Genomic DNA, 104338 nt, shown 5'->3' on the forward strand with positions numbered 1-104338 from the left:
GAGATGGACTCAGAAGATCCAGCTCTGGTCTCGTTCTGAGCCCTGCGTGTGGTGGGAGTTTCTTATACAGTGAAATCGCTGAAGGATTATGGGGTGATGGTGACACAGGGAGAGGATCTGCCCCCTCCAGCCTTAGTTACTCCCCATGAGCAGCAGAGACCCAAACACGAGGAGCTCAAGCATAGGAGCGTTTCAGGGGTCACAATGAAGGTGGTGCTGCTGCATTGCCTCAGCCTCCTGCACCCTGGCCCTCCTGTGCTGTGAGTGTTGGGGAGATGGTACAATTCTCCTTTCTGTGGTCTGCACCTTCAAATGGGAGGCATTTCCCTGCCTTCCTCCCAGATTGGCTGGGCTGGGAGCACAGCATGGACCCCACACTGTGCCTGTCTCTCATGGGGACTCCATACTGATCCCTTTGGTGTTTTCCATACTGTGAAATAAACCGAGACTAACAGGGCTTTTGGGAAAGGTTCTTCTCTATCTGTGGGGGAGCGAATCAAGGCAAGTATTAAAATGCATCACCGTACAGGAGTAAATAGGAAATTCAAACAACAGGAAATGGTTACAGCACCTAGTCACAGGGACAGAAGCAAAATTTTTATTACTCCCCCCACCCCCAACAGACACACATGCATTCTCCATGTGGGGCAAAGCCCATACACTTTCTGGTTTAAGTCATAGTCTAGACTCAGTGCAAGTCATGAAAGCCCAGTTGCAGGACCCTATGGATATTTTGTGCTTTCTGGCAGTGGGATTTAGGAGGTTTCAGGCCTTCTCCCCAAACTTCTAACCCCAGATCTGTAGTATCACAGGGTGCAGTCTGGCACAGGCCCCCATGGTATGGAAAGTGGCCATCCTTCCTTCTGTTTCCCCTCTGTCAGTTCCATAACTGCTCACACCCCAGAGGGGGCAGTTAAGGTCCCCTTCCTTGGGGCAGTGACACCACTGAACTGTATCCCCTTCTTCACCTTCACAGCAGAGCTCTCCCACCTGCTTCATGTGGCCTTTCCCAGCTACACAGGGGCAGAACCTCACAAGCCCATATGGCCCTTTCTCAGGGTTCCACAGCTACCCCTCATGTCCAGACTTCTGATCCTGTCCTTTTGTCTCCCAGCCACAAGCTCACCTGCCCACTCCTCGGGCCTCTCCCCAGCTTCCCTTAGGCAGGGAGCTCTGCTGGCTCCACTCCAGACACTAGGCTCTGAGCAGAGACCTGCCCCAGGACTTTCCCAACCCTTTCCCCCCACTTACTGGGCAACAATCATTGCCTGGCTGTTTCTGCCTTGCTCATGGGATCAGCCACATAACAATGGTCAACCCTATTCACAGCATGGCCCTGTGCTTCTGCTGGGGGAGCTGCAGGACCCACCCAAGACACCTGCTCTGAAGGGGATGGTCTTGGAGTGGCTGTCACAGCACTGCTAGCTCTGGCAAACTGCTCCTGGTGATGGGATTTTGGTGGGGTGGGGCCCAGTCTCCAAATAACATGAGAAGCTCCAACCACCTAGTGAATTTTAGCCTTTGATTTGCAGTCTGTCCCACTTGTCCACCTCCTGGGGCAGAAAAAGCAATGAGAGCTGTTGAAAGGAGAGCTCACCCCCTCTCCCAGTAACATTGCCAGCACCTTCTTCGATTATCAGTCTGTTCTTGAATTCTCTGACCTGTGTTCTGATTATTCAGGGTAAGTGGCTGCACTGTGCTGTACTGGACCTTGCATGGTGAGTTGCTGATAAGGGTAGTATTTAAGGCAGAGCTGGTGTAGTTGCCACATGGTTCTTTGCCGCTCTCTGGATGGAGAGAGAACTTCCTGTGCTGATTCAGAGTTCTTGCCACCCAATAAGATGGCGTCTGTCTGGGGAAACAGCCTGCTGTTCATTGCCAAGGAGTTCATGCTACGGCAGTTTGGCCTTCATGAGGTAGGGGTTGCAAAGTGCCAGAGATGCCTGCATTTGAGCTGTTTCCTACAAGGCCACCTTTCTGTTTGGCACCACAAATTGCTGTGATGGGCTGATTTAAAATCCATTCTAAATGCTTCGGTTAGGCCTGTTCTAACACGAACCTACACACAGCTCCTTCGGGCTGGATTTTATCATTGATTGCTCCCTCCTGCGGCTGCTTTTCCGCTGGACGTCGGCTATGTTGTTTTCCTGGTTAACTTGCAGCTGTCTTCTGGGAAGCTGGTGTCCTATGGCCAATGTGCTGCTCTTCGCTGTACAGACGAGATGGGTTTCAGCTGCACTGACTATTAAGGAGATTATCTATTCAGACGGATGGAAATGGCCAGGACGCTGTGATTCTCTCTAGCTCCCAGACTGACTAAGACAGCCTGTGCTGCCCAGAGTTACCACACAGGGCAGTCCTAGCACTGGCCTGGACAGAGAGTCCACACTATGGTATTTCAGATGGTCATTCAGAACCTAATCAGTAAGTGTTAAGAACAAGCTCTAACAGGGTGAACAGGAAGCCCTCTGAGATTCTGCTGCCACTGATGGTCACATCTGAAGAAGGAAGCTCCCTGACACACTCCTACCATTAATGTACCACTGCCATTCCCACTCCGTTCAGGAAGCCCTGAGCAGTCTGGATTCCACAAAGGGAGCAGGGGCTGTTCCCTTCTCCCTTGGATACAGCTGACCCCAGTGGTAACATCCCAGCTCTGTGGTTTTAGTGGCCTGGCTACGATTGGACACACACAGCTCTGTGGGGTTCAATTTTAGAGGTTTCTTCTTTCCCTACATTTGTTTTCTTAATTAATTTATCAGATGAGCAGCATTCAAGGCTCACTTTTATTTGCCTAAAAAGACAGAATCATTTTTCACACTGTTCTGCCCTACGCCAAGGAGGGTGGTTACATGATGATCCGAGACTGAAGCGAAGATGACATCAGAAGCGGACTCGTCACTCATATATGGTCACAGCCAGAGTTTTAGAATTGTATTGGATGTTTTAGCTGCACAAAGTTTTAGATAAACCCTCTGATAATGTCTAAAAAGGTGAATATTGTTTCTATTGGTTCCTTCTGACAGCTGATGCCAGCCTCTGAATCTATATATTTCCCTTCCACTGCTTTGTTGTCACTTGTCAGACACAGAGGAGCCCTGGTAGAGTATTTTGGTGCAGCCAGTGCAGTGTCAGGAGGGGACAGGTAGTCCGGCTGGCAATGAAGGGACATCTCTCCACTCAGCTGCTTTGGTTTCTCCTCTTTCTTCAGGACACCATGGGTAAGTGTCTGATTTATTTTACTTTATGAATTGGGCAGATGAGAGCTAGAAATAGAGTTTTGAATCCACTAGAAATGGGGTTTTATTCCAGACATCAATGAAACAAAAGGAAAGCAGGCAATTGGGTTTAAGTAAATGTGTGTGTGTAATTATCTCCCCGTTGGTTATTCTGAGAGAGGAAGTTTATATATTTGCAATAATCATAGCTTTGACCCAGTCCCAGACTGTGTGTACTTTATAAAATACCCCAGTCTTGTAGCACTGTGAGCCCAGAGTTGGTTTTAGTGGACTAATGGCTTCAGTGCTTAGAAACTCCTGATAAACAAACTAACCACAAGAAAAGCAAAGTGGGCTTCTGTATTGTGACCTCCAGCCTCATCCCCTGTCCACCTCTGTGCCTGTGTATGGGATCTGTGAATAATTCCTGATATACAGTCCATACAATTTAAAATAACACTGCTGTCCTGTGTGCATCAAACATGCCAGGCCAACTTCAGCAGGGTTTGAATGATCCACTTGTAAGACATTGAACTGTCCATTAGCAGCCTGTTCTGTGAGTTGCTACAGTCTGAGACGCTGCTGTTCTGTAGCTGCAGTATGAACGGGTGAAGCTGAAGATGAAAGTTAGATTTTAGAAACCTCAAATATTTTGCTAGAGATAAACCGTGGTATCACAGCTGGTATGTACAGATCACAGATAGCTCTGCAACGTCTGTTCCTGGGAGTGTAGGTGCTGAGGATTCCAGAGCAAGATCATTTTCTGGAGCAACTAATGTGGGGTTTGTACCTGAACGGCCAAAGAAATTCAAAGAGAATTAGCTGGAGTTTGATTTCGTGATAAAACTGACTTTTATGACAGGGAAACAGCAGAGAATTACACTGGGATTCCTGGATAAGCAGACTGACATGGCATGAGTGAATGCTCCATAAGAAATCATGGGGCCCTATTCTCCCCACAGGGTTGGAGTGACTCCCATTAGCCAAGATGGGTGTCCTTTGTACCCTGCATCAGATAGATTGGACCTAATATACATTAATGTTATTGGGGATATTTACCCTTATTGCGTGGAATATCCCCAGAAAAGCCTGTATGTAAAGAATTCTGTGCAGCTGAAGGCACTGAAAACATTAAATGCTGAGTATCAGAGGGGTAGCCGTGTTAGTCTGGATCTGTAAAAAGCAACAAAGAGTTCTGTGGCTTATGCTCCAGTACGTCTGTTAGCCTATAAGGTGCCACAGGACTCTTTGTCACTTATTAAATGCTGATGGGCTTTAAAATTCAAGCACATAAGAGCTAAAGTGACTCAGTAATGAGCCAGTTTCCTTTGCTTTGTTATATCTGGTGAGGCGGAGCAGAGGCAGGGGACTTTGTGTGTTTGTGTGAAGGGGTGGGGAGACAGGCAGAGGGAGAGAGAGACAGAAGTTATGGGCTGTGTTGGGGGTGGGGAATAAGGAAAAGTGATAAGCAAGCCTTGGATTGGTTGCTTGAGAAAATTTGTATTTTACTAGATCCTGCGAGGAGGGAAGGGGGCAAGTGGCTACTTCCTTATCTCGGGGTAGATTAATGTGATGTTTCCAAAGATACACAGCATGAAAGTTTAGAACCAACAGTGCAGGTACTTTGACTGCTTAGGGAAAAGAAATAAGCGCATTGCCAGAATTGTAAGTATGTGGGTTTTGGGTAATTCCTGGATCACAAGGTTTGTGGGAGAGCAGTGAATACACTATGACATGACATAGGGATTGCTGACTATAGGCTGCTTACGGGGTTGCGAGCTCAAAGAATCATAGAAGATTAGGGTTGAAAGAGACCTCAGGAGGTCATCTAGTCCAACCCCCTGCTCAAAGCAGGACCAATCCCCACCTAAATCACCCCAGCCAGGGCTTTGTCAAGCCGGACCTTAAAAACCTCTAAGGATGGAGATTCCACCACCTCCCTAGGTAACCCATTCCAGTGCTTCACCACCCTCCTAGTGAAACAGTGTTTCCTAATATCCAGGAACGGCTCTGGCTTTTTGGCCGCACCAAGCAAAAAAAAAGATGGGGCGGCCAGAACAGCAAAGCAAAAAAAAAAAACCTGCGGCACAGCCGGAGCGCGGGTGCAGGAACCGGCTGGGGGGGGAGGGGAGAAGGTGAGGGAGCGGGCGGGGGAGAGAGAGAAGGGGGCGGCCAGGGCTACAGCAGGGGCGCTGCCACGCGGGAGGAAAGAAAGGGGACTGCCCTGGTTCTCCGGGCCGCTGCCCCCTACAGGGCGGACGGAGTGGAACAAGAACAACAACAACAAAAAAAGTGGCCGTGCCGCCCTAGGATTGGGCGGAATGCCGCCTCCAACAATCTGCCGCCCCAAGCACCAGCTCTGGTCAGCGGGGAGGGAAGAAAGAGGACTGCCCCGGTTCTCCACGCCGCTGCCCCCTACAGGGCGGCCGGAGCGGAACAAGAACAACAACAAAAAAAAATCGGCCGTGCTGCCCTAGGATTGGGCGGAATGCCGCCTCCAACAATCTGCCACCCCAAGCACCAGCTTGCTCAGCTGGTGCCTGGAGCCGGCCCTGCTAATATCCAACCTAAACCTCCCGCACTGCAACTTGAGACCATTGCTCCTTGTTCTGTCATCTGCCACCACTGAGAACAGCCGAGCTCCATCCTCTTTGGAGCCCTCTTCAGGTTGCTATCATATCCTGCCTTACTCTTCTCTTCTGCAGACTAAACAAGCCCAGTTCCCTCAGCCTCTCCTCCTAAGTCATGTGCTGCAGCCCCCTGATCATTTTCGTTGCCCTCCGCTGGACTCTCTCAAATTTGTCCACATCCTTTCTGTAGTGGGGGGCCCAAAACTGGACATAATACTCATTTTGCCCACTCTGCAGCATCCAACCATTGACTAAAGAGGTTGTGATCTACCAGACATTGTGGTGATTCACATTGGCAGATATGATCTGGGCCTTATTCCTGGGTACACCTCATATGTTGTTTGGACTGCATCAGAGATTTGTGTCCTGGAGCTGGGATAGCTTTCTCTGATTTGGCTGAGCATCTGAATCATTGCTACAGCAACAATATGAAATCTATTAATGAATGTTGGAAGAAGATTAATCAGGAAATTGGAGTGTTCATGGCTGACCAGAAAATGTGCACTGACCTCGCAGATAAAGAACAACTGGCATTCTGCAAAAGGGGAATGCCCCAAAAAATTAAAGCAATTTGTGCTTACTGTTTAGCATCCTGTGGGTGAGTGAGTGTGTTATAAAAGTAGGTGAAGAGCTTGCACATTTCAGCAACTGTGGGGTTGGCAGGGTAAAGCTATGTGTGTTAACAGGGTATATTGGAGCATTGCTGAAAGAGGGCAGAGCTAAGGGTGAATGGGAAACCTTAACTCTGCATTTCCTGGTTGAGTTTTGCTCCGCTCGAAGTTCTGCAAGGGAACGACGTACCACCAAACAACCTTAACTCTATTAATGTAGCTTTTGATTGGTGCCTCACTTATAATTTTCTTTATTCTTTCAAATGCCTGTTCTTGTTGCTCTGCACATTGCCACAATACATCATTGTGTGTTAACTAGGGTGACCATATGTCCCATTTTGGCCGGGACACCTTTGGCCGGGCCCTTTTTAAGCCCTAGCCCGGATACCTTGACTTTTTTGGCAAAACTGCGTATCATCAGTTGGCAAAAGCAAACAGGAAAAATGCCCAATTTTGCCAAAACAGTGGGGTGCCCAGAACATTCGGGGAGCGAGAATCGGTGATGTTTGGGGGGGATGTTGCCACAAATACACCCCCACGGGCAGCTCAAGGCCCATGCCCCACCCCCACCAGGAAGCTGCACAGGAGTCTGGCCAACGTATCTCTGCTATTTCCTGCCCCTCCAATCAGAGAGGAATGGGGTGTCACATACTCACTCTGCAGCCCAATCAGAGGGCAGCGCTATTGGGGCCCTAATTCAAACTCTTGTCTGCTTTCCATGGAGATGGCGGGGCCAGCTGGGCTATGGAGACACGACTGGTGGGCCCCACACCCTACTGGACAACTGGTCTCGTAAGTGCCATCTGGGTCCCGCAGCATCCACTTATACAGGGCACCAAATGCAGCATGCCCCACCACCGCAGCCCGCACGCCAGCATCATGCCCCCGACCCCAGGCTCGTATCCTCTCCACTCCCTGTCCTTTGGGGCCAGTCCCCAGAGCCCTCTCCAGTCCCCCTCTCCCACCCCAACCAGCCTTTTTACCTCCCCAGTACACATCCCAGCTGCCACCCATTTCCCCAGGGCTGCTATCTGGAGTCTCCTTGGTCCCTCCCGCTACCCTGAGCCTCCTTCCTGCCCCTCTGCTATCCCAGTCCCCAAAGGGGCAGCACAACACTAGATGGATCATAGTCAAATAGCTTTATCTCATGGCTCCGAGCTCAAAAGTACTCACATACACTCGCACAATCACACTCTGCTTTGCTGCCCAGATCCCAGATCATACCCACTCTTCTTTCCCCTATCCCTGCTATTAGGTTCAATTGGGGGCATGGAGGAATATTGGGGGGGGGGGGGGGATGAGTGGCAATGCCAGGTGGCTCGAGCCAGCCCCTGTATCCTGTTTTCAGTTTAGGGAAATATGGTCACTTTAGTGTTAACTGTGTCAGGGGTTCACAGGCTTCTGATAGAGGTGCTCAGAATCTGGAAAGGTAGTTGGCCATCCTTCTAAATCACTGCACTTCCTTCACATCCTTTAATCCGGCATTTCCTTAATGGCTGTCAATTTCTCAGGGTATGGCTGTAGTCCCTCAGGAGTCAACACATTTTCCATTGTAGGGAGCCTCAGTTCTTCTCAGCTTCAACTTGTCTACATTTAGCTGAATATTCTACTCCCAGGACTTGTTTAGGAATTGTCACAGCTTGGTATCATGGTCCTGGGTTGCTTCTTTCTTGACATCTCCTCTTACAATAAGAATGTCATCAGCTGCAATCTTGATGCCTGGAAGTTCCTGTTGTGCCTGGTTCAGTTTACATTGGAACACCTCTGGGGCTGGGCTGATGTCCATAGGCATTTGTACCCAGTAGTATATGACAAAAGACATGGCAAAGGTTGTCAGGTGCCTGAATGTCTTATCTAGCTCAATATGTCAGAATCTATTCTTCACATCACAAACAAGGAGCACTTTTGCCCTGGATAAATCGGGCAGTATGTCTTCCATTGTTATGTGGTTTTGAATCAATGCAGATCCTCAGTTTACCTAAAGGTTTTTTCATCACTGCTGGGCTGCTGTTCCACTGTCTGCAAGTAATAATACCTCTTCTTTTCAGACTTGTCAGTTTCTTCTTACTTGGTTATGCCAAGGTTGACAGAGCTCTGCATTTCAGTAGTCTCACTGGCTACACATGGGGGCAAATTTCCAACTTGAGCTTGCCCCCTAGGTGCCCATTTTCTTGAAATATGTCCTTATATTCTATTAGACTGCACAGGGCCCAAGGTGACTGTCCTTCTCCTCTCTCAAGTTGAGGATAATGTAGTGTTGTACAGTGATCAAATCCATGGCTCACACTGCCCTGCTGCCCAGCAGTAGGTGGTACTCAGGTGTATCAAGTACTATAAATTCCAAACTATAATGTGTCTTGTTTCATGGATTTCTTACTGACAGCCTGCATTTGCCTACTGGCCTCAGAATAATTTTATTGTACATCACTAGCACTTGGTCACATTTCCCAGTCTAATTTGAATGCTTATCAGTGTTGCTGGCACTACGGTGTAGCTGGCTTTGCAGTCCAGTTGGAATTGAACTGGCCATTGGACTAATAGCATAGTTGCAAATATGGCAGTAGAATAGCTGGCAGCCTTCTTCTGTAGTGTGTGTACACTGAGAGTCTGAATATGCTAAAGTTATATTGCAGATATCATCTCCATTGGAGGTCTCTGCATCTTCAGTCATTGCATGTACTTCTCCTTTTTTCTTCCTGGTGTATCTGGGGCACTGGGACAAAAAGTAGTTCTGTTCCCCAGTCCCCTTGAATCATTGCCCATAGGTTGAGCATTTTTCTTTCTGCCTTTTGTGTTGCTTTCCATAGTGTATGCATTGGACGATGATGTCTGCATTCTCAATCAGTCTCTCTTCTGCTTCCTGGATTCCATTAGTTTGAGCTTATGTACTTGTTCTGCACTAGTGGCTGTCATTGTTCTGATCCTTTCCCTGGACAGTTCAGCTGTCCTTGCTATTTGGAGGCATTTCTTCAGGGTTAGATCTATTTCTCTCAACAATCTCTCCTGTAAACTGGAATCACATATCCCACAAATGATTCTGTCTCTGATTAAGGAATCTTTAAAGTCTCCAAAGTTACATGTGGATGCCAGAGTTCTTAGAACTGTAAAACGTTTCTCTTCCCTCTTCTGCTTCTTGGTTTCATGTTAAAAAAAACCCAACCCAGTATGTCTGTACAATCTCATTCTGTCTGGGGTTGCCAAGGGGATGCTATGAAGCACCACAGAGAAGCCTTTAAATACATTTAAATATATATTTTTTGTCCCAAGTCTGATACAGGCATTCCCACAGAGAGGTGAAAGGTCAGAAGAAACACCAACTTTATTAATCTGACTCAGTACTAGAGAATGAATCCCCTCAACAAAAGGGACACTGAGATGGGTTTAGAGCTCCTGGACCCCCTTAATAATCATTGTGCTCTGGGTAGGGTTGCCAACTTTATAATCACACAAAACGGAACAGATAGCCTGGCCCCTTCCTTGAGGCCACGCCTCCCTCTCACTACATTCCCCTTCCCTTGGTGGCTTGCTCTCCCCCACCCTCACTCACTTTCACTGGGCTGGGGCAGGGGGTTGGGGTGCTGGAGGGGGTGAGGGCTCTGGCTGCGGTGTGGGCTCTGGGTGGGGCTGGGGATGAGGGGTTTGGGATGTAAGAGGGGGCTCCAGGCTGGGGGGTGGGACCAAAAGATTTGAAATGTGGGAGGAGCTGCGGGTTGAGGCTGGGGGTTGGGGTGTGGGAGGAATGAGGGTTCTGGTGTGGGGCTGGGGATGAGGGATTTTGGGTGCAGGAGGTGGCTCCAGGTTTGCAGGGGCTCAGGGCTGGGGCAGGGAGTTGGGGCTCAGGGTTGGAGCACAGGCTTACCTTGGACGGCTCCCAGTCAGCTGTGCAGTGGGCTAAGGCAGATTTCCTGCCTGTCCTGGCTCCATGCTGCGCCCTGGAAGCAACCAGCAGGTCTGGTTCCTAGGCTGGGGGGGGGGCATCAGGAGGCTCCGCAGCACGCACTGCTTTCACCTCAGGCACTGCGGGAGTGTGGAGCTGGTGATCTGCTGGCCGCTTCCGGGGTGCAATGTGGTGCCCCAGGACAGGTAGGGACTAGCCTGTCTTAGCCCTGGAGCACCACCGACCGGGCTTTTAATGGCCCGGTCGGCGTTGCTCTCCAGAGCCGCCAGGATCCCTTTTTAGACTATGTGTTCCAGTCGAAAACTGAACACCTGGTCATCCTAGCTGTGGGGAGGGGGAGTCAGGAACCTAGCTGTCTCTAGGCTTGGTTGCCTAGCAACCCAATGAGTTCATCTGGGCCCAATAAAACCTCGCTACGTGACTGTGCTCCCTGATTGATCAGAAGAGCCGACAGATCACCATTTAAACCCTATAGCAACAGCAGCTCAGTGGCTGCTTAATGCATTCCATGCCTGCAGTCAGACCCCTGTCCAGCCCTTATTCCAGCCCTTGCCCACTCCACTCAGCCCTAGCCCTTGCCTGCCTCTGAATTCCTGATTCCTGGCTCTGACCATTGGCTTGCTCCTGACCACAACTCCTGCTCTGACCACTAGGATGCACCACCTACAGCTTAGTGTGTGGCAGGGGGTTGTTTTAGTCATGAGATATGCATATGTGTGGACAGCTGTAATTGAAGCTAGAGGGAGCCCTCTACTCTGAGGGCTCTGATGTCTTCTGACCCCTGGGATGGAGTTGCAGCCTCATTACTGGAGAATGAATGTGCTTTATAAAAACTAAATAAAAAATACTCAGCACAGATAAATCTGCATTTACACTTTGTAACCAGCAGGTAAATGCAGATGTTGGAAGAGCTCCTGAGACCATGGGACTGGAGTTTGTTAGTAATTTATATTTCATGGCAATGGAAAATTGAGGAGAGGAATTTAAGAAGAGGCAAATCCATGCTACTGTCAGACTGTGATCAGCTAATACAGAAATTAGATACAAAAATTCTCCAACCCGAGGGTGGGATCTAACCCCTGTAGTGGAGAGCAATGGATATGCAAATCACACTTCACTGGTGAGGAGAGTCTAAGGATCAAAGTGACCTTGCAAATGCTTGACTTGTCAGGAGGGTGGGGGAACTTCCCAGGGGGTACTGAGGGACAAGGGACTGATTCCTTTCCTCTAGAGGGCACCTAGTCAAACACTGCTTTGTGGAAATGCTGATGTGATCTCACAGTAATGTGATGATGAACTCTAGCACGTGGATAAGGACAGCATGCAGGGCTTAAAAATGCAATGGGAAGAGACTGGTAGCAGAGGTTTGGAGACACAGCGGCAGGGGTGCTGTGCCAGATTGTCTCTGACAAGGGGGTCAGAACATGGATTTTGCTTTCAAGAGATGTGAACTCACCTGCTCTTTTCTCTGTAACTATTCAAGGGAAGCCCAGCTCACTGGGCTTTACCAAAGTTTCACATGGGGTTTCTTATCAAAATGGTTTCTTTTATTTTATTCTGATTTTCCGTGTCTCTAATCAATCTTGTTTTAAGAAAACTTCTGTTGTTGGGGTAATTTCCTACTCTCTGCCCCCAAGAGACGGGTGTCACTCAGCCCTTAGGGAGAGGTGCTGAGAGGATAGGATTTTCTGAAGTCTAATACCCTGACTCAGTCTCAGGCCAGAGGCAGGGACAAAAGTGTCCTCTCCCATGAGGCAGTCTGGCAGAGGTCAGAGGTCAAGTCCACACAAGGGGAAAAGCCAAAGGACAATGATGTGGGGGTACAGGTGACACCCCCACTCTGTAATCCTTATGGGACACATTTACTGATCTGAGACTGGTGGGTCAGAGGTTTGGGGGAGATGGGAGCAGAGTTGGTAAGGAAAATGAGCTATGTGGGCACTGAGGGGTGAGCAGCAGTTTGGGGGAGGAGAGGACTAAGAATACATGGCTGGTTCTCCTTTACAGGTGGTTGCACATGAAGGGAGGAGCTGGTGCCCAATAGTGGGTGGGGCATGTTTTCTGGGGAGTGCATGGGGAGAAGGATTGATGGATGGACGGTGTGGGCCTGGTGAGGGAGGGGAGGAGACTGTCAGGACACTGCTGCTGTAAATATCCCAACAGTGATGGTACTCAACATCCAGTAGGCCAGAGAGGTGAGAAAGGAGGAGACCCCTCGTACTTTTGCCCTAGTGATAGGCCTGACTGGTGGAGCAGGGAGTAAACCCCAGGGCCCCTGTGAGATACTGTCCTGGTCAGAGGAATTATTAACAACAGTGTGGGGGGGAGGGGGGCTTTGTACTCTCTGTAACTCTGTTCTGTGTCTGTTTGAAGGTGCTGATGAGCTGAGGCTGGTGAATGGAAACAGCTCCTGTTCTGGGAGAGTGGAGGTTAAACACCAGAATCGGTGGGGGACAGCATGTGGTGGTAACTGGAACATGAAAGGTGCTGTGGTGGTTTGTAAGCAACTTGGATGTGGCTCTGCTCTTAAAGCCCTTAATCGAGCTCCTTTTGGAAAAGGATCTGGACCAACTTGGCTGTATCGAGTTAATTGTCATGGTAATGAGTCAGCTCTCTGGGACTGCAGTCATCAAGGATGGGGTGCATTCAAATGTAAACATGAAAATGATATTGGAGTGATCTGTTCAGGTAAGATGAGGGAGAAGGCAATGAACCCAAAGTGTGTGACATTCCTGGGCACTCAGAGCTGGACTGTGCCCTGCACTTGGTCCGTGTAGAGCCAACCAGTCTCTCCCTGAGCTCCCCGGGGCAGATTGGGGATGAGCAGGCTGCACCATCCTCTGGGCTGCCGACAGGGGACAGCTGGGACAGTTGTCATGGGCTAGGGGTGGGGTGGGTGGCCCCATTAGCAGGTTTATGCTGGTAGGTGCCTGGGTACAACAGCCCAGTGTCTCCTTGGGGCAGCAGCAGCAGCTGTGACCTGCCTGTGGCTGCTGGAGCTGGGATAGGAGCCAGAGGGGCGAGTGCTGTGGAACTTTCCCCAGAGTTCCCTGGGGCAGCAGGAGAGGAGCCCTGAGCCTGACAGTTCTTCAGATTAGGTCAGTTTGTACCTATTTTGGCCCCAGCTATGACCTATGGCAGCACAAAGGGGCCACAAAGTCACTAAAAGCCCTATCTCCACCCATTCTGAGCAAATACACATGGCATAAATGCCCTCCTCCAGAGGCCCTGAGCTAGAGTAACCCCCAGCAGATGGAGGTGCATTGGCTCCCATCTCAATCTCTGTGCCAGGTTCAGCACTGGTGCAAGGATATAGAAGGGTCAAGGGTCTCTCTCTCTAGGGATGTTTCTGGGTTTCCTGTGTAAAGTGAGTCCTGCAGCTGCACTGTCTCTTGTGATCTTGGTGCAACTGACTGAGCTGCACCATCCTTATTTCCCAGTATTTTTATACCAGAAATGCACAAGTGCAGACAGCAGCTTATTTGCATAATGTGAGGAGTTAAACATGGGAGTCTTGTAGCCACAAACTCATTCTAGTAGGCCTGTTCTTGTCTCTGTGGCAGCAGCTCTGGGCTTGTAAATCCTGAATTTGAGGGCCTGTCACTGCGGTTTGGGGACTTGGAGAATATCCAGAGGGTACAGAGGAACCTGACTGGCTATCTGGGAATTAGGCACAAGCATTTACAAGGCAAATATTGAATAAATGTGGAGTGGAAGCCTACCTGTCTGAGAAACCCTCATTCCCATAAGTCCCACTCTGGTGTACCCCATTTTGAGGGGTGTAACTCATTGTGGTCTCAAAGTGACCGATGAGCCACTTACATTGACTGTCCACTCACATCTATTATTGAAAATAATTTTCATCAGAAATGAAGAATCATTTCCCAGAAGTTACAGAGTCATTTATACTAAAGGAAAGGGTCACAAAGCATTTTAAGTTTCCTGCACTAATTAGTTTTGTGTCCTTCATTTCGGGTCTTTGTCACACATTGCATCCCAAGTCTGGGCCTTGGCAATTTGTGAGCTCTGCTCCCAGGCCACAGCCACTGTATAGTTGCCCAGAGTCTGTGCTAGGGCAATATTCACATGTATTGGCCTGCAAAATGACCCATTCCCCTTCCTGATAAGCAGTATGTTGAAAGGCCCCACTTTACCAACCAATAATCAGCTGAGCTTCTTTGCCACTTTCCTTGTCTCCCACCTGTCCTGCCTGCATGGCCCCTCTGTGGCCTTCATATCCTGCACCTGCTGAAAACCTGTATGGCCAATGATCCATATTGCACCAAGCCAAATACACCTCTACCCCAATATAACGCAACCCGATATAACACGAATTCGGATATAACGCGGTAAAGCAGCGCTCCGGGGAGGTGGGGCTGCGCACTCCGGCGGATCAAAGCAAGTTCGATATAACACGGTTTCACCGATAATGCAGTAAGATTTTTTGGCTCCCGAGGACAGCGTTATATCGGGGTAGATGTGTACATCACAATTCCCATAGTCTACATGCCAGGCAGAGAGTTATGTACACCGAGGCAGTAGAGGGGGAGAACCATGAAAATGGATGTGTCTCACCAAGGGAGAAGAGCAGAGATACCAGCATGGAGCATGACATTGATAGGTATTATTATCAAGTAGGATCCCTATACACCAGCTTTGCACTTCTGTTTAGAGCCATTTATGTCTGCACTGGTTTACACCAACATTACCCAGTCTTATCTGGAGAAGAAGAACAGAATAGATTTGCTACCCGTTCCCAAAGGATAAGACACATTACCCCTCAGGTCAATGAATATTTCAGATCTTACCCAAATACATGCTTACAACCAATTCTTATTAACTAATCTAAGATTTGTTAAAAAATAAAGAAAGAGTTTCTGTGGTTGGCAGATCATTATACATACAGATTAGGGCTGTCAAGCAATAAAAAAAAATAATCGTGATTAATCGCACTGTTAAACAATAATAGAATACCATTTATTTAAATAGTTTTGGATATTTTCTACATTTTCAAATATATTGATTTCAATTACAACACAGAATACAAAGTGCACGGTGCTCACTTTATTTTGATTACAAATATTTGCACTGTAAAAAACAAAAGAAATAGTATTTTTCAATTCACCTAATACAAGTACTGTAGTGTAATCTGTTTATCATGAAAGTTGAATTTACAAGTGTAGAATTATGAACAAAAAATAACTGCATTCAAAAATAAAACAATGTAAAGCGTTAGAGCCTACAATTCCACTCAGTCCTACTTCTTGTTCAGCCAGTTGCTCAGAAAAACAAGTTTGGTTACATTTTCAGGAAATAATGCTGCCCACTTCTTGTTTACAATGTCACCTAAAAGTGAAAGCAGGCATTCTCATAGCACTGTTGTAGCTGATGTTGCAAGATATTTATGTGCCAGATACACTAAAGATTCATATATCCCTTCATGCTTCAACCACCGTTCCAGAGGACATGCGTCCATGCTGATAATGGGTTCTGCTCGATAACCATCCAAAGCAGTGTGGACCGACTCATGTTCATTTTCATCATCAGAGTCAGATGCCACCAGCAGAAGGATTGATTTTAATTTTTGGTGGTTTGGGTTCCGCAGTTTCCACATTGGATTGTTGCTCTTTTAAGACTTCTGAAAGCATGCTCCATACCTCGTCCCTCTCAGATTTTGGAAGGCACTTCAGATTCTTAAACCTTGGGTCGAGTGCTGTAGCTATCTTTAGAAATCTCACATTGTTACCTTCTTTGTGTTTTGTCAAATCTGCAGTGAAAGTGCTCTTAAGATGAACAACATGTTCTGGGTCATCATCCGAGACTGCTATAACATAAAATATATGGCAGAATGTGGGTAAAACAGAGTAGGAGACATACAATTCTCCCCCAAGGAGTTCAGTTACAAATTTAATTAATTCATTATTTTTTTAACAAGCATCATCAGCATGGAAGCATGTCCTCTGGGATGGTGGCTGTAGCATGAAGGGGCACACAAATGTTTAGCATAACTAGCACATACCTTGCAATACTGGCTACAAAAGTGTCATGCAAATGCCTGTTCTCACTTTCAGGTGACCTTGTAAATAAGAAGAGGGCAGTATTAGCTCCCATAAATGTAAAAAAAACTTGTTTGTCTTAGCAATTGGCTGAACAAGAAGTAGGACTGAGTCGACTTGTAGGTTCTGAAGTTTTACATTCTTTTGTTTTTGAGTGCAGTTATGTAACAAAAAAAAAATCTACATTTGTAAGTTGCACTTACATGATAAAGAGATTGCACTACAGTACTTGTATGAGATGAATTGAAAAATACAATTTCTTTTGTTTGCCATTTTTGCAGTGCAAATATTTGTAATACAAATAATAATATAAAGTGAGCACTGTCAACTTTGTATACCGTGTTGTAATTGAAATCAATATAGTTAAAAATGTAGAAAAACATCCAAAATATTTAATACATTTCAATTGGTATTCTATTGTTTAACAGTGCAATTAAAACTGTGATTAATCGCAATTAATTTTTAATTGCAATTTATGATTTTTAGTTAATCGCGTTAGTTAACTGTGACTAATCAACAGTCCTAATATAGATATGAATAAATTCCTTAGGTCAATTTAAGTGGAGAACTGGCAAGGCTTCTGATTTGTAAAAGCCTTCTGGAATCAATTTAAAAGCTATAGACCATTAGACAATCCACGTATAGAATTTGGTCAAATTCTTCCATGAGAATTTGCAGGGTAATCCAGGCACACCTGGAGACCTCAGTCTTACTTCTTGAACTTCCCCTGGTGAAGTTTAAGTAGATCTGAAATAAACAGGATCAGGACTGAGACCCTTTATAGTTCCCAAGCAGGCTGAGAAGCCTTTTGTCACCACAGGTATTTCTTGGATGAAGAATAGGTAATGTACATTGTTGCTTTGAAGCTAAATTTCCTAGGCACACACGGGTAACTAGCTGCATTAATTAGCATAAGGTTATTAACAATTCAAGCACTTCATAGGTAGTTTGCTACAAACTTCAACGAGAAATAAAGACAATGATATTATTACACCACAAGCTTCATCTAATTGCTAATATTCCTTTTTGATCTCTGAATTAATAGAATATAGTAACAGATAGGAACAGAAGTTTATCACCTACAAGCTAATGCAATCACATTGTTAACTTCTAACAGATATAGGTAACCACAGACAAATACAATTAGTATCTACTTCTACTTCTCTAACATTTGCACGTTTATATTTCGAAGATTCTGGTCTTTGAGAAATTGGCCCTATATTTCTGGGCTGGAGTTTATTCAGCTTGCATATCATTATTATTACTGGTTTAGATTATGTTCTGTTTGCGCATAACAAGTGTGATCAAGTCATTATCACTTTCACCTGAGCAAACCACTAATTTTTATTTCTGTGATCAGTACCACTTTATTTTGAATACTCATTGGGCCAGAGAAAGAGAGAGCAAAAATGACTATAACCTGGTGGTTGGGGCAGTCAGCTGGCAGAGGGAGAACCAAATTCATTTTCCTGCTTACATTGAACTATTTCATTATTTATACACAATGGAACAGCTTCAATAGGAGAGACTGAGAAAGACCCACATCAGAATGCCTCATAGCCCAGTGGCTGGGGCACTGTTTTGCATATGGAAGTCTCAAGTTCAAACTCCTTCTCCATATCATGCACAGTGGGCAACTGAATCTGGGTCTCCCACATGCCAGGTGAGTACCTAAACTACTGTGCTAAAGTTTATAAGAGAGGCTCCTCCTCCAGCCATTTTGTAAATCTAGCTCTTCAAAAATGCCCAGAAACAAAATGTTTTGGGTAAAATAAAATGTTTCATTTGACTGAAAATGAACTTTTCTGATTCACCAAAATGTTTTGGATTTTTCAGATTTGGTTAGAATCAAAGTGATTTTTTTATCATTATTTTTCAGGCCTGCCAGAGAACTGAAAACTAAATTATTCACCAGCTCTGCTCATTAATGAGCAACTCCAATTCTTCTTGTTTATTACCCAGATTCCTAAAATTGGTGTATAGGCCATTAAATAATTGTGTCTTTCCACATCCTTTGATGCTTTGATTTATTTTATTCTCAACATCATGTTTTGTGCTAAAGGAGTGCTTATTTGTTCCCCCTTTTTCCCCTCACCTTTTGTTGTTAGTTTAATGCCCTCCTGACCAGGGCCGCCGAGAGCAGGTTCGGGCCCCGGTGAACAAAAATGTCGGGCCCCCCAGCAAGGGCGGACCGGCTAAACTGGGCCAACGATGGGGGGGAGCCGGGCCCCGGTCCCCCTTCCGAACCGCCAGGCCCCGGTAATTTGTACTGGCTTCCCCCCCCAGCTTCTCCCCCAACTCTTGTTGGCCCTGCTCCTGACTAGTCTAGCCAGCTTGTTCCCTAGAGCAGAGGTTCTCAAACTGTGGTCTGTGGATCACTAGTGGTCCGCGAGCTCCATTCAAGTGGTCCGCAGATAGTTCCCTCTAAGGTGAGCACCTGGGCAGCCACACACAAGAGAATGAAGGGCCACCCACCTAATTAGTGGAGCCATTCAGGCGTGGCTCCACTAATTAGGTGTCTGGGCCCTGGAGAAGATGCACATGTAAGGTGAGGTGGTGGCCTTGGGAGCAATAGGGGGTAGGTGGGACGGGGCAGTGGGGTGAGAAGAGAGGGTGGGGAGAATTTGGGATGTGCAGGGCTGCAGCAGCCAGAGAAAGAGGTGACTTTCCCCAGCTCCAGGGCTGCAGCTGTCTGGGAGAGACGGCCTCCTTCCCAGCCTTAGCTCTGTGGCTGCTCTGGTGGGGGAGAGACCCCCCTTCTTTCCAGCCCCAGCTCAGGGGCTGCTGCCGTGGGGGACAGAGGGCACATCCACCACATTAGGAAAGTAAGACTACTGATATTGAAATATGAGTTGTGTGCTTTTATTGGCAGAACAAAAAAAGTTAATTATTAAGTTGTTTTATTTTTATATAGCACTTTTATCCAAAGTGCTTTACAATAGTTAGCTAATGGTACAAACAACATTTGGAAAGATCATTAAGTGGTCCGCCAAGACCCTCAGCAATTTTCAAGTGGTCCATGAAAAAAAAAGTTTGAGAACCACTGCCCTAGAGGATTGGTTCCCCTTCCACAGAGCTGAAGGCCATCCAAATTGTACCATAGAATGTTCCACAAAACCAAAACTCTCTACCATACACCACTTACCTAGCCAGTGGTTCACTTGCAGAATCTTCTGCCTTCTGTTGTCCTTTGCTTGCAGAACAGGAAGGAGCTCTGAGAAGATAACTCAGATATTCTTCTCTTTCAGCACCTAAGTTCCCTGAAGCCATCTATAATCTGTGAGGTATCTCGGGAAGCAGTGTCATTAGTGTCAATATGCACATCACCAGTGGATCCTTGCCCATTGACTTCAGAAGACTATCCAATCTTGGAGTGATGTCTCATGTCTTGGTTCTGGAAAGACAGCACACCTCCTGTTTTCCAGCTGTCCCTTGCAGAATGTTCTTTCCATTCTTAGGTGTGGTCTACACCAGTGGTTCTCAATCAGGGGTCTGGGGCCCCCTGGGAGGGCGTGGGCAGGTTTCAAGGAGTCTGCCAAGCAGAGCCAGCATTAAACTCACTGGGGTTCAGGGCAGAAAACTGAAGCTCCATTGCATGGGGCTGAAGCCCGAGGCCCTGAGCCCCCACCACCTGGGGCTGAAACCAAAGCCTGAGCAACTTAGCTTTGGGGGGCTCCCTATGGCATGGTGCCCCAGACAATTGCCCTGCTTGCTACCCCCTAACATCGGCCCTGGCTATTATATGCAGAAAACCAGTTGTTGTGGCACAGGTGGGCCGTGGAGTTTTTGTAACATGTTGGAGGGGTGTGGGGGGAGGGGCAAGGAGGCTCAGAAAAAATAAGGTTGAGAACCCCTGGTCTACACTACAAACTTCTCCCGTCAACATAGCTTCCACCTCTCAGAGAGATGGAGTACCTATGTAAGCTCTCCATTCAGCATAGATAGCATCTAAATGCTGCAGTTCTGTATATGTAGACAAGCTCTTAATATATCATCTCCCAACAAGGATCATCTTGTCTTCTTTGGATGGCTGAAAATCTCTGTGAGCACCTTTGATTGTCTTATGGGTTTGCCTGAGCAGCCATCCAGAGGTGTGTCCCATACACCTCTCTGTTTCATTCAACCAGGTGGATCTTGAGAGATATTTTCTCCGATTTCAAAAATAGTAACAATTGGCTACTTCTAACTTTGAGTTATTCCTCCAGGTCTTCTTCTCCATGGTGGTCACAGCCTGCACACCTTGTCTGATTCCAGCCATGAAGAAAGCCACAGGTCCTTTTGCTTCTCATGGTTATGAATTGCCAAGCCTCCTCTCTGATTTCCTCTCTTTCTCGTTACTTTGGGACCAGTTCCTTCCTTCCTTCCTTGAATATGGAGTTGTGCTGCTTCCCGAATTTGGCTGTCCAAGAGCTCCTAGGCCTCTCAGGTGCTCCATAGTGTCTACACCTCTCCTTTTAAACCAACAATATTTTGTTTCAGGTCAGCCACTTTATTCTTCATACACAGGAAAACCCTTCTGGTTTCAGGCAGGAAAATAAAAATGGCACATCCAATCACAGTCACTGTTTTATCACCGGCCATCATGATATTGAGCAAAGAACTGTACCTAAAAAGAAACCTCACACAGTCCCTCCTATAGACCCCCTCCAAAACTCTCCTGTTTGCGGCTTCTGTTCACCTGCTCTGGAGTTCATCTGACAACTGATCTATATAGAAAGCCTCTCTGCTCAGCTCCATCCCTTTGCTAACAGAGAGAGATTACACATTCAGAGACTTCAGATACCAGGCTTATCAAAGATCTAAGGATCCCAGCCACATGGCCCTCATCGAGACAAATAAACAGACCTGTCTCACCTGGCCAGGCAGCCACACAATCCTCACTGAAAACAAATGGATGGGCCAAACACCCCTCACAAAGTCCCTCTAAATGCATGATCTGCAGCTATGCATTCTGAGACTCCCTGGATGAGGTCAGGGGTCGCCACCTGGCTGGGGAAAGGCAAAGGGATTTTTGGAGTTAGCACCACCAGCAACAGGAAGGGAGCTGTATCTGTCCTCTCTTCCAGTAATAAACACATGTTCTGTGAACTGTTGCTCTGTCTGTGAAGAAGATTGGGGCTAGGCCAACACACAGTATATGCCTGGCTATCTGTTTTTGGGGTTCCCAGCAAAGCAGAATCCCTCTCTTCCCCCAATCTTTGGGCAGAAAAAAAAATTGGGCAGGTGATTGTCTCCCTGACCATTGCAAGTTGCAACGACTTGGTTTTACATTACATAGGGGTACTGGGCAGGCCTTATTCACTGGGGAGCTGAGGATCTGTTAGCAAGGTTCCTTGCAGGGCTGATGAGCCAGACCCTCACATCCTCTCCTCATCATCCTCTCCCAACTCCACTTTCTTCTCTCCCACCCTTCCTCCTTCCTCCCACCCTTTCACAACCCTGGGGGCCATGTTGGTAATATTTGTTTTGTGGGTTTTGTTGTTCTTATGTCTATAAACATATACACACATTGAGCAAGCTCTGCAGCTGTGGGATTGTTGCTCGTGTTCAATGCTAGCAGTTACTCTGTGGGGGCTGTGGGACTATTTCATACCAGCACATTCACAAACTGATACTCAATCCACATCAGTTAGTGCGAAGGGAGGACAAGGGACCTGAATTTGGTTTCCTTGGTACATTCCATACTCCTTGGTACATTCCATACACAAGCATTTTACAGAGGGATCAGTTCCAGCAGACTTGGCACTTTTTACCTCAGGCAATGTCATTCTTTCCTCTCCCCAGTATAAACTCTGTTAGCTCCATCTCTTACATAAACACCATTAGAACATAAGAACGGCCATACTGGGTCAGACCAGTGTAGCCCAATATCCTGTCTCTGACAGTGGACAGAGCCAGATGCTTCAGAGGGAATGAACAGCACAGGGCAATTTTCAGTGATCCATCACCTGTTGTCCAGTCCCAGCTTCTGACAGTTGAAGGTTTAAGGAAACCTGGAGCATGGGATTGCATCCCTGACCATTTTGGCTAATAGCCTTTGATGGACCTGTTCTCCTTGAACGCATCTAATTCTTTTGTTAAACTCAGTTATACTCTTGGCCTTCTCAACAACTTTCATGGGTTGACTGTGGATTGAATGAAGAAATACTTACTTTTGTTGACTTGCATCTGAAGAAGTGAGGTTCTTACCCACGAAAGCTTATGCTCCCAATACTTCTGTTAGTCTCAAAGGTGCCACAGGACCCTCTGTTGCTTTTTACAGATTCAGACTAACATGGCTACCCCTCTGATACTTACTTTTGTTTGTTTTAAATCTGCTGCCTATTAATTTCATTGGTTGACCTCTAGTTTTTGTGTTATATGAAGGGGTAAATAACACTTTCCTATTCACTTTCTCCATACTATTCATGGTATGATAAACCTCTATCATATCCCCCCTTAGTCATCTCTTTTCTAAGAGGAACAGCGCCAGTGTTTTAAATCTCTCCTTATATGGAAGTTGTTCCATACCCCAATCATTCTTGTTGCACTTCTGTGGGCAATTCTAATATATCTTTTTTGAGATGAGGCACACATAACTGCACTCAAGGTGTGGTTTTACAATGGACTTATATATTGGCATTATGATATTTTTGTCATATTATCTATCCCTTTCTTAATAAATCCTAACAGTCTGTTGGCTTTTTTGACTGCCACTGTACATTAAACAGATGTTTTCGGAGAACTACCCATGATGACTCCCAGATCTCTTTCTTGATCGGTAACAGCTAATTTAGACCCCATCATTTTGTATGTATAGTTGGGATTATGTTTTCCAGTATACATTTATCAACATTGAATATCATCTGCCATTTTGTTTCCCAGTCACCCAGTTTTGTGAGATCCCTTCGTAACTTTTCGCTTTGGACTTAACTATCTTGAGTACTTTTATGTTGTCTGCAAACTTTGGCATCACACTGTTTATCCCTTTTTTCAGATCATTTATGAATATGTTAAACAGCACTGGTCATAGTACAGATCCTTGGGGGACCCAGCTATTTACCTCTTTCCAGTCTGAAAACTGACCATTGATTCCTACCCTTTGTTGCCTGTCTTTTAACCAGTTACTGATCCATGAGAGGACCTTCCCTCTTATCCCATAAATGCTTACTTTGTTGAAGAGCCTTTGATGAGGGACTTTGTCGAAGTCTTTCTGAAAGTCCAGTTACACTATATCCACTGGATCACCCTTGTCCACAAGTTTGTTTACCCCCTCAGAGAATTCTAATAGATTAGTGAAGTATGATTTCCCTTTACAAAAGCCATATTGATTCTTCCCCAACAGATCATGTTCATAGATGTGTCTGATAATTCTGTTCCTTACTATTGTTTCAACCAATTTGCTGGTACTGAAGTTAGGCTTACCGGCCTGTAATTGCCAGGATCTCCTCTGGAGCCTTTTAAAGAAATTGGCATCACAATAGCTATCCTCTAGTCCTCTCGTACAGAAACTGGTTTAAATGATAAGCTACATACCAGAGTTAGTAATTCTGCAATTTCATATTTGAGTTCCTGCAGAACTCTTGGGTAAATACCATTTGGTCCTGGTGACTTATTACTGTTTAATTGATTGATTTGTTCAAAAACCTCTGTGATGGGTTCCCCCACAGGTACCACCTGGAACTGGAGTACCACTGAGCTCTCTGATCCAACAGCCTGCGCTCCATCTCACACTGTGCTGCTGTGACAAGCTGCAGACATGCTCCCAATCTTACACTTCCACCAGCAAACACACAGGTAGGGACACACTCAGCTGCAGTTACATGCAGGCTCTCTGACCAGCCACTGCACAAACCAACAATAGAAAAGCTAAAGCCAAGGTAACTCTCAGCTCCCCAAGCACATACCCCCTCTGGAGCAGAAACCCAAAAGTATACCATGGGAACTGTACAGCACAAGCTCATAGAGGTCACACCCTCCCCCCAACCCACAATGTGGAGAGGAATATGCAACAGCCCCTCTAAGCTAAGACTCCCACACATTTCACTCCAAACTCACTGGTTTAGATTAAAACATAAAATAAATTTATTAACTACAAAAGATAGATTTTAAGTGATTATAAGTGATAGCAGACAGATCAAAGCAGATTACTTAGCAAATAAATAAAAACATAAACTAAGCTTAATGACTGGAGGATAGCTAATGTGAAGCCAATTTTTAAAAAGGGCTCCAGAGGTGATCCCAGCAATTATAGGCCGGTAAGCCTGACTTCAGTACCGGGCAAACTGGTTGAAACTATAGTAAAGAACAAAATTTGTCAGACACATAGATAAACATCCCCCATTATTATTGAGTTATCTATTTTTATAGGCTCTCAAATCTCCTGGAGCATTTCACAATCACCAATGCCATCCTGGTCAGGCGGCTGGTAGTATATTCCTGCAGCTATATTCTTATTATTCAAGCATGGAATTTCTATCCTTAGAGATTCTGTCGCATAGTTTGATTCATTAAAGGTTTTTACTGTACGACTCTATGCTGTCTTTTGCATATAGTGCCACTCCCCCATCATCATGATCTACTCTGTCATTCGTGTATGCTTTGTATCCCGGGATTACTGTGTCCCATTGATTATCATTGTTCCACCAAGTTTCTGTGATGCCTGTTACATTAATATCCTCATTTAACACCCGGCTCTCAAGTTTACCCATCTTAGTATTTAGACTTCTTAGCATTCATATACGAACACTTATAAAATTTGTCACTTGTTTTCTGTCTGTCATTATGTGATGCAATTGAATGGGACTCTTTTTCATTTCACTGTTTCTCTTCAGTTCTTACCTGTACTTTATCACCTTCTATCTATGGTGATAGGTTTTCCCAGATTACTGAGGGGGAGGGAGAGGGAGAGGGGGGGACTTGATCATGTTGTGTTTTGTATTGTTTAGAGGAACCCGTAAATGTTGCTGCTGACTCCACTTGGCAGAAGGGTTACATATGAATAACATTTTAAATTCAACCCTAATATACAAAATGGGCAATTCTGGTGAAAGTTTAATTTCTCTGACTAAAGAAAAACTCTTGTGCAACCTTAACTATCATGCTACTGCCATTCAAAATTTCATATGTCTCCATATTTCTCTAACTCACTTTCCCCCAAAACACTGTGTCTGCATTTCCTCTTGGATACATTTATTGTCCTCCCATTGTTGAGTTTTGGGGCTTTTGTTGTTGTAGTTGTTAACATAACGGTGTGTAGACGGAGTGTGACTGCCCCTCCCTGTCAGTCTTCGGGGGCAGTCATGCCTCCTCACTGTCATACAGGGGTGAAAGTAACATTAAACATGTACCAGTACAGGTGCCTGGCTCTGGGCCCCTGGAAGGGGCAGGGCCTTGGACAGAAAGGTGCAGACTTGGGCGGAAGGGGCGGGGCTGGAGGTTAGCCTCCCCCAGCCTGCCCATCCATGCTGCCTGGCCCATGCCATCACTCCAGTGGTGATTTAAGGGCCCAGGGCTCCGGCCGCTGCTGCAGTAGTGGTGGTGGTGGCCGGGAGCCCCAGGCCCTTTTAAATTGGGAGCCCGAGGGCAGCTGCCCCTTTTGTCCTGTCCCCCCCCCAACAGTGGCCTGGGGATGCAAAAGGGGCAGCAACATTAAAGCACTGCTGCGGCAAAGGACCCTGCTACAGGCTGGTACCGGCAGCCACTTTTTACTGGTACACCATACCAGCCCACTTTCACCCCTGCTGTCACATCCCTAAAATAGCGGTCAATGAATAAAACAGGGGGGAGATTAAAGGTCTCGGGAGTTCAGGTGCTCCGGCGGTGTGGAGCACCTCAAAGTCTATTGTTCAGGCCCTCATATAAGGCAAAGCAGCAAACAATCTCAGGCTCTCAGGTAGGGCAGAGCACCCAGCAGTCTGAGGCTATGACTACACTACAGAGTCTTGTCAACAAAAGTTATGCTGCTTTAATTAAACCGCTTTAATTAAACTGCTGTTGTATGTCTATGTAAGCAGAGTCTGGATATGCTCTCCCCTGACATCTAACGGTGAGCTGTGGAAAAAGACTTCTGAAGCTGATCTCATTTGCATGGACACACCCACCCTGCCTAGGTGCTCAGCATGATGGGATTGCTTGCCCAAATGATCACTTGTGGCTGGCGTTGGATCCCCAGTCTCCTTTTTATTGGGGAAGGAGTAATAAAGGGTTGCTATCCTTGTTGTGTGTACCAAGGGCAGCAGAACTGTACTTGGCATACCTCAATGGAAAGACTCATCCTCAACTTCACAGCACTCGCTAGGCAGGGGACATGGGTTCCAAAGCCAAATAAGTTAAGACAGGGTGGGAATAGATATGTGTGCTAGGTGGTGTGAGCCCTGTTTAGAGGTCCTAGACACCATTTGACCCTTTCTCTCTTCATGATATAATAAAAGAGTTCATTTAGAATAAATTGAGAGTCTTGTTACAGGTTCTAGAGCTGAAATCACTGATAGCTACATCTAAGTATTAGATCTCCTGTAGGACAATGTCTCTATTACAAAAGACTGCCCAGTGTGCACCAGCGGTGAGGCTCCCACACTAAGAGCAGAAATCATTGAGAGCTGTGTTAAGTGTGGGGGGAGGGGGCCCTGAACATATCTTGGTGAATGGGCAGCTGCTGGATAGGCATGGCAGGCAGCTAGCACGGCGGCTGACAGAGAGGCATAACTGGCAGGGAGGCTGATGGGGAGGCATGGCAAGCGGCCAGCAGAGATGCTGGTGGAGTGGTCCAGAGCAGAGCCCTGCAGAAGCTTGGCAATCGGCTGTTGGGGCAATGAGCGAGTGCCTGAGCAGTGCAGCGTGTAAGGTGCTTCCTTACTCACCCCTGCCTTCCACCCAGGGTGGAAGGTGAACTCTGTGGATGAACCTCTGAACTCTGGGGCTGCACTGGCCAAGGACAGCAACTGTGAGTAGCATACAGAGAAGGGACAGGCACATTAAAGTGACTTTTGGTTTGCTGGACTTATGACCCTGAGGGGAAAAGGACACTGCCCAACTTACTTGCGGGTGGGACTTTTGCTCATAGTTTGTGTTTATGAACTCTAGTTGTGGTGTTTTCCCAAATTAATGCTGAGTTAATTACCTCCTTTTATGAAAAGTTTTGCTACACTCAGACTCTGTGCTTGCGAGAGGGAAAGTATTGCCTCTTAGAGGTGCCCAGGGGGTGGTGTGTAATTGTCCCAGGTCACTGGGTGGGGGCTCGAGCCAGTTCTGTGTTGTATTGTCGAAAAGGAACCCCTAGATACTGAACCCGGCCCTTGTTGCTGCTAACTCCACCTGGCAGAAGGGTTACAGCTACACTATGCTCCTTGTGTTGGCAGAGTGAATCCATACTAGCAGCTCTTGCATAGACACATAGCAGTGAACTGTGGGTAACTATCCCATTGTGCAACTGGTTGCAGGGTGCTTTGGGAAGGGTTTGGAATGCCTCATGGGGCAGGTACAACATCACATGATGCAGGTTTCTCAATCCCATTGTTCCATGGGCATCCTAACTAGATTGCCAATCACTTTTCAACTGAAGTGTTTCAGGGGAAGGGGAGAGAGTATGTGACAGGGAATGTGTGTGAGAGGAGACAGAGACAGAGAGTGGGAGATATTGTGTGTGTGGATTGTATATGTGATAGAGACAGAGTGTGTGTTGGGGAACTGTGTGTGTTGGGGGAGAGTGTATCAGCATACTGTCTCTTTAAGTTCAGGCAGCAGCTTGAGCAACCAGTCCTGAGGTAGGGGGAAAGGGACACCCTGCCACACATCAGCCCCCAGCTCTGCAAAGCACAGCAGTCTCTCCCTCTTTCTCCCCCCAGCAGCAGCCCACTGTGTCTGTCTACTCTGCATGCCACTCTGTTCCTAGTGCCCGGGAGAGCAGGATTCCACATTAATGGTTCCTTCTGAGTTTTCCCACAGTCTCTTCAACTGCCAGGAGAGGCATCCTCAGCAGCTCTGTGAGCTTTCCACGCTGAGGAATGTCAAAGCTTCCCAGAGCTTTGAAAGGGGAGGGGTGCATGCTTGCATAGCTAGATGCAGGGCAGCAGACTTCAAAACTGTGAGCAGAGCGGTCACGGCAGGCATTGTGGGATACCGGGATAGGCCAGTTATGGTGACATAATGAAGGGCAGCATCTACACTGATGCTTTGTCACTTTATCTTTGCTGCAAAAAGCCTAAAGAGCTTTGGCGTTTGGTGGGGGAAGAACAGTAAAGGGTCTAAGAGCCCAGGCCCTCAAGTAGGGTGGGGCACAAAACAGTCAAAGGGGCTCTGGCCTTTGGTCAGGGCAGGGCAGTAAAGAGTCTAGAAGCCCAGGCCCTCAGGCAGGGCGCAGCACCCAACAGTCTTACTTAGGGGCTCTGTCCTTTGGTTGGGGCAGAACGGAAAAGGGTCTAGGAGCCCAGGCCCTCAGGCAGGGTGCGACACCAAATAGTCAAAGGGGCTCTGACATCCTGGCTCTGACAGATGGCAGATAAATGCAGGCCTCCTGGCCTAAGGTGGGGAGGCTGCCACCCCAGGGGTTGGGTTGGTAGCAGAGGGGTAGGGAGACCTGGATCCACCCTACTCCTTCGGGTCCCAGTCTAGGCCCCTAACAGTGATGGATCAATCCGCCACTGGGTCAGCAGGGATCCAGCCACAACACACTGACCTGGCTTTAGGCAGCAACGCAGCGAGACTACAGTCAGTTGTCCCGGGGCTTTTTCCTCCCCTCCCTTTGGGCTGTACCTGGATCCTGTCCTCCGTCTCACCGGGAGATATGGCCAATGGAAGTCCCAGCAGCTCCTCAGACTCTGGAGTGGCAGGCAGCTCTGGAAGCTCAGGCAAGTCCTCAGGGCAGCAGAGGTCATCCTTGACATCCTGCTCTGACAGCGCAGTGGGGGAGACACGTCTGTCTCCTTCGGCAGCTCCAACACAAGTGATCTGCAGGGCCCACCTCCTTGCTACACAGTGTCATTAATTCTAACATAACTTTTCACAACTCTTCCCCTTTTAGCAGTAGCCCAAAAATGAGTATCTTCTTCTGTACCTGGAACTTGAGACCTAGCTTCAGAATTAGTGACAGAATGAATTTCCTTTCAACTTTGTGTTCTCTTCTTTTGCCTTGGAATTAGGGGTTCACTTCTGAGATGTCAGCTAGGACCTGAGGGCACATGTCTCAGAAGCCTGGCATTTTGAATCAAGATATAATCATCCTCTTTGTTTCTAAACATAAATTAGTTTTTGGACAAGTTTCTAATGATAACACATTGCTCATTTTTTACAGGCTGAGTCCAGCATGCTCAGCCTTGTAATGCTAGCAACATAGACAAGATCCCCAAACTGGAAATCCTGGCTCTTGATAGCTCAGTGTTCTTGATCAACTTTTTGCTTAATTTTCTCTTTATACACATTGCTGTTAGAAGTTAGGCAGGGAAACAGTGCAGATTTCACATGAGAACTCATTTAGCAGGGGTTTCCCCTGAAGCTCTCCATGTATAGTTGAGCAGTATGCCATTAGTATTTTTGGCTATTCTTTCTCCCAGTCCTTTCCTTCACTATTAGCAGTATTGAAAGCTTTTTTCAAGTAACAATGAAAATTCTCTATCTATTTGAATCAAATGGAAAGGTCCTTCTGTGTTTGTTTCCACAATCTTGAAAGAATTTTTCAATGAAATTATTCACAGACTGTTGTCCATTCTCTGTAATGACTTCAAAGGGCTCTCCCAAACTCTCTCCTTGAGTTCTTCTCATGGTTTTTGGTGTGAAATCTGTGATTAAAAGTCCCTTGTAGTGTGATGTCTAGCAGTCAGTTGTGAAAAAAATGAAATATTAATGTATGAGTCCCAACCAGATCTAGACCTAGTTTTATCCACAGATCACGTGGTATGTCTAAAGATTGTAGCAGGCAGTCGTCACACAGAAGTTGATTTATTACAATTTCTGATCAAGTATTCAACATCTGAGTGCCAGAAAAGCCATACAGCACAAAATGTGTTTAACAAAAACAAACAGTAACTGGGGTCATCTTGGAGATTGGAATCACAATCCAATCTCCTTTTAATACAATACCTTCCAGGGTATACAGTTCATTTGTGGCTCTCTGAAATGGAATTCTTGTCCATTGTTGTGTTTGGCCATTTTCCCAATTGTCAAATTTTATAACATTCCCTTAAGAGGTCATCTTGCTAAGAACCAATCCTTAATTCCACCGGAGCTAATACTTCCAAATGTGATTTACACACTGTGTTCTGTTATTAAGTCAGAGGTAGTTATGGAAGCTGAAGTTATAACAAAGAGTATGAATGTCTCCGACTGTCCCTCTTAATCATGGCCCCAGTTCGGAAAAAACAACAGAATAAAACCGGAGTCCTATTTCTTTATTCCAAGCTGGAGTATTCCGGCAACCAGCCTGCTTTGAACACTTTAATTTTTTCAAAGAAAATGCGTTGGTCCCCTAGAGCACCCAGGTCATATTGCTTTTCCTGTGACATGTGCAATAGTAAAATGTGATGGTTGAAGTCTCCATCCTAGTTTCTGGATTTTAAGTGGTAACACAGTAGATTTACTATAATTGGACATGTGACTTAGGGGTTTAAGATCAGTCATTCACTTCCTCAAACATATATATGAAATAAAAGGATCTATTACCTATGCATGGCCAAGAGCTTCCCTTTCAATTTAAGAATAATATCTTTCCGTGTTTTATAATTTCACTCCTATTTGACACTTTTTTCTGTTCAGTCTTCAGTTTTGAAATATTCACCTAAGAAAACCAGAGGCTCCCCTGAAGAAATGCAATTCTGGTACAATTGCTGGTCTTGGTGCTTTAGGAACAACTTCCACCATCTTAGTAACAGCTGATTGTATTAAACCTGATTGAAAGTGTCACAAATATTGGTATTTCATTTCAGTCTAAAACAACTTTTAATTTCATTGGACATTCAAGCGTCTTTCTTGAAATTGATCAAAAATTTCCTTCAGTCTTTCTTGCAGTTAGTCCTCATTATCAGCAAAGATAATCAAGACATCCATATATCAAACAGCTCCAGGTAAACTACACTTGAGGTAAACTATTTAGTACTTGTTGATAGATGTTTGGCTGCATGTGTGTGTGTATTCTTTCAGCGTGCAGAGATAGCAGACTTCAATTGAACTGCCCAATAAATCCACCAACTCCGTTTTTAGCAAAGGCACCCAGCCAGGTTTATTGTCAATGAGGCATTGTCCTACTATCTCTCAGACTTTACAGGACCACTAACACATGTATGCCCATTACAATGGACCAGCTCAGTGAATGACGGGACTCTCCATTCCCCACTAGGCAAGACCATGATACCCCCCCAGAGATACCTCTTTATACCCCAATACAAACAAGTTATGTACTGCCCCTCTGACGTACTTAGATGCCACCCTCTGATGTATCTAACCACTACCCATTATCTTGTAGCTGTTGGTTCAATCAAAACTTCTCTATCTATCATGCTGTCATCCTGACCTTATTTTTAGGATGGGTCAGTGTGTTCCTCTTGTCTTTGGGGAATGTGTTGGTATTGTGGTGTTCTGGTACCACCCTTCTGGAATGTGTTGGCATGAGTGTTCTGTGCCCACCCCCTCTTAGGAATGTGTGTTTTTGCAATATCAGCCCTGTTCTTCCCAGATTCTGTGAGCAGGGCCTGCCTCTGGCTCACAGTTTAACTTTGCTTTATATCAGCAAAGCTTTGACCACTAATTTAGCCCAGGCCTCATGCCTGATATCAGGCTTCTGATACAAGGGCTTATGTTTCAGGCCTTCTTCCTACTACAGTACTGAATCCTTTTTATAGGCCTCAGGAGCACTGTAAGGTCCAAAATGAATTTTAAAGACTGTAACAGACACAGTGAATTAAAATGGCAGATTCTTGGATTCAGGTCATTACACAACGTGCCAGACACCTTCCCAGCATCAAGTTTAACAAAAAATTTTCAGTGGTTCATGGCATGGAGAATATTTATCTTTTGTAAGTACAGAGTGACACTCTCTAACCACAGGTTTATTGAGTTTTCTTCAATTCGGTCTTCTCAAAGTCTGATCTCTTCATTGTCATTTCTGACACCCATTCTGTCCCCTTCCTATGGGGAGCTGCGGGGTCGGTGCTTGCAGGCAGGGGCAGTGCGCAGAGCTGCCTGGCCGAACCCTGAGCCTAGGAGCTGGACATGCTAGGCGCTTCTGGGAACCGCTCAAGGTATGCGCTGCCCCACCAGAGCCCGCACCCCTCACCCCCTGCTGCCCTCCAAGCCCCTCATCACCGGCCCCACCCCAGAGCTCGCACCCCCAGACAGAGCCCTCAGCTCATCCCACACCCCAACCCTGTGCCCCAGCCCAGTGAAAGTGAGTGAGGGTGGGGGAGAGCAAGAGATGGAGGGGGGATAGAGTTAGTGGTGGGGGGGCTTGGAGAAGGGGTGGGGCAGGACTGTGGCCTCGGGGAAAAGGCAGGGCAGGGGCGTGGAGAAAGGGTGTTCAGGTCTGTGCAATTAGAATGTTGGCAACCCTATATGTCTCTGTGTGGGCTGCAGCCAGTCAGCCAGTCAGATATACCTTGGCTCTCACCAGCATTGGGTATATTGCAGGGTGACTTCAGCATACCTCCAGTCTGGGATCTTCCCCCAGAAATGTATGTCTGGTACTGCCCAGCCCACTCCTGAACAATACAAACTGATATAAAGTCCATTTTATTAATAGAAATGATACGCACAAATCTTGTTCTCCCAAATGGAGTTTCCCAAACAAACTTCCATTCACATAATAAAACAAGTTAATTAACTACAAAGAAATAGATTTTAAGTGAATACAAGTTATGAGGCATAACAGTCAGAAATGGTTACAAGACAAATAAAGATAAAACACAACTAGTGTGTTGCTGGCTCAGAGTGTCCGAGGACAGCAACAGCGGGTTCGTTGCCCGGTGTGCTTCGCGCCAATAAACACACCAGGGGTGGAGAAACAAACAAAGTTTATTTGGGATCCCAAAGCGGTGCTAGGAGACAGGCACGTCTCAAATCAAGCACACTAACAGAAACAGTTTTTCTTCTTTTATACATTTTGCAGTTAAGCCTTACCCCTTCCTTACCCTCCCTTCCTCCCCCTCTACCCCTCCCTTCCCTGGTAACAGTTACTAAGCAAATAACAATTACATTTAAGCAGTTAAGTTATTCTTGGCATCTATAAGCCTAGCTTGTTAGTAACTTCTTTAAACCGTTATCTTGTCCTTTTTTCCTTCAGCCAGAAACATGCAGGCCTCATTATTACTGCTTGATACCGGTGTGAGCAGGAGGTTGCACACAGATAACTGGTTGCTTACATATTCCAATTGCACCTGGCTTTTGAGGTTGATTAGAGTTTAAACATGGAAGAAGTTTGGTTCATATAGGCCTAGTGCAGGAAGGCTTCATTGACACTTAGTGGCCTTCCACCCTCCCGAGTTACCTAGGGTGATGCCTAGTGACGTCAACAAGTGCCTAACTTAACAAACTATGTTAAATTCAAAGCCAAGTTTTTATCATCACAGGCTCTAACAGTCTTACTGGCCAAACTTCTGAGGCCAGGACCCGTTCTTCTGTTTAATGGCTGCTTCCTTTGTTCCTTCTGGTGCAGTGAATCAATGGGCAGAGAGAGTAAGACAGGAGGACTAGGGGGCATGGAGTGCTTGTCCCTCATTTTTATAGTATCAGTCCCCTTCTTGGAAAACATTTCCAGCTGAGATTCAGGAAACAGGAAGTCTCCAGGAAAGGATGTTTCCTGCTATTTTTCCTCACCTATTTGAGGTTTCTTTGTCCACCCTTCCTGCTTTATGACTCTGTTTACTGCTTAAATGCAAATTAGGCAGAGCACACATTTCTTTGTTTGAAACGGATGTTTGCCAACCTCAGTTTGGAACATGTGTTAAGATCACCATACAGTGGAATCTTATAACTTCACATACAATGTTGATGCACACATTTTAGCAGGAAATATTGACCAGCAAATTATGAACTTTCAGGTGATACCTTACAAGACATATTTTGTACAGAGATTATAACAACAGTGTGTAGGGTGTGGACACAGGAGTACCTTCTGTCACACCCGCCTACATCTGAGCTCATAAAATAAGCTCCTCTGCCACTGAGTCAATGCTATAAGAGAGCTCACACTTTCCCACATCAATCTTGGGGCTCTTTTATTTAGGAGTTTCTTTATTTTCTTCCTTTCTGCAAGCTTTAGCATGGTGTCCCAATATTTTTTTTTTTTTACTGTATGTTCACATTTTCCCACATTTATCTTGTGAATGCATAGACTGGCCACAATACTAACAAGTACCATTATCATTTACTGTGCATTTTATGCATATGCTGAAGATTTATTTTATTTATTAAAACAACTGTTAGCTGTGAGTCTGCACCGTGTAAATGCTCTGATCTGCAGACACAGCAGAAAGAATTCTAGATTCTGCCTGCGCTGACTCAGAGAGTCCTGCCATTGCCGCTACCATTTTCTATATTTAAACTCAACTGTTGCTAGAATTTTTCCTGTAATGTTTTGCGAGCACACTTCCCAGTGAGTTGATCTCTAATTACATATGATTCAAATATGTCAAAAATGACAAGACTTAGCTAATTCCCTCAATACATTTACATAGGGGTAGATGGATTTGACAGCCATTTGCATTCTCTGTCTGAATTTGCACAGTTCATATACTACGTTTTATATGGAATAGCATAACCATCTAAAGGCACCTTTGACTCTTCATATATACTTTTTCCTCCATGTAAATCTCTCTCTCTCTCTCTCTCTCAAAGCAGAAGTTTGGCCCTTCAATATCTCTCTCCTCCTTCCGAGTGCTAGGTCCAAATTCAACAGTCACTCCCAGGCTTTACTTGATTGGAATTCAGCCTGGTTCTGACTTCTCCTCCTGCCTTAGCAGGCTACTCCCAATCCTCCTAGACAGGTAACTCCCTGATCTCAGGGTCTTCCCTGCAGGATTCTTTCCTCAGTCTCTGCCACAGCTTCTTGAGCTTCCCCCACTATCTCCAGCTTCCTGCTGCACTTTACTGGGGAATCAGCCGTCTTCCATCAGGCCCCATCAAGGCTGTTAAGGCAGCATGGGTGGCTCCCTCACTAATCAGGATTGGCTGGCCCCAGGCCTCCAGCCCTTAAATGGCAAGCCACCCTGTTTCAAGGAATCTCTTAATCCAGTTCATGCTGTTATTTTGTTAATATAATGGTTAAATGAAAGGCCTGAAGCCTTAGACTTGTTGCTTGTTTGAGAATACATCTGTGCAGTCAAGAGAAAAGTGAAGGTATTTGGGTAAATTGGGGCTTCCCATCTCTCCACCACTCTTGCCTTCCAACTGATCTGTGTGCAGAGAATAAGACATAGATGGATTCCTTCTTCACCTGGGAGATTGCTAATGGACTACATTAAGCAGATCATAAGGTGAATGAGGGTTGGGGCCTGCAGTGCCAAACTCCTGCTTGAGTCGGGGTGGGGGGATAGAGGGAGCTGAGACACTTTCACAGCTTTGGAGAAAAGGGCTGGGAACTCCCTACCTAAGCGGTGAGAGAGACTGAACTGGGGTTGAGGCCCAGAAGGCTAGTATGTAAGGACCCCAGGAGGCAAATGTTTTAATTACCTTTGAACTGAGTGAGTTATTAAGCAAAAAGAACAGGAGTACTTGTGGCACCTTAGAGACTAACAAATTTATTAGAGCATAAGCTTTCGTGGAGTACAGCCCACTTCTTCGGATGAGTTATTAAGGGACTCTGAAGAGGGGAACAGAGGCACGGTGCAGCAGACTGACCTCTGGCCACTAGGGGGCACTCAAGAGGCAGCCAATCCTTGTTACAGTCCCTAAATTATTTATGTTTTTGTGTCTGCCCAAGCCACTCCCTCTCCTCTTACCATCTCTTGCATTTCCTATTAGCCACATTCAGAGTGCCATAGCCGTCTGCTGCCTGGATCACCTCTGCTGGATAAGGGGATTCCCATCCTCACTGCGGGCAGCCAGGCTTCCATACTATTGGGAACAGCCTTGTGTCTGCATGCAGAGGTGATAGGAAAATGGCAGGCATCTTGGCTGAGATCAGCTGGTGGCTTCTGCCTACTGAGGAAAATAGGAAGTAGTGGCCATTTTTTCATAAAAGCAAAAACCATGAGAGGGCCCCGGATTTTCCTGGGAACATGGCAGCTTTAAAAAAAAAGCACATAGGTTTGCGCGACTCATGATAATGTTGTGTGATTGGGTTACTTTGAGACTGTCCAGTCGTTGCTCTCAATGCAGATCCTCTGCTGCTGGGCACTGACTCTGCTGGTAATAGCAATGGGGGTTGAGCTCAGTGATCTTTGTAATTCTGTTCTACCTCTTGTTGTAGGTGCTGATGAGCTGAGGCTGGTGAATGGAAGCAGCCCCTGTGCTGGGAGAGTGGAGGTTAAACACCAGGATCAGTGGGGGACGGTGTGTGATGATGGCTGGGACATGGCAGCTGCTGGGGTTGTCTGTAAGCAGTTAGGATGTGGAGTTGCTCTCAGTGCCCATCGTAATGCTCATTTTGGAGAAGGATCTGGACAGATATGGCTGGATGACACTGTCTGTCGTGGTACCGAGTCTGCTGTCTGGGCATGCGAACACAACAGTTGGGGTAAACATGACTGCAATCATAGAGAGGATGCTGGAGTGACCTGTTCAGGTAAGGAATTGGCCAATTCAGTCCTAAAGTCAATTGCTCTGAGAGAAAAAGGCTTGAACCCAGAGGCGTCATGGGCCTGTGACCCTAATGAGAAATGAATTAAAACTAGAGTAAGTTCTGTAATTATTATCCATCTTACTGGATAGTATAAAAACCTTGGGTGATTCCTATCAAAGGAGAATTCCTATCTCTGAGGGGTTTTCATTATCCCAAGCTTCATAGTTTCAATGCCATGTCTTTCATTTTCCTTTTAATGGTGGCAGAGAGGTGTTTAACCCAGTTGCAGGAGGCTGAACCATGGACCTGGGGGTCCTCACAGGGAGAAGACCCTGATCTGTCTGGCAACTTCTCTGCGCTGCAGGGCTGAACATCTTTGTGATGCAGTTCACTTAGCCAGGTCCAGTGCTGCCTGCTGTACAGGGCACTGTGTCTGATTCCTAGAAACAGAGAGCAGAGACAGGATGAAAGACAACCACATGATCGTGGGGAGAAGGGGAAAGTGAAGAGGCAGCTAATGGCCCTATTCCTACCCAAACACATTTGCAGCTGCAGGATCAGCTTTCCCCCATTTCCCATTCAGCTCCATTGATGGGAACTGGAGGAAGATTATAAGAAAGTAGGACTTCCCTCTATCCCCTTAATAGTGTCCCCCTGCTCTCCCTTCCCTTTTATTCTCCCTCCCATTGGAATCCCCATCCATACCTTCTTCAACAGCTGTCCACCTGGTACTATACTTTCCCTCCCTGCTCTCCTTCCTTAAGCATGTCAAAACCTGGAATTCCTGTTGCAAGGGAAATTATAAAATTAATAATAATAATTATAATAAATAATACATAATTCTGATTTTGAACAACAATTTAGAATTTCAAAATTTCTGTGTAATGGGAATGCTGAAATTTAATTTCAACCTTACGGAAACATTTTTGTTTTGACTTTATCTGCTCAACTATTATGTATTATATATAAAATAAAAAGTTTAAGTAAATGTTTTGATAAGGCTGAAATGAAATATTTTGACTTTATCAAATCTTTTTGATAACTTTTCATCTAAAATTTTGACAAAATGAGTCTATTTCTGAAGAAAGTTTTGATTTTGTCAAAACCAGCTTTTTCAGATGGAAGTCTGTTCCATCATAAACATTTTGAGCAGCTCTTTCCCCTAGGTGTCCTCATTTGTGCCTCCCTATTCTGTTCTCCCTCTTCTCTTCTTCCTGTGTATGGGATATATATCTCTGTCTCTTCAAGTCCCTTCCTCTCCCTGCCCTGAAGGTCTCGTTTTCTCTCCCCCAACCCCACGCGTGGTCTTCATCTCTCTTCAGAGCAATAGAGATGAGGACTCCTTGGTAGAAATTATATCAGACTACTCCCTGCCCCAAGGAGTGAGATTGACGGACACATCAGGAAGGAAGGAAGTATGAAAGAGGAGGGTACCAAGGGAGAGGGAGAGTGGAAGACAGATGAAAGAGTAGAAAGTGGAGGAAAAGTAGAAATTCAGGGAAAGAAGAATGGAGTCAAATCATTTTCCTTTATCTGAATCAGCTGTTAGTCCTGCATTTCCATTTGATTGGCTGAAGTTTAAGCCACTTGGCTCATATTGGGTGTACACAGGTAAAACAGTCCATTTGCAGACTCCATAGAGGGCCTGGACCCTGGAGAGCTCAGCATTCCTCTGTCAGTGTGAGCAAGTAACTGAACACTTTCTCAGAGTTGGTTCCCTGAGATGTAACTAGCAAGGAAGAACTCAGCTGCCACTCACACAGGCACAGAGGAAGCACTGAGCAATTGCCCTTTGCTGCCCTGCTGTTCCCCTCAGGGGTTCCCTCCTTGCTAGGGCTGGATTAACCTAATACAGGAGCCTAGGCTCACCTTCCTCTGAAGCAGTATCACTCTGTGTGCAGTGGTGGTAGAAAGAGTCAAGTATGCATGAGCTTTCTGAAGAGATAGTGGTCCCCTGCCATTGCCACCAGGGCATCAGGCTGGCCAGAACCTCCCTCATTCCCCACTCCCTCTCTTCAAGTAGGCTGGGGTCTGGTCCAGGATGCACGTGGTCTCAGGTCCCCACCAATCCAGGACAGGACCCTGTGTGTGTGGAGGACAGACACCACACACAGTCACCTGACACAGCCCTTTGCTCTGGGATATGGGGGGTGCCATACACAGGGCCCTCTGCTCCAGTAAGTGGAGGAGCAATGGCAGGCTGGAGGCCCCCTCCATTCTAACCCCTGCTACTCCCCAAAGATCTTTAGGGCAGCAGCATCAGAGGCAATGGGCTTGACCCGGTTGAAGAGCAAGAGTGATAGCGCTAACCCACAACTGCTTCAGAGGGATAGCATAAGTGATTTCTGTGGAGAAGGGAAATCCCTTGGTCCCTTATGGTCCAACCACAGAGGATTCTTGAAAAGAAAGAGTTATTTTAACATAGTTTGCTTGAATAAATTTCTGTCAATGGAGCAAGGATTCCTTCAGAGCCCTGGCTCATTCCAAATGCATCTATACATTGAATTAGATGGAGTTTTAAAAATATCATTAGTACACTTCCATGTTGTTGCATATGCAGATACAGTGAAGATAAAATATTGGAGATCATTATTAGAAACATCTTTATCATTATTAAAATATTAGTGCACATGAGCAAAATACATTTCCTTGACCTTATAATTCAGCCAAATCAGAGTGGATCATCATCCTATATAACAACTATCTTCTCTCCAAATTTCAAATTTTTGTCCTATTCCACTGAGATGCTAGAACTGTTCAACAAGCTCAAAAGTGTACTTATTTCACTGCAGTCTTTCTCAAAAGTGGTTTAAATACCTTGCTCCATCTTTTTAAAAGATTCACATTTGACAGAGGACAGACCTGGAAAATTTCAGACCAAAAGGTGGTAGTTTAACAATGCTATAAGCAACAGAAGAAGTGCTTTAGGATGCAAAATGCTTAGGCAACATTGGGTATAACTAGAGGGACAAGTTATACACACTGCTAAGAATGCCAATGGCTGCTATCCCAGGAGTAAATTCTACCCACTTATACAGCTGTACCTTCACAGAAAAGCAGGAACTGCCATGACAGATAAAAGGTCTCCTGCCTGTTTGAAAGTATCTTAGTGCTGGTACAAGAAAGTAAACTTAATTTTAGTCGTGTGAGGGAGATTATGGGATGTCAATGTAACTAACACTGATGAATTTACTGACCGTCTAGGACGCCTTGAGCCCCAGCTGATTGGAGGGAACACTGCCTGCTCAGGACGTGTTGAAATAAGACATGGAGACACATGGACCACAGTCTGTGATTCACACTTGGACCTCCAGGCCGCTAGTGTTATCTGTAATGAATTAGATTGTGGAACAGTTGTATCCACCCCAGGAGGAGCGCACTTCAGTGAAGGATATGGGTCAATCTGGTTTGAGAAGATCCATTGCTTGGGAAATGAAACACGCCTTGCGTACTGTCCCAGAGCACTGCATCCTAATGAGACATGTTTACACTCGAGTGATGCCAGCATTGTATGCTCCGGTAAGGGTTCAAAGTGATCACTTTAAAATATCTATAATGTGTCCTACAGCTGGGGTGCTCAGCAGCTCTCTAAACAGATCACCATATTTTCCCCCTGAGAACCCACAAGCCTTTGCATTACTGGTTACAGTGATACTTCAACAGACTCCTGACTGCTAGGAGGGGTGACTCCACTCTCTCTTCCTCTCCCAGTGCTCTCGTTGCCAGGAGAGGATCAAGAAGAGCATTATTGTCTCTATCCCTTGTCCTTCTGTTGAAATGGAACAGTTCTGCTCTCCTCTTCCCTACTGAGTGTGGTGTTCCAGCAGTGCTCTCACTCACACTGTCTCTTCCTGTCCCCTCACCTCTGCCACAAGGCGCATGTTATTCAGGGCTTCTTGGATGCTAAGCATGCCCTACTCTGCCATGTTTATAAAGAAAGTGATATCGTGTAAAGGTCAAAACAGAAAACCAAGAATTGGGAGACCTGATTTATTTCCCGCTCCGACACTGACTCTGTCACTCAATCTTTGTTGCAGTTTACTCATATGTAAAATGGGAATAATAACACTTCTCCCTCTCCATCCTATTGTGAGGTTTAATCCATTAATTTTTATAAAGAGCTTTGAAATCCTTGGACGTAAGGTGCCAGAGAAGCACAAAGTATTATTAATTTAAAAACTTGCACGATAGGGTTGCTAGTTGCAGTCACCTTTATTTGCTACTGCCCTGTAACTGTCTGTACTACCCATTGATACTGATGTAAATGTTATGAATAATTGTGTACAAAAAGTCTACCAAAAATTAAGATTTTGCATCCAAAATTGCAGGAAATGCTAACAGTAAGGTTGCTCGTGCAATCTTAACTCTGCCCCCTTATGCTTTATCATATAATATTTAATTACATGATCACATGCTATTATTTCCCATGCTATCTTGCCTCATCTAGTGTGTGTGTTGTCCCTTTGTCTCACACTTTTGTGCTTCATAAACTCACCTGGCTCCTATAACATTCCCATATTATTATTGTTATTTAACAGTTATGTTTAGGGCCCTACCAAATTCACGGCCATGAAAAACACGTCACGGACCATGAAATCTGGTCTCCCACTGTAAAATCTGGTCTTTTGTGTGCTTTTACTCTATATTATACAAATTTCATGGAGGAGACCAGCGTTTCTCAAATTGGGGTCTTGACCCAAGAGGGAGTTGCAGGGGGGTTGCAATGTTATTTTAGGAAGGTCATGGTATTGCCTCCCTTACTTCTGCAGTGCCTTCACAGCCAGTCGGCCAGAGAGCAGTGGCTGTTTGCCAGGCACTCAGCTCTGAAGTCAGCGCCCCACCAGCAGTAGCACAGAAGTAAGGGTGGCAATACTGTACTATGCCACCCTTACTTCTGCACTGCTGCCTTCAGAGCTGGGCAGCTGGAGAGTGATGGCTGCTGACTGAGGGCCAGCTCTTCAGGAAGCAGTGCAGAAATAAGGGTGGCAATATCACACCATGCCATCCTTACTTCTGCACTGCTACTGGCAGCGGCTCTGCCCTCAGAGCTGGACTCCCAGCCAGCAGCCGCTGCTCTCCAGCTGCCCAACTCTGAAGGCAGTGCCGCTGTCAGCAGCAGTGCAGAAGTAAGGGTAGCAGTACCACAACCCCCCCGACTCCTTTTTGGGTCAGGATTCCTACAATTACAACACTGTAAAATTTCAGCTTTAAATAGCTGAAATCATGAAATTTATGATTTTTAAAATCCTATGATTGTGAAATTGACCAAAATGGACCGTGAATTTGGTAGGGTCCTAGTTATGTTGCAGTAATGTCTAGAAGCTGCAACCAGGTCGAGGCCCCATTGTGCTAGACACTACACAGACATAGAGAAAATAACAATCTCTGACACAAAGAGCTCACAGTCCAAGACGTAACAGGGGGATGAGACAAGCAAACTGGTCAAGATACGAATGGGAGGATATGGTAATAAAAATAGTGTGCGCACAATTTTGTACCATTATTCATAGACTGTGAAGCCAGAAGGGCCACCCAGACCATGGTCTGACCACTTTTTGGCCAGGCCAAACCTGAGTGGTGCCATGACCCTGTGTGGCAGGTTGCAATGCTGTTCACTCACATTAGGAGGGTGTGAGTATAGGGGCTCATGGGCCATAGGGGCTGCTGGTAGGTGAGGGGCACCAGAGAGGGGAAGAGAAGGGTCAGGTGGGGGAGGGGGCTAATCTGTGTTTCCTGCACACACACTTTAATGGCACTCTGTAGCCCATGTTACAGGACAGTAATGACAACTCACCAGTTGCCTTACCATTGTCAGGTTGCATGTTGCTCTATGAATTATGGAAAAGGTGAGTTTTGAGGAGGGACTTGAAGGAGGATTAGATGATGGTGTTATGGATTTTGACTGGGAGTCTTTCCTACTCAAGGGAGGATCATGCAAAGATGTTTAAGGGAGAAGCAAGAGATGAAGGCTGCCTTCATTGGCAGAGCAACAGTGGGAGTTGTTAGCTTGATATGTAGAGTTAAGCAGATAATTGATTTTTTTCAGTTCAATGACCAAAAATAAACACCTGAAAACTAAACAAAATCAAATTAAAAAACATTGTTTTGGGCCAAATGAAACATTTTGTTCATCCCAAAATAATTTTATTTCAGTTTTTGGTTTAATTTCATTTTTCAATTTTTTCACCCTTTTGTGGGTTTTTAAAACAAATATATCTAAATTTCTAAGCAAAATGTCATTTTGAAATGAGAAGTCAAAAATTTTTTTGAAACTATTAAGCAAATGCAAATCAGCAATTTCCTGTGCAGACAGGACTATAAGGCTTTGAGCAGTGAGTCAAAGATAGCAAAAAGGTTCCTGGGTTTGCAGGTGGGGAATCAATCAAGGTGGAAAAGGAGAGTTGCTTGGCTAAGAAAATGGCGGATTTGAAGGAGCAGAGCATGAATGTGTAGTGGAGGAAGTCAGCCTGGCTATAGGATTTCCACCAGAGATGCTCTGCTGCAGGAGAATAGGAGTGCTGGGGCTGAGGCAGGGTGGGGGGTTGGCAGGCCGGACCTTGCAGTGGGACAGTGGGCCTAAAGAGTCAAAGGTGCAGGAAGCAACCACCATGTCGCTGGGGGAAAGAAAAGAGAGGAGAGGCTAAGCAGGTCATTGAGATTGATGGACTGGAAATCAAGGAAGGATCAGACAATGTGTCAAGAAGGAGGAGACGGGTGGATAATGCTGGAAGTGACCAGGTGATGGCCAGAGTGGGGGAACAGCAACAGCAATATGCAAATGAGAACTATGCTTGTTGAAGACCAGGTTGAGTGAACGTCCCTTTAGGGGAGGGGGAGAGCTGATCCAGGGCTGTAGGTCAATGCAGAGGGGAGGGCAAGGAGACAGGCAGCTAACAGGTTAGAAATTGAGCTTGTTTCAAATTTTTTAACAAATCCTTTTTTCATTGGAAAATACTAATTTGTCAAAACTCAAACTGCGGGAAAGGTTGGTTTTGGCAAATTTTCTTTTTTAAAACAATTTTGAAGAAAGTTTCAAAATTGTTGCAGTGTCCCATTTTGATATTTTTGAAATGGAAAATTCAAGTTTTGGGGTCAAAATGACTTTTTGTTTTGAAAGTAAGTGACTTTATAGTACCTTTTTACATTTCAATGTGTAAATCATAACTAAACATTTAGACATTGTGAAAACTGATCTAAAAATGTTTCAATTGACCCGATCCAAAAAAAAATATGGATATTCAGTTTGTGAAAAAATTTGAAATTTCAGCATTTCATTCCAGTTCCGTATGGGAAAATTTATCAAAATCTCAAACATTCGTGAATAACAGGAAAATTGTTTCCCTTCAAGCTCTAGTCAGATGGGCCATTAACATTGGCGATAAAGTCTCCGGGGATGAATGTGGAAGATTGTGATAAGAGGAAGAGAGAGATCCAGGAGCTGAAATCACAGAGAAAGGCTGATGAAGAGGAGCTGGGTAGGCAGTAGCTGACAGTAACATAGAGAGGGAGAGGAGAGAAGAATAGGTTGGAGTGCTGCTCAAAGGAGAAGAAAATGTGAGAGCAGAGAAGTCCAACACACTCAGCTTGTTTCTTTGCGGATGATTCAGGGCTGGGATTGTGAGAGGAGGAGAGGCCTCTAAAACCGCAGCTGCAGAGGCTATGTCAGATTGAGGGATGCAGGTCTCTGTGAGAGACAGGAACTGGAGTGAGTGAGTGATGAAAAGGTTGTGGATGTTTGTGATCTTTTTAGGGATACAGTGGGCATTCTAGAGACAGCAAGAGGAGGAGGGAAGGAAGGGGGCTGGACATGAGGTTAGGAATGGTGGCATGAGAGGGGATGATGGGGATGGGTGTGGAAGGTGGAGACGATGGGAATGAAGTGGGTCCAGGATTGGAGAAGTTGTAACCTGAAACCAAGAGGAGGAAGCAGAGGAGGATGTGGGATCTGGATGGGAAGGGGATAGAGATCAGGATGGAAGAGAAGCTGTTAGAGTTGGTGGGATCTGTGGAGGGGTGAAGGTAATAGAATGGGGAAATGGGGACGGGGGGGAGTTTAGGATTGAGGGAGGAAGAGGGCAGATCTGTGAGGCACAAGAAGGTGTGATAAGAGCCATGGGCAAGTGATAGATGAACATGGTTAGTAAACAATTGAGAAGTGAAATAATAAATGGAATCCAATTAAATCAGTAGCAGTGAATCAATAAGCAATGAGATAAGATGTGAGGTGAGTTAGTTAGAATTGAGTTAATTATTCCTAGAGATGGCCAGGAATTTTCCATTAGAATTTTTCTTTAACTAAAAATGCTGTTTCCTCAAAATCAAAACTTTCCCTGGGAAACTTTAAATTTTGCTATTTTTTTCCGTGTTGTGTTGGGAAAATAGAAATGAAATGTTTCATTTGGGGTGGGTTCAACCCCGGTGGGAATATTTCAGATTGTAGAATTGACCCAAAATGTTACATTTCTAGTCAGTTCAACAGTAATCTTCATTTCCCTGTTGTGGCACATTGCCTCATGGGAGTTGTAGTTCAGGCTCCAGTTCTCTCCTATGGACTGGGCTCCCTGGCTAGACTAAATCTCCCCTTATACAGTATAAATCTTCCCTCTAACTGGTGACACAGTTGCTGCATGGTAGCCACATGACTGCAGGTGCATGATGAGAGATTTAGTCTGGTCAGGGAACCTAGCCTATAAAGCAAAACATAGGCATCAGAGGAAAATGAAGTTTAAAGTTGACCTGACTCAAACCAAAACATTTGGGGTCAGTTCGACAAACTGAAAGGAAACATTTCAATTTGGGAAAGTGGAAATTGGTTATTTAGATTGAAGGTGCCAAAATGAAATGTTTCACTTTTTTCAGAACTTTTTGTCCCATGAAAATTTTCAATATTTCCATATTTTGTCCTGATGCGGGATGAAAACAAATGTGTAGCTATCAGAGCTTCCTGGGAGACAGAGATTTCAATTTTCACTCAGCTCTAGTTATTTCTCTGGACAATCGCGTGATCGGTGAAGATGCAGTGAACAGTCAGGTGAGAGGGACAGTAGCAGCCACTCCACAGTCGGAGCCCTGAGAAGCTCGTGTGGCTGTTAAGCAAAAGCAGGAGCTGGATTATCTTGGCAGTCACAGAAGGTGTTGAAGGATTTAGCTGCAGGAGTCAGGGGAAGATGGCAGCAGCTCTGCAGGGCTTTGGAACAGCAAGAGAAGGGGTGAAGTGAGGAAGGTGAGTTCAGTTACTGGGCCAGGGTAGGTAGACCAGGCTGTGAGCTCAGTCAGGTGACACAGGAAAAGGGGCAGTGAATGGGAGAGAAGGAAAGTTAGATGGTGCAGATCTGGAGAAAAAAGAAAAGTGAAGTGATACCAGCCAGAGAGTTAGATTGGGCAGTGAAGGTTCATTTTCAAACCCTTTGCAGCCAGGATGTGTTGCCTTCCCCTGGGAGGGAGGAGGAAGTTGGTGGTCAGGCTCAAGCTCAGGCTTTTCGGAAGAATCATAGCTGGAGGGGTGCACACAGGGGCCCAGTGGCTAACTGGACTTCTTGATCCACATTTTTTTTTTTTATAAAAAAAAATAGCCTCTCCCCCAAAACACACTGTGTTAAAAGAAAGTAACTTAGGTTACAAGTTGAGCACTTGAAAGCTAGGAAATGCCAGAGTTAATGTGACCTGGGCAATCCCTATATGTGTGTAGATTATGATACAGATTTTATTTATGTGATCACTTACTATTTTTCCACAGGAAAACACTGTTTCCTCTGATCTCCCTTCTCCTTGTTCTCAGGGTACGGCGGGTACAGACTGGCAAACGGCAGCACAAGGTGTTCGGGGAGAGTGGAGCTTCTCCATGGAGGCACCTGGGGAACCCTCTGTGACTCCCAGTGGGATTTACAGGCTGCCCGCACCCTCTGCCAGCAGTTTGACTGTGGATTCGCCCTGTCGATTCCAGCAGGGCAGCTCTTTGGCACAGGAGATGGGCCTGTCTGGAATGGCACATTTGGCTGTGAGAGGAATGATTCCCGCCTGAGGGACTGTCCTGTTACTGCGCTGGGCACAACTGACTGTCCCCCTGGGAGCGAAGCCAACGTGGTGTGTTCAGGTGAGCAACTGCAGTGGGAAAGGAAAGAACTGGGCATTGGGGAACATCCTCAGCCAGACCTTCACAGTGTGTCAATCGGCCAAGTGCCACTGGGCTCAGTGAGGCTATGCTGATTTACACCAGGTAGGGACCTGGCCCATAAATTGGTGCCCTGTCCCTGCACCAGCCAAGTCTGCTGGAACTGATCCCTCTGTGAAATGCTTGTGGTGCCTTGAGTATGGAATGTACCAAGGAAACCAAATTCTGGTCCCTTGTCCTCCCTTCGTACTAAGTAAGATGGATCAAGTATCAGTTTGTGAATGTGCTGGTGTGGAATAGCCCCACAGCCCCCACAGAGTAACTGCTAGCATTGAATATGAGCAACAATCCCTTCTTGTTCCCCACTCCCCTCCCTGTCGTTGCCCTTAACTCTGATCACTGCATCACCTCGACACTCACTTTCCCTCGTGCTCAGGGTGCCCGGGCGGCAGGTTAGTGAACGGCACCGAGTGCTCCGGGAGAGTGGAGATCCGACATGGAGACACATGGGGAAGCCTCTGTGCCTCCCACTGGGATTTGCAAGATGCCAACGTCCTCTGCCATCAGCTGAACTGTGGCTACGCCGAGTCGATCCGGGGAGGAGCCCATTTCGGGGAAGGGAACGGAACTGTATGGAGTGACGCTTTTCATTGTGAAGGGACTGAATCCTGCCTTTGGAATTGTTCTCGCATGGCCCTGGGCAACCCAGCCTGCTCCCGCCGAGACACGGCCAGGGTTATTTGCTCAGGTAAGTTTAACATAGACTGTATATGTTAGTTACCGTGCAGTGTACTGCCCAGATTAGGATCATCATGAGTAGTCCCGTTGACTACTGTACTCAAGGTAAGTAGGGGTATCGGAATGTTTCTCTCTTTGTTTAAGTTCCTCAGATCAGAGACTCCTCTGGGTGCAGTGAGGGGTGGCAAGGTGGATCCCAGCACTACGCTAGTGTGAACCGGAGAGAACGGCTCTGAGCGATAGACTTGGGGTTTGTGATTCACAGATTCCCTCAGTCCCAGCAGGGCTGACTCAGCCCTTCATCAGGTGTCAGAGGGGTAGCCGTGTTAGTCTGAATCTGTAAAAAGCAACAGAGGGTCCTGTGGCACCTTTAAGACTAACAGAAGTATTGGGAGCATAAGCTCTCATGGATAAGAACCTCACTTCTTCAGGTTGATGTTGGTGTTGTAGAAGCACCCTATACGCAGAGATCTCATCCAAGCTGTGGGGCCATTAAAATCCCATTTCACTCTAGAAAAGTAGGTGTTTGCCCTGTTGTTCCTGGCCAAAATGTCCCCCTCCCCGTCCATCCTGGGTTGTGGGCTGGTGGACTGCAGCCCTCACCTGCAGAGCTTGCTCAGTGGCTGTGTAGGTTGATAGATCATTAATTCCCCACAACACTTCATAGAAATAGTCACTTCTTTTCCAAAGATCCAAAGGTTTTCAGATGGCTCCAGAGCCAGCTGGGAACTTTCACAAAGATTCTGCTCTTAGTGAGAGCAGCTGGTGCTTTGATGAAGATCCTCCTCTACAATGCAACACAAATACTCCGGGGTCCTTTTTCCTGCAGGCTTCTCCAAAGATTTTTCCTCATCCAATGTCAAAAACTTCCTCATAGAATATCATGGTTGGAAGGGGCTTCAGGAGGTCATCTAATCCAACCCCTTGCTCAAAGCAGGACCAATCCCCTGATAGATTTTTGCCCCAGATCCCTAAATGGATCTCTCAAGGATTGAACTCACAACTCTGGGTTTAGCAGACCAATACTCAAACCACTGAGCTATCCCTCCCTTCCTCCCCCAAAATATATGGAGATATACCTATTGTGACGGGCTGTATCACAGAACCCTCCTTGGGAGCTGCCACCTGATGTACCAAGACTACCCCTGCTCCTGTTTTCCCTGCCAGCTCAGGACTCCAGCACCCTGTCTTGCTGAGCCAGACACTCCCGTCTGCTCCAACACAGATCTAGGGTCTGAATAACTTGCCCCAAAGCTGCAAATTTACCTGAAAACAGCTCACAGAAGTGTGCTTGTCTTTAGCACTCAGATGCCCAACTCCCAGTGGAGTCTAAACCCAAATAAATCCATTTTACCCTGTATAAAGTTTATGCAGAGTAAACTCATAAATTGTTCGCCCTCTATAACACTGATAGAGAGATATGCACAGTTTGCTTCCCCAGATATTAATACATACTCTGAGTTAATTAATAAGTAAAACATGATTTTATTAAATACAGAAAGTAGGATTTAAGTGGTTCCAAGTAGTAACAAACAGAACAAAGTAAGTCACCAAGCAAAATAAAATAAAATGTGCAAATCTATGTCTAATCAAACTGAATACAGATAATCTCACCCTCAGAGATGCTTCAGTAAATTTTTTTTCTCAGGCTGGACACCTTCCAGGCCTGGGCACAATTCTTCCCCCTGGTACAACTCTTGTTCCAACTCAGGTGATAGCTAGGGGATTCTTCATGATGGCTCCTCTCTCTCCTCTCACTTTGTTCTGTTCCACCCCTTTATATATCTTTTGCATAAGGCGGGAACCCTTTATCCCTCTGGGTTTCCACCTCCCCACCCCTCCTCACTGGAAAAGCACCAGGTTAAAGATGGATTCCATTTCAGGTGACATGATCACATGTCACTGCAAGACTTCATTACCCACTTGCCAGCACACACATATACAGGAAGACTCACAGGTAAAAAACAGCCATCTGCAGACAATGGTCCTGGTTGATGGGAATCATCAAGATTCCAAACCACCATTAATGGCCCACACTTTGCATAATTACAATAGGCCCTCAGAGTTATATTTCATATTTCTAGTTTTAGATACAAGAATGATAAATGTATACAAATAGGATGATCAAATTCAGTAGATTATAAGCTTTGTAATGATACCTTACAAGAGACCTTTTGCATGAAGCATATTCCAGTTACATTATATTCACTTATTATCATGTTTTTATAAAACCATGTAGACTGCACAATGTCACACCTATATTTCATAGAACTGGAAGGGTCATTGAGTCCAGCCCCCTGCCTTCACTAGCAGGACTAAGTACCAATTTATGCCCCAGATCCCTATGTGGCCCCCTTAAGAATTGAATTCACAACCCTGGGTTTAGTAGGCCAATGCTCAAACCACTGAGCTATCCCTCCCCACATTGGAAAGCAACACTGGCTGATAGATGGCAAGTTATCTGAGGGCTACCCATAGTGGCATAGGCCAAGATTTTTTAAGGTATTTAGGCATCTCTGCACTGATTTAGGAGCCTAACTCTCATTTTCTAAAAGGATTTAGGCACTGACCAGCCTTAATCAATGGGATCCATAGGCTTCACATCCCTGAGCATTGTAGCTGTGCCAACCTCACCCCCAGTGTAGACAACAATAGAAGAATTCTTCCATTGACCTAGCTAGCACCACTCAGAGAGGTGGGTTACCTACAGCAATAGTAAAGCCTCTTCTGTCACTCCAAGAAGCATCTACAGTATGGTGATACAGTGTCATAGGTGGAATGCTGTAGCTGTGTCACTGTAGCACCTGTAGGACAGACATGACCTTAGTAAAACAACATCGTAAATAGTATTTGGAATACTATGAATAACTTTAAAAAAATCTGTTAGACAATAAATCTACTGGTTTTCCTTATACAGCCTTCCCCTCTTTTGTTTGTTACAAACATTTAAATATAAGGTTTCAACTTAACATGTTCTGTACTTCAGCACACACATCAAAACACATTCCCCACTGATCTTCTCTCAGAGATGATTTCTCAGGCTTTGCAGTGCGGTCATAACGTGTAGTGTGTGTCACCTGGATTCTTCTGAGTTTGACAAATGGCAGCACCTCAGTCGTTTCAAACACTTCAGAACTTGGTCAGCAACCAACCAGTCTGGGGATCTCGGCTGCTAGCAGTGTTCCAGCTCTTGGGTTAAGAGCTCACTGGCTCTCAGTTGCTGGTGAAACAGAAATCTGAAGCCTATATTTAATGTGGTACAGGGATTGGAAGCAGCCCTCACAGCAGACAGATCTCTCAGTCCTTCATCTATCAGCCGCAGAGGCCACAGGGCTGCATTTGATATAAAAAAATTAGGTTGACCAAGCCACATCACTCAGGGGTGTGAAAAATCCAGTCCTCTGAGTGACATAGGTAAACCAACCTAACCCTTGGTATAGAGAGCACTAGGTTGAAAAAAGAATTCTTCCATAAACCTAGCTACTGCCTCTTGGGAAAGTGGATTAACTACAGTGATGGGAGAACCCCTGTCGGTGGCCTAGGTAGTGTCTACACTGAAGGACTACAGAGGTGTAGTTGCAGCACTGCAGCTGTGCCGCTGTAGCCTTTCAAGTGCGGACAAGCCCTTTAATTCCACTATTTATAACCCTTCTCCCATTGCACTCTATTGGCTCAGCTCTCAAAGGGTGACTAGGGTGTGACCTGCCAGGTTGGTTGCCCACAATGTAACAGAGGCCCAGAGTGTCTGGCTACAATCCATGTCCCCTCCCCACTGCTTTTCTCCCTTCCTGTTGGAGAAACAAAGTCAAATGCTGCAGTGCGAAGCATGTGGGTCACATTGACCCAGAGAATCTGTGATGTAAGTGAGGGGAGAGTACACTGGGTCCAATTCTCACTAACCCCAGCTACTCAGCGTAAAGGAGCCTTAATGGGAGAATCAGACCATATGTAACTTAGTCTGCAGAAGAGAAGAGTGAGGGGGGATTTGATAGCAGCCTTCAACTACCTGAAGGGAGGTTCCAAAGAGGATGGAGCTCAGCTGTTTTCAGTGGTGGCAGATGACAGAATAAGGAGCAATGGTCTCAAGTTGCAGGGGGTCTAGGTTGGATATTAGGAAACACTATTTCACTAGGAGGATGGTGAAGCACTGGAATGGGTTACCTAGGGAGGTGGTGGAATCTCCATTCGTAGAGGTTTTTACAGCCCGTTTTGACAAAGCCCTGGCTGGGATGATTTAGTTGGTGTTGGTCCTGCTTTGAGCAGGGGGTTAGACTAGATGACCTTCTGAGGTCTCTTCCAGCCCTCATCTTCTATGATTCTATGTAACTTTAATAGAAAAGAGTAGTTGACTCCCTGTCTTATGTGCAACGTTAAGCCCATCCTGAGCTATGAATCACTACTGATCTGTCTATGTATATTTATTTAGGAAGTTTTAACTGGTTTACAAATCATGTTTTGGGAGCACATTGGCTCCTTTTAAATGCAAGGTGCCGTATGCACTGTATAAAAAAATCTCCAATGGTAGTAAACACATTAAAGGGTTTTGGCTTCTCCCACAAGGAACTCCAACAACTTTATGTGCTCACAGTGGATAAACTTTTAAAATGAAATATATATATATATAATATACACATATATGTTTGAGGAAAAAATGGGACCTTCTTTCCCATTGACCAGTGGTCACTCACCCCTCCAAGCATCATCTCCAGCCAAGCCAATAGTTAGAGAACATGGGAAAGGAAACTCAAGTGTTCAGAGTTGTAGATCTGGCCTGGAAAAACCCTGCCGGGTGCAGAAAAGCTTTTTTTGTATTAGCTCCTTATGAATTTGGAGCTGAGGTAGTGATCACAGGTCACCAATGTACATTGAACAGTGAAAACAGGGCAGGGTTTTCTTTAAAGGAGCCATGTGTCCTGGCAGTGCTGGATCTGGGAATTGCAGCAGGGAAGTAGGCCAATACCCAGACTCCTGTTGTAAATCACAGCGATCTCACAGTGCTGCCACTGTCAGTGCATTGTGTGAGCACTGAGGCCTTTTGTACTGGGACCTGATCTGCCAGGTGTTCCTAAGCACCTTCCACTCACAGTAACTTCAGAGAGAAGTGAGAGTGCTCTGCATCGTACAGGAGGGGCCCAGCTCCTCACAGGATCTGGCCTTAGAGCTGGGGAAGCCTTTCCCACCATCACCCCCTGCATTTCTGAGTAGAGAGATAAATGGAGCCCTTGAGAGAGGTTGTTCCCTGTAGCACTGCACAGCGTTGAGGGTTACCTTCCACTTGCCACAGAAAACTGTGTTTCACATCACACCTGTGCATTATTTCTAATGCAGTGCCGGTGGGGAGTTTTATTCAGTGCATTTCCTGTCTCTCCGAGCCCAGGTCGTTCTGAGTCACTCAGGCTGTTGAATGGAGAGAGTCAGTGTGATGGCAGAGTTGAGATTTCCCTCCATGACGTGTGGGGCAGAGTGTTGGATGACCAGTGGGACATGAACGATGCCAGCGTGGTGTGCAGGCAGCTCCAGTGTGGAGTCGCTGAGAAAGCTTATAACCCCCCTAAGTCTGAGCGAGGAACGGGCCCTGTGGGGCTGAGAAGTGTCCAGTGTGCAGGAAATGAGACTCGTCTGACTCTCTGTGACAACTCCACGTCTGAGACAGCCCAGGCAGGAATTGCTGAGGATGTCGGTGTCGTTTGCTCAGGTGACTTAGTGTGAAAATCTTATAAATATCCTGTCCTTGTTCAGTGGGAACATAACCCACCCCAGGGCCACCTTGTGCTGTGATCTCAGCAGTCCTTGAAACAATGTGGATCTGAAGTTCAAACTTTTGCCGATTTACAGTAAAAAATATCATATTATATACAGAAAAAGCATAGCCACATTATAGGGTTAATAAAATGCAGCAACCTCCCCCCGTCTTGTCTCTCTCTATCATATATTTTTATGTATTGGAGCTGATAAAAAAAATGATGAAAAATCTTCACAATAAGATTTCTGATTTTCATAGAATGTCTGTTTCCATTGAAAATGTTCAGATTTTTGTTGAAGAATCCAAATTTAGTTGCAGAAGAGAAAAAAATATTCATGGTCATCTAAATATTGTGTGGGAAAAAAGAATGAATTTCCTGAGCAGTTCTAGTGTATATAGTGGCTTATTTATGTTAAAATCTTAACAAACGTGCTGTCTCGAATCAGAAAACAATAGGAAGAAAAGGAAGTCAGATGCAGCCTGTTTTGACCAAGACTGCCATGGATAGTGGCTCTTGGCTAGATCCCCAAAGGAACTTAGGCATTGCAAGGCCTGACTCCCAGGTGTCTTGCCATCCAATGAGATCCTCAACCCTGAGTCATGTGCCCAGCTCCCCATACAATGCATGGGGAGAGTTAGACACCTCAGAAGCCTGCAAGCTGAACAGGGAACCAACTAAACTTGCCAACAGTGAAATGCCAAGGAAGGGAGTAGGGCGTAGATACACAAAGTTATTTAGATGCCTAACTGTCATTGATCTAAGCGTTAGGCCTCTGACACACTGGTCAGAGGTAGGCACCTAGCTCTGCTCAGGACTCCCAGCCGTGAACTCACTCCTTTAACCCAGTAGTTAAAGCACTCAACTAGGATGTGGGAAATCCATGTTCAAATCCCTGCTATGTCTGATTTGGAGCAGGGATGTGAAGACAGGTGAGTGCTACAATTACTATAGGGTATGCTGGGGTGGGTCTCTCCTGCTGGAAATGTTCCACTTTGTACAAATAATTAGTCACTGAATCAGAGAAAAAGCAAGAGACTGACTCTAACCTACTGGCCAGGGCACTTGTGTGGAATGGGAGAGAGTTAATTCCCTGCTTCAATAAATATGTAATGATTTATATATTATCTATTTATAAAGAGGCAGTTAGGTATCTATGTACCTTTGTGGATCTAACCCTCTGTCACTTAGGAAATACATCAAAGTTGCTGTTCTAATGTGACACTGTTAAATCCTAATCTTATAACTGTGCAATTTTCCTTTATTTAAAAGGGGGGACAGGAATCTGTGATGGGATTTTTTCATTGTTCTTGGTTGTAGATGACTATTGTACAAGATAATTCTATCATTCTTTTTGATGATATATTATTTATTTTAAGACCCCACAGTAAAAGTAAAAATGGAACCATAACACTGGTATTCCCGGTATCCTTCAAGTAACATGTCCCTATATCATGCACTCTGTGTTACTGCACTGAAATTATTTTCCATGCCCATTCCAACTGCAGGGTAACTAAGGCACATTAAGGGTCCATTCCTGCTCCCATTGTGTCAATGGGAGCTTCACAGTTGATTTCAGCAGGGTAGAATTGGGCCCTAAGTGTCTGGGACTTTATTGTAGACACATGGATCAAATTGCCTTTCTTTCCCTATATTTCTGAAATAAATTGCTACCATGTCTGCGTTTCTCTAATCCTCTGGTGTCTACCCAGTTCTATAACAATTTAAAAGACTATTTCTTTTTTGTTAAATTTATTGTCTAATAATTCCTTGAACACCTTGATGCTTATCCTTTAAGAGCAGTTTGAAAATATTCAGACTTTCCAGTAAGGAGTGATTCTGCATAACCTTAGTCTCACTAGTACCTCTTACCCATGTGATGAGCCCCATAAGATGGGCCCTACCAAATTCACGGCTATGAAAAACATGTTAAGGCCTGTGAAATCTGGTCTCCTCCTGTAAAATCTGGTCTTTTGGGTGCGTTTACCCAATACTATAGAGCTTTCATGGGGGAGACCAGCATTTTTCAAATTGGGGGTCCTGAACCATAAAGGAGTTGTGGGGGGAGGGGTCACAAGGTTATTTTAGGGTGGTGGTGGTATCGCCACCCTTATTTCTGTGCTGCCTTCAGAGCTGGGCAGCCACAGAGCGGCAGCTGTTGGCCGTGTGCCCAGCTCTGAAGGCAGTGCCCACCCAGCAGCAGTGCAGAAGTAAGGGTGACAATACCATACCATGCCACCCTTACTTCTGTGCTGCTGCCTTCAAAGCTGGGTGGGTGGAGAATGGTGGCTGCTAACTGAGGGCTCCGCTCTGCAGGCAGCAGTGCAGATGTAAGGGTGACAATACCACACCATGCCATCCTTACTTCTGTGCTGCTGCTGGTGGTGGCTCTGCCTTCAAAGTTGGGGTCCCGGTCAGCAGCAGTGCAAAAGGGTAGCAGTACAGCAACCAGGCCCCCTTCCCCCAGTCCCCTACAATAACCTTGCAACCTCCCCAACTCCTTTTTGGGTCAGGACCTCTGTAATTACAACGCTGTGAAATTTCAGATTTAAATAGCTGAAATAATGAAATTTATGATTTTTAAAATCCTATGACCATGGAATTGACCAAAATGGACACTGAATTTGGTAAGTCCCTACCCATAAGGGTTACTCAGATGAATAAGGAGTTCAGAATTAGGCCCTTACACTCACTTGGTGTTTATCAAAGCTGATCTCTAAAAATCTTCCTCATTTCCTTACATTACAGCCTTCTTTTCTTTTCTGTGTTTCTTGCAAAGACAGATTTTTAAAAGTATTTCAGTATCTCAACCATTGCAGTATCATCATTACTTTGCCTGGAAGCTGTTCAGTTATTATTATACTGCATATTAACAACTGGGATTCATCCTTGCAGGAAGCAGGCGGATCAGACTGGTGAATGGGGCAGGTCGCTGTGCCGGGAGAGTGGAGATTTATTACAATGGCAGCTGGGGGACAGTCTGTGATGATTCCTGGGATCTGTCAGACTCCAATGTCGTTTGCAAACAACTGGGATGTGGACACGCCATCAATGCAACTGTCTCTGCTCATTATGGGCAAGGATCCGGGCAGATCTGGCTGGATGATGTGAACTGCTCTGGGAACGAATCCAATCTCTGGGCATGTCCTTCCAGGGGCTGGGGCCAGCACAATTGCAGACACAAAGAGGACGCAGGAGTTCTCTGCTCAGGTCTGGTCTAGGAATGCTCTTGTGAGCCTGGTTACCAGGCTATTTAATGGAGGGGGCAGAGATTTGAGGAGAGAGCTGAGAATGATTGAGACTTTCCCTTGCTGTCTCTCCTACCTACTTACAGGGATCATGATTAAAAAGTTACCATTTCCCATCGGTTCCCACCCAGGGGTATTGGAGATATTGAAGCATTTCTCTAGTGTTGGGAGGGCAGTCACTGCTGTACTGCAGGTATCTGTGTGTATAACTGCTGGGAACTGGCGACTTTTCAGAGGTAACCATTGTATTTCTAATGGGCCTGTGACGTCCAGAAGAGTCTCTGCTTCTTGGAGTGATTGTCTCTGGCACTTACGTCTGCAAAATAATGCACAGGATTCATAGATTCATAGATTCTAGGACTGGAAGAGACCTGGAGAGGTCATCGAGTCCAGTCCCCTGCCCGCATGGCAGGACCAAATACTGTCTAGACCATCCCTGATAGACATTTATCTAACCTACTCTTAAATATCTCCAGAGATGGAGATTCCACAACCTCCCTAGGCAATTTATTCCAGTGTTTAACCACCCTGACAGTTAGGAACTTTTTCCTAATGTCCAACCTAGACCTCCCTTGCTGCAGTTTAAACCCATTGCTTCCGGTTCTATCCTTAGAGGCTAAGGTGAACAAGTTTTCTCCCTCCTCCTTATGACACCCTTTTAAATACCTGAAAACTGCTATCATGTCCCCTCTCAGTCTCCTCTTTTCCAAACTACACAAACCCAATTCTTTCAGCCTTCCTTCATAGGTCATGTTCTCTAGACCTTTAATCATTCTTGTTGCGCTTCTCTGGACCCTTTCCAATTTCTCCACATCTTTTTTAAAATGCGGCGCCCAGAACTGGACACAATACTCCAGCTGAGGCCTAACCAGAGCAGAGTAGAGTGGAAGTATGACTTCTCGTGTCTTGCTCACAACACACCTGTTAATACATCCCAGGATCATGTTTGCTTTTTTTGCAACAGCATCACACTGTTGACTCATATTTAGCTTGTGGTCCACTATAACCCCTAGATCCCTTTCTGCCGTACTCCTTCCTAGACAGTCTTTTCCCATTCTGTATGTGTGAAACTGATTTTTCCTTCCTAAGTGGAGCACTTTGCATTTGTCTTTGTTAAACTTCATCCTGTTTAACTCAGACCATTTCTCCAATTTGTCCAGATCATTTTGAATTATGACCCTGTCCTCTAAAGCAGTTGCAATCCCTCCCAGTTTGGTATCATCCGCAAACTTAATAAGCGTACTTTCTATGCCAATATCTAAGTCGTTGATGAAGATATTGAACAGAGCCGGTCCCAAAACAGACCCCTGCGGTACCCCACTCGTTACGCCTTTCCAGCAGGATTGGGAACCATTAATAACAACTCTCTGAGTACGGTTATCCAGCCAGTTATGCACCCACCTTATAGTAGCCCCATCTAAATTGTATTTGCGCAGTTTATCAATAAGAATATCATGCGAGACTGTATCAAATGCCTTACTAAAGTCTAGGTATACCACATCCACAACTTCTCCCTTATCCACAAGACTCGTTATCCTATCGAAGAAAGCTATCAGATTGGTTTGACATGATTTGTTCTTCACAAATCCATGCTGGCTGTTCCCTATCACCTTACCACCTTCCAAGTGTTTGCAGATGATTTCCTTAATTACTTGCTCCATTATCTTCCCTGGCACAGAAGTTAAACTAACTGGTCTGTAGTTTCCTGGGTTGTTTTTATTTCCCTTTTTATAGATGGGCACTATATTTGCCCTTTTCCAGTCTTCTGGAATCTCACCCGTCTCCCATGATTTTCCAAAGATAATAGCTAGAGGCTCAGATACCTCCTCTATTAGCTCCTTGAGTATTCTAGGATGCATTTCATCAGGCCCGGGTGACTTGCAGGCATCTAACTTTTCTAAGTGATTTTTAACTTGTTCTTTTTTTATTTTATCCGCTAAACCTACCCCCTTCCCATTAGTATTCACTCTGTTAGGCATTCCTTCAGACTTCTCGATGAAGACCAAAACAAAGAAGTCATTAAGCATCTCTGCCATTTCCAAGTTTCCTGTTACTGTTTCTCCCTCTTCACTAAGCAGTGGGCCTACCCTGTCTTTGGTCTTCCTCTTGCTTCTAATGTATTGATAAAAAGTCTTCTTGTTTCCCTTTATTCCTGTAGCTAGTTTGAGCTCATTTTGTGCCTTTGCCTTTATAATCTTGCCCCTGCATTCCTGTGTTGTTTGCCTATATTCATCCTTTGTAATCTGTCCTAGTTTCCATTTTTTATATGACTCCTTTTTATTTTTTAGATCATGCAAGATCTCGTGGTTAAGCCAAGGTGGTCTTTTGCCACATTTTCTATCTTTCCTAACCAGCGGAATAGCTTGCTTTTGGGCCCTTAATAGTGTCCCTTTGAAAAACTGCCAACTCTCCTCAGTTGTTTTTCCCCTCAGTCTTGATTCCCATGGGACCTTACCTATCAGCTCTCTGAGCTTACCAAAATCTGCCTTCCTGAAATCCATTGTCTCTATTTTTCTGTTCTCCCTTCTACCCTTCCTTAGAATTGCAAACTCTATGATTTCATGATCACTTTCACCCAGGCTGCCTTCTACTTTCAAATTCTCAACGAGCTCCTCCCTATTTGTTAAAATCAAGTCTAGAACAGCTTCCCCCCTAGTAGGTTTTTAGCTTTATTTTAGCTATGATTGTTAGCAATCATTGGGATTTCACTCTTTACACCCCAGTTCTTTTCAGAATCAAAGATTTAAATTCCCTTTTTCTGCATTTCCTTCTAGAATTCACAGATCTGAGGCTGGTGAGCGACAGTGACTGTGCAGGGCGGCTGGAGGTTTTCTACAATGGGACGTGGGGCAGTGTTTGCTACAATCGGATGTCTGGAGTCACCCCAGCAATTGTCTGCAAACAGCTGACCTGTGGGGATGGAGGGCAGCTTGCAAAGGACTTTGCATATGGAGAAGGTTCTGGTCCGACGTGGCTGGACCATGTTTCATGCCGTGAGCAGCACAGCTCCCTCTGGCAGTGCCCATCAGGCCAGTGGAAACAGCAGTCCTGTGATAACCGTGCAGAAGAGACCCATATTTTTTGCAGTGGTAATTCTGAAACTGTGTGCTCATGCACACACACACCCTCTACGTGTTTAACTCATTGAAAGGCTGTGATAGAAATTTTGCATGTATTTAATTTTCAGAATAGACAGTTTTACATTCTCAGCAGTGACCCCGACATATTTTCATTGTCCACCCTAGGAATGAGAATGAGGCCCATGGAAAACAAACAGGGGAATTAGTTATTTATGCAAGCTGTGTGGTACACAGTGCAATCACCTAGTGAGAGCTCACAAATGCCTCCCATTAGCTAGCGTCATTTGGGAATCTCTGTGGTTATCCTTTTGGGCTAAACAATCAGAGATGGGCCCAATGTCAGTGACCAGGACATAGGCGGTTGTGGTCAGGGTCGGCTCCAGGCACCAGCTAGGCAAGCAGGTGCTTGGGGCGGCCACTCCGGAGAGGGGTCCAGCTATTCGGCGGCAATTCGGCGGACGGTCCCTCACTCCCGCTCCGAGCGAAGGACCTTCCGCCGAATTGCCGCTGCAGATCACAATCGTGGCTTTTTTTTTTTTTTTTTTTTTTTTTTTTTTTTTGGCTGCTTGGGGCGGCCAAAACCCTGGAGTTGGCCCTGGTTATGGTGAGTGGTTGGAGCAGGAGTCAGGTACAGTGGGTAGAGCAGGAGCTTGTAGTCAGAACTCAGATCCAGGGGTCAGAGCCAAAGTCAGAAATCAGGAATCAGAGGCGAGAGCCAGGATCGGCAAGGCAAGGCTGGGGTAAGTCTGGGGTCAAAGCAAGAGCAAGGTTGGGAACCAGGCAGGAGCACGAGGTATTGCAGCTGTGGGAAATGCTTTGAGCAGTCGCTGAATGGTTGCTAGACTCAAGAGCTGCACTGCAGACTCTCCCACCAATCAGGCAGCCTACTACAGGCCAGCTGCCTGGAGACTGCTCTGCTGCAGGTGCTGATTCCCGAAACCCTGCCTGTGAAATCTGGGTCAAGATCAGAATTCTCCAAAAGTGTCTGTCTGTGTGATGGGGGTGCTCTATTCACTGCAGTATGGCACCTCCTCCTGGTTGTTCTGCTTCTCCCCATGGTTGCAAACCATCCCTCCATCTCTGTCTCTCTATCTGCAACTGCTTTCTAGATCCAGGAGCTGCTACGGTTTCTTCGTGACTCAGCCCTCCAGCTAGGTCACTATTGTGGTTTGCACTTCTGGGCGGGGGGTGTCTCTTCTCCCAAACAGGCTCAGCCAGTCTTCCTATGGTGCCACTTCCCAAGTGGCTGGTTGGGGAAGCCGGGTCCCCGCTCTACTCTGGGTTCTGGCTCAGGGACTGCATCTAGTCAGCAGTCAAGGTTTGTTCCATCCGGTACTTTGCTGCATTTCCCTAAGCACTTGCCTAACCTTCTTACTATCTCTTTGTTCTCTGTGTTTACCAGTGTTCCCGCTACCTCCTGCTAGGGATTTAGATTTAAGCTTATGAAATTGCTGTAATTTAGAGTTTTAATATACCGATAACCCTACTCTCTCCTACATCCCACATGCTTCTCAGCCTGTTCATGTCATAATTTTCAATCCATAGGAATAAAAGAAAAACCATCTCAGACCCTGTTTGGTGAATGCCCAAACTCTACAATCTGCACAGGTATCTCTGCTTCTCACTGTCTCCCTCTTGGTCCCTAAGGACTTTCCCAGCTGTCTCAGTAACATGTGAGGTTTCTGCATTTCCAGACAGGGAGAAGTTACGTGTCGTGGAAGGAAAGGACAGATGCTCGGGGAGAGTGGAGGTTTGGTACCGTGGCTCCTGGGGAACAGTTTGTGATGACTCCTGGGACATGGCGGATGCTAACGTTGTGTGTAAACAACTGGGCTGTGGATCTGCTGTATCTGCCCTGGGCGAGGCTGCATTCGGTGAGGGGACTGGTCCCATCTGGGTGGAGACGTTGAATTGCAGAGGGACAGAGTCATCTCTCTGGGACTGTCCTGCCAAGCCCTGGGGTGAGAGTAACTGTGGTCATAAGGAAGATGCTTCTGTAAATTGCTCAGGTGAGTGACAGGAGATGGTTCTGCTACATGCTGTAATTTTCACAGAGGGGATGGATCCAACTGCATCCCCCCCCCCCCCTTGGTCCCAGACCAGGCCTTCCCATCTCCTGTGTGCAGGAGCATCATGGATGCTGTGGGGTGGAATCTTTGTGGGGCCAGATTGGCTCAGGCATCAGCCCACATAGCCCCTGCATCCATCACAGACCCCAGTGTGCTGGTTTGTTACTAGTGTTCTCAGCACAGGGGACTTAAGTTGGGCCCACAATCTCTAACATACAGGCCCTATGCTGCTGTGCAGGAGTTTCTGGGAATCAGAACAGGTCACAGCTGGAGACCCCCAGGGACTCTCAGAGGGCCCCTTCTCCTGGTAACAAACACCTCACCCCACCCCACCCCCCCACTCCAGACTCCAACTCTCCTCCCTTTCCCTTTGCAGGTGTGACAGAGACATCAGATTCACTGACTAGAACAGGTAAAACATCTATCTCCTTCCATCCAGGGTTAAATTTACCTGGTGCTGGGTCACAGAGGAGGAGCTGCAGCCTGAGGGAAGGAGCTCCTTTCCATGGTCTATGAAATCTGAGGGTGAATGACACCCGGGTGCTGAGCAGGACTCCAGCTGACAGGGCAGAGCCCATGATTTAAACAGCACCCTGTGAGCTCCACCCATGGCACACAGACTGTGTCCCAGCCCATTACCTTGCTGTCTTGGGCTGTGCAATGAGTGACTGGGGAGCTCCCTGGGACCCCCTCGACTCTCACAGGATAATCTCTCTCTGTTATATGTTCATTTCCATCCAGCTCCCCCACGCCGCCCTCTGACTGACAGTGGGAGAGTCACGATGCCCGTGGTCATCTGCATTATCCTGGGGGCCCTGCTCTGCCTGGTCTTAATCATCCTAGGGGCACAGGTGCAAAGTGCCAGGGCACAGCGCAGAGGTGGGTCCTTCTTGGTGCCACTGAGTGAAATGCCTCTGAAATAGCAGGAGGAGCTGTAGCTGAGGAGAGGGGCATTGGCAGTATAATGGAAGACTAAACTGTATTATGCTGTTCGGCTACAAGGTGGTGCTGTATGTTGCAATTTATTTAAACTAACCTCAGCCATGCCATGAAGAGCATTAAAGGGATCTTATAGAGAACACATCTGGCATGAATCTATATAGGAAGGAAGCTCTATAGCCGGTCCATGAGTAGTACAGAAGTCTGACCAGCTAATAGCAGCCCTGCCACCTACTTGTAAAAGGTGTAGATGACATGGTGTCCAAAGTTCAGCAGTGCCAGAGGAGAACAAGAACAGAAGGAAAACAGCAACAGAAGTTACGTGCAGAAGGAACAGCAACAGAAGTTGCAGACAAAAAAACAAAACAAAAAAAAACAGAGGTTGCAGGATCTCATCAATATCCCCCTTTCCATTGCCCCAGAGAACTTCAGCTTAGATAAACCTTCACAATGGACAGACTAGAATCAACATTTTGCAAGATTTCAAATTGCTACAAAATTATGTAAGGAAACTGAAGATATACAAGTATGCTCTTTAATTTATTCTATGAGGAAGCAGGCAGAGCATAACTTTAAATCCTATGATTTTAATCAAGACTGCCATGAAGACAACCACGAAAGGGTTCTGGATGAGTTTAATGCATACTTTATACCTCAGAGAAATGTGGTTTATGAAAGTGAATGTTTTCACCAGAGAATTCAAGGACTAGGGGAAAATGTTGAATGGTTTATTAGAGCTCTGCATGCATTGGCTGAAAACTGTGATTTTGGAACAGAAAAATATGAAAATATCAGAGACAGACTAGTAGTGGTTTTTGGGTTAACAAATAAAAATCTTTCACAGCAGCTACAATTAAAAACAGACTTCACCCTACACAGTGCTATTCAAAAAGAAAAGCAGTCTGAGCTGATTAGACAGCAAAACCCAAAGCAACTTGCCAAACTTGAAAAACAAGAAACCAGCTTGAAAGAAAGAAGCTGTTAATAAATGCAAGTAATTCCCATAAAACTGCTTAGGTAAGGAGACAGAACTCCCAGGCTAAGAAGGTTGAATTCCAAGCAATTACAAAAGCCTTACAGCCTAAATGCATAAGATGAGGACAAATTCATATCCCAAGAGATGAGGAATGTCCACCCAAAGGCTCAGGATTTAATAAATGCACAAAACATGGACATTTTGCTGTTGTTTGCTGCATCAAAGTAGTCAGGGAGTTGATTCATATTACAGACAATCAAGAGCCATTGTTTCTGAGATCTATAATATGTAGGGCCCTACCAATTTCTCGGCTGTGAAAAATGTGTGTCAGACCGTGAAATAAACCCTTCTCCGTGAAATCCTATCTCCCGCTTGCTGCTGAGAGCACCCCAGTCAGGGGGCTCCTAGCTGCAAGTCTGGGCTGGGCTGGGAGGGAGAGGACCTTCCCCTGCATGTCCGCTCTCTCTCTCGGGGGGGATCAGACCCACATCCGAGTGCCTCCCCCTGCTGCAGGAAGCTCCCTGACCAGAAATGGAGGTTTCTGCAGCTGGAGAAGACTTGTGGGGGTGGGTCCAATATCCCTGTTCCTGGAAGTGCTCCTGCCAATGAGCTCCTAGCTGTGAGTTCCTGCTGGATTGGGGAGAGACAGGACTTTTCCTTCCCTTGCATGGCAGCTCTGGGAGGGGAGGGGAAGAGCGAGGGAGATCAGACCCACTTCCAGGTACCCTTTGGGTTTGATCCCCCATGGTTACAATGCCATAAAATTTCAGATGTAAACAGCTGAAAATGAGAAATTGACCCATTTGAAAACCCTATGGCCATGAAATTTATCAAAATAGACCTTGAATATAGTAGAGCCCTAATCATGTGTGAAGATATGGAGCCTGTCTGGAGAGTGAAACTGAATATTCAGAGAAAGGCTATTGACTTTAAAATTGACTCAAGAGAAAATGTCACAGTCATCTCAGAAGGGACTGAAAATAACCTTCGGCCCGTCCCAGAGCTGAAGTCACCTGACACAGCTCTGACTAGCCTTGGAGGCATTCTGATTGCATGGGCCAGTTTACCACAGAAACAACTTACCAAGACAAAAGCTTTGCATTCAGAGTACATGTGATCAAAGCATCAAAGATCAACAACCTTCTCTGCCCCACCATTATGGGCCTAGTGAGAAAGGTGGAAGAGCTTCACAAAGGATTTGTTGATACTGGATTTTTGAAAGGCTATCCAGTAAAAATAAACTCAAGAGACAATGCTGAACTATACAGTGTACAAATACCAGACAGAACTTGGAAGAAGCTAGCTGCAGGTTTATGCGAATTCAGAGGATATCATTCTCTGATTGTAGTGGACTATTTTTCCACGTATATAGAAATAATATACTTGAAAGACAAAACATTCCACAGTGTTATTGAAAAACTACAATCCACCTTTGTTTATTTCGGTATTCCAGAACAACTAGTGATAAACAATGGACCACAATTCACTGCAGGAGAATGTCATTCTAAACAAAATATGAGTATGATCATATTACTAACAGTCCACATTACCCATAAGCAAATAGAGAGGCTGAGAGACCTGTACAGACAGCCAAAAACTCCTGCAATAGGAAGAGCCATTCCTTGCTCTTCTGAGTTACAGATCAGCATAAATAGCAGCTACTGGATGTGGTCCAGCACAACTCCTGATGGGAAGAAAACTCAGAACTACTGTTCCAACCCTAGAAAGGAATCTATCTCCAAAGTGGCCAGATGTGAAGAGAGTAGCCAATTGGATTAAAAAAGGCAAAAAAAGAGTGTAGGAACACTTTTACAACAGTTGTCACTCAGTAAGAGAACTGCTGTGTCTAGAAACTGGTGACAATTTTGTGCCATAAGAACATAAGAATGGCCATAATGGATCAACCAAAGGTCCATCTAGCCCAGTATCCTGTCTTCCAACAATGACCAATGCCAGGTGCCCCAGAGGGAATGAACAGAACAGGCAATCACCAAGTGACCGATCCCCTGATGCCCACTCCCAACCTCTGGCAAACAGAGGCTAGGGACACCATGCCTGCCCATCTTGGTTAATAGCCATTGAAGGACCTATCCTCCATGAATTTATCTATTTCTTTTTTGAACCCTGTTATAGACTTGCCCTTCACAACATCCTCTGGCAAAGAGTTCCACAGGTTGACTGTGAGTTGTGTGAAGAAATACTTCCCTTTGTTTTAAACCCACTGCCTATAAATTTCATTTGGTGACCCCATGTTCTTGAGTTATAAGGACTAAGTAACACTTCCTTATTTACTTTCTCCACACCAGTCATTATTATATAGACCTCAATCATATCTCCCACTTTGTCATCTCTTTTCCAAGCTGAAAAGTCACAGTCTTATTAATCTCTCCTCAAACGGAAGCTGTTCCATAGCCCTAATCATTTTTGTTGCCCTTTTCTGTACCTTTTCCAATTCCAATATATCTTTTTTGAGATGGAGCGACCGCATCTGCATATAGTATTCAAGATGTGGGTGTATCATGGATTTATATAGAGGCAATATGATATTTTCTGTCTTATTATCTATCCCTTTCTTAATAATTCCTAACATTCTGTTAGCTTTTTTGACTGCCGCTGCACATTGAGTGGATGTTTTCAGAGAACTATCCACAATGATTCCAAGATCTTTCTTGTGCGGTAACAGCTAATTTAGACCCCATCATTGTATATGTAGAGTGGGGAGTATGTTCTCCAATGTGTATTACTTTGCATTTATCAATATTGAATTTCATCTATCATTTTGTTGCCCAGGCACCCCATTTTTGTGAGATCCCTTTGTAACTCTTCGCAGTCTGCTTTGGGCTTAACTATCTTGAGTAGTTTTGTATCCTCTGCAGATTTTGCCACCTCACTGTTTACCCCTTTTTCCAAATCATTTATGGTTATGTTGAATAGTACTAGTCCCAGTACAGACCCCTGGGGGACACCACTATTTACCTCTCTTCATTCCATTCTGAAAACTTACCATTTATTCCTACCTTTTGTTTTGTATCTTTTAACCAGTTACCGATCCATGAGAGGTCCTTCCCTCATGTCATTACAGCTTACTTTGCTTATGAGCCTTTGGTGAGCAACCTTGTCAAAGGCTTTCTGAAAATCGAAGTACACTATATCCACTGGATCACTCATGTCCACATGCTTATTGACGCGTTCAAAAAATTCTAGTAGATTGGTGAGGCATGATTTCCCTTTAGAAAAACCATTTTGACTGTTCCCCAACAAATCATGTTCATCTATGTGTCTGATGATTCTGTTCTTTACTAACACTTCAACCAGTTTGCCCAGTACTGAAGTTAGGCCTGTAATTGTCTGGATCACCTCTGTAGCCTTTTAAAAAAATTGGTCTCACACTAGCTATCCTTCGGTCATCTGGTACAGAAGCTGATTTAAATGATAGGTTACAGACTACAGTTGGTAGTTCTGCAATTTCACATTTGAGTTCCTTCAGAACTCTTGGGTGAATGCCATCTGGTCCTGGTCACTTATTGCTGTTTAGTTTATCAATTTGTTCCAAAACCTCCTCTAACGACACCTCAATCTGGGACAGTTCCTCAGATTTGTCACCTAAAAAGAGTGGCTCAGGTTTGGGAATCTCCCTCACATCCTCAGCCATGAAGACCAATGCAAAGAATTCATTTAGTTTCTCTGCAATGGTCTTATCATCCTTGAATGCTCCTTTAGCATCTCAATCGTTCAGTGGCCCCACTGGTTGTTTAGCAGACTTTCTGCTTCTGATGTACTTAAAAAAAAAATGTTGCTGTTACTTTTTGAGTCTTTGGCTAGCTGTTCTTCAAATTCTTTTTGGCCTCCTAATTATATTTTTACACTTGACTTGCAGAGTCTATGCTCCTTTCTATTTTCCTCACTAGGATTTAACTTCTACTTTCTCAAGGATGCCTTTTTGCCTCTCATTGCTTCTTTTACTTTGTTGTTTAGCCATGGTAGCATTTTTTTTTGGTTCTCTTACTATGTTTCTTAATTTGGGATATACATTTAAATTGAGCCTCTATTATGGTGTCTTTAAAAAGTTTCCATGCAGCTTGCAGGGATTTCACTTTTGGTGCTGTACCTTTTAATTTCTGCTTAACTAACTTCCTCATTTTTTGTGAAATTAAATGCTACCGTGTTGGGCTGCTGTGAGGTTTTCTCCACCACAGGGATATTTAATTTAATTATATTATGGTCACTATTACCAAGTGGTCCAGCTATATTCACCTCTTGGACCAGTGCTCCAGTTAGGACTAAATAAAAAATTGCCTCTCCCCTTGTGGATTCCAGGACTAACTGCTCTAAGGAGCAGTCATGTCAAGTGTCAAGAAACTTTGTCTCTGCCTCCCATCCTACAGTGACATTTACCCAGTCAATATGGGGATAGCAGGTGTTAATGTGGTCCACTACAACTCCTGATAGGAAGAAAACTCAGAACTACAGTTCCAACTTTAGAAAAGAATCTATATGAAGAGAGTAGCCAAATCGGATAAAAAGGCTGAAAGAGCTCAGGAACACTTTTAAAACAGATGTCACTCAGATAACTTCTGAGTCTAGAATCTGGTGACTGTGTTCATGCCAAATTGGGTGCAGGAAAAGAATGGACAACTCCAGCTGTCTCAAAGAAAAATAATTCGGTACTCAGATCAAATGTGATTGTGACCAACAGTGGAGAGTTCAACAGAAACCATCAACACCTACAGTTTATTCCTCAGAAACAACAATCAACAAACCAAACTCTACAGATGGTGGATGCATAATAAGAAGATGATTCAAGGATTCCAAACCACCTGTAGCCAGTTATTGCAACTAATGTACAGCTGGATGACCATGTTGTTATGTGCTTGGGTCGGGTAATTAGAAAACGAGTACGATTGAGAGACAGACACTTAATAGACTGATTCATACTGAACTACAATGATAGCATGATAGTTTAAATTTTGTAAATGGTAGGAATGTAGAACTTAAAGTGGAATACTTAAAGGAACACTTAACTGTATTATACTGTTCAGACAATAGGTGGCATAAGTTTTTTCAACTAAGGGTACATCTACACTACAGGGGGGAGTCGATTTAAGATACGCAAATTCAGCTACGTGAATAGCGTAGCTGAATTCAACATATCGCAGCCGACTAACCCCGCTGTGAGGACGGTGGCAAAATCAACTTTTGCGGCTTTCTGTCGACGGCGCTTACTCCCACCTCCGCTGGTGGAGTAAGAGCGCCGATTCGGGGATCGATTGTCGCGTCGCCACGGGACCTGATAAATCGATCCCCGAGAGGTCGATTTCTACCCGCCGATTCAGGCGGGTAGTGTAGACCTAGCCTAACATCAGCTATATTTGGCAGAGTATTAAAAGATCTTATGATGTACACATGCAGTGAGTATCTCTCTGGAAGGAAAGCTCTGTAGCCAGTCCGTATCTACTACAGAAGCCTGACATGCTAGTAGGTGAAACCTAGGTGGTATAACAACAGCAGTGAAAGCTAGTTCAGGTGTGTTTACTCATGCAGTGCTGCAATCACACCTCCAGATTGCGGTGTGGATGAACCCTTATGTAGATAGCACTTTCCATTGTTAAAGCACTGCACAAATAGTAGCTAATTATTCCCCAGATAGTCTCTAGGCAGTACATAAATATGTAAGTACTATTTTGCCCATAGATGTAAGCACAAGGATGGAAGAGGTATGATTTTGGGTGCTACTAGGAGTTGCAGGACACATTTATCAAGGGACCATAAAGGCTGAACATCAAGATAAACTTAATGACAGTGAAATAGCCAATAGAACAAACATCAAAGGGGCACTGTCCCTGTCACCTGGGACGTTCAAATCTAGATTGGACAGAGCAGTGGGAGTGTGCTGGGCCCAGGGGGAGGGGCTGGATGATCTCATAGGGTTTCCCATCCCTAGTTTCTGACCCTGTGCAAACCTTGTCCTTTGTTTTCAGGCTCCAGAAGATCCTTGGACCCTTTCTCTGAGGCTGTGTATGAGGAGATCGATTATAACCTGATGAGAAAGAAGCAGATGTTTGGTCGCTCAGGTCTGTGTGTCATTCCTAACAGGGAGCAAATCTCCAATGCACTTCCCATCCTAATACTCTGACTCAGAGCTAAATCTCTGCAGCCTTCAGTCCTGAGAGTCCTGGATGGCTGCTGGAGCTGGGTCTGTGGAGAGACCTGCCAGTTACTGGATTCAAATGAATGAGTTTCCTCCCTGCATCCTGCAGCCTTGAAGGGTAACTAGTTATGGGTCAGCAACCTGTCTGTTTACACCATTTTGACTCAATGTCAATCAATTGGGAAGATGCTGCTCTCAGTTTAGCACATTGTCAGGCTCTCTGAGCATGGTCAGTGCGTCTCCTTGAGGCTACTTCTTAGATCCCTATTCACTAATGGCAGGAGTAGATAACAGGCTTTGACCCTTGGAGGGATGTGGCCTACTCTGGCAGCAAGGCAGGGGAGGGGAAGTATCTTGCTTAACAAAGCGGGAGTCACATCCATGGCTGAGGAGGTCTGGACCTTTCAAAGACCAGCAGCCTGAGCCATGATTTTCTGCTGGAGAAGGCCATGAAGTAGCAACATTCAGGAGGAGGAGAAAAACATTCCTCTCTAAACCAATTCTTACAGCCTGCGTATGAATGAAAACAGGCTCCCCACTTAATGAGAAGGATTCAAATTAAATCCACAGCAGTCAAGGATCCCATGTTAAAGGGCTCACTCAGTCCCTCCCTCACCTCATGAGGTCAATATGGCTGTTCCCAGCATCTTCCCAATCTGATTTTATCCACCCCAAAGTCACATTTAACACACACACACACACACACACACACACACGATATTTCTCTTGGAAAGTCAGTGTCAGTCACTGTGAATTCAGCATCTTCTCTAGAAGGAGAAAAATACCAAGACCATAAATCCTGCTCCAGGACCTGGATGCATTGCCCATCAGCCAGTTTTGCTGCTGTCACTGTGATAACATCCCATTTACCATCTCTCCAGTCTCCTTTTCAGATGATTCAGTGTCGAAGCTGCAGTGTTACACCGGGGATAGTGAGGGGGAAAATGATCCTGCATCAGAACAAGGTAACAAGGGAGGGGGGTGAATACAAAGACAGACACCCACATCTAGATGGGGAATTTAATTTCCACATCAAAGATGTATGTCCAAACTCTTAATGGAAATGTATGATCAAATCCTGACCCTTTCTCTGCATTGCTCTTGGTGCCCTCTCCCAGGATAGAAACTGCAGAGAATAGGATACAGAAATATTCACTTGACATGTAAGAATCTGAATTTAACAGCTGGCACCTATCACTAAACAGCCCCAATCTGTGCCTCGTGATCTTAGCCCCCTGCCTCTCCAGCATGAGCATGTAGCCCAAGTCAGAATCTACCCCTTATAAAAGGAAGAAACTTACTCCTGAGGGAATTCTGCACCAAAAAGTTAAAAATTCTTCACACAATATTTTAAAATTCTCTGCAAAATTCTGCATATTTTGTCAAAATAACACAATATAATCACACCATTATTTGCTGACAAGTATTTTGAAATAAATTACCAAAATAATTGAAAATGGTGTGACAATATTGTTGTTGTGTTACTGTGTTATTTTGACAAATAAAATATGAACTTTGCACAATTTTAAATTTTTTAATTTTTTTGGTGGATAATTCCCTCAAGAGTACCAGGGTTCTGTGTGGCGCAATCTGGGTGCAGGCAGCTTGGCAGGGGGTCTGAGTGCGATCTGGATGCACAGAGGCTCGGTGTGGGGTTCGGAGTGTAGGGGAAATGGGACTCTGCAGGGGAGTCCCAATGAAGATGGTTAGGGCTCAGCGGAGGAGGGTCCAGGTGCAACTGGTTGGGGCTCAGTGGGATGAGAGTCCAGGTGTGGATAGGACAAGAAGCAATGGGCTCCCAATGCAGGGGATGAGGCTCGGAGAGGGTGGAGATTTAGGTGCAGAGGGGGCTCAGTGGGGGATTCTGTGTGAGGTCTGTGTGAGGGGGGCTCCTGATGCAGGGGGTGAGGCTTGGGAGGGTGTGGAATTGGTTTTGGGGGCTTGGTTGGGGGGTTCTGGGTGCAGGGATCCCCGATGCAGGGGAGACTCTGGAGGGTGTTCTGGTTGCAGGGGGGAGGAGTCACTGTACAGGGAGCTGCTCCCCCTGTCCTCCCATCCCCCCTACCAAACCTCATTTCCCCCCCTCCCCTCAGAACCCGCACCAAGCTTCATCTCCTGCATCTAGATCGCCCCCTCCAACCCCCACCACCCACCATGGTGCAGAGTTTTCTGCAGCCAGGGGAAGTTTCCAGGGGTTGATCTGACCCAGCTCCTGCTGCTCCATTTTGGAGATGAGGGAGGTGGAACTCCATCTCTGTCCTCCTCTTCCCCCCACCGCCCAGCTCAGACTAACATCCCTGATCTGCAATGGAATCCCCAGACACCCCCTGCAAGTGATTTACCTCTCTGACAGCTGACGGAACAGACAAGCCTGGGCTCTGCTGGGGAGAAGTGAATGAACACTGGTGCAGTTTCTCATTGCTTCCCCACAGAAACCATTTTCTGCAGAAAGTAAAGAGAATCTGCAGGGGGTGGGGGTGTTTTTCTGCACTCTTGCAGGAGCACAGAATTCCCCCAGGAGTAGAGACTTTAAAGCATGCCTTTATACAGTTCAGTTTGATTCACAACTGTTGTGTCTGGTGTGGCAGCTTTTATCTTCCAATATGTCCAGGGTTAGTGCCTCACCAGCACAGATCTTGATCCCACTGAAGGGCATGACAAAATTGCTATTGGATACAGTGGGACAGGGCTGGGCCTTTGTTATTTATGAGGAACTAAAGGTAGCAAAATTCCTGTTTCATACACTGTCCATGACTTTGACCCTGGTTCACCTGTGACTTCTCCTACAAACTCCATGATAAACAGTGCAAACTCCAAGGCAACAGGTCTTTAATGGGGAACTAAAAACCTACTGGGGAAATGGGTGTGTTCAGGAGATGCTGAATGTGCTGTTTGCTGTTCCAGAAGGAGCTTTCCCTGGTGGTTCTCAGTTGGATTACAATAATGTGGAGGAACCTGCATCAAGCGACATCCCCCAGACTCCAGATGGTCAAGGTGAGCAGTGAATCCATCTCCTGAAAACATTACTCCATGGCTACTGTTGCTCCACCCCCACTTCATTTTCTAGTCTGCCCTTTCATCCTAAGCTTAGGGCTGGGAAGAATTAACCAGACTTGCCTGGTTGGAGCCAGAGAGGGGCATTCCACAATTAACAGCACCCCTCAAAAACACACAAGTATGTAGGGGCAAAATGTGAAAGTCCAAAGTTCAAAACGAGATTAAACTAACTAGAGACATAAAGGGTAACAAGACAACATTATACAAATATATTAGAAGCAAGAGGAAGACCAAGGACAGGGTAGGCCCGTTACTCAATGAGAAGGGAAAAACAATAACAGAAAATGGAGAAATGGCTGAAGTGCTAAATGACTTCTTTGTTTCAGTTTTCACCAAAAAGTTTAGTTGCAAATGGACATCTAACATAGTAAATGCCAGTGAAAATGAGGTAGGATGAGAGGCTACAATAGGGAAAGAATAAGTTAAAAATTACTTAGACCAGTTAGATGTCTTCCAGTCACCAGGGCCTGATGAAATAGTCCCTTGCACTCTTAACTCTATGCAGTCTGGCAGGATAATATCAAACAGGTAAACTGAGGTATATATTACATTCATAAGAAATAATATACATAAATCCCTCATTCTCCACACCTGGCATGTAGTTTATTTCTCTATTCAGTGGAAAGCCCCTTTTCATTATGATTAATTACCATCTTTATTTCAGAGGTCCCTGTCCTGTCTGCAGGTGCCCCATGGGACAGTTATGATGATGCCAGAGAAGTTTCTAACACTGAAGATGACCCTGCTTCTGGACCGAGTGCCCAGGAAGTCCCTGGGGCCCATGGGGACAGTGACAGGAACAGAGATGATCAGACTGGTGAGTGGGGAAATGTAATGTTGCCAATTGTCACAATTTTTTCATTAGTCCCCTGATATTTGTTTTTCTAAGAGTTTCAGTTTCTGGAATTTAACCTAAAGCCTCAAACCACAAGACAAAACTGAGAAACGAACCAAAACAATTGTTTAAATCTCATTATTTGTAAGCCAAACTCAAGATATTTGAGGCCTGACCCCTCATTTCTGAACACTTGGGGTTGGCAATGCTGGAAAGGTCTGTGTTTCTCAATGACTGATCCACAGGAACAATCTACAGTTGGGAATGTGGGTTATGCAGCAAGGAAGCGATCTTGGCCAAAGCAGTGGTTGAGAGGAGTCTCCTCTCCCAGTGAGGGGACACGTTTGAGATAGATATTCCAGATGGGATTGTTGGGCCTGTGTATTGGGATCTCTGTTGTTGGCAACTCACCTGGAAGAGCCTTTACTGGCCGCTAGAGGTCACTGTGACTGCACTGCAATACAGTCATTGTAAACTGCCAGGTGTATCCCCACCCTGACCTTTAAATGGAATTAAATGGACTTAAACCAAGAAAGAGAGATTTCCTATATAAGGTCCCTGATCCTACAAATACTAGATCCCATCTGTCACTACTCACATTAAAGTTAGCAAGACTATTCGTGGGACTGTCCAAATCAGCAAAGTTGCATGTGACCATTGGCAGGATCAGGGCCAAAGTTCCTTTCCCCAAACCAGTGCCCTGGATGGTAATGGGAAGAGCAGGGCCCTGCTGTGGAGTTGGTTACTGGCCCAACTTCAGGTTTGAAATCACTCTCTTCTATATGTAAATGTCCCTTTTAGGACAGAATCAGACCTGGGGCCCAGGGATGAAATGTGCATTTCTTTGGTCTTGATGGCAATAACATGCAAACAAGCATTGTGCGGGCAGGTGAGATCTGTGATGCCCAGGCATGTCCCATGGGCTAGGGCTCCCACCCTACTCCAGCCACCAGGAACTATATCAGCTGTCAGGAGTTACAGCAGCCCCTAGTGGCTTATCAGGGAGTCGTCACCAGCTCACTGTCATCCCCACACTTCTGCACCAGGGAGATCTCAGCACAGAGAGAATCTGCTCCCACATGTTTTCTTTGAAGAACAGAAAGAGATAATGGATTAAACTAGTCAGATGCCCACTCAGAGGAACTGTGGGCAGGGGCTGATTCACAGCCCATGCTGTATGTTGCCCACCCATTATGTGAGTGCACATGGGTGGAGAATGGATACATTTACTGCAATGTGACCTCCTTGCTATTTTTAGGCTGGAGTCTGCACTCGCTAAGAAGTGAAGGGGCCTCTGGGGCTGAGAGGGACGCCCTGTCCCCACCTCCTCATGACCTGGGTTATGATGATGTTGATGATGTTGCCTCTGGGACATGAATATAAGAACAGCTGGGTTCAGATCAAGTATCCTGTGAGGATGTAGATGCTGTATGGTTAGACTCTTCCTGTCCCAAATGCTCATTCACCCATGGAGGTATCAGAGAAAATCCCTGCCTGGGAACTACTTCAATCAGCTTTTTTTATTGCAGTTTGTTTAGATGCAAGAAATGTAAGTGTGACTGAGATAGGGACTGTGATTTTCCCCTGTAACTTCCCATTGATCAGACAGTCTGGAACTTCCCTGATATTGTGTTCCTAACATTTCTTCATCGTGAATTTTTGCTTTTTCTTATTAAACCCTTTTTTGAAGATCTGTTCCAGGGCTGATGTTTCTCTCTTGAGGTTTGTTGGGTGGCTCCAAGGGGACCAGCAGGGAGAGAGAAGGAGACTGAATCACCCAAAAGTAATAATGTTAAAATGTCACTTCTCGGGTATCGCCGACTCCAGGATGGGCACTGCACTGAGAGTGAATGTTCTATCAGGGGTGTGGTAACAGGAATATTTTGTTGCTGGGTTTCTCACTAACTCCAGAGAGGGCCCTAACCCCCAATCCAGACTCCAGACTTACCTCTGAAATCCAGGAGGATAAATGGGAGGTTATTTACAGGTACCTTAATACACCCATGCACACACACACACGCGCGCGCGCACACACACACACACACGATTAGTGAAAAGAGGCTCCTAACCTCTTCTCTGCCCTACAAATTCTGATACTATGCCCATCACTGTGGCACCAGAGCATCTTAAAGAGGTGCATTAAGTGGCATGATTTTCTTCCATCACATATGGTTCATTTTCCATCCCTCCCCCTGGGGAAAGTGCATATGGATTCTTATGGAGGGTTATTTGTGGTTTTATTGTATGACCTGCTATGAGCTTACATTAGTGAAGGCAGGTTTTAGAAGGTCATTTTCAAGTGAAACAGAAAGAGGGTTCAGGTGATTTGTGATCCTGTGGGAGTTGGGTCCAGAGTCTTAGGCCTTGGCTACACTTACCAGGTAGTTCGACGGCTGGAAATCGAAGTTCTGGGTTCGACTTATCGCGTCTAGTCTGGACGCGATAAGTCGAACCCGGAAGTGCTCGCCGTCGACTGCGGTACTCCAGCTCGGCGAGAGGAGTACCGCGGAGTCGACGGGGGAGCCTGCCTGCCGCGTGTGGACCAAGGTAAGTTCGAACTAAGGTACTTCGACTTCAGCTACGTTATTCACGTAGCTGAAGTTGCGTACCTTAGTTCGAATTGGGGGGGGTAGTGTAGACCAAGCCTTAATCAACCAGCAAGAAAACGGTCTCCTGAACAAATGAGCTTCCTCTGGCAGGAGACGGCTCCACTGTGCCTGAGGGACAATCTTTCTTTCCTTTGTCACAGGCCCAAATCTTAAAGGCTCAGATCCTCAGAGGCATTTAGGCCCCCTAACGTCCATTGATTTCAATGGAGCTTAAATACCTCTGTGGAACTGGGCTTAAATACTTTGAAGTTAAGGACTGAGATGATATTCTAAGAGAAGGTTGAAATGCTTTGTTTAAGATAAGGTTAGATTTGCTCACCTTTGTTTAAAGAAGGCATCTTTGTACCATTTTCACTCTTACGTTGCATGGTGCATTGTGGGTGTGGCACATAGTGGTGGTGTGTGTTTGTATCTGTGTGGTGGTGTTGTGTTATGTGTTTTGTATGGGGTCTGTGATAGTGGGGTGTTGCATGTGATGATGTAGGTGTCTGATGGTGAGGTGTTTGTATGCTGTGTATGTGTTTGGTGCGATGTGGATGATGTGTGGTAAAGGATTGTGTTGGGTGTCTATATGTGACTGTGGATATGATATGTTGTGTGGTGTGATATTGCAATTTAAAAGTAAAAAAAGTAAAATGAAACGTTTCAATAATTTCCTCTCAGAAATGTTCACAAAATCAATACTTCCTTCAAAGTGTTTCCATTTTGTGGAATAAGCATTTTCTGATGGGGAAAAAAAAAAAACATTCCATTGGAAAAAACTGCAGCTCGCTTTCCTGGTTCTCTTTCGAAAAGATATGCTTTAGTTGGACCAGAAATTATGGGCTTGATGTCAGAATTACTGGGTGAAATCTGTGTTATTCAAGAAGTCAGACTAGATGATCATAATGGTCCTTTCTAAGCCTTGAAAGTCAAATATGAATCTCTCTTGTGAGATAACCCATCAAGGTACACCCCCCCTCAACAGAAGGATACACAAGTAAATAAGCATCCTGGATGAGTTTTACAATATAGAGCAACTGAACGATCTAGGTACTCATACAGCCACCGTCATTGTAATATTTGAGCATCTCCCAGACATTCATCAGTTTTCCCTCACAACAACCCTGTGAATCACATAACTATCATTATCCCCTGTGTACAGGTGAGGAGCTGAGCCACAGAGAAGTGGGTAACTTAGCCATGTGTGATGCTTCAGGGTTCACCCAGGCTGGTAAGGGGTTCAATCAACACCTACCTTGCATCTCTGGGTTCCTTAAATGCTTTGCTGCTTTGGCTCACAGCCCTGGAACCAACAGCCAGCAGACAAGCCTGAAGTTCACATCCTGGCTTGCTCCACCCAGTTACTCTTTGCAGGGTGACTTCAACAATGCTTCCAGCCCCCAGTTCTCCCCACAAAACCTCTCTCTATGCACTGCTCAGTCCCTCTTACTGGAGCGCCTACAAAACCTTGTCAAGTTTGCTGCTCCTTTTAAGAGACAGTACACAAGAACTTATCAAGTTAACTGGGCTTGACAAACTCTCCACTTCAATCAAAGCACTGAGATGATTTATGGGCAGAGTAAAATAACAAAAGGACATAGGTTTAAATGATACCAAGTATAAGGAATAAGGAGAGAAACAGTTACAAGGAAATGAAAGTAGAAAGACAGTTCAAAGACTAAAATTCAGCTTAAGAAACTTGAGTGTCTTGTTCAAAGAAGTTTCTCTCATCACACCCCTCCAGTATGACTGACTCATTCTTTAGCCAGGGCCCAACACACAGAGCCGAAAGTGCTTGGTTTCTTTGACTCCTCAGATGAGGAATAACTTAGGTGTTCTCTCCCCTTCTCTTTATAGTCTAATAAATCTTTGGTATGTATTCATCTGAAGTATATCCCCAAATAGAGTTCCTTTCCTCTGCTGGGTGTAGATGATATACAGTCTTCTCCCTGCTGGTTAGCTTGAGAGTGCCAGGATCCTGGACAAAGATAAGCAAGACTAATGGCAGGAGCTTGGGATCTCAGAACTGAAGCCAGGGGTCAGAGTCAGTATCGGGGTCAAGAGTCAAACTGGAGTCAGAGCCAGGAATCAGGCTGAGGGGCAATACCAGGTATCAGGGCCCATGTTTGGGGACCCAGGGCTGGCTCCAGGCACCAGCCTACCAAGCATGTGCTTGGGGCGGCACCTGGAGGGGGGCGGCGCTCACCCAGGGAGAGTGGAGCCACAGCGGGCTCGCTGCCCTCCCCGGCACTCCGGCCGGTCGGGGAGAGCAGGCCTGCAGCCGGGCTCACCACCCTCCTCCTGGCGCTCCGGCCTGTCGGGGAGAGTGGGGCCCCAGCCGGGCTCGCTGCCCTCCCCGTGGCGCTCCAGCCAGCCAGGGAGAGCGGGGCCGCGGCCAGGCTCGGCGCCCTCCTCTGCCGCGCTCCCCGCTGGGGGGCAGGGGGCGGCGGGAGGCTTTTTTGCCTGGGGCGGCAAAAAAGCCAGAGCCAGCCCTGACCCTTCTGCGGCATGAGGGAGAACCTGGCGCATGCCTATCTCGAATGCACCAGGTTGCAGCCCGTATTCCTGCTTCTCCAGAACCTCTTGTGGAGGTTCTGACTGCACTTTTCCCCGCACCTGTTCCTTTTTGCACACCCCATCCGTGGCCCCACGAAGTCGCGAGACCTCCTCGTCAACCTCCTCGTCAACCTCCTCCTGGCCCTGGCCAAACTCTCCATCTACACTACCAGGAGGAGGATGTTGGATTGGGGGGTGCTCTGCGACTATGGGGCCTATTTCCATTCCTCCCTCGTCTCATGTATCCAGGCAGAGTTCCACCTGGCAGTGTCCACTGGCTTCTTCAACACCTTCGAGGACCAGTGGTTGCTGTCCGGGGTTCTCTGCTCAGTGTCCCCATCTGGTACCCTCATTTTGAACCTATGACCTTCACTTCGCTCCCTGTTATTTATTAGTTGTCCCCCCATAATCACTTGGTTCCTGGGTCCAGTGATCCCTCCCGCTAGGCGGGGAAGGGACCTTTAGACACCTCCCAGGTTTTCCAATAAGTCTACACCATCCATCTCCACCCTGTGACAAACAGAGGCTAGGGACACCATTCCTTACCCATCCTGGCTAATAGCCAGTAATGGACTTAACCTCCATGAATTTGTCTAGTTCTCTTTTAAACCCTGTTATAGTTCTAGCCTTCACAACCTCCTCAGGCAAGGAGTTCCACAGGTTGACTGTGCGCTGTGTGAAGAAGAACTTCCTTTTATTTGTTTTAAACCTGCTGACCATTAATTTCATTCAATGGCCCCTAGTTCTTATATTATGGGAACAAGTAAATAACTTTTCCTTATTCACTTTCTCCACACCATTCATGATTTTATATACCTCTATCATATCCCCCCTTAGTCTCCTTTTTTCCAAGCTGAAAAGTCCTAGCCTCTGTAATCTCTCCTCATATGGGACACGTTCCAAACCCCTAATCATTTTAGTTGCCCTTCTCTGAACCTTTTCTAGTGCCAGTATATCTTTTTTAAGATGAGGAGACCACATCTGTATGCAGTATTCAAGATGTAGGCATATGATGGATTTATATTAGGGCAATAAGATATTCTCCGTCTTATTTTCTATCCCAGGGGGTTATATAGGATCAATGACCAAATCAGGGTTTGCTAAAACCACTGTCAGTCAGATCACTTAAGGCGGAATTTCCTGTGGTGTTCAGCCTCTGCGACTTGTGGATCACAGGAAGAAGCCCAATTACTGCTGCTGGGTGGGAGCGTGGGTTGTTGGTTGCCTGCTAGCCCTACTGTCCAGGCTTCAAGTCATTCTAACTTTGTTTACCTTACATGTAAGTTTACCTTCATTGTCTCAGCCTGACAACCAGGCTGGTCAGACAAGCAAATACACATTCCTTTGTCTAGGGAAGACTGGGCTTACGTATTGCTTGCCAAACACATGTTAAGAACATAATTCTAGATCACTAGTACATATCCATAACTCTGTGTACGCACCCCGTACATATATCACACAATGATTTTTGGCACCAGGATATTACCAGCTTGTATATGATATCTTACATGACACCTTCAGATCCAGATTATAACAACGGTGTGTCAGGTCTAGTGAGTGTGTCAGACCTGACAAGAGTTGTTAAAACAGAGACGTGAACCACCAAGGGGCCTCTGTGTCACCCCATATAACTGCAAGCACATTCCCCCAGGGTTGTCTGAGGCATTGGCACAGAATCTGTCGAGGGTGGGGAGGGCAGAAAGAGAAGACATGGCCAAAGTCTGCTAGTAGACAAACACCCCATGATTCCCCCACACAGCAGTGAGGACACCAGAAATGAACAGACACCACATATTCATGGCTCCCACCCTAGAGTTCTGTTTGCAGGAGCCTAGCAGACATATGACAGGGGCCTACATCTTGCCTAGGATGTAACTGGGGTTCATCCCAAACGCTCCTGTTGTGTCCTGCCCAGGGACAATATCCCACCGTGACCCACATCACTGCAGGCACTTTCAAAAAGGCAGCTGTGGAGGTCATGTGTCTCTGTAGAACGGCTGAGACTGCTCTGACTGATCAGCTTTTATCTGGATCCTGTGCTTTTCAGATGAAATCCAGCCAAATCACTGCAGACTTGCAATAATATTCATTATTATTAATGTCTAATCAGTGACTGCACTCTACAAATTAGGCACTGACCTACATTCCCCATAGCTGCGGGCAGAAAACTTCTTATCATTCCCAACTGAGAGTTGTACAGACTTCTATGGCTGTAGGGAAGTGAGGAACATTAGATACCCTGTTATGCCAAGGCTGGGACTAAGGAGACAAAATCTGTAATTTCTTCCACAACCATTTCTGAGAAGTCCTTGCCTGAGGAATTGCTCAGGGTGGTGGATCCATGTGAACCCAGACTATTTGCCCTCAGCAGCAGATTTGGATGGTTCTCATAATGAGAACCATCCATCTACTATTTCAGAGACATGGCTGATGGGCTCCAGACTGGTTTGGCTGAATCCCTAGGAATCTGTGCCATGTCAGCAGGGGGCAAAAGCTCCATCTCCTCACACTGGGTTGATTACTGCAACTCATGATGGCACTGGCTGTTCTGGGGCGCTGTAGCCTGAAACTTCCATGTTAGACCAAAACCTTTTATGCAAGGGTGAGGTCATTGTGTCCACTACTGGCTGAGACTATTAATGCCTTGCTATGGAAGAGCAAAGATCCATCTTCGCTCAAATGGTCCATTGTTAGGTCAATGCACAAGAAGCCATGACTTCAAGCTCTCATTGCCCTGCCTTTACTCTCCATGTTCTGATAATTTCATTGAGCAGGTTGCGAGGAAGCTACTCTTGTGTCACCTGAGGTCTCCTGCTGTACCTGAGTTGTCTTGGTCAGGACAAATCCTGGGCCTGGCAAGGAAACTGCTCCAATTTCATTGTTTGATGATCTCCTCCTAGCTGTGCTGGCTCTCTTAGATCTGCCATCAGCTTCTGACATCCCTGACATTTGTTTTGTGGCTGGTCTGCATGCTGTGGCTGGGGTGCAGGGTGCTGCCTTGAAATGGCTCCATTCCCTCTTTCCACAGAGATCCCCAAGGGCCAAGGAAGATAGGGCGAGGGGAAATTTTAAAGTTTTCAAATTTTTAACAAAAATAACAAAAATTGAATTCAATAAGGACAAATGCAAAGTGCTCCATTTAGGAAGGAACAATCAACTGCACACAGCAACTCTGAGCAAGGAAGAAAATATGGCATTTCTGCACCAATTCAATATTCTTGTTTGAATCAATTTATTAAATAACTTTTTCTTTGTCTGACAAGTTTCACATTCACCAAACACACTTTTTTCTCCTTTTTAATGTGATTTTTGGTCACCAGGAACAGAGGACAGTTAATAAGCCAGAGTCAAGTAATGAGAATGGACACAAAACTCAGTGACCGTGACATCCTAATAGGGGATGGCCAACATTTCATGGGCAATAAACAAACTATAAGGCAGAGCTCAGACACCCATAACTCAGCTGAAATCCTGGGCAGAGCAATGAGAGTCAGAGCACTTTCTAAGTCCTTGTCCCAACAACTTTCAATCAGGTTTCTGACCAATATGATGTAAGCTGCTGTAAACATCCGGAGGCTGCAATTCCCATGGAGCCTTGGCTCCTGACCACCACTGGATCCATAAAGAGGCCACTGGCCCTAGGCATGTCTATCTTGTTCACATGGCATGAGCTAAATGTAGGTATCATTTGGGACTCCCTTGTCTAGGGAAAATTCTGGAGCCCCAGGGGCACAGTTTGGGGTGCCCTTAGCCCAGTTCAGTTTGCCCCATGGACAGTCTGAGTTCATCTTTCTGAGCTCATGTTCAGAAACAGCGAGACCGGGTTCTCTGAACCTCAAGGGGGCAGGTTACATTTTGCAATCTTTGGAAGAGTGGGCACATCCAAATGGACTCAGTAGAATCCCAGATGCCCCTCTGTAGGGGCCCGGGCAGAGACAGATGCATCATGGAGGTGAATGCCTGGCTGCGAAGATGGTGTTGCCAGGAGGGCTTTGGCTTCCTAGACCACGGGATGCTATTCAAGGAAGGACTGCTAGGCAGAGATGGCGTTCACCTTTCGAGGAAGGGAAAGACCCTATTTGGACACAGACTGGCTAACCTAGTGAGGAGGGCTTTAAACTAGGTTCGATGGGGACAGGTGAGCAAAGCCCACAGGTAAGTGGGGAACATGGAGACCTGGGAGATGGGTCGGAAACGAGGGGGAGTGTGGGCTATATTGGCAGAGAGAAAGGAGGGTCAGGACAAAACTGGGAGGAAAGATCAAACCAGTATCTTAGATGCCTATATACAATGCGAGAAGTATGGGTAATAAACTGGAAGAACTGGAAGTGCTAATAAATAAATACAACTATGACATTGTTGGCATCACTGAAACTTGGTGGGATAATACACATGATTGGAATGTTGGTGTAGATGGGTACAGCTTGCTCGGGAAAGATAGACAGGGGAAAAGGGGAGGAGGTGTTGCCTTATATATTAAAAATGTACACACTTGAACTGAGGTAGAGATGGACATAGGAGATGGAAGTGTTGAGAGTCTCTGGGTTAGGCTAAAAGGGGTAAAAAACAAGGGTGATGTCATGCTAGGAGTCTACTACAGGCCACCTAACCAGGTGGAAGAGGTGGATGAGGCTTTTTTTAAACAACTAACAAAATCATCCAACGCCCAAGATTTGGTGGTGATGGGGGACTTCAGCTATCCGGATATATGTTGGGAAAATAACACAGCGAGGCACAGACTATCCAACAAATTCTTGGACTGCATTGCAGACAACTTTTTATTTCAGAAGGTTGAAAAAGCTACTGGGGGGAACCTGTTCTAGACTTGATTTTAACAAATAGGGAGGAACTTGTTGAGAATTTGAAAGTAGAAGGCAGCTTGGGTGAAAGTGATCATGAAATCATAGAGTTTGCAATTCTAAGGAAGGGTAGAAGGGAGAACAGCAAAATAGAGATAATGGATTTCAGGAAGGCAGATTTTGGTAAGCTCAGAGAGCTGATAGGTAAGGTTCCATGGGAATCAAGACTGAGGGGAAAAACAACTGAGGAGAGTTGGCAGTTTTTCAAAGGGACACTATTACGGGCCCAAAAGCAAGCTATTCCGCTGGTTAGGAAAGATAGAAAATGTGGCAAAAGACCACCTTGGCTTAACCACGAGATCTTGCACGATGCAAGTAATTAAGGAAATCATCTGCAAACACTTGGAAGGTGGTAAGGTGACAGGGAACAGCCAGCATGGATTTGTGAAGAACAAATCATGTCAAACCAATCTGATAGCTTTCTTCGATAGGATAACGAGTCTTGTGGATAAGGGAGAAGCTGTGGATGTGGTATACCTAGACTTTAGAAAGGCATTTGATACGGTCTCGCATGATATTCTTATCGATAATCTAGGCAAATACAATTTAGATGGGGCAACTATAAGGTGGGTGCATAACTGGCTGGATAACCGTATTCAGAGAGTTAATATTAATGGTTCCCAATCCTGCTGGAAAGGCATAATGAGTGGGGTTCCGCAAGGGTCTGTTTTGGGACCGGCTCTGTTCAATATCTTCATTAACGACTTAGATATTGGCATAGAAAGTACCCTTATTAAGGTTGCGGATGATACCAAACTGGAAGGGATTGCAACTGCTTTGGAGGACGGGGTCATAATTCAAAATGATCTGGACAAATTGGAGAAATGGTCTGAGGTAAACAGGATGAAGTTTAACAAAGACAAATGCAAAGTGCTCCACTTAGGAAGAAAAAATCAGTTTCACACATACAGAATGGGAAGAGACTGTCTAGGAAGGAGTACGGCAGAAAGGGATCTAGGGGTTATAGTGGACCGCAAGCTAAACATGAGTCAACAGTGTGATGCTGTTGCAAAAAAAGCAAACATGATTCTGGGATGTATTAACAGGTGTTTTGTGAGCAAGACGCGAGAAGTCATTCTTCTGCTCTACTCTGATCTGGTTAGGTCTCAGCTGGAGTATTGTGTCCAGTTCTGGGCACCGCATTTCAAGAAAGATGTGGAGAAATTGGAAAGGGTCCAGAGAAGAGCAACAAGAATGATTAAAGGTCTTGAGAACGTGACCTATGAAGGAAGGCTGAAAGAATTGAGTTTGTTTAGTTTGGAAAAGAGAAGACTGAAAGGGGACATGATAGCAGTTTTCAGGTATCTAAAAGGGTGTCATAAGGAGGAGGGAGAAAACTTGTTCACCTTAGCCTCTAAGGATAGAACAAGAAGCACTGGGCTTAAACTGCAGCAAGGGAGGTCTAGGTTGGACATTAGGAAAAAGTTCCTAACTGTCAGGGTGGTTAAACACTGGAATAAATTGCCTAGGGAGGTTGTGGAATCTCCATCTCAGGAGATATTTAAGAGTAGGTTAGATAAATGTCTATCAGGGATGGTCTAGACAGTATTTGGTCCTGCCATGTGGGCAGGGGACTGGACTCGATGACCTCTCAAGGTCCCTTCCAGTCCTAGAATCTATGAATCTATGCCTGTCATCGGGTGTATGTACTCCACGCTCACACAATAACCAAAAGGTTAATACAGACACTGCTGGCCACTGGTGATTGGCAGCCTCACAGCAGCTGGTAGGATAAAAGGGCTGGGAAGCAGAGGGACAGGCAGGCTCCCAGAGGAGTAAGCAGACTGGAGAAAGGAATTCCTGTCAGCAGACTGGTAAAGAGCCCAGGGACAACACCCCAGAAAGGGACAAAAGGACCAACAGATTGACAAGCCTGCAGAGGCCTTGGGGAAAATAGGAAGGCGCTCAGAGTCAGCAAACCCTCATCCTGCATGTCTAGCTTAAGGGCCCTGATCTGGGACCCAGTGGAGTGAGTGGGCCTGGGTTCCCATACCAACCCGCTGACAGACCCGAGTTCAGAGAAGGTGTCACGTTATTGACTTGAACTGGGACCATATAGAACATGGTTGCAACCAAGGTCCTGTAGTAGCACCAAATCTTGTATAAAGGGGGTCAAATAAGGTATCTAAGACAAGGTTACAGTTTGCTGGTTTGATTATGGTGTCTATATGTGTGTATCATTTTTGTAGTTGAAGTTATAAATATTGGCTCCACACTGTCTGTATTTCAAACTTATGCTATGCTTCTGGGTAACATCCCAGACAAGTTGGTGTCAGCTCTGCCTAGCCTGCTATACAATTGACCCATTGAGAGAAGGCAGATACGCCTTGTAACTCAGCAAAGTATGCAGGGACTTGCCCATGTGACTCCAGACTCCATTTTGCTGTAATTTTCCACAGTAAGGACAAAGAGGTGTTCTTACACCTGGAAAAGACTATAAAAGGCTGATGCCTCATCTCCATCTGGTCTTCAATCCTGCTTCTTACCTCTGAAGGGACTTTGCTACAAACGGAAGCTCTACACAAAGAACTGATGACCCATCCCAGCTGGGGATGTACTCCAGAGACTTGATTTGAACCTGCAGTTTATTCTATCACTGCTATAAGCCTGAACCAAGAACTTCGCCATTACTGTATGTAATTGATTCCATTTAACCAATTCTTGCTCTCATCTGTATCTTTTTCCTTTTATGAATAAACCTTTAGTTTTTAGATTCTAAAGGATTGGCAACAGTGTGATTTGTGGGTAAGATCTGATTTGTAGATTGACCTGGGTCTGGGGCTTGGTTTTCTTTTACTGGGGTATTGGTTTTCATAACCATTTGTCCCCATAACGAGTGGTACTGGTGGTGATACTGGGAAACTGGAGCGTCTAAGGGAATTGCTTGTGTGACTTGTGGTTAGCCAAGGGGGTAAAACCAAAGTCCTCTCTGGCTGGCTGGTTTGGTTTGCCTTAGGGGTGGAAAAACCCAGCCTTGGGCTGTAACTGCCCTGTTTTAAGCATTTTGTCCTGAATTGGCACTCTCAGTTGGGTCCCACCAGAACCAGCATCGTTACAGAGGGTTTTTCAGATTCCTGGGTACCAGGAATAGATTGATGGCCCCGCTGAGCTGAGGGAGCCGGCGCCATGCCCTGCTTGGCCAGGAGGGGCACTGTTGGACTGATGCACTGACTCACGTGTGATACTAGAAGTGGGATTTCTCACTGTATCCCAGCCACACAGAACTGAAACACGTATATTGAAGCCTAATAGGGCCCAAGATGGAGGAAGCTGTATGGTTACTTGGCCAGCAGCAGGCCACTGTCTTAGACCAACAAGCCATTGCCCAGGATCAGCTGTGGCAGATATAAGTCTTGACACTACAGCTGTTGCAGGCCCAGCAACAGCAAAATGAGCTGCAAGCAGGCTCCCAGCAGCAACAGTAGGAGGTCCAGGCCACAACTCAACAACTGGGCTAGCGAATGTTGGACATCCACCTCATGCCTGTCTTGACTGGGGAGGTGCAAGCCCATTATAGGGCCTTCAACCACCGTCTGCCCTGAACTATCCAACAGTGAAGGCAGCCATATTCAACAGACTGCAATTAACCAAAGAGACTTACCACCATCATTTCAGAGAATGATTCAGCCTGTCTATGTGGCCTCACACCCTGTTGCTGAGGCTCAAGGATGTCAGCTGCAAGTGGTTAAGGCCTAAGGCCTGAGGCCAGGACAAGCAGGCAAGTAGCTGACCTGGTCATCCTCGAGTAGTTCCTCTGCCACCCCCTACAAGCCCATGCGTGAATGGGTACAGAGCACCATCCAGAGGCACTGGAAGAAGCAGTGAGACTAGCAGAGACCTACCTCAAGCTGACACCCCACTGATCCAACTTGGGAGGGCAGAGCTTGCCTCCCCAAAGTCAAGTAGGGCAGGAGAGAGAGGGAACAGTCATTTTGAGGCCAGTGTGGATGGCAGCCTCGCCCCAGTAGATAAGTTCTCATGCCAGAGACTGTCCCCAACTTACTTCCCATCCCATTCTCTGAAGGTCAAGACAGGAAAATCAGGGAAGGCCGAAACCCATTACAGGGCCCACCAGTGAGAGTGATCTGTTTCCTATGTGGGCAAGAAGAACATATCATAAGAGATTGTCAGACGCTGGAGTGTAATTATGGGGGCAGCTTGACCATCCCCAGACTCCATTAAAATGCCAAACAACCCAAAATTGATCACCGTGGTGCACATCAACGACCAGGAGGAGCCAGCCCTGGTGGATTCAGGATGCGAGCAGACCCTAGTGAAAGAAGACCTGCTGAGGGAGGCAAAGATCCATTTGTAAGGCACCATGCCCCTGACATGCCTCCATGGGGACGTGAAGGGCTATCTCTGTGTGAAGGTCTGTCTGACAGCAGGTGGACAAACAGGCCACGTTACAGTAGGTCTAGCATGTGAATGAACAGAACTGGATATGGCAGAGCTGGCCTGGCCCCACTTTAAGACACTGCTGCAGGCCCTGTTGAACAGACCCTAGGCGACCTCTTTCTGTTTGAAGGTCTGTTCTTATTGCAGAGAAATGAGCCACTGGACATGGGAGATGAGACTTACATAGGGGTGGGGGGGAGTCAGGATTGTTGCCTATGTTAAGCGAATGACCTTGCTGAGACGTGCCCCTAGGACCCTAAACAAGAGCTTGCAGGTGTGGGGAAGCTATTGGGGTCATCCAATTTGCAGGTCAAACAGCAAAGGGAGGATTCCTTCTGAAGTGTCTCTGAGGAGGGCATAGCCATCATAGATGGAGAAATGTTCAGACTCAAGCATGTAAGAAGTTGCTCCTTGCTATCTTCTGCCCTATGTTGCTGCATAACTATCACAGCAGCAGATCACTGGAGGGCTGCACCATACCTTGGTTATGAAACTCAAGCCGCACACTGAGCTTGGCCCCTCAGTCCCACTACCCAGTCCCAGCTGGAGCTCCTGCCCCTGCTTCAGCCAGGCTTCCCCAGCCATGCCCCAGATCAACTCAGTCCAACCCCCTACAAACTCCTCCCCCCACTCACCCACCCAATAGTGGCATGTACCTTCACTAATCATTTCCTCGATTTCAGAGGTGGAACATGTAAAGTGGAACAGCTTCAACAGGAGGCATTCCCACCTGGAATAGTTCATGGCCTGGTGATTAGTGCACTTGCCTGTGGCATAGGGATGGACTACCTGAATTCAAGCCCCTGCTTCTGAACAGGGATTCAAAACTCTCATGCCCCAGACAAGTGCCCTAATCACGGGGCTAAAGTTTATAAGGGGGAGCACACACCATTTCTGTATGACCCACAATGGACTCTTTGGAACTGAACCATTCAGTTTCAGGGCTGAACCAATTTTTTTTTTTCTGATTTCTCAGTTTGGTATCTGAACCAAAATAACAATTATTGGCCTGACTGTAGCTAGGAGTGGTGACAGGAGAGGGATGGAGGTGGTGGTGAGGATGGTGTGGAGGTGGAGAGGGTTGGTGTGACACTAAGAGAATCCCAATGCCAGAGGTCAAGGGGCTCACAGGTAATGAGTTTCAGCTGCCCTGACCATTTCAGTGTACCCCAATTCACATATGTCATAATCTTTGTCTGATAGGTAGTATATACAACATTGAAAAACTAATAATTCACTGATCATTAATATTCTTGCACATATGTTAAGTGTGTACATAGGTATAGGCTGGAATTATGACTAAAATGTATTTAAACCATGCATGAAATAGAGAGCTAGCGAACAGGTCTGCCCCACAAGAAGGAATTTGTTTGCCTCTCTGACCAGCCGGGTCCTGAGGCAGAGACTACCTAATATGTCAATGGACTTTTGTTAATAAAACTATTAATCTAACAAGTGCAGGAGGAGACAGCATGGCATTTACACCCAGCAGGAGAGAGAAGCTTGGTTTGAGTTCTTCTTCTCAAAGATTACATTGCAAAGGTTTACTGGGCCATAAAGACAGGGGAGCTGAATCTCAAGCAATAAGCAAGTGAATGAACTGAGTCTACACAATATTACTGTATTCTGAATGTGTATCGAGGGAAATATTGTATGAAAGTCTATGAAATGTCTGTATTAACATTATAAGGAATTGTAGATTCTCATTGAAAACATGGTTTAAAGTGCATGTCCAAACAAAGGGAGAATCCGCTCTTTTCCAAACAGGAGGGAAGGCAGCTATCTACCCGTCCCCAATTAAATTAAACAAGGTGTGACCAAAACAACGGAAGCCCCATTTACATGGAAATCAGCAGGGGGATTGAAAATCCACAAGAAGGGAAGAACAGCATAAGGTCATCATGCCTCTGGTCATTGAACTTTGAAACTTATAAGTAAGGACAGAAGCCATCTTTGGCACCCATCACTAGACAGACACAAGAGGCCAGAGCTCTTGCAAGCTGAGAAAGATGGGTCCTTCAAACCAAGGGGGGTGTGTGTGAAGTTTCTGGGAACTGAATATAAGTTCGAGAAACCATCTTGAACAAAGCCTGTACCTTGCTAGAGTAAGTTTTAGACTTTTAAATATGTGTTTTCACTTTTATTTGCATGTAACCCTTTCTAACATTATTCCTTTTAGTTGGCATCACTGATGTCCTATTAATAAATGTGCTTTATTTTTTACTATAAACCAACTCAGTGCTGTGTTTAACTGGAGTTAGCAGTCACTTCAAGTCAAAGTGTTAAGCTATTGGGTATTGACTCTTTTATGAGAGCAACAAACCTCTATACACCTCTGAATGTTCCAGGGGAGAGATGGACATTTCAGGGGAGACAGTTTTGTGGAAATTTGAGCCTGGGAGTGTGTTGGGGTCACTTTGCTGGTTGTAACCAATTCTGGTGGAAGCCAGAGTGGGGCGGTGGGGTTGTACACAGGCTGCTGGGCTCAGAGCTACTGAACCAGGGCTGTCAAGTGCACAGACTGTCAGGGAGTGGCCTATATGCTTGTGGACTGGTGGAAGCGTCCCAGGCTGGGAGCTAAAGCAGCAAAGCATTGTAAGTCACCCAGGGTTGCAGGGCAAGCAGAGACACAACCTCTCACTGGTGTGGATTGCACCCCCACAACATCACAGTGGGGATGAAGGGAGGGCCAGGGTTAGGGCAAATGTCATCAGAGGTGACAACAGTTGAAATTTGACCCAGGTGAAAACTTGACAATGGTTAAGTTGCAGGTGTGCTCAGACTACAATCTGCCATGCTGACCATGTACTCCCCTGTCTGTCTGTTTGTATCCATCTGTTGTTTCTTGTCTTCTACTTAGATTGTAAGTTTCTTGGGGCAGGAACTGTCTTTCTCTTCTGTGTTTGTACAGCGGCTAGCACAATGGAGTCCTGGACCTGGACCATGAGTAGGGCTCCCAGGTGCTTTTGCAGCAAAAGGTGCTTTATCATAACTATTTGCCTCTGCATTATCTGCATAAAGTCCCTCCCAAGGGCCATTCACTCCATTTTGACCTTTTTGTGCATGCTCCAGGAAACCTTCCCTCCGCACGTCTGCCTTCAGGGCCCTCTCTGGGGATTAACTGTGTACTCCATGGAACAGATCATCTTTAGCTTTTCTTTTTGGCTTGAGATCTGACAGCCTCTCTGCAGGCTACAACTCCCTTCTTCACTTACACATGTGCAGGGAAATAAGAAAAAAAAACCAAATCATTTATTGTCCCACTCCTCATAGTCTCCATGCCAACAATGATAAAATGTCATTCCCATCTTCTCTTACCACTCTGTGGTTTCCTTTGTGACAGTAAGATGTTACACAGTTCACTTTCCCTTTGTAATGGACCAAGGCATAGGCATTCTTGCCTACCAGTCACACCTAGGCTGAGGTCTGCCCAGCAGGGGAAGGTGGTCATCAGGCAGGAGCTGAAGAAATTGCAAGAGCCAGGCTCTAGAAGCAAGAGTCAGAGTCAAGCCAGCAGGGCCGGCTCTAGGTATTTTGCCGCCCCAAGCAAAAAAAATTTTGGCTGCCCCCCGTCCCAGCCCTGGGCTCCTTGCCGCACCCCCCCTGTCGCCCCAACCCTGGGCTCTCCCCCACCACCCGCACCCCCCTGCTGCCCCAGCCCTGGGCTCCCCCTACCCTCCCACCATTGCCCCCCACACACACCTCCTGCCACCCCAGCCCTGGGCTCTCCCCCCCCACCCTGCACCCTCCTCCCGCCGCAGCCCTGGGTCACTGGTAACTCACTCCCAGGGCGGGTCATTCAGCAGGAATTTTGGGTGTGCACAGAACACAGACAGAATTGGTTCCCATATGGTTACAGAACTGCAATAAAGTGGAACAATTTTCAGCTTGTGTGACTGGAGGATCTCTGGATGCATATTATAAGACTGTCCTACATAAATGAGGAAAAGTTGAGGTGCCTTTATTATTCTTTTGTTCCACTTTTTCTTTCTATGGGGAATTTGCCAATGCAATATCACTGTCTTCCTTTTAAACAAACAAACAAAGAAACAAAAGGCAATGGCTGTTGAAAATAGCAATTCCAGTCCTAATAACCACTGGGAAGCATTTCTTGCTCAATTTTATCCTACTTTTTCTACAGCAAGTTACAGTGGATCAGTATATTTAATTTGGGAGAAATGAAGTAACAGCTGCCCAAACTGAGCTTGAGCACTCCTGAATTTTGAGGTGTTCAAATCTGGAAGGCAGGTGCTGGGGGGGACTGTGGGTCCGCAGGGGAGCACGGCAGCATGTATGCAGTAGCGTGTCTGGTGCTGCGCGAAGCCAGACACACTGGTCTGAGTAGGGACTGGGGGGGTTGGAGAAGGGGAAGGAGGTTCCGGGGGGGCAGTCAAGGGACAGGGAGAAGGGGAGGGTTAGATGGGTCAGGGGGTCGGGGGGGGGCAGTCAGGGGACAGGCAGTAGTTGGATAGGCATGGGAGTCCCAGGGGTTTGTCAGGGGACAGGTGGAGTTCTAGGGGGGAAATTGGGGGGGGTCTCAGGAGGGGGCAGTTGGGGACAAGGAGAAGGGAGGCTTAGATAGGGGGTGGGGTCCCGGGAGGGGGCAATCAGGGGACAAGGACCGTGGGACTTAGATAGAGGGTGGGGTTCTGGGGGGCAGTTGGGGCAGGGGTCCCGGGAGGGGGTGATCAGGGGACAGAGAGCAGGGGGGTTGGCATTTCTGTGGGGGGCAGTCAAAGGGAGTGGATGGGGGCAGGGTGGGGCTACCCTCCCTCCCCGTGGAGTGTTCTATTTTTTGAATGTTAAAACATAGAATCCCTACTCACAGTGCAGCTCTCCATTCAAAGCAGGCTGCAGCATGAGGTCTCAGCTTCCTCCCTCACTCCCTCCCCCTCTTTCCTGTTGGTAGTGGCCAAGGGAATGCTGGGAAATGTAGTTCTTTCCCTGCTCCAGGGCTGGCTCTATAGGCAGGGAGCTAACAAAGGAACTACAGCTCCCAGGGCCCCCTGTTGGTTCTCAGCTCCCATGCTGGATCCCTGCCTCCCCTGCAAATGGGCTGCCCCAAGCATGTGCTTGCTTTGCTGGTGCCTAGAGCCGCCCCTGCAAGCCAGGGTCAAAGACCAGCAATCAGAGGCAGTGCCAGGTTAGAATTGAAAGGCAGGAATCAGGGTCAGAGTCAGGGGCTGGCAATCAAGTAGAGTCTAGCATTGCAGCAGACAAGAGTCTGCCCAGACAACTTCCTGAGGCAACCCCAGGGGATTAAATATGGGGCTTCGACAACCAGAGGCCCACAGGGTACTGTTACTCTTGGTCTCTTGGGCTGTAGTTCCTATGGTGCCTGCTCTCCGTAGTGCTCCCTGGCTGTCCCAGTGAATAGCCTCCTTACAGCACTGTAGGAATATCAGCTGTCGCAGGGTCTGCAGACCTAGGTCCTAGAGCCCAACTCCTTACACCCATACTACAGACCCTTGGTATTTTATCTCTGTGGTGCAGGTTTTGTGGGTGTCTGAGTGTTTTTAAAATTTTTCTGGTTTGGAGCTGGAGGAGGGTGGATCAGTGACTTTTCTTTTTTAGGGTGGGTGGAGGAGTGGCAGGAGCAGGTTAGTGACTGCATGTGCCCTTCTGCAGGCTTTCCTGACTACAGCTGAGTGAATAATTGATTTTTCAGTTCAGTGGCCAAACCAGCAAAATCTGAAAAGAACTGGTTTATTTAGAGCCAAAACTGAATGTTTTTGTTTTTTCTTGCAGAAACAAAATATAAAAAAAATCTTTCTCCTCTAAGAAAAGATTTGAAATGTGATTTTGAAAGACATTTTAAAAAGAACCAATTTTGGGCAGGGTGGGGAGAAATTTTAGTTATTCACTCAGCTGTAGTCAGGACAGCTTGCACGTGCAGTTACTAACCTGCTGGAGCGCCTTTGCTGCCTCATCACTAGGACCAGCTCCCCCTCACCTTCATTTTCTCTGACAGTGCTCTGTAGATGTCTGCATTCTAGTGACTCTTATCCAGAGGGAACTGGACATACTTATCTCCAGACAGGCCAATCAAGTCCTGGGCCTCTAGAGGGGTCCATGTGGAAGCAGAGGGGCCATGTTTGCTATGGGAATGTGAACTCACCACTACCTGGTAAAGACAAGAGCCACTCCATTTAACCAGAGAGCCACTCCATTTAACCAGAGAGGGTACATCAGGTCAAGATGACCCCAGAGTAGTAGAGCACACACAGGCACAAAGCAGGTTGATGCAGTTATGAAGCAATGCAGTGTGGGACACTAGGTGGAGGACTGTCAGCAGCATTAGCATTAGGAATTATTTCACAGGAATTTTAGAGTGAACAAACTGATTGTGAAGTGGAGCTACTCCTTCTCCAATGAGGATTAATTATGGTTATGGTAACCTAAGACACCAAATAAGTTGCTCTGAGAACAGGGTTCATGTGGACACAAAGTATTTAAGGTGAACTAATTACGGTTAAAAGAACAGGAGTACTTGTGGCACCTTAGAGACTAACAAATTTATTAGAGCATAAGCTTTCATGGGCTACAGCCCACTTCTTCGGATGCATATAGAGTGGAACATATATTGAGGAGATACATATACACACATACAGAGAGCATGAACAGGTGGGAGTTGTCTTACCAACTCTGAGAGGCCAATTAAGTAAGAGAAAAAAACTTTTGAAGTGATAATCAAGATAGCCCAGTACAGACAGTTTGATAAGTGCTGTAGCCCATGAAAGCTTATGCTCTAATAAATTTGTTAGTCTCTAAGGTGCCACAAGTACTCCTGTTCTTTTTGCGGATACAGACTAACACGCTGCTACTCTGAAACCTGTAATTACGGTTAATGTGATGTAACATCCCCTGTATGTTAGCCATAAGAGTAACTGAGAAAGGCTTCACACTGAAACTGGTGTTCCATGTGTCAGGCTCTGTTGGCGTGAGGCCGACACACTAGGTCCTAATTCCAAGCAGTCCGAGCATCTCTGCTCTTTGGCATTGTACAGAACATTCCCCTGCTTCATTCCCACTAGTATTGTATCTAGTCTGTTCTAGACTATCTTCAATCACAGTGACTCGGTCACTTCCCCTTTTGTGTCTATCCCACTCTCTACTCCTTCCACTGCTGGGGAATTATTCCTTCTCTCTGCCCTTTGCTTTTCCCTTCTGAACTCTCAACCATATTTTTTGTATTTTCAGATTATATAAATAAGTGCCTCCCCTCCTGGTTCTCACCCCTGTGGAAACACCTGCCCTTGCTGTCCCTTGCCCCTTATTCTCCTTTATACCCCAGTCTCATGTCCAAGCCTACAGGCCTCATCACTGAATAATTTCCTTTCTTTGAACTTTCTCCAGTTTTTCAATATCCTTCCTATAATGAAGGGACAGAAATACAACATTCCAGGTCAGGATGTACTAAGACCATGTAAACATCCATCAGTCCCATCCAGTCCCACCTACAGACACAGTCACTCATTCTGCTTTGTGTCAACCTGTTCACTCCTGAGAATTATGTTGTTGACTACCCCCATGCCCCAGCAGTGTCACACTTTGCCCTCTTATTCAAACTCTCTCTTGTTAATGGAACACAGGAACTGGCATACAGGGTAAAGGGCTACTCCTTATTTAACAATGTCTTTGCGGTTGGGAGTGTAACCAACACTCTCTGATGGATGTATTGACTCTTTAGGTCACATTGATCTGGTTGGAGGGGACACTGCCTGCTCAGGAGGTGTTGAAAGTTAAACATGGAAATACATGGGAGACAGTCTGTGATTCACACTTGGATTTCAACACTGCTTCTGTTATCTGCACTGAATTAGGGTGTGAACAGGTTGTAGCCACTTTGGGAGCAGCTCATTTTGGAGAAGGACATGATCTGATCTGGAAGGAAAAGAATGAGTCTCTCCTTGAGAAATGTCCCAGGATGTCCCGTCCTGATGACACATGCTCCCACGCTAATGATGTTGGCGTATTGTGAGAACTCAAACTGATGAACCACTAACATGAGCCCTACAGCTGGGTCCCTCGGTCTTTTTTCTCTCACATCCATGTATTCCACCTGTGAACCCACATCCCAGAAGACTTCACATGTTTCCATGTTGCTCCAAAGGATTCCTGTCTGTTAGAAAGGGTGGCTCCACTTTCCCACCACCCGGGGGAGCCAAGAAGAGATAGTGGGAAATCCCATTATCTCTCTCACATTCCTCACTCTATTTCAAGTGTCTCCAATAAATGGGGACACTTCTATTTACCTTTCTCCTGCTATAAGGATAGGATCCCAGCAGAGCTCTGATTCCCCTTAACCTCTGCTACGGATGCATGTTCTTCACTGCTGAGCACTCTCCTCCCTACTCAGATACATCTGTAAGGGGAGGGGACAGAATCTAGTGGTCAGAGCACAGAAGTAGAAATCATAAGACCTGGTCTTTATTTCCAGTTCTAGTTCTGTATTCAGTAGAGCCCCATGTCTTAGTTTCCCCATCTGTAAAATGGAGATAACAATAAACTACCTACCTCAGCGAGTGGGTGTGAAGCTTAACTTCATTAGTGTAAAATGCTTTCAGGCACTTGAATGCATACTGTTATGTAGGGACTAGGTGGTGTTATTTTAAAACTTACTTGACAGAATTGGAGCTTTTGTGGCTACTTTTACATTATTGCCCTGCAATGGGGGGTTGCCTTTGTACCACACATTCATACACATCTGATTATTAGAGACTAGCTGAAAGCCTATGCTATTGCATGGGTATAATTTGTAAAGTCCTGTGAAGCAATAGTGACTACTGGAAGCAAATATTAAGCAAACAAACCCAGAAAGAATATGAATGCAAACATTGTCAAACTCCACATGACAGTTTTGGCTCATATAATCTAACTCAGATATACCCACCTCCTTCCCAGTTGTTTTTTTAATTGCTTTGTCAATGTTTTCACAAAATTTGGAACCACACTTTTCATTAATGTTGAAAGACAAATGCTTGACAACTTGAATGCCTGTCACCTTGTTTTATCTGAATGTAAAACTTACTTATTACGAAGGTGCCTTTAATCACGCTGAGTACATCACTGTACCAATACTGTATTTATTACTAAAGTAAGTTTTCACTCTAGTCTGTTTTTGGACTTTTTAACTGCCCTCTATTCCCCTGCCAATGTGTGTGTGTGATAATTTCAGGTCGAAATGTCAACCTTGTAATGGACAAAGCACTCCTCTCCCTGGCTGTTCATCTGGAGACTGCACTGGCCCTCTCCTCACCCCTGAGATGGGGAACTGCCCTTCATTCCCTATTACAGTCTTCACCCACAGCAAAACTTCCCTGCCTCCTGCTGCTCTGGGATTTCTCTGCCTGGGACACAGCTACATCACTTCCCTTACTCCCCACTCCCCTGCCTCCTGGTGCCCAGGGACTTGTCTTCTGCCTGGTTCCCAGCAGAAACACTTTCCCAACGTTGCCCTTCCCTGCCTCTTGCTGCCCCGGGACCTCTCTCTGCTCTAGGGACATACATGAAGGCAGGGCTCAGTGGCAGGGAAGGTCTGTGTCCTCAGCCCCAAGGCTCTTGCACAGAGCTCAGTCCAGCTCTGAAAACTGGAGGATCAGAGGAGCTTCTTGTGTCATCACACCTGCTCCTCCTGTAGGCACCAAAATCCTGTGACATATGATCAGCTTGCAACAACTGGAAATGTCAGAACACTGCCTTTCTGTGCTGCTTGGAGGGGACCGCCATCCCACACCATCACCTCCAGGTTGGGGAGATGCCACCTGATCCCATACCTCGCCCACCCCCATCACTGTCCTCTGCACCCCCCCCCAGCCTCCCTTTTGGACCCCACATCCTCCTACACCTCATTCCCCTGAAACTCTTAAATCTGCCTCTTGCCCCCAGTATCCTGCTCACTGCACTCTCTCCATCATCCTTTGACAGGGACTCTGCTGCCACTCAGACTCCCTGGGTCCTGTCCAGCCCCCTCAGCCATACAGGAGCAGCCATCTTCCCTGTGGACTTCAGTGGGAGGTGTAAGCCAACTTTACTCAGGGCGGCCTCACTCCCACATGCTGACAGACTGTAGGGAGATGGTAGCATCTTGCTGGCTTCAGCCCCAGTGACAGTGACAGGGACAGGAGATGGCACCATTTGGAATAAGGCAATCTCCGAGAGCTAGAAGTGGCTTATAATTTAAAAGTTGGATGGTAAATGACCATGAATCCCAGTGATGATTGAACCTGGTGATATTGTGAACCAAAGGAGCTCTCAGCCATGCTTGTAGCTTGTTCCAGCATTTCACGCTGACTCAGCACACATCCTAGGCTTCAGAGTGACTCACAGAGTGACTTTCCTGGGATCTTCTTATATGGGTAACAAAGGTCGCCTTTTTGTCAGGACACAAATCTAAATGGATGAGATAAAATCAGGCCAGGGACAGCTAGCGAGGTGCCTTTCCCAACAGCACCGCTAATGACAGAGCTTGCAAAGGATCTGCACTGCCCACTGCGGAACCAACTCGTAATGGGGGTCCTTTGAGGGCAGAGGTGCCTAGTGGTTACTGTCTGTTCATTATAGGGGCAATAGTAGGGGAGCCCCAGCCCACCCACTCCACCAGGCTCTGACCTAGAGTGACCACATAAAAATATAAGGACAACCATACAGGGTCAGACCAAAGGTCCATCTAGCCTGGTATCCTGTTTTCTGACAGTGGACAATGCCAGGTGATTCAGAGGGAATGAACAGAACACGTAATCATCAAGTGACCATCTTTGACCATGGGATGGTGTTCTTAGACCAAGAGGAAGGATTCTTAGACAGAGATGGGCTCCACCTAATGAAGAGAGGGAAGAGCATCTTCACAAGCAGGCTGCTAACCTAGTGAGAAGGGCTTTAAACTAGGTTCACCGAGGGAAGGAGACCAAAGCCCTGAGATAAGTGGGGAATGGGATACCAGGAGGAAGCATGAGCAGGAGAGCCCAAGAGGGGAAGACTCCTGCCTCATACTGAGAAAGCAGGACGATCAGCGAGTTATCATAAGTTCCTATACACAAATGCAAGAAGCCTGGGAAACAAGCAAGGAGAACTGGAAGTCCTGGCACAGTCAAGGAATTATGATGTGATTGGAATAACAGAGACTAGGTGGGATAACTCACATGACTGGAGTACTGTCATGGATGGATATAAACTGTTCAGGATGGACAGGCAGGGCAGAAAAGGTGGGGGAGTTGCACTGTATGTAAGAGAGCAGTGTGACTGCTCAGAGCTCCAGTATGAAACTGCAGAAAAACCTGAGAGTCTCTGGATTAAGTTTAGAAGTGTGAGCAACAAGGGTGATGTCATGGTGGGAGTCTGCTATAGACCACCAGACTAGGGGGATGAGGTGGATGAGGCTTTCTTCAGGCAACTAACAGAAGTTACTAGATCACAGGCCCTGGTTCTCATGGGACCCCGATATCTGCTAGGAGACCAATACAGCAATGCACAAACAATCCAGAAAGTTTTTGGAAAGTGTAGGGGACAATTTCCTGGTGCAAGTGCTGGAGGAACCAACTAGGGGCAGAGCTCTTCTTGACCTGCTGCTCACAAACAGAAAAGAATTAGTAGGGGAAGCAAAAGTGGATGGGAACCTGGGAGGCAGTGACCATGAGATGGTCGAGTTCAGGATCCTGACAAAAAGAAGAAAGGAAAGCAGCAGAATACAGACCTTGGACTTCAGAAAAGCAGACTTTGACTCCCTCAGGGAACTGATGGGCAGGATTCCTAGTAAAATAACATCAGAGGGAAAGGAGTCCAGGAGGGCTGGCAGTATTTTAAGGAATCCTACTTGAGGTTGCAGAAACAAACCATCCCGTTGTGTAGAAAGACTAGTAAATATGGCAGGCGACCAGCTTGGCTTAACAGTGAAATCTCTGCTGATCTTAAACACAAAAAAGAAGCTTACAAGAGTGGAAGCTTGGACAAATGACCAGGGAGGAGTATAAAAATATTGCTCAGGCATGCAGGAGTGAAATCAGGAAGGCCAAATCACAATTGGAGTTGCAGCTAGCAAGGATGTTAAGAGTAACAAGGAGGGTTTCTACAGGTATGTTAGCAACAAGAAGAAGGTCAGGGAAAGTCTGAGTCCCTTACTGAATGGGGGAGGTAACCTAGTGACAGAGGATGTGGAAAAAGCTAATGTACTCAATGCTTTTTTTGCCTCTATCTTCAAGAACAAGGTCAGCTCCCAGACTACTGCACTGGGCAGCACAGCACGGGGAGGAGGTGACCAGCCCTCTGTGGAGAAAGAAATGGTTTGGGACTTATTTAGAAAAGCTGGATGAGCACAAATCCATGGGGCCGGATGCGCTGCATCCGAGGGTGCTAAAGGAGTTGGCGGATGTGATTGCAGAGCCATTGGCCATTATCTTTGAAAACTCATGGTGATCGGGGGAGGTCCCAGATGACTGGGAAAAGGCTACTGTAGTGAAAAAGAGAAGAAGGAGGATCCGGGAAACTACATGCCAGTCAGCCTCACCTCAGTCCCTGCAAAAATCATGGAGCAGGTCCTCAAGGAATCAATTTTGAAGCACTTTGAGGAGAGAAAAGTGATCAGGAACAGTCAGTAAGGATTCACCAAGGGCAAGTCATGCCTGACTAACCTAATTGCATTCTATGATGATATAACTGGCTCTGTGGATGAGGGAAAAGCAGTGGATGTGTTATTCCTTGACTTTAGCAAAGCTTTTGATACGGCCTCCCACTGTATTCTTGCCAATAAGTTAAAGACGTATGGGCTGGATGAATGGAGTATAAGGTGTATAGAAAACTGGCTAGATCATCGGGCTCAACAGGTAGTGATCGGTGGCTCCATGTCTAGTTGGCAGCCGGTATCAAGCGGAGTGCCCCAAGGGTTGGTCCTGCGGCCGGTTTTATTCAATATCTTCATTAATGATCTGGAGGATGGCGTGGATTGCACCCTCAGCAAGTTTGGAGATGACACTAAACTGGGAGGAGTGGTACATACACTGGAGAGTAGTAATAGGATACAGAGGAACCTGGACAAATTAGAGGATTGTGCCAAAAGAAATCTGATGAGGTTCAACAAAGACAAGTGCAGAGTCCTGCACTTAGGACGGAAGAATCCCATGCACTGCTACAAACTAGGAACCGAGTGGCTAGGCAGCAGTTCTGCAGAAAAGGACTTAGGGGTTACAGTGGATGAGAAGCTGGATATGAGTCAACAGTGTGCCCTTGTTGCCAAGAAGGCTAACAGCATTTTGGGCTGTATAAGTAGAAGCATTGCCAGCAGATCGAGGGACGTGATCATTCCCTTCTATTCGGCATTGGTGAGGCCTCATCTGGAGTACTGTGTCCAGTTTTGGGCCCCACACTACAAGAAGGATGTGGAAAAAATTGCAAAAAGTCCAGCAGAGGGCAACAAAAATGATTAGGGGGCTGGAGCACATGATTTATGAGGAGAGGCTGAGGGAACTGGGATTATTTAGTCTGGAGAGAAGAAGAATGACGGGAGATTTGATAGCCTCCTCCTCCTCTTTCCCCCAAGACCTTCACCCCTGGCCAGGCTGGAAGCCAGAGCTTTGTAAAGAGCCATCCAGGGAGCCTGAGCCGTGGTGGAGAGCCCTGGACTCTCCACCTGCCCTGGGCGGGGTGCCCAAGAGCAGCCCTGGCTTGTCTCCCCCCCCCCGGGGACAAATGCTGTCTCAGAGTCATTCAGTCTGGGACTGGAAATGTACATTTCAGGACTGTCTTGGATGATTAGGGACAGGGTTTAACCTTCCCCAACTGAGGGCCTTACAAAGGTCAGCAGCTTTTGGGCTCCAGGGGGTGGCAAGGTCCTCTGAGCTACATTCCCTGGATCACTTTCTATCACTTCTTCTCGATTCAGATAAGAAAAAAAAATAATAAAAGAAGGTAACCCAAACCTGCCGGCCCTGTCTGGGCTCTGTATACAGTCTTGTCCCCTCTGGGAGGCTTCTCCAGCTCCTTTTGGTGCTGATGACCTTCTGGATAGTCTGCACTCCTCCCCAGTCTCTCCCTTCTGAGCTGGGTTGTTCCATTTTTAACCCTGTCTCCATTTGGAGCATGTTGTGCATAATTGGAGGGTTGGGCCTAGCTGGGCCCAGTATAGTCCTTTAGCCACTTCCGTCCCAGTATAGGGTTTGTACCCCATCACAAATCCATTGGATGAAAGCTCAATCCATTGCAGCCAGCTAGTTTGCCTGTTGCTATGTGAATTAGGATCCGGACTGGCTAGCCATGGTTAAACTGCCAGGTTGGTATCAGGATGGGCAGGGGAAATTGGAAAAAGAAGGGTCTTCTTCCTAAAAGGTAAAGTCCTGAAGAGAGAAGGTCAAGATTGGAGAGAGGGCACACTTCTGGCCAGTCCATGCACAGGGCCAAGTCCTAGGGAAAGTGCTGGTGTGTTTGACTCACTTTGGTCCCGATCCAGCAGTGGTAGCTGAGGGTGCTCAGCCCCTCACAGGATCCTCTCAACGCCTTGTGGGATTGTGTCCTTATTTGGGGGACCCTCCCTTGCTGAGCTCAATGTTCTGGAATGGCCCAGACTATCCACAGGCAACCTGAAATCTTCATTTATGACGGGTTCTTTTGCCATTTAATTCTACTCAAAGTCTGCTCTCACAAAGCCTTGGCTGGGATGATTTTGTTGGCATTGGTCCTGCTTTGAGCAGGGGGTTGGACTAAATGACCTCCTGAGATTTCTTCCAACCCTAATAGTCTATGATTTTACCCACAATCTCAGAACAGCGCTACAACTTGGGGCAGGTAGATAGTCACCTGTGTTTGCTGAGCACTGCTGGATTGACTGAGGCAGTTCACAACTCTTGCAGCTACTGTTTCACTGACATCAACGGACGCCTCAAGCAGCATCAAGAGAAATGATCCCCTGGGAGCCGGCAATAATCACTAGGGCTTATCTGCTCTCCAACTGCATTCACTGAATTAGGTGTAGCTGTACTGAATGGTGGAGAAATACATGGGAGCAGCTTGGGAGAGCTGTGGTTGTAATATGAGGAGATCTGGGGATTAGTTTGAGGAGCATCAGAGAGCTGTGATATGAGGAGATCTGGACCTGAACGCCCCCATGTGTGTTATCAGAGGAAAGATGTGCATATGGACCTTGAGGTTGCAGTCGGCATCACTTGTGTAGGCTGTGTCAGGACCAGGGCACTGGGTTCATCTTGTCATCTGTTCTATGATTCTGTGCCTTGCTCAATATCACAAAGCAGGTCAATGACAGAACTCTGACTCACTACTCCACCGTTAAATAGGGAACAGAGTCTTGGATAAGACCCCTAGGATCTTTGCAGGGAATGCCATTCTGGAAGTCACCTTTCCAGCCTTCACCCCAACTTGGACTATACAAGAGGGCTTGGGACAGATCACAGGAAACATGTCCCTCCAATTTCTCTAACTAGCCAGTGGACACAGCTGACTTTCCAACAGGGAAAAAAAGTTACAATCAGTGTAATACAAGCTACTTCCTGATGAGCAGAATGGTGGCCCCCCAATCCTCTCAAGTCTATGACATCAACTATTTGTTTAAAGGACAAAAAACAAACAAAAAAAAAAGGGCAGGAAACCATTTTTGATTTTCAACAGCCAGCTTGCTTTCAGTATTCTCCCAAGGCTGCTAATAGCACCTGCAACAAGAAGGCAAGGAAAAGCGCCTCAAAAAGATATTGATCTTAATTATGAATTTCCATGGTTTATTCTATTTGGAATGTCAACCATAATGTATCATGTCCAATTTGTAGTTTTGGATTTTTTTTAAATTTTGTGTTCCAAAACTACAACATTGTTTTGTGTTTTTTTAAAAACCTCTGAATTCCCTACTTTTCTAATTAAAAAAAAAAAAAAAAAAAAAAAAAGAGCAATTCCAGCATCCT

The 104338-nt window shown here is 46.0% G+C and overlaps 1 protein-coding gene across 1 annotated transcript; it reads left to right on the forward strand.

Moving 5' to 3' along the window:
* Window positions 1–3160: 3160 nt before the first annotated feature.
* LOC128843638 (antigen WC1.1-like) lies at window positions 3161–75623 on the forward strand. Its single transcript, XM_054040629.1, has 17 exons — window positions 3161–3221; window positions 12731–13045; window positions 40301–40615; window positions 46875–47189; window positions 47644–47955; window positions 53323–53640; window positions 56582–56896; window positions 59709–60023; window positions 61560–61622; window positions 61709–62023; window positions 62460–62495; window positions 62825–62962; window positions 69977–70069; window positions 71028–71111; window positions 73051–73140; window positions 73868–74020; window positions 75297–75623. Exons 1-17 carry the CDS (start codon window positions 3161–3163, stop codon window positions 75413–75415), a joined length of 3357 nt encoding a protein of 1118 aa, XP_053896604.1. The 3' UTR covers window positions 75416–75623.
* Window positions 75624–104338: the final 28715 nt, after the last annotated feature.

The sequence above is a fragment of the Malaclemys terrapin genome, chromosome 1 (genome assembly GCF_027887155.1).
Source record: "Malaclemys terrapin pileata isolate rMalTer1 chromosome 1, rMalTer1.hap1, whole genome shotgun sequence".
NCBI lineage: Eukaryota > Metazoa > Chordata > Testudines > Emydidae > Malaclemys > Malaclemys terrapin.

What these genes read in the sequence shown, in the direction of transcription:
- LOC128843638 (XM_054040629.1), top strand. Translation starts at nt 3,161, where the DNA reads ATGAAGGGACATCTCTCCACTCAGCTGCTTTGGTTTCTCCTCTTTCTT. An exon ending in AGCCAACGTGGTGTGTTCAG is followed by an intron (nt 47,190 to 47,643) that starts GTGAGCAACTGC and finishes CCTCGTGCTCAG; the next exon opens with GGTGCCCGGGCGGCAGGTTA. An exon ending in GACCCATATTTTTTGCAGTG is followed by an intron (nt 60,024 to 61,559) that starts GTAATTCTGAAA and finishes TTCAATCCATAG; the next exon opens with GAATAAAAGAAAAACCATCT.